This window comes from Papio anubis, chromosome 11 (assembly GCF_008728515.1).
Source record: "Papio anubis isolate 15944 chromosome 11, Panubis1.0, whole genome shotgun sequence".
NCBI classification, from domain to species: Eukaryota; Metazoa; Chordata; class Mammalia; order Primates; family Cercopithecidae; genus Papio; species Papio anubis.
Window position 1 is genome coordinate 43,323,241 of NC_044986.1, and position 144,179 is coordinate 43,467,419.

General features: G+C 36.9%; 1 long non-coding RNA gene across 1 annotated transcript; it reads left to right on the plus strand.

Annotated features, from left to right (window-relative positions):
* The first annotated feature begins 22,075 nt into the window (after positions 1-22,075).
* LOC103887640 lies at positions 22,076-79,898 on the plus strand. Its single transcript, XR_002524367.2, has 4 exons — positions 22,076-22,439; positions 30,862-31,013; positions 31,187-31,318; positions 78,903-79,898. It is a non-coding gene; the product is annotated as an uncharacterized LOC103887640 (long non-coding RNA).
* Positions 79,899-144,179: the final 64,281 nt, after the last annotated feature.

Sequence of the window (144,179 nt, forward strand, 5' to 3'; positions counted from 1 at the left end):
GCTGCCTTACTTCTTCCCACAGATGAATGCGTAAGTAAAGGTCTACTGGTTTCTATGTTTTAGAATACTTATTTATTATTTTAGAAATAAAGGTGTTCTATTAGCAAAATGATGGAGACCACCGTTGCTGAGTTGTTGCCTGGCACATATAAGGAAACCAACAGCTGCTTCCTTGGTTGACTGCTCATAAAAACTGACAAATTGAATACTTTCAACCTTGACAATTAATTAAATACATTTAGAGAAGGGCCAGATTAAAAGCTGAGCCCTGCAAATGGTTTAGCATAGATGAAAGGACCTTGCAAGCTAGACCCATAAGTTCCACTGAGCTTCAGGTTAACAGTGCCTGGGACCTTTGCTCTCCCTCCGGGTTTGAAAAATGCCCTCAGAGCTTCTGTCTTTGGTAATGGTTGTGCAAAGAGACTTTGCGTTTCAGAGCAACCTCTTCTTGAAAGGTATCCAGAAACAGCCCTTCTCTTGTCTCTCTGGTTTTGTCACTAACATAAATCTTGTTTTCCACCTCATATGTGTTCAGTACGAATAAGCCAGTTAGCAAATGGCATGGTCTTTTCATCAGGCATATAGTTGTATTCATGTTTTTTATTCAAAAGCATGGGTCACTCACTTGGAGTGATTGGAGTACTTAAGCTCCAATCTCAAGGTGCTGTAGACAGTCTCTCAGATCACTTACAAAAAAATAAAAATAAAAAAGGGTGGGGGAGCAAACAATTTTAGAAAGATACTCTGAACATTGTTCAACCACAACCCCCACTTTGAAAATACCACTTCCAATTGGGGCTTTCAGCAGCAGCCTCTGTGACAAACAAATAGTGACTCATTCTGACATTATGTTCTTGGGTTTTTGCAGATATTAAAGTCTTAGTAATATGTGTCCAACAGAGTCAAGCTAGCAATAAAATGATCCAGAATGATGGTGAAAGCTCCTTTTTATTTAATTCCACCTGGAAGCACGAGAAAGCGGTGATTTGAAAATTCAGTGCGTATGCCTTTCACGGAAGAGAACATCTTCATTTCCCTTTACACATTAAAAACATTTCCCCAGATGCCCTGAGAGTCAAAGCTGCAGGGATCCGTAAGGTGTCAGTACAGCATGTAATCTGATAACTAAATCTTCCTTGCAATCTACCATGACGGAAACAAACCCATTTTTATTAGAGAACATGTGAGATTTGTAAATGGGACAGACCTTTGGAGACCCTGGTAGGGGCAGAACCCACACACCTGCATTTTTAAAACTGTTCGCTCCTAAATATTAGAAGTCTTCTTCCCCGGTACCAACGCCTTAATTCCTGATTTGGTTTCCATTCTCAATACCATCATGTTCATTTTTGTTTGTATAAATAGCACTTTGAATAAGTTGTTTTAAAAAATTGACTTCAAGAAATGAGCGAAGTTCTTCCAGTTGTCTTCTGACTGGTGACTGATAGAATGGAACTTTCATTACTTTTTTTTTCCTTGTGGCTGAGCCAATATTCTTTTTTAAAGTTTTAGTGGCAATTATTTTTAGAAGAGACTGTCTTCATTGAACACAAAAACATTAAAGCAAATCTAACTCTGTAAGTCAGTCGTACAACCAATCTCTGCCATTTTTTTCTGCCTGGGTTTTCCCTACTAGAAGTGAGTAAGAAGGACTGATAGGGAGAAGTCAGCGGTGAGTTTCTTTAAGATGACACCAATCACTAATTTCATCATTCAGACCTTCAGCAGCCAGTTATTGGATACAATAAACCAGGAAAGAATAAAAATATTGTCAGGATATGACCAAACATCAGAATAAAAGGAGGCACCTATCAATTATATTTTATTAGATAATCTCATCCATATGGGGATGAATAGTGTTGTATATCTCACAGTAGACAGCCTTTATTGAACTCTGCTAAGCAGTACATGTTGGATTAGCAAATCCATCTTTGCCTCTGTTATGCTACAAAGAACTGTAACTGAATTAAAGCAGCCTATAAACCTTGAATATGGGGAAATGACTTCTCTAAAATATCGGTCTGTTGTAAATAATAAATCATACCAACATGAGATAAATACTGTTAGATTAGATCCAGTCCTGTGTTCCAGTCTCTAACCTTGCACCAGAAGATATTTGTCATTGTGTAGTACGTCCCAGAGAGCCCACAGGATTAAGGTATATGTATGCATTTAAATGTTTTTTTTGGCTGGGCGTAGGGGCTCACACCTGTAATCCCAGCACTTTGGGAGGCCAAAGTGGGTGGATCACCTGAGGTCAGGAGTTCAAGACCAGCCCGACCAACACGGCAAAACCCCATCTCTATTAAAAATACAAAAATTAGCCAGGTGTGGTGGCAGATGCCTGTAATCCCAGCTACTGGGGAGGCTGAAGCAGGAAAATTGCTTGAACCCAGGAGTCAGAGATTGCAGTGAGCTGAGATCACCCATTGCACTCCAGCCTGGGCGACAGTGCAAAACACCGTCTCAAAAAAAAAAAAAAAATTTCTTTTTTCCTTTTTTTAAACTATTGATATTGGGGCAGAGAATGGAACTCATAATAGTCTTCAGTACATGTCACATTATAATGGATTCATGCAAGCTTTATGACTTTTTATTTTAATTTTTTCTATCTAATGTGTTTGCTTTATATGTGTTCTTAAATATACATTCTTGTAAAATATGTGATATTGATTTGTTCTTAATTTACATAATGATTTTGCACTATAAGTCACACTCTGCTCACTTCTTACAATGTTTTTAAGATCTGTCAGCGTTGTGTGTGCATCTACCTTGTTGCTTGTTAGAGCTGCATAGTACTCCTGGTATACAATTCCATTTTACAAATCTTTCACCCTAAAAATAAATATTGAACATATCCTTTATTTCCATCACCATAAACAATGTCACAATGAACATACTTGAGTGTATGCCCTTATGAATCTCTGAGAGAACTTTCCTGGGATATAGATATTCAGCAGTGGGATCACTGAGTCATAAAACATACATATACTTAATTTTTATGAACACTGTCATACTTCTTTCTGGCCCAGCAGGATCAGTTAATTATTGTTCCCATTTGCAGTGCACCAGTGTTCAGGTCCACAGTTTCCCAACAGTAGATATTACACATCTTCCTGATTTTTGCCATTCCAATAAATACACATTGATTTTTTCATTGTTAACTAGCATTTTTTCTACTAATTGTGTTTTTGAGCATCTTTTCTGGCCTTGTTAGTCAGGTGAGCTTCTTATAGTTTTCTACTGTGTTTACTTTATTGCCAAGAGATCTATTTTTATAATCTAAGTATTATTTTCTTATTAGTTTTAAAGGTTGCAAATATCTTCTCCCAGTCTTCCAATCTACCCATTATTTTATTATGTACTTTAGGAAATCCTCGGTTTTAATGTAGTCAAATCCATTTTTAAAACTTAGAGCCTTTTGAATAATTATTTCAGAATATGTACCTACAAATTTGATCAAAAATGTGTTATTTTACACGTTCTGTTTTTTGGTAGTTTTGTATTTACATTTGGTTTTTAATTCATTTATTTCTCACTTGGTGTGCCATTAAAACGTAAAAGTCCAGCTCTATTTTTCTTCATATCTAGTTTGTCATAACATTGTCAACTGAAAAATCCATTCCTTCATCATTGCTTTGTGGGACTATCTTTATCATATATCAAAGTTTTCACATGTGCAGGAATTATTTCTATTTCTTCTATTACATTTTATTAACCTATTAGTCTAAATCCATTTTTTGGTTTCTGTATTGACATCATATCTCTTTTTAGAATTGCTATAGTTTAGTAATATATGTTAATTTCTAGTAGGGTTAGTTCCTTGTCTTAGTCTTCTTTTTGAAAATTGACTTAACTATACTTCCCCCCTCCCCGCCCCCGAGACATAGTCTTGCTCTGTCGCCCAGGATGGAGTGCAGTGGTGTAATCTCTGCTCACTGCAACCTCTGCCTCCCAGGCTCAAGTCATCCTCCCACCTCAGACTCCTGAGTAGCTGGGACTACAGACATGCACCACCACATCCGGCTAATTTTTGTACTTTTTAGTAGAGATAGGGTTTCACCATCTTGCCCAGGTTGGTCTCGAAATCCTGACCTCAAGCTGTCTACCTGCCTCAGCCTCCCAAAGTCCTGGTATTATAGGCAGGAGCCACCATGCCTGGCCTGACTTAGCTGTACTTTGGCTTTTCTTCCATATAAACTTTAGAATGAGTTTTTAAATGCCTCCAGCTGTACTTTCTATCACTATTTTGTTGAATTGACAGATACATTTGGGAGGGAATTGACCTCTATCCCATATTAATTATCCCATGCATAAACATGGCATAATGCCCAATTTATTCAAATTTTCTTTTATGTCCTTTAATACAGTTAGAACATTTTCTCTGAAAGGTTTTATGCATTTATTATTGGGGTTATTTCTGTATACTTTACATTCTTTATTGATATTGTTAATGATATCTTATCCTGAGACTGAGCACATTTTGTGAAATAAGGTAAGTCAAAAGGTCTTATTTGTGGTAAACTTTTTGGCAAACAATATATGTTGAGTTGGTTGTATTTGCAGAAGAATGAAATGTTTCCTACTAATGACCGCACTGCAAAGGTGACTTGTGCCCATTTTTCTGGACTGTCACCAGCACCAATCTCTCTTCTTGTTTGGTGCTAGAGAGTATGCTTCCTCACGTCTCCTTCAATCGGAGAGAGATGTATGAGATTTGGGAGGCGGAAGTAAAGCAGGCATCGTTATTCTCGGTAGGTCATGGCAATCAGATGGGGTCAGACTCAGTGGCTTTGACAGACATGGCAGCTTTGTTGACCTCTTTGCAACCCCCCACATTGCATTCTCACTTTGATAGCCAAATGCATGGAATTTCTTAGGCTTTTCCATAAACTCTGGCTTTTCGCCTGTGCCAGAGCTTCATTTCCTTCTAAGACCTTCACTCCCTTAGCAACACTCAAATCTGGGTAAGTCGTAATCACTATAATAACCCCCTTATTCTGTATCACAATGACTCTGTTTCCCTGAGTGAACTTAGACTGATATACGCATACTGGTATTTTTTGTCTGGATATGTGAAGAAGTTCTTGAAACATAGAACATTTTGTTACAAAAATATTGAGATTAGTAAAGAAGTAAAGTAAGTTTCCTGGACTTGGGGAATTTCTGGAGCAATTCATGTTGGCACTCACCCATTTGTTCATATTTTTCTTTAAAAGAACAAAAGGAGAATGATAATGTTATTTGGATTTTTTTTTAAATTACAGAGCCACAAAAGGACAGCTATAAAATTGTCACTTAATAAATAATATTTTTTTGCATCTTTTAAAGCCAAAATAAATATACACATATACGAAAAATTGATATATGACAATATGACATAGTTCTTTTTGGAAAATCAGTTAGGATAAAATGGGAATCTTAATAAAGTGCCCTGAGAAAATAAGCTAACCCCTAGAATAAAATATAATTATATCTCAAAATAAGCCATACCCCAAAAAATCAATTTCAGGTGAAATAAAACCTAAAATTGAAAACATCGTTTAGCAGCTATAAATATGAGATTATATTTAAATATAAGATTATATTTAAATAGTAACTATTTTATATCTTTATGAACTAAGTGAAGAAAATGATTTTTTAACCAAGACAAAGAATAAACCACAGAGGAAAAGAGTAATGCATTTGATGACATAATATTAAATGCTTTTCTGTATCAAAACATATAAATAAGCAAAGCAAAAAATTAACTATAGACTGGGAAACATATCTGGAGTCTATTTATCAAAGGATTAATTAGCATCTAGGATAGTTGGATAAATAACCCCAAAGGAGGAACTGGCAAAGATTACGAACTGGACGTTCACAGAAGAGGAAAACTACATGGCCTACACATACGTGAAAATATGCTCCACTTTCTAATAATCAGGACTACAACATGTAGCACTTTGCAGCTATTGAGTTGGCAAAGTGTTGGCAAAAACACGAAGATACGGGAACTTGTCCAATGCTAATAGAAATAAAAACCAAGCAACCGCTCTGGAGAGCAATTTGACAAAAATTAGTAAAGATAAAGTTACATGTCCCCTTCCAGGCAGCAGTTCTGCTTCTAGGCATATACCTGAGTGAAACGCTGGCACATACGCCCAGGAGGCATGTGTAATAATGTTCATGACAGTATTTTTTGAATTATTAGTGAAGTGGAAAGAACCTAAATTTCATCTGGGGAGAATGGATTTATTCTCATTTATTGTGCTATATTAATACAGCAGAACTTTATTCAGTGGGGACAATGAGTTAGAACTATTTTCAATATGGATGTTGCAAATATAGAGTGAAGAAAATAAGTGGTAGAAGGCTATATCCATTATGGTATCATTTATATAAAATCTAAAAATTGTGCCAAAATACTGTATATTATTTAGGAATACACGGTCATGTAGTACAGTATAGAGACATTCATGGAAAAGATTAATACCTAACTCAAATAATAGTTACCTGCAGTGAGGGAGAGGAATTTGAATACATTTGTGGGGTGTGCACATGGGCTTCAAGAATGTTGGTCATCTTTTATTTCTTAAGTGGTAGATGATGGGTGATTTATTTTTTAAAAATGTTTTTTTCTGTGTATAAAATTTTTTTGACCAAAAAAGCGCCAGTAAAAGCTAAGTGATTCTTGCATTAGACTCATAGAGATGCTTATCCTGAAAAGTCCTCCCTGAGAGGACATTTTCAGGTGCTTATTTTTTTCATACAGGGGGGTTGACTGCTTGGGTACTAATCAATGTCCATTTCTCCACTAGACTGTGCAATCCTCCACCGCAAGAATTATGCCTTATTATTTTTGTAACCCTGTAGCTCACATTAATCCTGACAACAAGAAACAAATATTTTATGAAAGAATGAACCAAGTGAACATAAAGATTAGAAACCATGGGTATAAAACACCTGATATTTATGTACCAGCTCAAATTGTTTTGGCATCCAGGAGGTGACATCATTCCAATGTTTTTCCTCATGTTTCCCTAGAATTAATATCATTTTTCTTTGAGGACATAGTTGATCTTTACTCCTGAACAAGTATTACCATGATGAAGATTTTCCTGTTTTATGGAACACTATTATTCATTAAAGTATTAATAAATGTACTTTAAACAAAGGGTCTCATGGTCAAATAAGTTTGGAAAACGAAATTTAAAAAGAGAAGATGATCTACAAAAGTCCTACAGCTAACATGATACTTAGTGGTGAGAAATTGGATGCTTTCGCCCTACAAGCGGGAACAAGACAGGATGTTTCCTCCCACCATTCTTATTTAAATTGTGGTGGAAGTGCTAACTAAAATAACAAGACAACAAAAAGAAAGACAAATATACCTATTGGGAAGGAAAAAATAAAATTCTCTTTTATTACAGAAGGCATGATTGTCTGTGTGGAAAGCCCAAGGAAACAAAAAAACCTGGAAAAATTAAGTGAGATTAGCAAGGCCACAGGTTACAAGGTTAATATGCAAAAGGTTATTTTTTAACTTTTTAAGTTCACAGGTACAAATGCAGGTTTGTTCTACAGGTAAACTTGAGTCAAGGGTGATTTTTGTACAGATTATTTCATCACCCAGGTATTAAGCCTAGTACCCATTGGTTATGTTTCCTGATCCTCTCCCTTCTCCCACCTTTCACCCTCCAAAAGGCACCAGTGTGTGTTGTTCCCCTGTATGTGTCCCTGTGTTCTCAACAGTTAGCTCCCACTTATAAGTGAGGACATACGGCATTTCATTTTCTGTTCCTGTGTTAGTTTGCTAAAGATAATGGCCTCCAGCTCTATCTATGTCCCTGCAAAGGACATCATTGCATTCTTTTTTATGGCTGCATAGTATTCCACAGTGTACACATACCACATTTTCTTTATTCAGTCTATCATTGATGGTCATTTAGTTTGATTCCATGACTTTCAATTGTCAATAGTGCTGCAATGAACATATGCATGCATCTGGCTTTATAATAGAATGATTTATACTCCTTTGGGTATATACCCAGTAATGGGATTGCTGGTTCAAATAATATTTCTGTCTTCAGGTCTTTGAAGAATTACCATACTGCCTTCCACAATGATGTAACTAACTAATTTACACTCCCATCAACAGTGTATAGTTTTTCCTTTTTCTCCACAACCTGCCATTATCTCTTATTTTGTTATGTTTTAATAATAGCCATTCTGGACCAGCCTGGACAACACAGTGAAACCCCATCTCTACTAAAAATACAAAAAAAAAAAAAATCAGCCAGGCATGGTGGCGGGCACCTGTAGTCCCAGCCACTTGGGAGGCTGAGGCAGGAGAATCACTTGAACCCGGGAGGCAGAGGTTGCAGTGAGCCGAGATCACACCACTGCACTCCAGTCTGGGCGACACAGTGAGACTCTGTCTCAAAACAAACAAACAAAAAAAGCCATTCTGTCTGGTGTTAGATGGTATCTCATTAAGGTTTTGATTTGCATTTCTCTAATGATCAGAGATGTTGAACTTTCTTCAATATGCAAAAGTTAGTTGCTTTCCTATACAACAGTGATAAACAACTGGATTTAAAAATTTAAAATACCATTTATGAAAGTGACAACAAAAAAGAAATACTTAGCAATAAATCTAACAAAACATGCAGAAAATTATGACTAATGAAAGGAATAAAAAAAGATTTGAATTAATGATGAGTTATTCTGTTTTCATGGATTGGAAGATTCTATCATTAAGATATCAATTATTTCCAACTACATATGTAGATTTAATAAAACTTTAATCAAAATTTCAGCAAGCTACTTTGTAGATATTGACACACTGATTCAAAAGTTTGTGTGGAAAGTCACATGATCTAGAATAGCCAGCACAATACTGAAGAAGAAAAATAAAATTTGAGGACTCACACTACCCAGTTTCAAGACTTACATTCAAGCTATAGTAATCAAGACAGTGTGGTATTGGTAAAAGAATCTCATAGGTAAATAAACAGAGTAGGAAGCCCAGAAATTGATTCACAAAATATAGTAAACTGGTTTTCAACAAAGGAGCAAAGGCAATTCAATAAAGGAAAGTCTTTTCAAAAATGTACTAGAACAACTGGACACCTACATGAAAAAAGTAGAATCTAGACACAGGCCTTACTCCTTTCCAAAAAGTAACTCAGAATGATCACCAGCCCAAATATTAATTGAGAAACTATAAAACTTCTAGAAGATAACATAGGCAAAAATCTAGGTAATCTTGGGTTTGGCCATAAGTTTTTAGATACAACACCAAAAGAGTAATCCATAAAGGATAAAATTAGTAAGTCAAACTTCATTAAAATGAAGAACTTCTTCTCTGTGAAAGACACTGTTATAAGAATAAAACACAGGCTACAGATTAGAAGAAAATACTTTAAAATACACATCTGATAAAGAATTTGTATCCAAAATATACAAAGAACTCTTAAAACTCAAAAATAAGAAAACAAATTATCCAATTAAAAAAATTGCCAAAAGATCCAACAGATGCCTGACTAAAGAAAATATACATATGGCAAGTGAAAAGATTCATTATTTGAAATCTCAAATTAAAACAACAATCATATATACCACTACCCACCTATCAGAATGGCTAAAATATAATCTGAACAAACAAAAATGAAAAAACCCGAGAGTGATGGTTGCTGGGGAGGGTGCAGAGGAACAGGAACTCTCATTTTCATTGATGAGAATACAAAATGGCACAGCCACTTTGGAAGACATTTCAGCATTTTCTTACAAAGTTAAATATAAACCCACCACACCATCCAGTAATTGCATTGCTGGCTTGAAAATGTATATATGTACAAAAACCTACACATATTTATAGTTGTTTTATTCATGGTCACCAAAATTGGAAGCAACCGAGATGTCCTTCAATAGATGAACCTATTAAAAAAATGGGAGTAGAACCATATAGTGAAATTTTATTCAGTGAAAAAAATAAATGAGCTACCAAGCTAGGAAGAGGCATTGTATTAGTCTGTTCTCATGCTGCCAATAAAGACATACCCAAGACTGGGTAATTTATAAAGGAAAGAGGTTTAATTGACTCAGAGTTCCACACGGCCAGAGAGGTCTCACAATCATGGCTGAAGACGAATGAGGAGCAAAGTCACATCTTACATGGCAGCAGGCAAGAGACCTTGTGCAGGAGAACTCCCATTTATAAAACCATGAGATCTTGTAAGACTTATTTCACTACCACCAGAATAGTATGAGGAAAACCACCTCCATGATTCAATTATCTCCACCTGGCCTTGCCCTTGATATGTGTGGATTATTACAATTCAAGATGAGATTTGGGTGGGGACAGCCAAATCACATTAGGCATGGAAAGCACTTAAATTCCTATATCTAAGTCAAGTAGTGACTCTGATAAGCCACTACATACTATATTTACTATATTATTCTAATTATACGACTTTCTGGAAAAGCCAAAACTCTAGAAATAGTAATGGGATCTAGGGATGGTTGCTGGGAGGTCAGGGAAGTGGGGGAGAGTTATGGAGTGAAGCACAAGGCATTTTTTACTGTGATGAAACTGTGCTATGTTATAATGTAATGATAAATATATCAAGTATATATCACTCAAAGCCAATAGAACCCTATAGCCCAAAGAGTGAACCTTAATGTATTCAACTAAGCAAAAATCATTTAGGAGATTGAGAATCTTAGATGAGAATGCAGACTGTAACAAGAGAAATTAACCATAACAAATATATGAAACAACCTCACTGAAGGTGGTGAAAGGGAAAAGATACACGCAACTAATACTGGAAATGATAGAATCTGTAAAACCAAGTGCAAAAATAAGCATATGCAATGTACTCTTGTTAGTAAAGCTGTTTCCCATGAGGGTACAGGTTAACATTTCCAACGCTATTATATGTATTAATCCACCTCCTTCTTCTCCCCACTGAGAGATGTAAACAAACATTAGCATAGTTTCTAATAGGTCAAGTCTGTGTCCCTAGGATAATGACTTTGGCCCCCTTTAGTTCTCATCTGGGAAAAATCAAGGCTGTCAAAACAATGTATTGTTTGTTTTATCTAGTACTTAAAGATAAGGCCAATCTCAGTGAGAAGGAAGAGGCCTAACTTTAATAAGGGCCAGTTAGCAAACCCAGATGGCCTAATCACATTGACCAACCCCTCATTCCTGCTTTTAAAAAATTTCTGTTCCATGGATTCTACGGAGACCTGCTCATTTTCCTTCCCTATTCCCTCGGTTATTCCCTTTAAAATGCCCAATCCAAAGGACATGAACAGACACTCCTCAAAAGAAGACATTTATGCAGCCAACAGACACATGAAAAAATGCTCATCATCACTGGCCATCAGAGAAATGCAAATCAAAACCAAGGAAAGGAGATACCATCTCACACCAGTTAGAAATTTGACAATCATTAAAAAAGTCAGGAAACAACAGGATGCTGAGAGGATGGAGAAATAGGAACACTTTTACACTGTTGGTGGGACTGTAAACTAGTTCAACCATTGTGGAAGACACGGTGGTGATTCCTCAAGGATCTAGAACCAGAAATACCATTTGACCCAGCCATCCCATTACTGGGTATATACCCAAAGGATTATAAATCATCCTGCTATAAAGACACATGCACACATATGTTTATTGTGGCACTATTCACAATAGCAAAGACTTGGAACCAACCCAAAACACTGGATTAAGAAAATGTGACATATATAGACCGTGGAATACTATGCAACCATAAAAAAGGATGAGTTCATGTCCTTTGTAGGGACATGGATGCAGCTGGAAGCCGTCATTCTCAGTAAAGTATCGCAAGGACAGAAAACTAAACACTGCATGTTCTCACTCATAGTTGGGAATTGAACAATGAGAACACTTGGACCCAGGAAGGGGAACATCACACACCGGGGCCTGTTGTGGGGTGGGGAGAGTGCGTAGGGATAGCATTAGGAGATATACCTAATGTAAATGATGAGTTACTGGGTGTAGCACACCAACATGGCACATGTATATATATGTAACAAACCTGCACGTTGTGCACATGTACCCTAGAACATAAAGTATATTAAAAAAATGCCCAATCACTTCTGCACAAATCGAAGTTGAGTTCAGTTCAAGCTGGACTCTCTTCCTTATTGCAACAGTTATGACTGAATAAATCTATCTTAAATAAATCTGTCTTAAAAACTTAATTAGTTTCTGGCTTTGTTTGTCACTGACACATGTACAGTGAAAATTAATAATAAATAAATGAATGGTACAGTAGGCTGAACAATGGCTCCCAAAGATACCAGGTCTTAATACTTAATACTGTAAATGTTACCTTATTTGGAAAAAAGTCTGTTGGTAGGTATGATCAAGTTAAGGATATTGCCATGAGGAGATTATCTTGTATTATCCAGGGAAAACCAATGTAGTAATTGTGGCTATCCTTATAAGACAGAAGAAGAGACAGATTACATACACATGAAGAAAAGGCAATGTGACCATGGAAGCAGAATTGGAGTAATGTGACAGAAAGCCAGGTAATACTGGCCACCACCCAAAGCTGGAAAAGGCAAGGAGCAGGTTCTCCCTTAGAGCTTCCAGAGTGAGTGTGTCCAGGCAGATGTTCTGATTTTGGCCCAGTGAAACAGGTTTTGGGCTTCTGACCTCCAGACCTGTGAGACCAAAAGTTTTTGCTGTTTTAAGCCACCAAGTTTATGGTAACTTGTTATAGCAGCAATAGGAAACTAATACAAATGGTGAACGGTGGGAGTCTGGTTCCTCACTGTTAGAGTGGGAGTTTAGACAAGCAAGGGAAGAAAGCTAGAATGAGCCATGTGTTAATAGTTTTGAGTGGGAGACATCCAGTATGAAGTGATGTTTAGTTAACGTAGATGGAAATTATTGCATAGAGAGATAGGCACACACACAAATTAGAATGCACACATGTATTTACTTGCTTTATCAGCTGAGTGGTCCTGGAAGAACTGACACTCCAGTACCAATGAGCACACCTAGTGCACAAAATGGTATTGTTAACTATAGGTACAATGCTGTGCACCAGATCTTTTCATCCGTTAAACAGTAACTCTCAATTTACCCCTGCCCCCAGTCCCTGGCAACTACTATTCTGTTTTCTGTTTCTATGAGTTTGACTATTTTAGGTACCTCCCATAAGTGGAATTATGCACATTTGTCCCTCTGTAACTGCTTATTTCACTTTGTATAATGTCCTCCAGGTGCATCCATGTTGTTACACATGATAGGATTCCCTTATTTTTTAAGGCTAAATAGTGTTGCTCTATCTATCTATCTATCTATCTATCTATCTATCTATCTATCTATCATATATCTATCATCTATCATATCTATGTATGTATGTATGTATGTATGTATCTATCTATCTATCTATCTATCTATCTATCTGTCTGTCTAATCTATCCATCCTTTATTTATCTGTCAATGGACTTTTAGGTTGTTTTCATATCTTGGCTATTGTGAATAATGCTGCAATAAATATGGGAATGCAGGTATCTCATTGACATACTAACTTCAATTCTTTTGGATATATATTCACAAGCTAGATCATATGGTGGTTCTATTTTCCGTTTTTTCAAGAACCTTCATGCTGTTTTCCATAACAGTGTACCACTTTACATTGCTACTAACAGTGTGAAAAGGTCTCCTTTGCTTTACATTCTCACCAATACTTATTTTTTTTATTTATTTATTTATTATTTTTGTTTAATATTAGCCATCCTAACAGATGTGAGGTAATATCTCATTAAGGTCCTAATTTGTCTTTTCTTGATGATTAGTGATGTTGAGCATCTTTTTGTATATTTAGTGCCATTTGTTTGTCTTTAGAGAAAAGGCTATTCAAGTCCTTGGCCTGTTTTTTAATCAGTAATTTTTAGTTTTGTCCTCTGCTTATTTTTTAATTGATGAATTTTTATTTTATTTTATTTTTTGATATTCAGTTGTAGGAGTTCCTTATGTATTTTGGTTGTTAAATCCTTTTTAGGTATACGGTTTGTAAATATTTTCTCCCATTATGTAGGTTGCTTTTTCATTCTGTTGATTAATTCTTCTGTGCAGAAGCTTTCTTGTTTGACATAATTCCATTTGTTTATTTTTACCTTTGTTGTTTGTGCTTTTGGTATCATATCCAAGAGATCATTGCCAAGACTAATGTCATAAAGCATTTTCCCTATTTTCTTCCCAAAGTTTTCAGTTTGAATTATGGATTTATTTAGACATTTGATCTGTTTTGAGTTTATATTTTTATGGTTTAAAATAAGGGTCCAATTTCATCCTTCTGCATATGGACATCCAGTTTTCCCAACACTGTTTGCTGGAGAAACTATCCTTTCACATCTGTATATTATTGATGCCCTTGTTGAAGACGAGTTGACCATATATGTGTACATTTATTTTGGTTCTCTCTGTTTAGTTCTATGTGTCTCAGATTTTGGTTTCTAATATCATTCTCCAATAAAAAAAGACATCCCTAGAGAAAGGGTTGATTCTAAGACTGGGGCAGAAATTATGTAAGATGAGCCTGGAGTATCTAGTAGTGCCACAAAGTAAGGGAATTCCCAAAAGACAAAACAAAACAGAAATCCACACTGATAGATGGATGTCAAATGATATAGGTGACAAATGAAAGTTTCCAAAGGCCAAAGATGGAAACCTGCGAGCAAGAAAATGAATAAATATTAGATTATAACTTAAAATATCAAATAAAAATGCATAAGTCCATACTAAGTACCTGATAGAATAAAATAAATTAGAGGAAAATAGAAACATCTCCCATGAAGAAGAATTTCAAATAATTTACATAGATTCTCTGCTTTTAAGGAGGTGGTGCATAATTTGCACTCTTTAACTGGTGACTGTACATAGTGATTTCCTCTCAAAGTGTACATTACAGAAAGGGAGAACAAATGAGTAACTACAGTGGAGAAACCAAGCAAACACTACCTCGGCCAGGTGATCAAGTTAACATCAATAGTTATTCATGTTGATAGCATGTGCCATTGATTTGCTGTGATAAAAATGTCACTTTGTGATCTTCCTCCCCCAAACTGGTAATCCTATTTGAATAATAAGAGAAATATCAGGCAATTTCAATGAGGGAGTGGGAGGGTAGGGAGACATTCTGCAAGATACCTGACTAGTATTTCTCAAAACTCTCAATGCAATGAAAAACAAAGTGTGGGAAATTGTCACAGCCAAGAGTAAACTAATGAGGGATGGCAACTAAATGTGATGTAGTACCCTGAATGGGATCCTGGAATAGGAATGGGGCATTAGGTAACAATGAATAAAATCTGAATAAAGTTGTAAATGACTTTAGTTATTCATAAGGTACCAAGATTTGTTCATTAATTGTAATAAATACACCATGCTGTTATAGAAAAGCAGAGTTGGGCAATAGTTAAAGTGCTAACTCTTGCAATAGGAGAAAGAGACCTCAGTATAAAACTGGCTTACTTCTGAATACGACCTGGACAAGTGGGGATTTGTAGCCCAGGAGCAGGGTGGCTTACTAAGAGGAGACATCAGCAGTTAGGAGATACTCTTGCTAAACTGACCTTACAGGTTCTTGATGAAAGCATACCAGGGTGATCAGTTGCTAAAGGTGGGGAATAAGAAAATTGGCCAGATATTAGGAATGATCAGACATCAAAAGTGGAGGATTCTTGCTAAACTGACTTAACAGGATTCCTGCTAAAACTGGACAATACAGGCCAAACAAAGACAGACATTAAAGTTCAAGGTGAAAGCCTAGTTGAGAAGAGGACTTAGAGGAGCCTGACTAAAGCTTGGTTGAGGAGCAAGTTTGTCAGTACTAATATAAGATGTCAATAATGGGGGAAACTGGGAGTATTTGGGATTCTCTGTATTGTCTTCTCAATTTGTAAATCTGAAACTGTTCTAAAAAAAATTAAGTCAATTAAAAATTGCTTAGAAAATGTCAAAATGACTTTCATACTCTAGGATTTCTCAGAGGTGTATCTGTGCTAAGTCTGTGCTCCACAGTCCTTTCAAGGAAACATGTTTTGGAAATGGATGGCTTTCTGCTTTCCTGCCTTTATTTATTTATTTTTTTTCTCAGTTTAGGATTCCATTAAAGTTAAGTCTGGAACATCTGTGTTCTCAGATAGAAATGACCCATGCAGAGATAACTGGAGAAATAAAAGACATTTTGTATTCTATATTTATGTCAAGAACTCTGCTCTAAACCATTTCCCTTGTTCTGGCACTTCCTCTTTTCCATATAAAAAGTGAAAGATGAAGCAGCTAAAAATAAATGAAATAAAACTAGGCTAAAACAAGTATTTACAGTATAGTCTTGCAGATATGGCTAGCATACCACCCCAAAGGAAGTGCTTTTGTGAATTAAAAATAGCTAAGGCCGGGCACGGTGGCTCACACCTGTAATCCCAGCACTTTGGGAGGCTGAGGTGGGTGGATCACAAGGTCAAGAGATTGAGACCACCCTGGCCAATATGGTGAAACACCATCTCTACTAATAATACAAAAATTAGCTGGACATGGTGTCACACACTTGTAATCCCAGCTACTCGGGAGACTGAGGCAGGAGAATTGCTTGAACCCAGGAGGCGGAGGTTGCAGTGAGCCAAAATCACGCTACTGTACTCCAGCCTGGTGACAGAGCGAGACTCTGTCCAAAAAAAAAAAAGTGAAGAACAGGACAAGCTTTGCAAAAACAAGTCTGTTGATTGCTCTAGGGAAGAATTCCCAGGAGGAAGATGTGCTGCAAAGTGGCTAGAGGTGAGGCTGCTGGCCTCATTAGAAAAGTCTGAGTCTTTAAGCTCTCACCCTTCATCCAACCCGTTACACTGCCACATTGCCAATGTGTTCCCAATGCCTCCTATGTCCAGTAGGAACCCTGCTGTCAGTGGCGGCAGGTTTGGCTGCTGCCTTCCTAGCAGCTGTGTACCTTGTTAGAGTGCAACTCAGTGGGGCATTTGCCTTGTGACGGTCCCACCAGAGATGGTGAATGAATTAATGACCTGGGATGAAAGAAACATTTCTCCGGTTAAAATGAAGTTATTACTAGATTAAACACAGAGTTCACGCACATTCTCATTTCTAGTTTCCCCTTCTAATATGATTTGACCAACATGGCACAAGCTTGGCTATTAAAAGATGTCCTGGCTCAGTGGAAAGAGGAGCAAAGTCTGGTAAATAGATTGTGCTTTTCTGTGTGGTATGTAAGAAGAGATTATATTTATTGCATACTTATTATGTTCCAATCACCATATGAAGGGCTTTGCACCTCCAATCACCATATGAAAGGCTTTGCATCATTTCACTCAATTTCACAGCAACTCTATAAGCTAAGCATCATTTCTGTGCTCATTCAATGGATAAGAAGTACTTGATCCAAGTGATACAGCTGAGAAGAATGGAGGCAGAGTTCTAATGTATGCAGTTTGTCTCCGGAGTCACAAAATTACCCGCCATTGTACATGTCTTGCTACCCACACAGTTTGGACCTCAGTTTACTCTTTTGCAAAACAAAGTCACGATTAAACAATTGAGATCTGGTCCTGGTTATTAATTCCTATAGGAATAGGAAAACATATCCCTAATAGGCATAAAATTTTGAGGGAAAATGAGGGCTAAAATGATTTTAAAAAATCAGTGTATTCCTCTTGACATTATGAAAGGTTTTCATTGCTACTAAAAGAATCAGCCATCTAACAGATTAAAATGCTTTTAGGCATTCAAATAGGCTTTAGGATTGTGCCTTGCCAGGAATATGTTCATCAAGAATTGTGACTCACTGTGAAAATAGAGAAAATAATATACCCTCATTTTCAACAAATGAGTATGATTGGATTGATATAACTGTGTCTAACTAAGCAAGACTCAAAGATGCAGTAGGTAATGTTTCAATCTAGATAGTCTCAGAGTGAAGCAGCATCACATTGTTAAACGTAAAATTAATCAGCATACACAAAGAGGGTAAGTCTTGTAAGATAAATGACTTAGAGGGATTTGATTACTGCTAAGGAGTAATTGGGTGCGTGTAATTAATGACCGGAGAACAGGAAGAAAACAGGACATTATTTCAAGTTGAAGCTTTTGCTCTAGGCAGAGTGGGTGTGGATAAGTCAGAAGTCAGGGATATGTAGACATTTTTCAGTGGTGCCATATGCAGGGATGCCTTGCAGGGAGGGTTTTTGTTTTTTGCTATGAATCGTAAGAAATCACTTACAGGCTGCTAGTGGGAGTATAAACTGGAGCAGTCATTTTGATTATTTTATCTTTTGTTCTTCTCTTCCCATTCTCTCTTGGACACTTTCCAATCAGATTTTCTTAATCTTTTTCTTATCAGTGCATCAGGAATATTTGATACAATTGTTCATTCTCTCATTTTTGAACACTTTTACCTGTCGGCTCCTGGCACACACTCTCTTAGTTCTCTGAATTCACTGCTCCTTTTCGATATCCTTCACTGATTCTGCCTCATTGCCCCGACCTTGCCCAAATACAGCATCAGTGAGATAATCTCTAACAGTTCTAAACAGAAGGATGTTGTGTGCGTTTGTGTGTGTGTGCGTGTGTCCCAATATTTTTAAATGTTAGGTGAGCATTCTCATAGGCAAAGCATAGTTGAGAGCTAGTCTGTGAGTTTTCCAGCTGGGTAGAGAAGTTTCAAATACATTAAGGGAAGTGGTAGTCATATATCTGATGAGATGGGCCTAGTGATAAACATATTATTGCCAATTTTAGGCCAACGAATTCAGTTCTCAGATCTATTTACTTAATTTGCATTCACTCCAAAAGTGATCTCATCCAGACATATGACTTTATATATTATTTATCTATACACATATGATTCCAAAATTTATATCTTTAATTCATACACTTACCTAAATGCTAAAACCTTATATCCATTTGCCTAATCAACTTAGAGAGACTCCACAAATTTATCATGCCCAGAATCAAACTCCTAAATTCCAACTGCCTCCTACCTCCTCCCATCCTGAACTTCTGCATGCCAATAAATCCTTCCTATTGTTCAGTCAGAAACCTAAAAGTCAGCCTCCAGCGTAGTTTTCATCACACTTGACTTCTGAGCAACCATCAAACCTTTTCATTTCTACCTTCATAACGTATATAGAATTGGCCCACTGTCACCATCCCTGCTGCTCCTACCTTAGTCTATGCCACTGTTTTAGTCTGTTCAAGCTGCTACAATACATTACCAAAAACTGGATGGCTTATAAACAACAGAAATTTCTCAAAGTTCTGAAAGCTGGGAAGTCCAGGATTCAACTGTCTTCAGATTCAGAGTCTGGTGAGGGCCTGCTCCCTGCTTGGTACATGATGTCTTCTTTGAGTCCTCTTGTGGTGGAAAGGGAAAACAACCTCTCTTGTTCCTTTTTACAAGGGACAAATCCCCTATTCATGAGGGCTCCACTCTCACAGCCTAGTTATCTCCCAAAGGCCCCAGCTCCTAGTATCATCACATTGGGAGTTAGGTTTCAACCAATGCATATTAGGGGGACACATGCATTCAGATCATAGCAGCCATCATCGTTTCTCCCCTAGATTACAACAGCCTCCTCTCTGTTCCTCCTGTGTCTTCATTGTAATCTATTGCTAACATAACAGCCTGAGTCAGATCATAGTATTTCTTTGCTCAGAAACCTTCAATGTTCTCACTAGTTATTCACAGTAAAACACAAATTTGTTCCTGTAATTTACAAGGTCTTGCATCATCTAGGCCTTGTTTCAGCAATAAACCCCTCTCTCAGCCTTCTTTCTTGCTTACGCTGCTCCGGCTACATAAGCTTCTTTGCTCTGTCTCAACACATCAGCCATATTCCCCCCTCAGAGCCTCTGCATTTCCCTTTGCTTTTGTCTACAGTGATATTTCACCAGATATCTGCAAGGCTTGTCCTCATACCTACTAATGCATTATCTTAATAGTGACTACCCTATAAAAAATAAAGACACTCCTCCTTCCATCCCTCTTTCTCTGCTTCATTTCTCTTTAGCATTTATTACTAACATATTTCACATTTACTTGTATATTAGTTGTCTGAATTCCCCTACTAGGATGTAAGTTCCATGTAAGCTCCAATTTAGCAACTATGTGAACTCCCAGGTTGCTTAGCCACTCTAAGTCTCAGTTTTCTCATCTATAGAATATCATCAAGATGACATAAGGAGCTGGAGAATATTAAATGACATAGTGCATATAAAGCACTTAGCACAATGCCTGGAAGACTGTGTGCACTCAATAATTAGCCATGGTTGCAGGCCACTCACATACCGGTGGGCAGCCATGTCTCAACAACCTAGTAAAATCTGCAGAAGGGTCCTGGTGATGCAGGTGACTTGCTTTGTACAATAATGATTAATTCTGGGTGAAAAACACCTTAAATTTATGTTCTCCTGGAACTGGATCAGTAGCTTATTCTCCCTAAATAAAACAGTATATTTGAAGAGTTTAATAAGGAATGAACTACAACCACATCTGTATTAGTCTTTGGCCTAGAGCTAAGGTTTAAGCTGTAAAAAGTACTCCTAAGCCACCTCCAACAGGCGTCTGATTTTGGGAACTCATTGTATTTGAGGGAACAAAAATTTCCAATTTGAAGTCTGGCTTTGTGGGCCAGAGACTTGTCACAGCCAACCCCTTTGATTGATTGCTAATGGTTTGCATATCCTGTTTGATTAAATGAGTGTATTTCAGTGCAATTGGCTGGAGCCTGAGACGTTTGTGTGGAAGGAGGCAGATGATATATTTGTCTTTTTTTTTTTTCATTGTTTCAGTGACATAGTTTCCTTTGTTTCAGTGAACCTCTTTATTCTGTCACTCCAAATTTTCCCACTTAGAATGATTTTGGTCTATTTAATTATTTACTCAGGCTACATTCCCAGCAGAGTTGAAGCCCTTCTTTCTATGCCTTGATTCTTGAAACATGTATCAATAGCATATTGGCAATTCAGACCTTAGTACTCTTCTACCTTTTTGTGGCCTTAAATATTCAGTAGAAGAAACATTTTCTTGTTTAATCAGCTGGCCTAAGGAAATTTATCATGTCTTCTTTGGAAACAAGTTAAATCAAACTCAGTCAATGTTACTGGAATATCCATTTAGGGATATTAGATCCAAAAGCATGGCTAAGGGTATCAGGAGGCTCCCTGAGGTGCTGAGGAAGAGGCTGGTCTACATACAAAGCATTTCAAGCTGTGTGCCTTTACTTTTTTAAAAACCTCTTATATCTCTTTCTACTATTTCCATTGGATATAAATCTGCCCACTATTCAAGGCTCACAGTCAACACTAATTATTTTTTTGATTTTCCTTTAATGAACTTTTCTCATTGTGCTGAGTTTCGTACAGTTTCTGTATAACTCTCATCAACCTTGTAGGAGGGTTTGTGTTGCTTTTCTGTCATAAAGACCCTTTGAAAGGAACCGTGTCAAATTCATCTTTGCACATAATTCCAACTGTGGAAATTCTTATTTAATCACATATTTACTTTCAGTTGGTTGATCTCACAGGTTTCAACTGTGGGCTCTAAATTTAAGAGGAGTTTCCTCTGGGCTAAGCTAACTGGATTCTTACAATATGAGAAAAAATAGCTACTACTATTTTCAGTTGACTTTTCAATTACTTTTGGTTGCTAAGAAGTTCTGGAACTGTTTTGTGCTTTCCTCATTCTTCTTTGTTATAATATTTTCTTTATAAGTTTCCAAAGATGGATAAGGAACCTTGTCACAGATGCCCAAAGATCTCTTTTCTTGCTTATCCTTTAGTTTTCTGGTTGAGAATCCTTTTATCTCGAGGACCAAGGAAGAAATGCCAACCTCTCAGGTCATATCCTGGAAGATGAAAGCATATAAAGAACCAACTTTAATGCTTATTATTTTAAAATATTCTTTAAAATTTCCAATATAGGGTCTAATTTTAATCTAGTTCTACATTGTTTATTTTTCTTACAAATTTTATTTGATATTAAATTAATATCATTCATCATATATAAAACAAAATAATTGACTATTGGTCAATAATTTCTGAATTCATTACAATTTAAAGTAACACCAAAAAGTACTGAGAAAGAGTGATGTTTCAGTTATTGAATAGGTTTTATAACATAACAGCTGTTACACATTTGGAGATATAAAGACGCTGAAAACCTGAAATGTTCTGCTTAAAAAAATGCTTTCTAATGTCCTTAATTAGGTCTTTGACAGTTTATATGTACAGTCATCCAGTGTTTCTGAGACATTGACAAAAGCATTATTTTTCCGCTTTCTTTTTACTTCTGGATGCTGTTTCAAGTGTGGTGGCATAAAAATATAGGAAAGACATCACCTTCTCTATGGAGTTTGTCTGCTGTCAGAAACTATAACGTGTAAGTGATAAAGTAAGTGAGCATTATAAATCATTGTTTTGAGTACTTTTTCAGACAAATAACCCCCTCAGTAGTACAATATATATTTCCCTTCCTATACTTCCTATACTTTTCCTGTTCTTCAGAATACAGTTTCTCCTTCACTATCTTTGTGGACTTTTCGACCCTTTCCCTATTTATTTTTCTTTTTTGCACCATTAGATACATTCCTGGTTAGTGTTCTCTCTTCTTTTTAATTTATTTTTTAAAATAAAAAATTCATTAATTTCTTCTTCCTCCATGCTAGTTACTCCAATCTGGCATCAGCTTCAATATGTTCTCTTGTCATCAAATCACAGAGCACAGAGCTTTAGAAATCATTCAATCCAACTATGCCTTTATTTTAAGTATCTTTCAATACTCTTAAGGTTCACTCTCCTATTCAGCCTTCTCCTTCAAGAGGCACAACTGTCTACCCACAGACATTTCTAGTTTCTCATAAATTCTTCCCCATGTTGAGTCCAAGTCTTTTGGCCTGCCAGTTATAGCCAATGCTCATAATCTGGCTATCTGGAGCCACATGGAGCCAGTCTAATTCCTCTGCCATAAAGCTTCAGATTTTTGCTATATCAAACCTTTCTTAAATCTTCTGTAGGCTTTATATCTCTAGTGTCTCTAAATTGTTTTTGTAACTTAGTTTTGAAATCCTTTATCACCTGGTTATCATGTTGCCAATATCCCTCTATCTGGGGTTCCACATTCTAGATGTCACTGAATGTGCAAAGCCTCATAGAATTATTGATTCCCTTGATCTGAAGTTCCTTAACCTTTCTTTGGCCTATGATTGCATTGAATTTTTTAATCAGTTGTGTCATGTTTTGTCTCATAGCAAGTTTTGTGTTCATTGAAACTACTAGGTCTTTTCCTCAATAATTACTTTTAAAGTATGGCTTTCCTCATTCCATTAGATTTGAGCAATTTAATTTTCAAAACAGAGTTAAGGACTTTTTCTTTGTATTGAGTTCATTGTGAAATCATTTGTCATCTAATAGCAATTTTCAGCCTTTTATTTTGAAACAGTTAACAAGAAAGATACACTTTTACATACAAGTGTCTACTCTAATTTTAACTCAACCTCCTAATGTTCCACTCACAAAATTGAAATGTAAATGAATGAGAATATTATTTGTTAATTTAAGTGAGGCATAAAATTTCAGACTCTTTTGTTTAAATAAAAATACTTGATAGAGCCATCTTATCTTCTTGCAACTGTAGGAAGAAAGATGTGCCTAGGATCTTATTCTCATTCAATAATAAAAATTAATAAATATGCTTTCCAGAAAATAAAACATCAATGTTATTATTAGGATAAGACAATACATCATTGGTTTATAGAAACAGGCTGGATATCTTCATTTGCTCCACCAGGTCTACTCTTTAGCATTCTCTACCCCAGAGTGCGTGCTCCAGGGAAGCTGACCTGTATGAACTGCATCAAAGGCAGTTTGTCCTTTGGCTTCTTACATTCAAAAGGTGGAAATCACCAGCAAGAGATCGGTGCTCCACAGGAATGAGAGTGAGGACAGAGTAGTATTTCTTCTGGCTCCCTCTCTTTTTTGTCCCCAAAGCCTGGTTATGTCCCTCTACTAAAGGTCATAGCTATCTCTCTCCCCAGATTGTAGCAATAACTCTCTCTCCAACCCCTCCACGCTTCTCACCATTACTCACCATTACTTGCACTACTCCATTTCACTTGGATTTTTTTTATCCTTGTTTACACTTTTGTAAAAGTCTCTTAAATTCTCTGTCTTCTTCTCCTTTCTTATGCCATCCATTTCCTGCCTGACCCTAAATGTCACGGCAATCCAATAGGATTATAGATTTTTAGAGTTGAAGGCAACTGTCATGAGACATAGCTACTGTGCAGATTATTTACAATTGGCATGACTCTACTAATATTTGTCATGAGATGATTCAGGCCTCCCAGCTTTTTCTCTGTTCAAACTGTTGGAAACCTGTCATCCATCAGCAAGAGCCAACCTCATTTGGCCTTCACTTGGTGTGTACTTGGTTGTAAAACTAATGCAAAATATGAATACTGGAATCACCTGTCAGTAATCAACTGCAAGGTGCTCATCCAGCTAATCCTCAAGCTGTGCATTTACCAAAATGCGGGCGAAAAGGGCCTAGACTTGCAGACCCTTGAGAAAAAGACAATTGACCTTGGAGGTCCATGGATACCTAGTTTGAGGCACACTGGCACAGCAAATAAGCATACAAACTTTGAAAATTTGTCAATGGCAAAATCTTAACTTGGTTACCTCTAACAGTGTGATTTCAGGTGACTTGTTTGATGTTTCTGAATTTCAGATTTCTTATCTGTATAAGTGAGACAATAGCAGTATCTCACTTTATTGCTTGGTGGGTCAAATAATATTTTATATTTAAAAGTCTCTGCTATTTTGAATCACTCAACAATTATTTATTAAAATGACAAAAAATATTTTGACAGTAAGATGAAGTCAACCACTCATTCACATGTCAAAAACAGACACTGGTCTTTAGTTTCCTCACCAATAAAAATGAAAGAATTAGAAAAGAGGTGGAAGTGGGACTCTGGGATAGTTTACCAAATTTTAAAAATAGTAGCCTGCTTAGATGGGACACAAGGTCCCATGAGTTATCTATCCCATTTGCTCCCAGTCTTCCGTGGAAAAAGAACCTAATGATTATAAAAAGATTTAGTGAGAACATCTAACCATTAAGGAACCAGTGATCAATAATTTTTAAAAATAAAACTTGTAACAACTATTCTCCAAATCTATTCATTAATGCAAGAAGAGCAACAATTGAAAACCATATCCATCCTAACTCACTATGATTTCTTACTTATTAACCTTAGTAACTCTTCCTAAAAATTTCAGGAATTTCAAAACCTGCATGTACAAACTTACCAAGCAGGTAGCAGATTAATTGTTCAAAAGAAGACTCAGTAAATCCTAATAGTGCTCTAATTTTAGTTTATAAATATCCAATTTGTAAATCAATGTTCACTAAACTTAATTTGTTACTAGTAAGTGTATGGATGTACCCATTATTCTAGAGTAAGAAATAGAATATTTATTCATTGTGTGGCCAATGTGGGTGATTCTTTCAGCATGCTAGTGGGATATGAACCAAGCTTTTGATGTTACTGCTCTGAGACTGCTTTCAGCACTAACTTTCTATGAAATTATGCAAGGTATTTTACTGCTTCCTCTATTCATTGAGAGTAGCCCCTCCTGTATTAATTTCCTGGGACTGCCATAGCAAAGTGCCACAAACTGGGTGGCTTATAATAACAAAAAAATTATTGTTTCATAATTCTGTGGGCTAGAAGTCCAAAATTGAGTTGTCAACAAGGTTGGTTACTTCTGGAGCTGTGAAGGAGAATCTGGCCCACACTTCTTGTGGAGGCCAGAGAAACCCCAAATTCATCGTGGGTGCCAATCTACCATGTTGGCTTCTAATTAACCCCTATTCCAGAATTGCCTCTGAGATTTCCAGTTTATCTATATTCCCTTGTGTAAGAGCATGTATTTACTGTAAATCTTGCCCTTAAGTCAAACAATTTTGATGTTATCAGATTTCAATTGTCCTACATATTCCTTCTGAATTACCCCTCCCTTATGAGTTATAAACCCTGACCCACCATCTTTTCTCATGCTACCCAAGACACAGACATGACTTCTGTTTGTAAGACCCCATTGAATATTTATTTCTACAGAATAAGACAAGGATGCCCTCTGTTACTACTCTTATTCAACATAGTACTGGAAGTCCTAGCCAGAGCAGCCAGGCAAGAGAAATAAATAAAAGGTATCTGAATAGGAAGAGAGGAAATCAAACTCTCTCTGTTTGCAGACTATATGCTTATACACACAGAAAACCCCATAGTCTTTGTCCAAATCTCATAAACAACTTCAGCAAAGTTTCAGGATACAAAATCAGTGTACAAAAATCAGCAGCATTTCAATACACCAACAATATCCAAGCTGAGAGCCAAATCAAGAATGCACTCTGGCTCACAATAGCCACAAAAAGAATAAAAAATACCTAGGAATAGCTAACCAGTAATGTAAAAGATCTCTACAATGAGAATTACAGAATACTGCTGCAAGAAATCAGAGATGACACAAACAAATGGAAAAGCGTTTCATGGTCATGGATAAGAAGAATCAATATTGTTAAAATGGCCATACTGAGCAAAGCAAATTACAGATTCAGTGCTATTCCTATCAAACTACCAATGATATTCTTCACAGAATTAGGAAAAAACTACTTTAAAATTTACATGGAACCAAAAAAGATCCCAAATCACAGAACATGAAGTATCACATTACTTCAATTCAAACTATACTTCAAAGATACAGTAACCATAACAGTATGGTACTGGTACAAAAACAGACACATAGATCATGGAACGAAAATGGATCTTGTAGGCCGGATCATGTAGGCTGTATGGCTACAGCTGTCTTATCTTCAACGAAGCCAACAATTACAAGCAATGGAGAAAGGGCTCCCTAGTCTGTAAATGGAGCTGGGAGAACTGGCTAGCCACATGCAAAAGATTGAAACTGGACCCTTTCCTTAAACCGTATACAAAAATCAACTCAAGATGGAGTAAAAACTTATATGTAAAACCTAAAATTATAAAACCCTGGAAGATAACCTAGGAAATATCATTCTGGACATAGGCTCTGGCAAAGATTTCATGACAAAGGTGCCAAAATTATTTGCACCAAAACCCAAAATTGACAAATGTGATCTAATTAAACTAAAGAGCTTCTGCACAGCAAAAGAAACTATCAACAGAGTAAATAGATAACCTACAGAATGGGAAAAATATTTGCTAACTATGCATCTGACAAAGGTCTAACATCTGGAACTTCAACAGATTAACAAGCAAAAACCAAACAATCTCATTAAAAAGTAGGCAAAGGACATGAACAGACACTTTTCAAAAGAAGACATATGCAAAGCCAACAAGCATATGAAAAAATGCTCACCATCCCTAATCATTAGAGAAATACACATCAAAATCATAATAAGATAACATTTCACATCAATCAGAATGGTTATTACTAAAAAGTCAAAAAATAACACTCTTGGTGAGGTTGCAGAGAAAAGGGAACGCTTACACACTGCTGGTGGGAATGTGGCTGTGTGGCAATTTCTCAAAGAGCTAAAAACAGAACTACCATTTGACCTAGCAATCCCATTACTGGGTATATAACCAAAGGAATATAAATTATTGTACCATAAAGACACATGCACATGTATGTTCATCACAGTAATATTCACAGTAGCAAAGACATGGAATCAACCTAAATGTCCATCAATGATAGACTGGATAAAGAAAATGTGTTACATATACACCATGGAATATATGCAGCCATATAAAAGAACAAGATCATACCTTTGTCAGAACATGGATGGAGCTGGAGGCCACTATCCTAAATGAACTAAACAGAAACAGAAAACCAAATACTACATGTTCTCACCTATGAATGGCAGTAAAACATTGAATGCACATGAGCACAAAGAGGGGAACAACAGATGCTAGGGCCTACTTGAGGGTGGAAAGTGGGAGGAGAGTGAGGATCTAAAAACTACCTATGCTTATTAGCTGTGTGATGAAATAACGTGTACACCAAGCCCCCATGACATGACATGCAATTTGCCTATATAATAAACCTGCACATTTAGCCCTGAACCTAAAAGTTAAAAATAAGAAAATATTATATATATATATAAAATGAGTAAATGTTTCTTTCTAAGAAAGTAGCTGTGTCAGCCTTTCTCTTCAGCCTCTCAGCTTTCTCGTTCTTTGGGGTAGGTTGGCATAGGCCTTCCCACTGTGAAACGCCTCTCTCCTAGCTTTTGGTAGTTTTCCAGCAATCTTCGGCATTTCTTGGCTTGCAGATGCATCACTCCAATCCTCCACCTTCATGTGGCATTCTCCCGTGTCTCTTGACATCATCTTCTCTCTGTGCCTGTCTGTCCCTGTGACTGAATTTCTCCTTTTGATAAGGATCTCAGCCATATTATGTTAGTCCCCACTCTAATGACTTCATGTTAACTTGATAACCTCCATAAAGACTGTTTACAAATAATATCACATTTGGAGGTACTGAGTGTTAGGCCTCTAATATATCATTTTGTGAGATACAATTCAACTCATAAAACTTCTCAAGCAAAAACTTTTTAATGATAGACAAACAGGTTATTTTGGCCCAACATTTAAGTTGCTTTAGGCAACTTCCTGGAATCATGAGCGAAATATTTATGTAAGCCAAGGGGCAAGCTGTGATGATGGGAATAGAGTACATTCTCCTGCACAAAATCAAAGTCTACTTCAGAATTATCTCTTGGACTTCAGAGTAGGTCATCATTTGAAGAACGGTTTCAGAGTGTTCCCCGAAGAGAAGGTTCTTTAGAAAGGAATCCTGCTGTTGCAGACTGTCCCTTTCTTTATGTGATGGACATGAGAATGCATGAGGCGAACCTCCAAATTCGGGGAACCTAAGTGACTAGGGACCAACTTCTGCATCTGAGTCAGGTGCAGTGGCTCATGCATTTGCGCCTTGCTTCCCATATGTGCCTCTCGGCCAACCACTGAGCCAGGCAACAATACTAATATAGTTCCATTCCTGAGGGTTCACAAGCCTCCTCTCGGTTGAATTTTAGCTTAGTATTCCCCAATGGCTTTGACGAATGTTTCTTATATGCATGATAATTTAGGACATCTCTACCTGATTTCCTTCCCTCTCTCTCCTTCACTTAAAGCCAGGCTTGCATCGTGGTTTGATGCCTTTTCCAGCCTCTCCTGGCTCCTTTCCATTTTTTTCTCACAACTATTTCTCCATAAAAACCCTTTCATGATTAATCCTGTCTTGGCACCTGCTTCCAGCAGGTTCTGACTTTATACAACACAATTCCAGGAAGCAGAGCTCTTGTCTCTTTTGCCAATGCCTTTAAGGCCTTATCCCTTTTTAATTTCTCCCCTTTGTACCTAAATTTAAGAAAGTTGTACACAAGCATCACAGTAGATAGTCTTGAAATAGTGTTAAGAACTAATCAAGCTAAAGTGTATGTGTCATTCTTATATGATCTGAAATTTTCTTTAGGAGCTTATTCTGGTCAGGTGCAGTGGCTCATGTGTGTAATCTGAGCACTTTGGGAGGCCAAGGTGGGTGGATCACTCAAGGTCAGGACTTCAAGACCAGCCTGGCCAACATGGCGAAACCCCATCTCTACTACAAATAGAACAATTAGCCGGATGTGGTGGTGGGCACTTGTTATCCCAGATGCTTGGGAGGCTGAGGCAGAAGAATTGCTTGAACCTGGAAGGTGGAGGTAGCAGTGAGCCAAGATCACTCAACTGTACCCCAGCCTGGGTGACAGAGCGAGACTCTGTCTCAAAAAAAAAAAAAAAAAAAAAAGAACTTATCCTGACTTTATTTTTGGACTATAATTTGAATTATTTTTAAATTATACATAAACGTATCAGAAATATATACATATATTTATATATAATTTATAATATATGAAAATATTTCTATATATGTATACATACGTACACATACACATCCCTTTTGCTTGAATTGTTAAACTCTGCCCCCCAATAGCTTTTAACTAAAGATTTGTAACAGGTAAAAGATGTTTTTGTTTAACTATGTAATCACTATCAAAAGCAATACAACGTATTTTAAAATCATATTTAAAAAATTCTATTAACAGTGCTGAAACAAGAAACCCAGATAGCAATGCAAAATATAAAAATATCAAAATTTATTCAATTATGCAAAAATTATTTTTAAAATGATAATAAAAAATCAATATAACATGTCGCAAATATAGTTGGTAAAAACCTATCAAAAACTTGCTATGTGTTGTACATCACGAGGGTGGTGAGGTCTGGTCTCATTTTTCTGACTTCAGTTCTTTAATTTATTTACCCTAATGATTTTCTGGGCCACTTTTCTGCTTTTTCACTTCAATCCAATTTAGAATCTGTTTTCAGTCTTTGCAGTGATATGGTCTTGAACTTGTTTGATATGACTTTGTCATAGTTGTTATCAATTTGATTTCATCAGCTTTTTATCTTTTAAAGACTTCCTCATTTCTGTGTTCCTGTCCTGTTATGCTTTATCAGTATCTGTATCATCTATATATTTATCTATATCATCTATATCTGAATAGATATGTATGTATATTTGCATATATGCCTTTTCTCTCACTTTAAGGGATTTGCTGCAGAAGGCATATTGGAGCAAGTGCTCAGTCCACAATCTTGATTTAGTCTTGACAGTATTTTTTTGTTTGAAGACGCTGAGTTATCTAGAATATGCTAGATTTTTTTGTTGGAAATTTAACAACATTCCTCCCATTTCTTTTTTCTTGTATTTTAAAGGTTGAAAACCTGGGGTATTTTATCCCTAGAATTTATTTCTACCAGAAAGTTACCACTTTATATATTCTGCCAACAAGCTTGCTTGCAAAAGAAGAAGCCACTGTTATTCCTGAGGCAGTGGCATGAACACATGAACTGCAGAGATAACAGAGGTAAGATTTGATGATTGATTTCCTTGTGTCAAATTATGTTCTAAAGTGGCAGTTTCCTGTGATTCTTATTCTTACTGATTTTCTGAACACTAGCAATGACTTCCCTGATCTTGCTTTATCACTCATCCCAAAGGTTTGGTAACTTTCCAATCTCTGTATTACATCCCTTTCAGTTTGAAATCTCAAGCAATTTCTGTTTTTCTAATCTACTTCTGACCGATATGCAGAATTTCAACAGCTGCCCGAGATCTCACAGTTAATCAGATTTGAATCCAGATCTGTCCAGCTTTTGACTATATGAATTGGTGAGTTCTGTATCTTTCTTCAGACCATTGTGGGTTGTTTTACATTCATAAATGGTGAGTAGCATGTTTGGAGTTCTGTAGGGGGAAGAGACTATACCTCTATATCTAAATCTAATCTATGTAGTACTCATATCACTTTGTGTTTCCTTAGACTGATTTGGAGAATTCTGAGGCAAATTAAAATATATAGTTACAAGGAAACAAGAAAGAACTATCTGAAGATTTGAATTACTCCTTTTGTTATTTTTCACAGCCATGGGTTAAAGAGGGAGGATAGTAGAGATTAGCAAGAGGGAAAACAAGAGATTTGTGATTTGGAGTGACACAACTATTGATCCAGTTATAGCCACCCATCCCTGCATTTGTATGTTTGGGAGAGTATTTTTGAAATATTAAATTCTAGTCATTGTCAATATTTGTAGTATAATGTAAATATTATCTAGAAGGGGCTGATTTGTGTAAAATATTTAGTTTGATTCAGGGAGAATAAATAACAAATCACATCATTGTTGCTACCATTCATCTTATCAAAGTTAACAATTAAATTTAGAAACATGCTTATTCATACATTATTGACATTTCAGACAATATATTTTATTTTCTTATAAATAGCTCTGCAACAATGTTTTACTTTTCTATTCATCAGCTTGTTTTTAAAATTTTTTGAAAGGACAGAGAATGAAAGTTGAATTAACAATGAAGCAATTAATTTAATTGCAAAAGAAATGACTAGGCAAAACATAAAGTGTAAAGGACGGAATCTAGATAAGTACTTGTGCTGCTATGGGGACTGGGTTTATAGACGACCTTAAAAAGATAATTAATTTCCTTGGATGTTTCTCTTGTACAGTTTTACTCTCAGATTGTAAATGGTCAAATATTACATATTTAACAACAAATAGCTGATTGAAAATGGTTATTCTTCTATTTATAACAGTCTTCATTGATGTATCAGATAAATCACACAGGTGATTCCATCCATACTCAAAATAAGCCAACCAATATAAATTGTGTGCGTGTGTGTGTGTGTGTGTGTGTGTTACGTTTAAAAATTGTTTAAACAAATTGCAAGGTTCAATTTCCTCTAGTGACAGGCTAGGCTTTTAGCTTAGTCTGCCCACCACCATACCAAAAAGAATTGTTTTTTACACACCAAAAAGATAAGTTGCTGAAGACATTTTAAAATATATATTGTCAAAATTATCAAAAAGCTGGTAAAATAGCAAAGAATTATCTACTTAAAAAGTGAAAGAAGAGTGAAAACCCCGAAAAGTAAACTGACCATCAAAATTGCTCTTGGCCGGAGGTAATTTGCTAACCTGAATTTTGATGTAACAACAGCCACAAGAGGTTAAGGAAACAAAAATAAAATTCTAGAACCTGGATATGGAGTCTAACAGAACACTCTCCCTGCATTAAGCTGGGATCTCCAAATAGCTCAATATATACAGAGTAAGAGTGACCTGGAAGTAAGGCTGACTTTCACCCAACTCCGAGCCCTGAAAGGCTTGCCTTGCAATTGAACAGGGGAGGGAGAAAAATTGAGACCTGCCCTTGTCTAGATTTTTCAGGCAAGGCCAAATTCAAATATTAAAATTACCAGACATCTATTACAAAACACTTCTATTCCTAAACAAATAAAAGAAAGTCTTGAAAATATCTAGAGGGAAAAGGAAAAAATAAAAAGTAACCAAATTGATTTCAAACAACCAACTAGATATTCTATAACTTAAAATTACATTAAACAAAATTAAAAACTCAAAGAGTAGACTTAACAGTAACTTAGGCACAACCTAAAATAAAATGTGTAAACTTGAAGATAGATGAGGGGAAATTACTGGAAATGCAACACACACAAAAAGATTAAAGTATGGAGACGAGCTTACAAAGCATGGAGGACAAAGTAAGAAATTCTAACACATTTAATTGAATTCCCAAAAGACAATAATAGAGAGAAAAAGTCATTGGAATTTCCTTTTGCCATTCAAATTTATAGTGTGGTTATTTATAATTTTTCTGCCATGATAAAGAGACATGAACTATGTAATCTGTGCATATATATCTGACAACATTATGATATGATTTATTTTTAAAATTTACAGTGTAAATTTACCATATCATTGCTGTATTACACTATCACACATGTAAACAAAAGTTAAACCTATTTAAAAATATTGGTTCTATGAAAATGAACATTATTTAATAAATTGTAACAACTGAATTTAATGTTTAAGACGTTGAATTATAATTACCAAATTATAGCTTACCAGAATGTACCAGCTCAAAAGAAGCACTAGAGCTATTTCACATGATGCTTTTTTGAATTAAAACATTCTTCCTATTAAAAAGAGAAAACAGATAATATGTTAACTGCACTTGAATATATAAGCAGCCTTCCAGTTTATTGATCTACTGAATTGACAAACATCACGTTTATTTTTGTAAATCAGTATTTAAAGACAACTAAATTTACAAAAATAATTGACGGGGGCCGGGTGCGGTGGCTCACGCCTGTAATCCCAGCACTTTGGGAAGCCCAGGCGGGGGGATCACGAGATCAGGAGATCGAGACCATCCTGGCTAACACGGTGAAACCCCGTCTCTACTAAAAATACAAAAAATGAGCCGGGCGTGGTGGTGGGCGCCTGTAGTCCCAGTTACTCGAGAGGCTGAGGCAGGAGAATGGCGTAAACCTGGGAGGCAGAGCTTGCAGTGAGCCCAGATCGCACCACTGCACTCCAGCCTGGGCGACAGAGTGAGACTCCATCTCAAAAAATAAAAAAGTAAAATAATAATAATAATAATTGATGGTGGACATCTAGGATAATAGACAATTTTCTTTGCTTAAAAAAAGGACTTGAAATTTTATACAAAATGAGGTAGAAGAGGAAATATTCTGATTTTATGTCAATAGATTGAATATAAGTAATAGAATCTTAAGACAGTTAATGTTTGGAAAAATGATTGTTCATGAGAAATCTCTTGTCTGGTATGCAGAATATCTGAACTGTGTCAAATTTTCAGAAAATAATTGCTTCCAAAATGCCTGTAAGGTTTTCATTGATCACTTACCTTTAACTTTCTGAGGATGGGTAATTTAGTAAAACCAAGTAATTCCATATCTTGTCTTCCCCCAACTTTATCTTCTGCGACTGGTTTTGTTTTTTGCTATTAAAAAAGTCTTTGAGTATGATTGTCATACAATAATGAATTTTGGCACATGTACATACCCATAAAGCTACCACTACAATCAAGATACCAAACATTGCCATCACCCCAAAAGTTTTCTCATGCCTCCTGTAATCTAGTCCTCCGTCCTCCTCTGTTTGCAATCAACCACTTATCTGATTTCTGTCACTATTGATTCATTTGTTTTTTTCTAGAACTTTGTAAAAATGGAATCATACAGTACGTAGGTTTTTGTTGTTTTTTTTCAATCTGGCTTATTTCATTCTGCATCATGATTCTGAGCTTAATCAATACTGCTATTTGCATAAGTAGTTTGTCATTTTCATTACTGGATAATACCCTGTTGCATTGACATGCCCCAATTTGTTTCTTTATTCACCTATGGATAGACATTTGGATTGTTTCCAGTTTTTCACTGTTACAAATAAAGCTTCTAAAAATATCTGCACATGTTTTTATGGACATATGCTTTCATTTATTTTGGGTAAATGCCAAGAAGTGGAGTGTCTATACCATATGGAAGGTCTTATTTAATTTAAAAAACCTGCCAAGCTGTTTTCCAATGCGTTCCTAATATTTTATATTCTTTCCAACTGAGTATGAGGCTTCTAGTTACTCTGTATCCTCACTAGTACTGTATGTGGTTAGTTTCTTAATTTTAGAAATTTCGATGAGTGTGTAGTGGTATTTAATTGCGTTTTAATTTCAGTTTTCCTGATGACTAATGATGGCTTTTCATGTACATATTGAGTATTCATATATCTTCATTTGTGAAGTGTCTGCTCAAGTCATTTGCTCATTTCTTTATTGGATTGTATTATATACTTAATAGTTCTTAACATATTCTGCATACATGTACTTTTTCTGACCATGCAACACACAATAATGTGTTGACAATATTTTCAGAGGACATTTTTAAGAAGATAATTGCAGAAACTTTTCCAAAACTGAGGAAACACATTAATCTACAAATTCAAGAAGCCAAATATGTAGCAAATAAAATAAATGAATAGAAATCAACACTCAAGAGTATTATAATTAAACTACAGAACAACAAAAGAAAAGAGAAGTCTTAAAATTATCCAGAGAATAAAGACAGTTGACTTCAATGGAATAGAAATTTCTTAACAGCCATAATGAAAAGCAGAGAACAAGGGTAATGACAAGTTTGCATAATTACCACCTGATATTTGTTCCTCATTCCTCCTTGCATGTTAGATCTTCCATCTGGGATCACTTTCCTTCTACTTGATGTGCATATTGTATATTTCCTTTTGGTGAGGGGGTGAACTCTTGTTTTGGTTGCCTGAAAAAAATGTTCATTTTGTTGTCAGTCTTGAAATATACTTTTTTCTGGGTTTGGAATTTTAGGTTGTTGTCTATGTCCTTCCAACCAATGTAATGTATTACTGGACTGACTGTCTTCTGACTTCTATTATTGGTGTTGAGAAGTTACCTCACAGTCTAACTACTGCCTCTTTGAAAGTAATCTTTCTTTTATCTATGGCTTTTTAACATCTTCCATTTGTTATTAAGATTCTGTCATTTCCAACATAGGCAATACCATTCTGGACATAGGAATGGGCAAAGATTTCATGACAGGGCACCAAAAGCAATTGCAACAAAAGTAAAAGTTGACAAATGGGATCTAATGCAACCAAAGAGCTTCTGCATTGTAAAGGAAATGGTCAACAGAGTAAATAGACGACCTACAGAATGGAAGAAACTTTTTTGCAAAATGTGTATCTGACAATGGTCTAATATCCAGCATCTATAAGGAGCTTAAATTTTCCAGAAAAAAAGACCACTAAAAAGTGGGCAAAGGACATGAACAGACACTTTTCAAAAGAAGACATACACACAGTCAACAAGCATATAAAAAAATGCAATATCACTAATTATTAGAGAAATGCAAATCAAAAATACAATGAGATACGATCTCACACCAGTTAGAATGGCTATTATCAAAAAGTGAAAAAATAACAGATGCTGGTGAGGTTTCAGAGAAAAAGAAATGCTTAAACACTTTTGGTGGGAATGTCAATTAGTTCAACCATTGTGGAAAGCAATGTGGCTATTCCTAAAAGAGCTAAAAACAGAAATACAATTCAGTCCAGCAATACTATAACTGGGTATATATCTAAAGGAATATAAATTGTTCTTTCATAAAGACACTTGCATGCTTATGTTTACTGCATCAGTATTTACAGTAGCAAAGACATGGAATCAATCTAAATGCCCATTAATGGTAGATTCAATAAAGAAAATGTGGTCCATATACACCATGTAATAATATGTAGCCATAAAATGAACAAGATCACGCCCTTTGCAGAAACATGGATGGAGCCAGAGGCCATTATCCTTAGCAAACTAATGCAGGAACAGAAAATGAATACCACATATTCTCACTTATAAGTGGGAGCTAAATGATGAGAACACATGGACACATAGAGGGGAACAAGAGACACTGGGGCCTACTGGTGAGTGGAGGGTGGGAGGAGGGAGAGGATCAGGAAAAATAACTAACGGGTACCAGAATAAACACCTGAGTGATGAAATAATCTGTAAAAGTTCTCATGACACAAGTCTACGTAGATAACAAAACTGCACACGGTACCCCTGAACTTAAAGTAAAAGTTAACAAAATAAAATAAAGTCTCAGCTTCCTTTAATTCAGGATTTCAGTTTTTCGTTTTTAGAAGATCAAACCAGAAAGTCAGAAATTTGCACGTAACAAAATATCACTTGTACCCATAATATAGAATATATAAAATATGATGTATCAATAAAATTTTTCCGTACAAAGAAGAAAAATAACATCAATTTTAAAAATAAAAATTGTTCAAGAGAACACAAGAATTGAAAAGACAGTAAGGTATTACCAGTTTAAATTCTAAGCATAAACATGAAATCTTAACTGAGAGTGGGCAGGGGGAAGAGGAAGATCAGGAAAAAAACCTAAAGGGCACTAGGCTTAATACCTGAGTGATGAAATAATCTGCACAAGCCCTCATGACACAAGTTTACCTATATAACAAACCTGCACGTGATATCCCTGAACTTAAAATGAAAGGTTTGGTAAATGCCATAAAACAAAAGCAGTTTCAGAGCTCCACTTTAGAGTGAAGACTTGTTACATGCATAGAATGCGTAATGATCAAGTAAGGGTATTTAGGGTATTGATTACCTTGAGTATTTATCTTTTCTATTGATTGAGAGCATTTCAAGTTCTCTCTTTTAGCTACTTTGAAATGTATAATACATTGTCGATAACTATAATACCCCTACTCTGTTATGAACACTAGAATTTATTCCTTCTGTCTATGTTTGTATTCATTGACCAATCTCTCTTCATCATTCCTCCCCGACCTACAGACCCTTCTCAGCCTCTAGTATCTATTATTGTACTCTCTACCTTTATGAAATCAACTTTTTAGCTCCCACATATGACTGAGAACATAGGAAATTTGTCTATCTAGCTCATTTCACTTAACATCATGACCTTGAGTTCCATCCATGTTGCTGAAAATGATTTAAGTTCATTTGTTCTTATGACCTACTAGTAGTCCAGTTTGACCGTATGTATTATATATATATATATATATATATATACGTATATGCACACACACACATATATATTCTACATTTTCTTTATTCATTTGATGATGGACACTGTATTAGACTGTTCTTGCATTGCTATAAAGAAAAATCTGAGACTGGGTGATTTATAAAGAAAAGAGGTTTAATTGACTCAGAGTTCTGTGGGCTTTACAGGAAGCATGGTACTGGCATCTACTCAGCTTCTGGTGAAGGCTCAGGGAACTTTCAATCATGCCAGAAGGTGAAGGGGGAATAGACATGTTGAATGACAAAACAGGAGCAAGCAAGAGAGAATCGGGTGGGGAGGTAACACACTCTTAAATGAAAATATCTTGTGTGAACTCAGAGTGGGAGCTCACTTATCAGCAGACCATTCATGAAGGATCCAACCTTATATCCACACACATCCCACCAGGCCCCACCTTCAACACTGGGGATTACATTTCAATATGAAATTTAGGCAGCTATAAATATCCAAACTGTATTAAACAGTTGGATTCTGCTTTCCAATTTAGATGCCTTTCATTTCTTTCTCTTGCCTTATTGCTCTTGCTAGGACTTCCAGTACTATGTTGAATAGGCGTGGTGAAAGAAGGTATCTTTGTCTATTCCAGTTCTAAGCAGAAAGGGTTTCAGCATTTTCCCATTCAATATGACATTAGCTGTGGATTTGTCATTTATGACCTTTATTATATTAAGATGTGTTTCTATGACTAGTTTTTTGAGGACTCTTATCAAGAAGGGATGTTAAATTTTATTAAATGATTTTTTGACTCTATTGAGATAATTCCATGATTTTAGTCTTTCATTTTGTTGATGTGATGTATCTTGTTTACTAATTTGCATGTATTGAACCATCTTTGCATCCCTGGAATAAATCCCACTTGATCATGGTGCATTATGTTTTGAAGTTCTGTTGGATTTTTTGCTAATATTTTGTTGAGGCTTTTCATCTATGCTTATCAGGGATATTGTCCTGTAGTTTTCTTTTTGAAAATTGCATCCCTGTTGGATTTTGTTATCAGAGAAATGCCAGCTTTATAGAACAAATTAGGAAGAATTTCTTCTCTTCAATTTTTTTGAATATTTTGAGAAGAATTGATGTTCATTCTTCTTTGAAAGTTTGGTAGAATTCAGCAGTGAAGCCATCTGGTCCTGGGTTTTTCTTTGTTGTGATAGTATTTATCATTTATTCAATCTTGCTACTCATTATTTTTCTGTTCTGGATTTCTATTTCTTCCTGATTCAACCCCTTCGGAGGTTGTATGTGTTCAGGAATTTATTCATTTTTTCTAAGTTTTCTAGTTTGTTAGTGTATAGTTGTTCATAATAGCCTTGGATGAGCTTTTGTATGTCTGTGGTATCAGTTGTAAGGTCTCTTTTTTCATTTCTCATATTACTTATTTGGGTCCTTTCTCATTTTTCTTTGTTAGTCTAGCAAGTGGCTCTCAGTTTTGTTTATCTGTTCAAAAGGACCAACTTTTATTTTCATTGATCCCCTGAACTGTCTTCTTGGTCTCTATTTTATTTTTGCTCTGCTCTTTATTATTTCTTTCCTTCTACTAATTTGGGGTTTTGTCTGTTCTTGCTTTTCTAGCTCTGTATTCTGTAGCTGTTAGATGATATGTTCCGCAATTTTCTGTTAGGCCCATTTGGTCTAATGTGTAGTTTAAATCCAACATTTCTTTGTTAATTTTTGGTCTATATATTCTGTTTAATGCTGAGAGTGGGATGCTGAAGTCCCTATTATTGTATTGGAGCTTCTCTTTCTTTAAATGTAATAATATTTGCCATACATATTTGGGTGCTCCATTGTTGAGGGCAGATATGTTTAGAATTATTGTATCCTTTTGCTGAACTAATCTTTTTGTCATTATATAATGCCCTTCTTTTTCTCTTTTCATTGTTCTTAACTGAAAGTTTGTTTTATCTTGTAAAAGTATAGTTACCCCTGCCTGCTTTTAGTTTCTGTCTGTGTGGAATATCTTTTTCCATCTCTTTATTTTCATCTATATGTGCCTTTACAGGTGAGACGAATTCTTTGTAGGCAGCATATAGTTAGATCATTTTGAAAAATCCATTCAGTTTATATCTTTTAAGTGAAAAGTTTAATCTGTTTGCATTTAAGGTTATTGATATGTGAAGGCTTAGTCTTGTCAAACATTTAATTGATTTCTGGTTGTTTTGTATATCTTTTGTATCTTTCTCTCTTATTGTTTATTATTGTGGTTTGGTAGTATTCTATAAAATCTGAGCTTCTTTCTCTTCCTTGTTTGTGTGTTTGTGCTACTGGTGGTTTTTATTTTTGTGTATGTTTTCATGATAATATAGTATGAAAATATCATGAAAAATAATAACTTTTTTTTTTCTTCCAGGCATAGAATTCCCTTAGATATTTCTTGTAGGACTGGTCTAGCTGTAATGAATCTCTTTTGTTTGTCTGAGAAAGATTTTATTTTCTCTTTGCTTTCAGGAATACCAAAATTTTAAATATTTGGTCAATTTATGATGTTCCAGGTGACATGAAGGGTTTAATCAATCTTTTTAATTTTTTTTTTTTTTCAATTTGTCTGACTGGGTTGTTTGAAAAGGCCTTAAGTTCTAGGATTCTTCTGCTTGATCTAGTTTATTGTTGAAGTTTTGAATGTATTTTGTATTTCTTTTAATAAATTCGTCAGCTTCAGAATTTCTATTGGTTCTTTTATAATGATATCTATCCCTTTGGAATTTCTCATTCATATCCTGAATTGTTTTTCTGATTTATTTGTATTGTTTTTCGGTATTCTCTTGTATTTCACTTAGCTTCTTTAGTATCAATATTTTGAATTATTTTTCTGGGGTTTTGTAAATTTGTTTTTGATTGGGACCTGTTGCTGGAGAATTATTGTATTTCTTTGAACGTGTAACATAATCTTATTTTTTCATGTTTCTTGTGTCTGTATGTTGATATCTATGCACATGATGTAACCGTTGCTTCTTCCAATTTTTGAATTTACTTTTATGTGAGATGAATTTTTCCTGATAATGTATTTATGGTATTGCCTGGGTAGGTCACTTTCGATTTGATTCTGGGGGTGTGCAGTATGTAGTCTTTGTATGATTTCTTTAGTTGTAGCAGCATCAATAGTGGTTGTGATTTTCTCAGTGGCTTAGGGTGCAGTTGTTAGTAGAGGTTGTGCTAACGTTTTACTGGGGGCTGGAATACCAGATGAACCAGTCTTCAGGTACTAGTTGTGGCAGCAGTGAGCTGAATGTGTCTGTCCTTAAACTTCAGGGTGGTGCATGCTGGCACTGATGTTAGTCGGTCCAGGAAGGACAGTTCTTGGATTTCTAGGCACTTTTCTCAGGTTCCAGGGATTGTAGCAGTGGACTGGGTAGGTGGGCAGGTTCTTGAGCCCCTAGGCAGTAGGCAGTAGGCATTGCATGGTTGATGGCTGTAGCAATGGTGAGACAACCCTCTGGGACTCAAGTGATCCATGTTAGTGATGTTGATGGCTACAATCAGCTTGGTGGTCCAATCTCCAGGTTCCTTGTTGATGCATGCATTGGGTACCAGCTGTGGGGGTAGTGGCAGGTTCAGTGGACTTGACCACATACCTTGGGAGAAGTGTTCAGGTACTAAAGGTGGTGGACTGGACTGGACAATTCCCAGGACCCTTGTTGGTATATCTGGGTACTGAGTGGGGAGTGGAGCTTGGCCAGGTGGATCTGTTCTCAGGCATCCCAGTGGTGCAAACAGGCACTGGCTGTTGTAGGCAGAGACTGGGTAATCCCCAGGCCCTTGTTGGAGAGCTCAGTTGGAGGCAGCAGTGGCTGCACTGCATCCCTGACACTGGGGAGCAACCATAGGCAGGTGCCTAGTGGGGACGGGGCATGCACTTCACTCGAGCTTTAGCCCCAAAGCAGCACACAGCAGTGGTGATTGTGGGAAGTGGCATTTGTCCTCAGGGTGCATGAAAATGCATGACTGCCCCTCTGCTAGGAGGGCAGAACCACTGCCAGTGTCTCTTGCCCAGTTGCAGCAGACAAGGATATCAGCGGGGCTCCAGAAATGCAAAGATGCAGCTGCTATTGGGTCTCCAGGCAGGATGCAGTCTGGTGGGGACTTGGCTTTCAAAATGGCACTGGAGCGCAGCTGCTTAGGACTCGGGGTGTGTGGAACCCAATGTGAGCTCTTTCTCTGGAGCAGTGCCTTCACATGCTCTCTAGTTCTTTATGTTAGTCCCAGGGTCCATGAAGTTTCAGGGGCTCTACTGTAACTTGGATTATAAGAGTCTATGGTGGGAATTTGGAGTTCTGGGGCCCTCTCACTTGCCCTTCATTTCATTAGGGAACTTCTCCAGACTCCTAACCAATCACAGTCAAACAGGCTGCCTTTCCTCTCTCTCCTTCCTTGCTTCAGTGCTTCCTGTCACTTCTTTGTTGAATTCTAGTGTTCACTCTTTGATGATCTATTTGAAGCGTGATTATGTATTTGCTATTTTAGTTTCTCTTCATGGAAGAGGCAAGTACCAGATCTAATAAGCATCTAGTCAACCATCTTGAAGCCTCTCCCAAGGAGTTTTTAAAAGATACATTCTCTTTGTATTTTTGGTATTCCTTCATCAAGAGATTGATTTGGGAACCTATCCCACTGTTTTCTCCAAAATCAAACTTCTTACTCTGAATTTTTATTATAGTCTAGCAAAGAAATTTCCCCTTTCCACATTCATGATCTTATTTGAATTAACTTACTCTATTCAATCTAGTTTTTGAATCTTAATTTAAAAACATAAAAATTAATTAAAAATTAATTAAAAAACACAGAAGTGAGGTTCTGTTTACTTTTTTGAAAAGCTGCATTTTAAAAAAATGTTTGCCATAGTATCTAGAGTCTTGCTAGTGAAAATTCCACCACAAAGACAATATTGGTTATTTATTGTTTATCTTAAGTGGATTATTATTCAATCAGGATGTTTCTTTCATTTCAAGCAAATCAATCTTTAATCACTTGATGGCACCAGAAATAGTTAAGAGTTCACAGTATAGTTTGTGGTAAGGAAGAGACCTAACTTCTTCCATTAAGGGGAAAAGAAGTTGGGATATATGTTACCCTCTCTAACCATCAGATTTCTTCTTTTATTCAAATAGCAAGTCAGTACCTTTGGATCAAGGCATCAAGATCTATTTCCATACATATTAATACCACTCATGTAAGTTGTAATTTTGAATGTGGTTTCAGCTTGCTGTTTATGAAGCCATTCTAGAGGACCATTTCTGAATTAATGAAAGTACACTGTTCTAGGAGTGGACTCCTAGAACTTCATCTAGGAGTGATGAAGTTACAGCTTCATCACTAATTATCACTCTCTAAGTCTGAATGATTTCGTCCAGAAAAGAAAGGCAGACATCTAAGTTGACCAGGTCAGGATCAGTAGGGTTTGTAAAATATCATCTAACTTCATCATGGGTATCAAGAACTGAAATTCCTGAAGGAGAGCCCTGGGGAAAGAAAAAGAAATATATATATATAATGTAAAATGTATAATTTATACAGATATAAATTTTATAGAGAGAATGCACACACTTTTCTATACTTTTATGAAGTCCTTTTAGGTCTAAGAGATAGCTCACTTTTTCTTTAATTTAATCCTCCCAACAAACCAGAATTTGAGTATCAATATCCCCCTTTCACTGATAAGGAACTTGAGTTTCAGAGAAGTTAAGTGACTTGCCCAAGGACACAAAGCCAGAAAGAAGAAGGGTAGGGACTCAGAACCATTTTCTGCTTCTAGGTTCAGCCCTCTTCCCACTACAACAGAGGTTTATACTATATATTAAGTTGTGGGTATGTCAGGGAAGACTAAAATAAGGGAAGAAAATATATTACAAAATAACTATTTATAATATTATCAAAATAGCATTTTGAACACATTGGGATAAAATTAAAAACTTCCTTAAAACAAATATTGTCATTTATATATTAATTTTAGTTTTCAGTTACAAGGCAAAATAACTTCTCCAAATCATAATACTGTAAAAGTCATCTTTTAAAAACACAAATGACATTACATTGCTTAAGTTCTATACCTACTGTTTACTGAATGTAATTCAAATTTCTAATCTTAATAATAGGAGTCAATTTTGATAAGACCCTGCCTAAGTCTCAGCTTCATTTCCACTCATATAAATTGCTATAGGCATGCCAATATCTCATACCTTTTTAAAATTCCTATGCTGTTTTATGCTTCTGTCCTTTCTGCTTGGAATGCTTTTCCTAAACATTCCTCCACATGCCTCCTCCCACTGCCCCCTTTTTTTTCCCATCCAGTGAACTTCTGTCCTTAATTTAAAACTTCTTAAAGGTCATCTTAGCTGTGAGACTTTCCCTGACCATGTAGACAAAATTTCCTAAACCTCAATTCTCTGATGGTACCATGTCCATATTTCAATTAACCTTTAGATCACTGTATTAAAATTATGTCCTTACATGTTTGTGTTCCGTACTGGACAAAGAATTCTTTGAGAGCAATGTGCCTTATTCATTTCTGTATACTCAATGCATGACACTGCATAAATACTTAAATAAATTAATTAATTAAAATACCAAACTTATACAAATGAGCCAGTTTTTTTCTTATGTGATTATAGCTATAAAAGTTTGAATCTCTCTATGCCACTGCTCCCTCCCACACCTTCATGCCATGCCTGGAGCTACAGAAAGGACACAGACTGTTGTCAGCATCGGTGCAGAAATGCTCCAGATATTTTCCCCAGAAACAAATAGTCATGTCTCCTATTGTAGAAAGTGATATAATTCAGATTCAAGAAAGAGTTTTGCATCTATTTACAAGATGGAGGACATTCTACTGTAGTAAAGTAAACAAGTTGTGTCTAAATTCCTTCTAGAGAAGCAGTCTGGTTGTAAGTGAGGGAATAAGATGCCTTAGGGAGACACAAAATGACAGCATGAAATACTGAAAAATGTGAGAAGACTTTAATCAGTGGGGGTTCAGCAAAGACAGTGAGGAAGAGGCTGGGTTTTCTTGCTAGGAACTGAGCCACAAGCAGATATATGTAGAGAGCAAAGATTCAAGAACATCCTCCTACTTCAAGATAATCTCCACAGATCATCCAGCTCTCTTTGCCTTGACTTAGTATTTCTAAGAAACTTTATAAACTTTATTCATTTTTCTGAATAGACTTTCCTCTGGGGACATCCACTGACTGCTGATGAGAGGATTAAACGAGATCATTGGTGAGAAATTCTCAAGCTCAATGTTTGACATGTAACATGCTCAAAACAAATGGCAGCTGAATCTGAATCACCGTAAATTAGCAAACTAATTCTCTGGTTTACAAATCAAACTTGGGTGAGCCTGAGCATGACTTTAATGAGTCAACTTGCAAGGCTCTGGAACGTAAGGTGTTTGGGAAAAAACTCTCAAACCATGATTTCCTTTTGCCTTCACACCACTACCACAATAATCATCAACACAGAGAAGACTTCTGTGAACAGATGTGTGAGGGTTTCTCTCTACCACCAAGCAAGCAATTAATTCTACAGTGGACACCAACTCTGTGTCTTCCAATTCAATTCTGATCCAGCTACCTGGAGATAGTGTCAGATCGCATAGGTTGAGGGCTCAATCCCCAAGACTGCCTCCCCAACCAGTCTTAAGTCCATCCAGGGCTCTGGAACTTCTGACCAACAGGCCTAAGTTGGGGTTCCCATGCCCCTGTCTTTGGGTTTGATTAATTTTCTGGAGTGGCTCACAGAACTCACAGAAACATACACTTATTTTTCCAATTTATTATAAAGGATATTACAAATGATACAGATGATGGCCGGGTGCAGTCACTCATGTCTGTAATCCCAGCACTTTGAGAGGCCAAGGCAGGCAGATCATAGATTCACCTGGCCAACATGGTGAAACCCCATCTCTACTAAAAATACAAAAAGTAGCTGTGTACAGTGGTGGGTGCCTGTAATCCCAGCTACTGGGGAGGCTGAGGCAAGAATTGCTGGTGCCCAGGAGGCAGAGGTTGCCGTGAGCCTAGATCACGCCACTGCACTCCAGCCTGGGTAATGAGGTGAGACTGTGTCTCAAAAACCAAAACAAAACAAATGATACAGATGGAGAGCTGTGTAGGGTGAGGTATGGGTAAAGAGGTATGGGAAAAGGGACATGGAGTTTCCATGCCCTCCCTGGGCATGTCCCCTCTCCAGGAACCTGCACATATTCAGCTATTCTGAAGCTCTCGGAACCCAATCCTCTTGGGTTTTTATGGAAAATTCTTGACATCAGCATTCCTTCCTTCAGGGTATGGGGCAACAGCCTCTCTGAAATGAGGGCTTTATGACCTACCATGAGAAAGCTGGGGGAATATTAGAGTCCTGCCTTTGGGCAGGTGAAAGGAGGACAAGAGAAAGTCAGAGAGATTCTGTTTCCTCAGTCCTGCCCCTGAGGCCTAACACACCCAACCCAATAACAAAAGACTATAACAAGGGCTACGGTAGCTATGAGTCAGGAACTGTGGATGAAAATATATATATATCATAACACCACAGAAGGTATAAGAGCTTGGCCTACAGGGAGCAAAGCCTGCAGTTCAGCTCAGCACAGCCTGCCCTGGCATCATAACAAGGATTAAACTTGGCTCTGCACATTACCCGTTAGCTTAAAGCAGGACCTGTGTGAGAGACTTTTGGAGTACTGGGAAAACAAATTATTGTCCTGCCCTCCATTTTTGTCTAGTAATAATCCCTTCCTCACCGCCACCCCCAAAAAAAAACGAGATTGAGAGCATGTGCTTTGGGTAAGGAAACTTGCAGCAATGAAGTGAAGGGGTCAAGGAATAAAACACTAAAATCACAGAGACTCAAAGCAGTTAGCGGGGAAAATTGCTCAGTCAAAGCCTCAAAACTTTCCCATTTTTAATGAAATATGTGACTTGTGATAATAATGTATAATTCATACTTGGATTATTCTAGGTATTGTATCTTTAGAATGTTTCTATGTTGTCTTATTTCCATTTTCCAATAATTGTGGAAGATTTTGAAGTTTGATCAGATACTCTAACCACAGATTTCCATTAGAAGGCTTAAGAAACAGGGGATATTATATTAGTCATATGTATCCTGAACACCTTCAAGTTCTCCAGCCTTCTGGAGGCACCACCTTGTTTGAAATTTATGAGAACTAATTCAAGCTTCCAACTGAAATAAACAGAAGTCCAAGACTCTTGATATTTTTGCAGATTTTCAAGAAGAAGGGCTAACACTGACTTAAAGTTGCCTGTAACTTCCTACTTTCAGTAAGTCACTGAGAACCTCCCACCATTACCTCATGGGCACTGCCTGCTCCAAGTCTTTCATGTCCCTTCTCTCCTATATAAAAATGAAAATGCCTTTATATTTTTTTGTTATCCAAAGCAGTACTGCATTAAGTCAATGCTAGTGTGGTGATTGCATTGGTGACAAATTGTCCTGAAGATTTGGGGGATAATGAAGGATGTTTCTGCCCAGATCCAAAAGTAACAAAAATTAAACACCAATCATCACTATTCTAAGTTTCTTGCCTCCACACTATTATTAATCAGCTCTCTCCTTAGTACCAATCTGTTGTTTTCTTGCTGGAATCTACTGCACTCCATTCTCATCAATTCCTTGAATTATTGGGCTCCAATTTGTTATTTCTCAAACAGCTCACCACACCTGGACATCTCTATCTCTATATCTTTTTATCTCTCTATCATTGATCAAACTACCTATCTATGTAACGGGATATCAACTATGGCTTTTCCCTCTATCTGGAAGTTCCAGGAGGGAATTCAACACTGACTATAGTAGCTGCTAGATCATCTGAAACAAAGCATATTAAGATTGTGTGTGACCACAGGAGAGTATAAAAGAACAGAGGAGAGAGGTCTTTAACTCTTACTTCACGTGTGCTGAGGGATGCTTCTGGAAACTCACTGGCAAGCTTGGCCTGTCCTCACTGATACTTAGCAACCTGATTTATACTGACAATTTATATAGGAAAGAACCTGAGTGGGACAATTTGTAGCAAGAAAGAAAAGATACAGGGCTGCATTCAAAATGGCCTGCTCTTCTAGATATGGATCAGATGTAAACTAATGTAGGAGCTGAAATTAGGCCATCTTGAAAGATTCTGTCCTGAAGGACAGCCTGAGAGGGCCTGGAGGTCCCATGAGAGGAAGTATGTGTGAGATGGACCACTAGATGTTGGGACCCAGGGAGGCATCATGAATAACCATCTAGAAATGGCAGAGGTAACATGTTCCATGACAAGTGAATAGCAGGGGAGAGATCCATAGTAATGCAGGTTTCTGAAGACCACACAGAGGCACTTCATGAAAGAGAAAGAAAAGGAGGGACAAAGAGAGAGGAAGAGAGAAGGAAGAGCACTTTTGGTGGCCACCAATGTCAGGGACAACCATATCAGTTAAGTGAAAACTTTCTGCCTTATCTCTCTTTTCCCATCATCCTCTCTATCTCTGGAAAAAACAGAGATGCCTAGAGAGTAGAAAGAAAGGAAAATAAGAGCAAAACTTAGAAGTTGATTAAGCACCTCATCTCTACTGCATATCTCCAAGTCTAAATCAGGTCCAGGATGCAAGATGACCGGGAAGAAGGTTTGACTTATAAAGGAGAATAAGGCTTCGATATTAGTCTGGCATAAACTAGGTATTTTGTATCAAAAGAGACCATTCACTTCTATATGAGAATGATGGATAATGCTATTTTATGCTTTTGAGATTTCATCCAGAGACAAGAAAATGATTGATAAAACTTATCGGAAGGCAGTGGCATAGAACAACAACAAAATACTAATTTGTATTTTCACCTTTACTGAGTACAGATCATTCAATAAAACGGTTTCACTATCTCTCTCTAATTCTGTCTCTCTCTTGTTGTCTCAATCTTTCTTTCTTTCTCTCTATCCGTACAAATACACACACACAGGGAAAATGAGAGAGAGAAAGAAAAGAAAAATATAAGAGAGAGACATACAAAGAGAGAAAAAGACCTTTTGTTTGTGTGAAAATAACCTTTTAGCTTTATTTGTCTCAACTCCTTTCTCCTAGATATAAGCATAGAGCTTTCTCTTGCATAAGCAAAAGTTCATGTTTGTTTATTTTGTCTTTGAATAAAACAACATGTCACCTTTCGCATATGAAGTTTAATTGATTCTTCAGCTCTCCTGGTGCATGAGCTGCCACAGTTGTCTTCCTTCATTGATTATATACCTTTTCATTCCTCCCCACTACACATTTAAAAAAATTCTGTGTGTGTGGACATGGACACTGAATTTCTTGGAAATTTTTCTTTATAATCTTTGATCTAAATGTTTATAAAATCTGATGTATGTTTTGATTGTGATGCAGGCCTCAGAGTATGTCTGCTAACCTGGGACTTTTAAAATGATGATGATTTAGTCCTTATTATGGCCAAATACTCAACAGATCTTTAAAATGTTATGTTCAGCTCCTTTCTCTTACTCACAACACATATCAAACCTCACGGATTAACAGAAACCCAAGAGAAAGTCCATCAGAAACATGACATTGCTAATCTCCTTGCTTGTGTCTTTGGAACTTGTGTTAGACTGTCACAGTTGCTGTTTACAAAAATGTATGAGTCATTAATCCTTACAGACTACTTATCTGGCTCTTATTTGCCTCTAAACCAGAGAAGTCTTTCTGAGCCTGCTGGGAGCAGGATCACCATCTTAAAAAAAATTTATCCTGTATTTCCTGTAATGGTCAATTTCCTTCCTGGCCTTTTCCTTCCAATTAGTTTTTGGTGGGTCTTTCAGTTAACACGTGGCTCTAAATCACATTCTGGTTATTTTTTACTGCATTCTTGTATTTTAGCCTTTTCTATATTTATGTAAGTGTGTAATTGGCTGCAGAGTGCATGTAGACATTTTAATAGAAAGTGTCTCAGTTTCTAATGGCAGAAGAGTCTTATTTGGAGCAAATATTTGGTTTAAAATAAAGGTTGCAAATAGGTAGGCATGAACCAGAGACAATTGTTTTGTCCACATGGCAACTACATATGTTATTAAAATTGTGAATGCCTTAGAATGCTATTCACTCTCTAATTTACCTCAGTTTCCACCACTCCTTGGTTTTTCTCATTCACTTCTATTACCTGTCTATCCTCTGTGGGCACTTGCGTTCGTAAATTCTAGATAAGGTCTTTATTGACAAGTGGATCTATGATAGGCAGAATAATAGCTCCCTAAAGATGTTCATGTCTGAATCCTTAGTACCTGTTAACGTATCACCTTACCTGGCACAAAGAACTTTGCAGATGTGATTATGTAAAGTTTCTTGATATAAAGAGATTGTCCTGAATTATCTAGGTGGGCCCAATGTAGTCTCAAGTGTCCTTAGAACCCTGGTGTCAAGATGGTCGAATCAGAAAGAGGAGAGGTAACAACCAAGGCAGAGGTTGAAATGATATGCTTTGAAGACAGAGGAAGGAGCCACAAACCAAAGAATGCTAGTAGCCCATAAAAAATGGAAAAGACAAGGAAACAGATCTCCCCTAGTGCCTCCAGATGGAATGCAGGATTGCCAACACTTTGATTTCAACTCCATAAGACTACTTTCAGACTTCTGACCTCTGAAACTATAGATTTTTGTATTAAGTCACTAAGTTTGTGGTAATTTGTTACAACAGCAATAGCAAATGTATATACTATCTGAGAGTTAATAAAACAAAGATTGCACCCTCATTTATACCAGTATCTTTCCACTGGTTTTAGTGACCGTGTCAATATATCTTTAGTGACAAAAGAACTGATTCAGTGGAGTAAGACTTAATAGTTGAGTTTGCCTCTTTTCTAAAAATATGGCATGTGGCAAAAGTTGTTTCCTTTCATCTATTGGATAAACAATGGCTCATAAACTCACATTCAGTAAAATAATAACTTCCACAGGCTTGAGATTCTTTTAACTTTAACTGTTAGTAGGTCTTTACCTATTAATTATTAGTAGCCAGAAATGGCCTAGGACAAATCCTTTCCTTCTTTTGTATAAGACTTTTGACCATTATGAATACCCACTGTATCATACATATGACCCATGACAACTTCATTTTCTGTTTTTCATTTCTCTTCTCCCTACTTGCTATTTCTTCCTCACCCTTCCTTCAGTGTCAGCACCTCCTAGACACTTGGTTGCCTTGCCTTGCATGCTTCTCACTCACTTCTGTTTATGAAGATTAATCTACATTTTAGGAACTGAATTGTGAGCTCAGATGAGGTTTCTGATAACCATTTTAAAAAGCTGATTTCCACATTGGCAATGATAACAATTGTACCAAATCTAAAGGGTCTTCAAAAACCTTACAGAAAATGCATACTATGAAAAAAATTATGCATGGATTTCAAAATTTTTGCAAAAAGATAAACTTGTACTAACTTGTTATAACATGTGTAAATAGTATCTAGTTTGAGGTACTAAGAAGGATAAGATATCAGTTCATAAAGAGCCCTTATCAGGGCAACATGAATTCTGCTGAAATTGAAGCAAAACAAACATCAAACTTATAGTGAAGCTTGAGTGGAAGAATGGGAAATCATTGATGCTTACAAAAAGTTTATAGGGACAATTCCCCAAAGAAACCAACAGTTTACAAATAGATAATTCATTTTAAGATGGGATGAGACAATATTGAAGATGAAGCCTGCAGGGACAGACCACTCCTATTGATTTGCAAAGAAAAAATTAATCATGTTTGTGCCCTAATTGAAAAGGACGGATAATTAATAGCATAAACAATAGCCAACATAAGAGGTATTTTAATTGATTCAGCTTATGCAGTCTGACTAAAAAATTAAAGTTAAGCAAACTTTTCACTCAATGGACATCAAAACTGTTGTGCTTAGATCAGCTGCAGGAAAGAACAGAACTTTTGATGGAAATTTTAGGTAAGTGGGATCAAGATCCTGAGGTATATCTTCAAAGAATTGTAACAAGAAATAAAACATGTCTTGACCAGTACAATTCTAAATACCAAACACAATCAAAGCAATTGCCTTCAAGAGGTGGGCGTGGTCTAGTCAAACACAAATAGACCAGTCAAGAACTATGGTTATGACACAGTTTTTGGGGATGTTCAAAATATTTTGTTTGTTGACTTTTTAAAGGGCTGTATTAGTCTGTTCTCACACCGCTATAAGAACATACCCAAGACTGGGTAATTTATACAGGAAACAGGTTTAATTGACTCACAGTGCCGCAGGGCTAGGGAAGCCTCAGGAAGCATATAATCATGATGGAAAGGGAAGCAAACACGTCCTTTATCACATGGTGGCAGCAAGGAGAAGTACAGAATGAAATGAAGGGAAAAACCCTTATAAAATCATCATATTTCATAAAACTCACTGTCACAAAAACAGCATGGAGATAATCACCCCCATGATGCCATTACCTCCTACTGGGTCTCTCCCATGACACATGGAGATTATGGGAACTACAGTTCAAGATAATATTTGGGTGGGGACACAATCAAAACTATACCAAGGGCTAAAGAATAATAACGTTTACTTATTTTGAGAGTGTTTTGAGGAAGCCAGAGCTATAGCAGAAAAATGCCTGGGAAAGCTTTATTAGAGCATCCTTCACCACCACAACAATGTTCCTGCTGATCCCTTTCATCAAACAAGGGCCATTTTGCAAGAGCTTTGATGTGAAATCATTAGGCATCCACCTTACAGTCCTGATATGGCTCCTTCTGACTGCTTTTTGTTTCCTAATACTAAAAAATCCTTTAAATGGCACCAATTTTTTCTTCCATTAATAATGTAAAAACGACTGAATTGGCATGCTTAAATTCTGAACACTCTCCATCCTTTAGGCATAGACTAAATGGGTGACATCATTGCTCACAAAAGTGTCTTGAACTTGATGGAGATTATGTTGAGAAATAAAGTTTGTATTTAAAATTCTTATCTTTTTTTTTTTAAATTTATTTATTATTATTATACTTTAAGTTGTAGGGTACATGTGCATAACGTGCAGGTTTGTTACATATGTATACTTGTGCCATGTTGGTGTGCTGCACCCACCAACTCGTCATTTACATCAGGTATAACTCCCAGTGCAATACCTCCTCCCTCCCCCCTCCCCATGATAGGCCCCGGTGTGTGATGTTCCCCTTCCTGAGTCCAAGTGATCTCGTTGTTCAGTTCCCACCTATGAGTGAGAACATGCGGTGTTTGGTTTTCTGTTCTTGTGATAGTTTGCTAAGAATGATGGTTTCCAGCTGCATCCATGTCCCTACAAAGGACACAAACTCATCCTTCTTTATGGCTGCATAGTATTCCATGGTGTATATGTGCCACATTTTCTTAATCCAGTCTGTCACTGATGGACATTTGGGCTGATTCCAAGTCTTTGCTATTGTGAATAGTGCTGCAATAAACATACGTGTGCATGTGTCTTTATAGCAGCATAATTTATAATCCTTTGGGTATATCCCCAGTAATGGGATGGCTGGGTCATATGGTACATCTAGTTCTAGATCCTTGAGGAATCGCCATACTGTTTTCCATAATGGTTGAACTAGTTTACAATCCCACCAACAGTGTAAAAGTGTTCCTATTTCTCCACATCCTCTCCAGCACCTGTTGTTTCCTGACTTTTTAATGATCGCCATTCTAACTGGTGTGAGATGGTATCTCATTGTGGTTTTGATTTGCATTTCTCTGATGGCCAGTGATGATGAGCATTTTTTCATGTGTCTGTTGGCTGTATGAATGTCTTCTTTTGAGAAATGTCTGTTCATATCCTTTGCCCACTCAGGATGCAAAATTAATGTGCAAAAATCACAAGCATTCTTAGACACCAGTAACAGACAAACAGAGAGCCAAATCAGGAATGAACTTCCATTCACAATTGCTTCAAAGAGAATAAAATACCTAGGAATCCAACTTACAAGGGATGTAAAGGACCTCTTCAAGGAGAACTAGAAACCACTGCTCAGTGAAATAAAAGAGGACACAAACAAATGGAAGAACATACCATGCTCATGGATAGGAAGAATCAATATCGTGAAAATGGCCATACTGCCCAAGGTAATTTATAGATTCAATGCCATCCCCATCAAGCTACCAATGAGTTTCTTCACAGAATTGGAAAAAACTGCTTTAAAGTTCATATGGAACCAAAAAACAGCCCACATCTCCAAGACAATCCTAAGTCAAAAGAACAAAGCTGGAGGCATCACGCTACCTGACTTCAAACTATACTACAAGGCTACAGTAACCAAAACAGCATGGTACTGGTACCAAAACAGAGATATAGACCAATGGAACAGAACAGAGTCCTCAGAAATAATACCACACATCTACAGCCATCTGATCTTTGACAAACCTGAGAGAAACAAGAAATGGGGAAAGGATTCCCTATTTAATAAATGGTGCTGGGAAAATTGGCTAGCCATCAGTAGAAAGCTGAAACTGGATCCTTTCCTTACTCCTTATACGAAAATTAATTCAAGATGGATTAGAGACTTAAATGTTAGACCTAATACCATAAAAATCCTAGAGGAAAACCTAGGTAGTACCATTCAGGACATAGGCATGGGCAAAGACTTCATGTCTAAAACACCAAAAGCAACGGCAGCAAAAGCCAAAATTGACAAATGGGATCTAATTAAACTAAAGAGCTTCTGCACAGCAAAAGAAACTACCATCAGAGTGAACAGGCAACCTACAGAATGGGAGAAAATTTTTGCAATCTACTCATCTGACAAAGGGCTAATATCCAGAACCTACAAAGAACTCAAACAAATTTACAAGAAAAAAACAAACAACCCCATTAAAATTCTTATCTTTTAATTCCATTTTTCCATGAACTTTTTGAGATCCTCTTGTAAAGGAGATAAGTCAACAGGTTTTATATTTTAGTTCTCTAATGGTCAAAAAAGGTATCTTTGCACTGACTATTTATTCATTTCTTTCAACTGCCAACTGTGAAATGTAATTTGATTTGACATATGGTGACAAAGCCATGAGACAACAGAAACAAGTACAGTTTGGATTTTCTTCCACATTTGCAGTTAAACAACCGTGGGCCTGAATTTCAAGGGAGACAGTGATAACAGATGTTGTTCCTGGAGGATCTCCAAGTCAACCAGGTGTAATGGCTCAAAAAGAGATATAAAATCAGAGTGTAGGATGAAGCAGCTGTTGATGTAACTCCTGTTGTTGTTGACTGCTAAAGAGTTTAATTTGAAATAGTCAATAAAGGTAGATAAAAACTGGGTCATTTCCCACATTCAGGTATTTAAAGCATGTAGGAAGCAGACTGCATGAATTTGGAAGGATATTTATCATTTTGTTTCACTCTGAAAAAGTATCTTGAATTATCTAGGATGCTTACATAGCAGAGACTCAGGCAATCATCACCTTTCCTCTTTGCTTTACATTATGCAGACCTGGTCTAACCTCTTAATGGAATGACATAGGGCAAGGATCCCAAACCACATTCCTCAGTCAAGTCAGGTCTAGGATATATTAGTTTGACTAGCCTAGTATTTTATATATAGAGATATATATAATATATATATAAAATATATATATAATATATAAGATATATATAAATGTACACATGCAATTGCCTTTAGGTAAGGTTTATGCAGTGTATACCACTCCCTCTTCTTATACAAAGCTATTCTGCATATTTACATTGCCCACCTATGATAGACAGAATAATGATTCTCCAAATATATCCATATAAATATATTACCTTACATGGCAACAGAGTCTTTGCAGATTGATTAAGGATCTTGACATAGGGAGATTATCCTGAATCATCTGGGTGAGACCAGTGCAATCACAAAGGGTGTTTGTAAGTCAAAGCATTGAGAGGAGGCAGGAGTGTGAGAGTTGGACTCAGAGTCTGAATAGTGCTACACTGCTGGTTTTAAAGATGGGCAGAGGGGCCACAGCCAAGGAATGGAGGTGGCTGGAAAAGTCAAGGGAAGAGATTCTGCCCTAGAGCCTCCAGAAGGAAATCAGCTCAGCGGGCATCTAGCTTTTAGCCCAGTGAGACTCATTTTGGACTTCTGACTGCAATAACTTTAAGATAATAAATCTGTGTTATTTTAAGCCACCAAGTTGGTGGTAATTTACTGTAGCAACAATACAACAACATTGTGTAGAAACAAACACACTGCCTAACCCTGAAGTTTTTCAGTTTGGTAAAATAGAATGATAGTTATATTACAGTAACGGGGATATTTTTGAGTGCTTACTATGTATTAGACACTTTCTTTGTATTAACCCCTTTACTCCTTAAAACAACTCTATGAGGTATGTACCAATATGAACTCCATTTTTCAGATGAAGGTTGATGCCCAAAAATGATAAATAAATTGCCCAACGTCAGGTGACAGTGGTAATTTGAATTCAGGTAGTTGGACTCTAAAACTCAAGTCCAGGTATACCATTACCATTATAATAAGCATTAGAAGACCTGGGCAGGTTCTACTCATTTGACACCAACTTGAGTTATTATGCAGTCATTCTGAGCCTCAGATTCCTCATCTATAAATCAAGGAATTTAGAATAGATGACAGTGTTTTTAACTTTTATAAAGAATTATTTTATCAACCAAATAAAATCTTGCATGAGACTTCGTTATTAAACAAACAAATGAAACAGATAAAAAGATTGCTGCATGAATTGAAGTATGGCAGGGAAACTGGACCTTGCTCTCCCAAGTTTAGTCCCTGAGGCATCACATCAGAATCCGAATTCTTGGGAGATTACGATCTGATAAGCACCACACTACATAGTGTCTAGGTCTCTTCTACCACTACAGTATCAGATTCAACAAGTGACATCTTAAAAGTTGTAAGTTTTAGAAAGCTGAATAAATACATTGAATTTATGTAGTGTGGACCTGCTAGGTTGGTGACACAAAGGGTATTAGTTACTTCCTCTTTATTTCTATTTTATTTCATATTTTTATTTTTGGTCTTGTTCATGTGAGTTTAGAAGGTTTAGTGTGTTTGGCATCCAATCTCAGACCTTCTGTACTGTTGTGTCTTCCAGAGTTCAATTGGGGCCTGCAGTGGGAAAGTCTCTAAGTAAAACAGAAAAAGGATCATTCCAGTTTTGGAATTGATGCATTGCAAACTCTGAGTTGGTTCTTATCTTCGTGGAGGGTATACATTTGCTTAGTCATTTTCCTCACCTAATTCTTACTTTTCTCTTACTGTTTATGAAATCCAGCCAATAGGTCTGACTGATAAATTACCTAAAATAACTCATCAATAATAACAGACATTCACCTTGACCCTTGGCAGAGATACACACATGACTGAAATGTAAGGGACTTTCATGTGATCAAGGGCCAACTCATTTTTCTTTTGTACCTCTGTTCTTCCCGTGTTACCCCTGCCACTCTCTACAAGAAATACCATAAAACTGACTTTAAAAACTCTTAACAGGAAGGAAGGATTCAAACATTAGATTTCCAAGACAACTTAGCCTACTGGAATAATGAGCGTTAGTGCTGGTAAGCTGTTGAAATAATAATTCCTTATCTTTTTTCAATCAAACTCATTCTTATTTTTACATATCTATTCATTCACTCAAGTCAATTTCTTAAATATTCTGAAAAATTCATTCACTCAAGTCAATTTCTTAAAAGTTCTGAGTCTGTGTTTCTAAGTGATGAAGACACAAAGTTGTACAAACAAAGAGCCGGATTCAAGGAATGCGTAACCTAGTAGGAGACAGACATACTGCATAAACAACATATATCATTATAAAAAGATAATTATTATATTTTAAATATATTTAATGTATATAGGGAAATAAGATTCTAAGATCTCAGGAGTCAGGGGAAGTTTATACAGTAGATACCATTTGAGTATAACTTTGAATTACAAATTAGAGTTTGATGGATAGACAAGAAAGGATGCTATGCAAAGAAGAACCTAATTGTGCACAAGCACGGAGATATGAGTGAGTAAAGGCATTTTATGAGAAGTGGAAAATAAAATGTTTAGGGAAGTATGGGAGAGAGGTTAAGGCTGGCAGGAGAGGGGTCAAGAAGCCAGATCAAAAAGTGTCTTGTAAGCCATGCAAAGAAGTTTAGATTATGTTCTAGGGTGATGGTGAGCCATTAAGAAATTTTGAAAATGATAGTGATGTGATCGAATGTATGAATTAGAAAGATAAAATTCCATGATTGTATGAACCATCTCACTGGGAAGGAGACATGGCTGGAAGAAAAGCAACTATTAGTGACGCTATTACAAATTATTCAGATGAGATATGGTAGGGCATAGACTGTGCAGCACAGTTGGTAACAGAGAGGCAGGAAGGATGGAAGGATTTTAGGCATACTTGCTGATGCTAAACATGAAAGGTAATGATAAAAAAGACTCCAGAGTAAGCTATTGACTTCTGGTTGGAGGGACTGGATAACCATTCAAAGAAGCAGAGGATATAAATGGACAAATGGCTTTATTGATGATGAGTTCTGTTTATCAGAAGCATATTTGGTAAACATTGGAAGGACTCCAAAGTGGAGTTTTTTCTTAACGAACAAGAGTAGCTGGGGAAATCGACGAGTTGGCTCACGCCTAGTCAGTATCTCCAGCACTTTGGGAGGCCAAGAGCGGGCTGGACTTTCTACCGAGGTCAGGATGCTCAATCAAGATCCATCCTAGTGCTAACATGGTGAAGACCCTGTCATTTACTAAAAATACAAAAAACATTCAGCCGTGGCATGAAGTGGCAGAGGTGGCTGTAGTCTGCCAGCTACTTGGGAGGCTGAGGCAGGATGAATGGCAAGTGAACACCGGGATTGGCAGAACTTGCAGTGAACTGAGATGGCTGCTCACTGCCCTCATCTCCAGCCTGGGTGATCAGAGCAAGACTGTCATTATAAATCAGCCTTACAGTTGAACTACTCACTCTTTTTATTATTGCATTTTGTATATACCACAAAATGCCATCAGTGAAGTATGTGGTTAGGTTAAAAAAATAGATTGTTTTCACTGAAATACAAGGTCATATATGTAGAAATTCAAAGATATTAGCAAACCGTTTTGTTGTCTTTTGCTTTCATAATGATTCATTCAAATTGCTGTGAGATTTTATTTGCTATGTGTATTCAGGTAACAGAGTGGAAGAACCATTAAAAACCAAGTACAATTGAGGCAATAATTAATAGCCTACCAACCAAAAAAAGTCCAGGACCAGACGGATTCACAGCTGAATTCTACCAGAGGTAGAAAGAGGAGCTGGTACCATTCCTTCTGAAATTATTCTAGTCAATAGAAAAAGAGGGAATCCTCCCTAATTCATTTTATGAGGCCAACATCATACTAATACCAAAGCCTGGCAGAGACACAATAAAAAAAGAGGATTTTAGACCAATATCCCTGATGAATATTGATGCAAAAATCCTCGATAAAATCCTGGCAAATCGAATCCAGCAGCACATCAAAAAGCTTAGCCACAACGATCAAGTTGGCTTCATCCCTGGGATGCAAGGCTAGTTCAATATATGTAAATCAATAAATGTAATCCATCACATAAATAGAACCAAAGACAAAAACCACATGATTATCTCAATAGATGCAGAAAGGGCCTTCAACAATGTTCAACAGCCCTTCATGCTAAAAACTCTCAATAAACTAGGTATTGATGGGACGTATCTCAAAATAATAAGAACTATTTATGACAAACCCACAGCCAATATCATACTGAATGGGCAAAAACTGGAAGCATTCCCTTTGAAAACTGGGACATGACAGGGATGCCCTCTGTCATCATTCCTATTCAACATAGTGTTGGAAGTTCTGGCCAGGGCGATCAGGTAAGAGAAAGAAATAAAGGGTATTCAATTAGGAAAAGAGGAAGTCAAATTGTCCCTGTTTGCAGATGACATGATTGTATATTTAGAAAACCCCATTGTCTCAGCCCAAGTCTCCTTAAGCTGATAAGCAACTTCAGCAAAGTCTCAGGATACAAAATCAATGTGCAAAAATCACAAGCATTCCTATATACCAATAACAGACAAACAGAGAGCCAAATCATGAGTGAACTCCCATTCACAATTGCTTCAAATAGAATAAAATACCTAGAAATTCAACTTACAAGGGATGTGAAGGACCTCTTCAAAGTGAACTACAAACCACTGCTCAACAAAATAAAAGAGGACACAAACAAATGGAAGAACATTCCATGCTTATGGATAGGAACAATCAATATTGTGAAAATGGCCATACTGCCCAAGGTAATTTATAGATTAAATGCCATCCTTATTAAGCTACCAATGACTTTCTTCACAGAATTGGAAAAAACTACTTTAAAGTTCATATGGAACCAAAAAAGAGCCCACACTGCCAAGACAATCCTAAGCCAAAAGAACAAAGCTGGAGGAATCACGCTACCTGACTTCAAATCATACTACAAGGCTGCAGTAACCAAAACAGCATGGTACTGGTACCAAAACAGAGAGATAGACCAATGGAACAGAATAGAGTCCTCGGAAATAATACCGCACATCTACAACCATCTAATCTTTGACAAACCTGACAAAAACAAGAAATGGAGAAAGGATTCCCTATTTAATAAATGGTGCTGGGAAAACTGGCTAGCCATATGTAGAAAGCTGAAACTGGATCCCTTCCTTACACCTTATACAAAAATTAATTCATGATGGATTAGGGACTTAAACATTAGACCTAAAACCATAAAAACCCTAGAAGAAAACCTAGGCAATACCATTCAGGACATAGGCATGTGCAAGGACTTCATGTCTAAAGCAATGGCAACAAAAGCCATAATTGGCAAATGGTATTTAATTAAACTAAAGAGCTTCTGCACAGCAAAAGAAACCACCATCAGAGTCAACAGGCAAGCTACAGAATGGTAGAAAATTTTTACAATCTACCCATCTGACAAAGGGCTAATGTCTAGAATCTACAAAGAACTTAAATAAATTTACAAGAAAAAAAAATCAAACCACCCCATCAAAAAGTGGGCAAAGGATATGAGCAGACATTCCCAAAAGAAGACATTTATGCAGCCAAAACACACATGAAAAAATGCTCATCATCACTGGCCATCAGAGATATGCAAATCAAAATCACAGTGAGATACCATCTCACACCAGTTAGAATGGCAATCATTAAAAAGTCAGGAAACAACAGGTGCTGGAGAGGATGTGGAGAAATAGGAATGCTCTTACACGGTTGGTGGGACTGTGAACTAGTTCAACCATTGTGGAAGACAGTGTGGTGATTCCTCAAGGATCTAGAACTAGAAATACCATTTGACCCAGCCATCCCATTACTGGGCATATACCCAAAGGATTATAAATCGTGCATGCTGCTATAAAGACACATGCCCACGTATGTTTATTGTGGCACTATTCACAATAGCAAAGACTTGGAACCAACCCAAATGTCCATCAATGATAGACTGGATTAAGAAAATGTGACACATATACACCATGGAATACTATGCAGCCATAAAAAAGGATGAGTTCATGTCCTTTTTAGGGATATGGATGAAGCTAGAAACCATCATTCTGAGCAAACTATCGCAAGGACAGAAAGCCTGTCACTGCATGTTCTCACTCATAGGTGGGACTTGAACAATGAGGACACTTGGACACAGGGTGGGGCACATCACACACCAGGGCCTGTTGTGGCATTGGGGGAGGGGAGAGGGATAGCATTAGGAGATATACCTAATGTAACTGATGAGTTGACGGGTGCAGCACACCAACATGGCACATATATACATATGTAACAAACTTGCACGTTGTGCCACGTACCCTAGAACTTAAATAATAAATAAATAAATAAAATAAAATAAAACTAATAGCTATACCTGGAGCCTTCGCTAGCATCAATAACATTCTCTTAGTGATACAGGTTGATAAGTGTTTCTTTTTCAAGATTACTTCATTACCAAGTATGGATATAGTCTATTTTTTTGTAAGAATTTAGGCTACACACACACACACAACAAAGAAAGAATCAAATAAACACCACTTATGCTTTATAGTGATAATCATTGTTGGGAGAAAAAATAAGGTATAAATAGAGAAGATCTTCATTGGTTTGGAATGTTGTTTTTCTCCTTCAATGCATAGTTAACTATTACTAATCTTTTGTTGTTTGGCTTAAATATCTGTCCCTTTCTGTCCTCACTAACCTTGGCTCTTCTTGCTAATATTTGTGTGTTCCAAGAGACCTTACACACTCTATAGAGAAAAATGGAAGAAAAGTGGAGAGCTACCCCAGCTAAGCCACTCTATGTTTGAAATGTCTAATAACCAACAGGTAGAGAGTAGAAACATGTGGTTGGACACACTGGTTTATAGCTCAGTGGTGAGATATAGTCAGTGATCTGGATAAAGTCACCAAATGTGAGGATGTAGATAGAGGAGAGGACTGTGGGGCTGCGCATTTAGATTTGAATAGCGGCTAAGCCTGCCTAGAGGATTTATAAAGGGGTAGTAATCCTGCAGAGTCTGCAGTAAAGTCAACAGAGATGGTAACAAATAAAGATTTACTCACCTGGAATTCCCTTTTTCTCCTTCTTTGAATGGCTAACTCTAACTCAAAGTTTGACCAGGATAAATACCACTTCCTTTAGCAAGACTTATTTTACCAGTCCTTGACTATGTATGTTTCTCCCCTAAGTACTCTGTCTTCTCTAAAATAGCTCTTGTTATTTTTCCATTGCTTAGTAAGATAGTCTTTCTTGTTTACTGTTGGTTTCCCAGAACGCAGACCTGCAAATATCACATAGTAGGTCCTAAGAATGTTTGCTGAATGACTGAATGAATGAACAAGACCTGTTATATTTCTTTTGCTCTCAAGAGAGTATAAAAAACAGTCCTCTCCTCTTACACAGTTTTTTTTTTTGTTGCTGTTTCAAATAATTATTCCAGATATTCTCTTTGCCTAGCGTGATTTGCATTTCCCATTTTCCCACACTTTCTTTCTTTTCACCTCTTTCAAGCAGGCTGCTTTGACTAGTTATGTAGTTGTCTCAAAGAAAGCCTTGATTTCCAGCTTATAGCACATTTAGGATTTGCCATTTTACTGTTTTCATATTACTTTTCACCACATAGGCTGAAAGTGGTAGAGTAGAAAGAACCCAAGAATAGGAACTAAGACTCACAAGCTTTAGCTTCAGCTCTGCCAATTACCAACTGTATGATGTAGGTGAGTCAGGACTCTGAGTTTGCAATGTTCCTTATCTGTGGAAATCCGTAAAAATGTCCTCACATTTTATTAAAAAGTCTATTGTTTTAAATTTTTCTCATTTATGTCTCAGCACCTGTTGACTCTTCTCTACTATATCCTGCCTACAAAGAGCATTTTTAAAGTGTTTCAGTTAACATAGTCAAGAAGTAGAATTTACTTTGACTTTATAAACTTGTAAAACTGGAATTATCTTTGGTAAATCCAAATCCTTATGTAATGTACACATTTATAAAATAATATGTTTAACATTCATCAGGTATTTCTTGATCTCTCTCCGTGATAGAATGCTCATTATTTTATATTTTTCTTCTGTTCGTATTTAAGAAAAATTTCCAAAAGTTTAATTTTTATTAAACATGTATTAAAAATTCAAACACATTTATAATTAATGTATTTTATTAACTTTTCTGTCTTTAAGCATTATAACAACCACCACTGTCTCTAATGCAATAGTTGATAGCTCATTTGATTTTCTAACTCTTTATATGTGTATTTTCATTAAGTACTTTAACTCCTTCTTCCAAATAATATTTTATAATAAGTAGGGTAAAAACTTTGAAATAGTGATGCCACATTTAAAGGATTTGAGTACATTTGATACATTCAACCTAATATGGGAACTTGATAAAATATGAAATGCCAAAAATAAATTCGCTGTACCATTAAAGTTTTTTCAACTAGTTTTTCCTTTTAGCATAAACTTCTTCTTTCTAATAAAGAAATTTTATACATATTCATTGGCCCATATCCCATGGCAATGATCCATGTGCTACACATAAGCTTTAACGGCTTGCGATGATGAAATTGTTTCCAGGTTTTACAATCTAAGAAAAGATGTTTTATGAGAATTATCTATGGTAATCAATGATTAAGGATATTAGACTTTGGAAGAGATCTTAGTGTTTACCTTTTTCTTTTTATAGTTCATGGAGGCAGTGAGATAAGGAGATTGTCTAAAACAACATAGCCATTAGGGTCAGTGACAGAACTGGAAGCCAACTCTCTGAAATTCTGTTTCTCTTCTATATTATCTATATGAGATAAAGGGCTTTACAGCAGGAGTCAGCAAACTATAGTTTATAGGCCAGATGTGGCCTGTATCTGTTTTTGCAAGTACAGTCATATGTTGCTTAATGATGGGAATACAATCTGAGAAATGCATCATTAGGCGGTTTTCTCACTGTGTGAACATCATTAAGTGTACCTACATAAACCTATAGAGAGTAAACCCTATTACATACCTGGGCTACATGGTACAGCCTATTGCTCCTAGGCTACAAACCTGTTCAGCATGTTACTCTTCTGAATACTGCAGAAAATTGCAACAAAAAGTTAAGTATTTGTGTATCTAAACACAAATGGAAAAAGGACAGTAAAAATATTGTATAAAAGATATTAAAAAATGGTACACCTGTATAGAGTACTTACAATGAATGGAGCCTGTAGGGGTGGAAGTTGCTCTGGGTGAGTCGTGAGTGAGTGGCGAGGGAATGTGAAGGCCTAGGGCATCACTGTACTCTATTGTACACTTTATAAGCACTGTATACTTAGGCTATACTATGTTTATAAAAAGAAATTTCTTTCTTGAATAATAAGTTAACCTCAGCTTACAGGAGCTTTTTACTTTGTAAACTTTTTAGTTTTTTGAACTTTTTGACTCTTTTGTACTAACACAGGTTAAAACACAAACACATGCAACTGTACAAAATATTTTCTTTATATTCACATTCTATAAGCTTTTTTCTATTCTAAAAATATTTTATTGGCTGGGCACAGTGGTTCACACCTGTAATCCCAGCACTTTGGGAGGCTGAGGCGGGAGGATCACCTGAGGTCAGGAGTTCAAGACCAGCCTGGTCAACATGGTGAAACCTTATCTCAACTAAAAATACAAAAATTAGCTAGGTGTGGTGGCGCATGCCTGTAATCCCCGCTACCTGGGAGGGTGAGGCAGGAGAATCACTGGAACCTGGGAAGCAGAGGCTGCAGTGAGCCCAAATCGTGCCTCTGTACTCCAACCTGGGCAACAGAGTGAGACTCTGTCTCAAAAAATATATATATATATATATATATATATTTTTTTTTTTTCACTTTTTTAACTTTTTGTGAAACATGAGACACAAACACATACATTAGCCTAGGGCTACACATGTTCAGGATCATCAGTATCATGGTTTTTCAACTCCACATCTTATCCCACCAGAAGGTCTTCCATGCATAACGCACACAGAGCTATCATCTCCTATGATAACTTTTGAAGGATTGACTTGCAGCAGTTTTACACTGAACTTTTTTTTTCCCTGTAAGTAGAAGAAGTAAACTCTATAATAACAATAAAATTATAGTATAGTAAATTCATAAACCGTTTACATAGGCATTTATTATCATCAAGTATTACATACTGCACATACTTGCATGTGCTATACTTTTTACAACTGGCAGCACAATGGGTTTGTTTATGTTGATGAAAAGAGTCAAACTCTGTAAAATATTTAAAGAGATTTATTCTGAGTCAACGATGAGTAATCAATGGCCCGTGACACACCCCTCAGGAGATACTGAGAACATGTGCCCAAGGTGGTCAGGGCACAGCTTGACTTTAAACATTTTAGAGAGACCTCAATCAATATGTGTAAGATGTACATTGGTTTGGTCTGGAAAGGCGGGACAACTCGAAATTTGGGCTTCCAGGTCATCGGTAAATAAGAGACAAAAGTTTGCATTTCTTTAGGTCTTTTTGTGTCTTTAATCAGCCTTTCACTGAATATAAAATTTACATGTGAGAGGAGAATAGAGGAATAGTCACTTGTGTCTTAGTCTGACTCAGTGAATCTGCATTTTTACATAAACAATAGGGCAGAGGAAGCAATCCAATAATGCAAGTGAGCAGAGATAACTTTGAGTTCTGTCTGTCCTTTGTCCTGTCCCTGAGAAGATAAGCTATCAGTTTACATTGCAAGGGTGAAATTCGACAGAACTGTTTTTAGGTGAAGACCTTGAGGCCCACAAGGAATTTCGTGGTGGGCAAATTGTGAGGGAGGTATGTAGCTCAAAATAAATCTTTGTAGTTATTTTAAAATAAAATGAGAGATAGGTTTGCCTGACACCCTTTGGCTTAGTAATTTGGGGGCTCCCAGGTTTATTTTCCTTTCACATTTACACCAATATTAAAACAAACACATGAGTCAAGAATTGTGCTGCAATGTTAAGATGGCTATGACTCACTAGGCAATAGGAGTTTTTCAGACCTATTATAATCTTATGCAAACACTGTCATATATGTGGCCTGTTGTTGACTAACACTTTGTAATGTGGTGCATGACTGTAGTTCAATTGTCATTAAAACACTGTGTAGTTCAACACAGCCATGCTCTTTCTTTTCCATATTGTCTATGGCTACTTTTGGACTATGACAGAGTTGAGTATTTGCAAAAGAGACCATATAGCCCACAAATCTTACTGTTTCAGGACTTTTCCTTAGTTCAACTGAAGACTGGGTCTTTGTCTGTCCCATGGCCATGAAAATTTAGGCTAGCAAATGGTCTGAAGTGTGATTAAGACAGGGTTTTATCAGGTGAAAAGGGGAAAAAAAGCAGAGAAACAGGGATCTTCTGCAAGGACAGAGCCCCTGCTTGAATCCCAGGTTCCATGTAGGAAGAGGAGGGGCCAGGCTCCTCCCTGCTGCAAAATGCGTGAACTTCCTGAGGCTCCACCCCAGTGCAGTTAGAATTTTTCTGGGGACCCCCTCCCACCTGGCTATCTCATCCCCCACTCTAAAGAAGTATATCTAACTGCCATTAGGATAAGAATAAGGAGAAAGACTAATCTTAACTGCTTCCTGCTGACAGGTGGTGCTCTTCTGGGGAAATGGCAGTCAAGGCTTCCTCAGAGGCCTATTTAAGGGTTCCCAGCAGAAGGGGCCATCGCCAGAGGCTCTGGGTGCATGGCCATTTGGAGTTTGATGGCCTGATCGCAAGAACAGACAAATCGGGTTGTTAGAAAACATGTATCAAAACAAAACAATAGGAAGGGTAAGCTCAAAAAGGCATTTTTTAAGGGAGTCCCCATGGTTCGGGATGTATTCAAAAGGGGTACATACTGAAGATTAATGGCTACCCACCTAGAAAGAGGGGAGCAGGCATCCCTGGCTCCCTTTTCTTCCTCGTAGATACCTGGGGTACATGAGGGAGAGAAGGAAGAGTGTCCTCTTCTCCTCTTCCATCCTTGCATCTCCAAGTCCCTGTGACCTAGGCAGGTCCTGCCATGAGTGCCAAAGCAGCTTGCATACATGAAGCAGGGAGGGCCTAGAGAATAGGAATTATCTGTTCTCACCTATGCCTCTATCCCTGCTACTGTCAGTAGCCTTGGAGTGCCCTAGACCTCATTTAGGCCATGGATATTTATGTGGCCTTTATCCATGAAACAGGAAGTTTGGGGTTGGCTTAATCAACAGGAATCAGTCATGCTCACCTGCACTGTGCCTTTTAACCTCTGTTGTTGTCTGCCTCTGGATCCTTTAGATCTAATTTTCTTTCTAGGGCTTTAACCCCAAGCCTGGAATTGAGCCTGGGACAAAAATGTGTCTCAGGGGAAGTTGCATGGACTCCTTATCATAAGCCAAATGCTAAGATGAAACCATGAAACTAAGTCCTCCTCCAACAAGGGAGAGAAAGAATATCTTATGACACACCCAGATAACTGGTAGCTACAGTTATGCTTGCTAGGATTTTGGTGCATGGTGCCTGGCTTTGGTTAGCTCCCGTGGTCTTACTTTCCCGAAATAAAACCTCTGAGTGATGGGATCCTATTTATTCCCTATTTATTCCATCACCTGGCAGGATTTGCAGGATAATTGCTCAGAACTAGGATAGTAATCAGGATTTCTTCGTTACCCATCCCCTTTTGTTCTTTCTGAGCTGCAGCCAGAGATTGCTGGTTGGTTCACAGGAACAAGCAGGATTAGTCTAAAATGTAGGAGAAAACTTAAAAACAATTAGTGAGTTTAGAATGTAATGACAAATGTAAAAGAAGGTTTGGAATATAATTTCACTCTTTCTAGTCCTCATGTTTGTTTAAAAAAACAAATCATAATGGGACTGAGTTGTTTGAAAAATAGACTTTAGTTTTATACTTGGCCTGATTATTTGCATAAAGTGCAGCATGAATAATCATTTCTGCATAGGCCTTTTGGATTGGCTTTGATTGAACTTTGTTCTACAAGGAGTCTCAGATAAGGTATTTTAAAATTGAGCCCAGCCATGGGTTAGTATCCTCAAATACCTGTGAGTTGGGTCATCCTCTCCTCGTAAGGTCCCAAGATAAACTTGGAGCTCCTGGACCTGTTAGAATCTGATATTTATTACTGACCACATGTCAGGGACCCGGTACAGGGACTGCATAGGCAAAGTTATGAGGCCAGTCTCCCCACTGGGTTTTTATTGGCTCTGCAAGTCGAGACTGACTCCTTAATCGGAAGCATACTCTTTCAGTCAAAGCCTTAGTGAAATGACCAGTTTTCCCAATTGCGTTCTGTTGCAAAAGAAAGATAGATTCTTATCACACTGATGCAAACAACTACATTCCTGTAAGTTAAGAATACTCACAGATAGTTCTCAAATTCTAGGGTAAGCAGTCAGAGAGAAACAAACATGCTCCAAATTTTGATCTAGGAGTATATCTTAATAATTAAAGGCCATAAATAGTTTAAAATAAGTTTATTTGACTCTGAAAAACATAACAAGGATCAGCAATATTTCAAGCAAAAGTCAGGAAGATTTTCTCCATTCAGTTTCCTGAGTTTAGTCCATTTAGTTCACTCTTGTTTTGCTTAATATTCATGAACATTTCAGCTCTTCATGAGTCCTGTATGTTTTCCTTTATTCCAATGTTACAATTTCCAAAGTTAGCAGAAGCCTGTATTTTAGAGGACCTGTTAAATTTCGATAGCTTATTACGAACCATCTTTTGAAACGGATTAAAACAAGACAACAATTGTCTGTGAACAGCAAAATGTCCATGGTAGTTACATTTAGCAACACAATTGACAATGAAGTTTGGTCATCTCTATGGTTTACAATAACTTAACATAACAACCTTAATTATGATTGATAGCATATACTTAGACATTAGAATTCTCATAAATTTTGGAACATATACATATATAAATATATATTTACTCACCAAAAATATAACCTAAAGAAGATTGAACATCATTTTGTCAATCCCATTTATCTAAACATATCAAATAATCCTGTTTACCTCTCTTTTCGGACATTCCAGGGGCCCTCTGAAGTATCTGATGTCAGGCGTCAGGAAAGACAATTTTGAAACTGGGGTTTGATTTGAGAAGCCTGTTAAATATGTTTAAAGCACTTGATAGTATGAAACAGAATTCCAGATTATGATAAGTCATTTATTTTGCCAAAATGATGACTCAGAAGTCTTAAAGAAGCAAAATTCTTTTATAGCCCTTTTGAATTTTGTTAATATGTTTGCATAGAGAACCTCTTCTGCAAGATTAATTTCCACAGTTCTTCTACCACTTGTTTGAAACTTTGGCTTTTCCTATCTAACTCAAAACAATCCTTTACCACTAGGCAAAAATTTATATTTCCATGCCTTCTTATAACCTTTTACTAAAAAACACATTTTACTGTTCTTACATACCTTGCATGTAAATATATTTCCAGTAGTTTCAATTACATGTTATAATGGTAACTTTTAGCAATTTTTAACTTTAGTGTAAAACCTGGTAAGTTGTTTTAATTGTGTGCTAAGTGCAGCCAAGTTTTCCCTTCTTAATTAAGGGTATGGTTAGTTCCATATGTCCCCAGGCCTTATGATTGTGAAGCCCGCAAGTAAACTAGTTTTCAAAACTCAAGAAGCAGTTTGTAACCTAAAAAAACATTTAGGAAATCTTGCATCAGACCTGCATAGTTTAGTTCACCTATTTACATTTTAATGACACATGCATTTTACCAACAAGATTGACGGCTGCTTTTATTTCTGAAAAGAAAGGTACCACAGCTTTTATCTTCCCTTTAAAAAAATATTAGATGCAAGCAGTTGTCTTTCTTTAGGCCAAATTAACTAGAGCTCTTTTACAGACATTACACACAACACATACACAGACAGGCACAAAAAAACCCAGTTGCTGGGTGGAATCCTTTAAGAGACAGGGGTAGGAAAACATGCAGACATCAAACCAGAAAGAAAGTTGTTCCCTAAGGCAGGATTGCTAAACAAAGCCTTGCCACCAGATTTACAAGCCATGCCTGCAGGATGTAAAACAAGATGGAGGCCTGAATTTACCATCAAAACTTTGCAGAGAATACAGTGATAGTTGGGGTGCTATCACCATAGCAATAGTCCATAGACTATTTTATTTATCTCTGCTCTGATTTTTACTTTTTCCTTCCTTCTACTAACTTTGGGCTTAGTTTGATCTTATTCTAGCCCCTTGAGGTGTAGCATTAGGTTATTTATTTGTGATCTTTTTATATAATATTTGCTTATGTAGGCCTTTATTACTATAAACTTCCCTCTTAGAACTGTTTTGACTGCATCTCATAAGTTTTAATATGTTGTGCTTCCATCTGTTTTGGCTCAAATTTTTTAAAAATTATTCCTCTAGTTTCTTCTTTGTTGCATTTATTTTTTGAGGTGTGTGGTGTTTAATTTCCACATATCCGTGAATCAGTTTTTTTTCTTATTTGTTGATTTCTAGTTTCGTACCATCATAGTCAGAAAAGATGTTTGGTATGATTTCCATCTTCTTAAATATGTCAAGATTTGTTTTGTTGCCTAACATATAATCTATCCTGGAGAATGTTTCACGTGTACTTGTAAAGAATGTGTATTCTGCTACTGTGAGTAGACTGTTTTTTATATGTCTGTCAGGTTCATTTAGTCTAAAGTGTAGTTCAAGACCAATGTGTCCTTATTGACTTCCTCTCTGGATAAGCTACATTGTGGAAAGTGGGGTATGGAAGTACTCTACAATTGTTGTATTTCTGTCTCTTTCTCCCTTCAGATATGTTAATATTTACTTTATATATTTAAGGACTTTAATGTTAGGGGCATAGTGTATTTACAGTTGTTTTATCCTCTCGATGAATTCACCAGTTTATCATTACATAATGACCTTTTTTGTCTCTTCCGTTTTTGAGTTAAAGTCTATTTGTTTAAGTATAGCTACCCTTGTTCTTTTTTAAGTTTCCAGTTGCATGGAATATCTTTTATCATCTATTTCCTTTCAGGCTATGTGTGTCCTTATAGGTGAAGTGAGTCTCTTGTAGGCAGCATGTAGTTTGGTCTTGTGTTTGTATCCATTCAGCCACTTCATATTTTTTGATTGGCTATTTTGATCCATTTACATTTAAAGTAATTATTGATAAATACAGACTTATTATTGCCATTCTATTAATTGTTTTCTTACTGTTTTATAGATCCCTTCTTCCTTTCTTGCTGCCTTCCTTTGTGATTTGATGATTTTCTGTAGTGTTTTGCTTTGATTCCTTTCTCTTTGTCTTTTGAGTAATCTATTACAGATTTTTTTTCTTTGTGGTTACCTTGAGTTTTATAAAATGTAGTTATAACAGTTTGATTTAAGATGATAATTTTATTCACATATAAAACTCTATACTTTTACTGTCCCCACATTTTAGGTTTCTGTTGCACAATTTGCATCTTTTTATTATGTGTATTATTAACAAATTATTGTAGTTATAGTTAGTTTTAATGTTTTCATTTCTCGCTGAGTTTTATACTTTCATATGTTTTCATGTTATCAATTACCATCCTTTCAATTAATCTTAAAATTTTTCCTTTAGCATTTTTGAGAGGTGAAGCCTACTGGGCTTCTGGGTCAGGTGGGACTTGGAGAACTATTTTGTCTAGTTAAAGGATTGTAAATGCACCAATCAGCACTCTGTAAAAATGCACCAATCAGAGCTCTGTCTAGCTACAGTTTTGTGAATGCACCAATCAGCACTCTATAAAAACGAACCAATCAGCACCTGTAAAATGGACCAATCAGCGCTCTGTAAAATGGACCAGTCAGCAGGACATGGGCGGGGCCAACTAAGGGAATAAAAGCTGGCCACCTGCGCCAACAGCGGCAAGCTGCTACAGTCCATGCTGTGGAAGCTTTGTTCTTTCGCTCTTCACAATAAATATTGCTGCTGCTCACTCTTTGGGTCCGCACTACCTTTATGAGCTGTAACACTCACTGTGAAGGTCTGCGGCTTCACTCCTGAAGTCAGCAAGACCATGAACCCACTGGGAGGAACAAACAACTCTGGAAGCGCCACCTTTAAGAGCTGTAGCACTCACTGTGAAGGTCTGCGGCTTCACTCTTGAAGTCAGCAAGACCACGAACCCACCAGAAGGAAGAAACTCCAGACACATCTGAACATCTGAAGGAACAAACTCTAGACACACCATCTTTAAGAACTGTAACACTCACCACAAGGGTCCGCAGCTTCATTCTTGAAGTCAGTGAGACCAAGAACCCACTGGAAGGAATAAATTCTGGACACATTTTTGTGTGACTATTCTAGTGGTGTTGAACTCCCTAATCTTTTGTTTGTCTGGGAAAGTCTTTATCTCCTCTCATTTCTGAAGGACAACTTTATTGGATAAAGTATTCTTGTTTGATAGTTCTTTTTATTTTTCTTTTATTACTTTGACTATAACAGCCCATTATCTTTTAATGTGGTTCTCACTGTATGTAGAGGAAATATATAAGACAGTTATTTTACAAATATTAAAGCAAAGAGGGTAAGGAGTAAAAAGTATAAAAGGTAAAGGGGATAATTTTTAATACTTTACTCAAACTGATAAAATATTGACATCATAGACTGTGATAAGTTTTATATATAAATTAATACCTAGAGTAACTACTAAAGAAGCTACAAAAGGATATTCACCTAAATATACATTAAATAAATCAAATGGAAATATAAAAATGATCAATCTATGAAAAGCAGGAAAAAAGAAATATAAAACAGAGATAAACAGAAAACAAAGAATAAGATGTCAGCCTTAAAATATCAAGTTTTACATGAAAATCAAGTGGTCTAAATATGCCAATTAGAAAAAAGAGATGAGGACAGTGATATTAGTAAGATAGCAGAATGGGAGCTTTCTATGGTCATCCCCCTCACCTATAGAAGGATTTGACTGCTATCCATGAAAGAGAGTGTCTTTGTGGAAGTCTAAGAGTCTAGTGGAGAAGTTCCAGCACTGTGTTGGTGTGGAGGAAAAGTTAAATATTAAATTTGAACTCAATTGAACATGGACACAAACAATGGTCACCAAGTCCCAGAACGGGTTGTATGAGCCCCTTGAGACATTGATCCAGTATTATTTCAGAGAAAACTCTATTTCAATCTATTCCTATATGTTAGTTATTGAAAAACAACAGACAATCACAAAAACAAGTTGACCTGTTTGTGTTCCTTGAGCCCAGTCGTGAAGGGCCCTCATGACAGGGCCTCAAGCCAAACAACTCGATACAAAAAGAGCTAGCTTCCCAGACTGCACTGAAGTTTCATAAGACCTCTACTCATCTGTGCAGGGGCCAGTGGCCAACTTTGGAGCCCAGGCTGTTGCTTTCCCTTCTGGTAGTGAATCCTTCACCGAAGGGAAGGATTGCGGTGTCCAACACTGGAGCTCAGGCCATTGCTTCCCAGTCTGATGGTGAATCCTCCATAGTCTGGTGAGTGTGGTGTCCACCGTTGGAGCCTAGGCTGTTGCTCCCCACTCTGATGGTGAACCCTCCATAGTCTGGTGAGAGTAAATATATATATATATATATATATATATATATTTCCCTTCTCCCCTTCCCATTGCAATTTGCTTATTATATAATTTCCTTATTATATCATTTGCTTATTATATCTGCATTGCCATTTATGTGGGATAAAGCTTGTTTACCCTTAAAGGTATTATGTGTATGCCTTTTCTTCTCCCCTCACACATCTCCTGCACAGAACAGTTGGAACCAAAAGTTTGAGAATATATACGTGAAAAGGGCAAAGTACCCCCACTTTAAGGCAGCACAGCTAACTGCCATGGGGGAGGGGAGAGAACCCCCTTAGTTGGTTATTTATTTCAGAAAGAACGTGAGAGTGTAGTGAGTGAGTGCTCATCTACCTTAGCAGTGTGAGACGCTGACCAAGAAGTTCATTTCTTTCTAACCCTTCTCAGAATACTGAGGTGATTGTCAGGTCTGAGTGCTGAGGAGAGTCTGGCAGCAGGGAAGAAAAGCCCTGGACCTGACTACTTTGCTCCTCAGACAATCAGGAAGACTACCCACAAGACATATAGGACTCCTTGCCTCTGAATGCACCCCCAACTGGCTCATGATCATCTCAAGTGCCCTGTGAGCCTCTTTTTATCTCTTCTGTTGGCTCCACAAATGTAACGAGATGCCCAGTGCAAGTCTCCAACTGACAGCCTATTTGACTCTGTGGGATTGGAAGAAGACATACAAACTCAAGCATTTCAGGGTATTGAACCTAGAGAAAGCAAATGGGATGCTCTCAGCACCTGACCTAGCTTAGTGGATTGAAAAGGCATGTAATCCTCAGACTTCTTCTATGACTCCCCTTCCCACAGATGGAACAAGAGGTTTGGAGATGGCATAGCCATAAAAAAGATCTGAGAAATCCTTAGAATACCAGCTGGGCTGATTATTGAAGTATTTCTATCCCAAAGCCACTCAGTAAAGACTGGAGGAGTTGACTGCTTCTTAAAAGGTGAAGACAGAAATGCAAGACTTCAAAAGAATGCATAGAATCAAGGAGAAGGACACCTAAGAAACTCAAAACTATGAATTTCTTAGGTTCCTAGCCAATTAGCTTTATTCATCCATCTTTCTAATCTTTTTACATTTGTTTTATACTTTAGGCCAGTGTTTTTTAGCCGTACTTAGTAAAATAAATAGAAAAGTATATCCACTCCATCTTTCAGGAAGCAGAAGTCTTCATCCTTATTGCTTAATTGTACTTCATTTCATTGTGTTTTTTTCACCAGCACCCTTTTACAGAGCTCTGCCAAGGGTAGTGCTCTCTTGCAATGTTTTTGCACCCATCTTTGTTCTCAGTCTTCCTAACAGAATTACAGTGAACATCAGTCATCCAAAATTTTTCCATATTTAAGCAAAGATCTGACAAATTAATTTAATCTAAGATATGAAAAACTAAATCTGACTTAATATGCTATATATCCCAGGCCTATATTTATTTTACCAGATAAGATTTCTAAAGCCAAATCAATTAGTCTAGAGTGCTTGAATTTAGTGCAGTCATGGCAGGTCTTATGATCAAAGGGATTTTCTTTTAGTGACCTAAGTCATTTTCCATTTTGGTAATTCTTGAATGTAAAGTAGTTTTGCAATATAAGCCAGATTCTTAGTTTTATGATCAAATCTATATCCTTTATATAAGTCTTCAAACTGGAAATTTATTTCCAGGAGTACCATAACATCATTTTTTAAACATCATCATTTTTGTTGGTCAAATATTCTAATATTACGGCAGAATGATCATAAATTATCAGTTTTAATGAATATTTCTGACTCATGGAAAGTGACAGTACTGCATTTTACTGCCTATGAAATAGATATATTACCTGAGCATTAGCAACTTTTCTTTCTTACTTGCTTTCTCAGGGAAAGTTAGGCCCTGAAAAATGATTTAAACATAATGCCTGTGAAAAAGGTTAAACCAGTTGAATTTTCTGCAGTCATAACCCAAAAATGTGGCATTGTTTAAAGACTAACAAGGGAGTAGCCCTCTTCTTGGAGAGTGGGGTATTTTATGGGGACAAAATATTTGACAAACTAAAATTATTTGTTCGGTAGCACTGTTGGTTCTCTCTTTGATCTTTCTCTCTTCTTTTTCTTCAAAGGAATAATCAGGTACACATAATGGGGTTGGGAAAGCAGATTTTGGTGGTGACAGACCGGTTAGATGTGGAAAGGCTGGAAGATAAACAGCAACAATGTCCTGGGAAGCACAGAAATCAAAAAATAGGCAAATGAATTTCTTATCACGTGGCAATCTAAGCCAAGAACATTCAGAACCAGTTTTATAATGGAAGAGAGAGAAGGAGAGAGAGGAGAGAGAAACAAGGGGAATATCCAAGAAAATTTCCAGAAATGAAACTGAGAGGACTAATACTTATGTTTTTACCGGCTGTTGATTTTGGGCTTGGATTAATTTAAGTGTCCAGAGCTGCATCCTGTATGGCCTTAAATATGTTCCTGGAGAAATTTTCAAACTTTTCCAAATGTAATTGTGTGACTCTGTGTTTGCATGTATGTGTGTATATGTATATGCACACACATATATATGCATATATACTTACGTGTATATGTATATGCACATGCATATGTGTGTTCAGGGAGAAGTACAATAGTGGTTGTGGACATATAAGACTGAGTAGAACAGTAACATCAAAAGAACTTTATTTTAACAAGTATATTCAGCAAGATTCTTTAAAAAATTGATATTTTTAAATGTTTGCTGGTTAGCTGTATTTAGAAGAAAGGATCATATCAATTAAGAAAATAATAGCTTTGAATAAAGGATTTATTTGAATATGAGATGATATAATAATAAAATAGACATAGATATTTTAAAAGGATGACAGTCTATTATTGCATCATGATTAGATGCATAAAATATGCAAAAATACAATGGTCAATTTTCAAAATCAACCCAGAAAACAAAGATTTAGTATTTACATAGAAGCTGTCAATGATTACTGAGATTGAAGTCACTCCAATGCCAGTTTGTTTAATAATCGTTCAAAATTAAGCAATTTATGCTATATAGCAAATGTCTAGTGAAAATCTTGTCTTTTGACTGATTGAAGCATAAAATAAAATTTTAATTTAGGATTTAAAGATGCAGGGACTTGAGTGGTTGCTAGTATAATAATTATTTGTCTTACATTTTAGCCACCTAGCTGTTAGTTTGACTTTTGAATTGAAAGGTATTGTATTTATTTATAAAATAAATTATTCCATTACTAAACAGTCCAAAATATTACAAAATAACCTTTTTGTGTGACTTCTGAAAACTTCTTGGTACTGAGAAACCATGGTTTAAAGAGATTATTTAGAAATAAGTTTCACATAGTTTTGCCTTATCACATCATTCAAGTAAAATATTTAGTCTGATATTCTTGATAACTCTGTCTGCGAAGAGTCAAACTCTGTAAAATATTTGAAGAAATTTATTCTGAGACAAATATGAGTGACCAATGGCCCATGGCACAGCCCTCAGGAGATCCCGAGAACATGTGCCCACGATAGTCAGGGTACATCTTGGTTTGATGCATTTTAGGAGATATGAGACATGAATTAAATGCATGTAAGATGTACATTGGCTTACTCCAGAAAGGTGAGACAACTGAAAGCGAGGGCTTCCAGATCACTGGTATATTCAAAGATTTTCTGATTGGCAGTTTGTTGAAAGAGTTAGGTTATTTTCTAAAGACTTAGAAATGTCTGGGTTAAGATGAGGGTTTATGGAGACAAAGATTTTATCATGCAGGTGAAGCCTCCAGGTAGCAGGCTTCAGAAAGAATAGATTGTAAATATTTCTTATCATACTTAAAGAATCTCTTCTATCAGTAATTCCAAAAGGAGGAGGGTATAATGAGGCATGTCCGACACCCACCCCATCATCATGTCCTGAACTAGTTTTTCAGGTTAGTTTTGGAATGCCTTTGCCAAAAGGACGAATCTATTCAGATGCATGGAGAGGCTTAGAATTTTATTTTTGGTTTACAATTCAGAGAACTTACTGGTTATCTTGCAAGGTTCAGGGGACAGTGACGGTATCTGACATTCTGTCTAGCTGTGTGGCTGCTTTTGTGACTCAATTGTTGTTTATATCTGGCTTTTATCCCAGTATTCTTCCGAGGGCAGAGAGAAGACCAAGCAGCCTCGCACATGGGGAATAATAGTGTGAGTGAGCATCTTGAAGGACATTAATCATAACTACACATTCGTGGATGCAATATTTTGTAAATTTTCAATCTCTTTCAATCCTATGAAAAAGCCATTAATATTATAGAATCCATTGTATTGATGAAGAAACAGACCCAGAGGAATGAAAAGACTTTGATAGAGAAAGTGGGAGATCTTAATCTCAAACTCAGGTCTTGTGTACTCCAAATACTCAGCTCATCTGACACCATTGATTCTTTAAACATACATTGCACTAATTCTGAAAACACATAACGCAAGAGACATTAGCTTCCATTGTCGTTGTTAGCTTTTTAAATCTCTAGCACTATTTAGTTGTCACTATTTTATTTACAGTCTCCCAAACCTGGGTATAAAAATCAGGCTTGCTATTTCTTTATTTTTCTCCTCAAAGCACCTAACATAGTCCCTTATAATGAAATGTTTGCTCAAAAAATATTTATTGAGTCATAGTTAGTGTATTAGCTCATTGGCATCAATTGCTATTTAGCAGAGATCAAACGTATGCATTTTGGCAGGTAAGAAAGCTATGAACCTGAAACAAGAATCATGGAGAGAAGCAATATGCAATTTTGTGAATTATGAATATAAGTTCATAAAGAGAACTGGGATTGCGACCCTGTGGGAAGCCCTGAAGAAGAAAGACCAGGAAAATTGGTAAGAGGTGGGAATAATGTATTTATGATATGTTACCCCCTGGCCAATAGATTTTAGGCATAGAGAAGAACTTTAGGGGAGCTGAAGGACAAAGCCCCTTTGAAGAGCTTCTTGTTTGTGCAGATGATCACTTCCTCCCATCAATACTCTTTGCTGACAAAAACTTTGGCTTAGGTGATGTTGCTCCAATTTTACCAGGAATACTTTCCTCTCCCTCCTTTTATCTTCTCTTTCCTTCCATATTTTTCTGTCAAAAATGGAAATAGCTATAATATATAATACATATCTAATTATGAATGTAACATATACTCAGAAATTACTAAAAAGAAAACAATTTTAAAATTAAAGAAGAAAATAAAACAATCTCTAAAATGAACTTCAAGAAATAACCATCATTCAAATTACATGGCATGTCAGATTTTTTTATATGTATATAAATATGCAAGGGTAGAATCTAATACTATTTTACCTACCTCTATTTTAACTCGTCAGCATTACTTCCAAACCTCCAAAAAAATCATGACATGCTGCAGCCCTTATTTAAACCAATTCCCTATTCCCAAACATTCAAGTTTTTATAATAAACATCTCCATAAAAACATCTTTGTCAATTTGTATGATTATTTTTCAGTAGGTACATTTATAAAAATGAAAATTTGGGGTCAAAATATAGGAAAATTTTGAAGACTTTTCAGTTTCCTTGAGGAGTCTGCTAACTGGAGTGTCTCTGTACTCTCTTCAATGCAAGATATTATCACACTTTTTTTTAATCTTTGCAAGTACAAGTCCAAAAATTGTTTAATTTATATTTATTTAATTACTAGGGAAATTAATTATTTTTAAAATATAAATGAGACATATTTTATATTTTTATTTTTTCTTGTGATAATTTTCAACTCATACTCCTGCTGTAGTATTGTTTTTTGCTGATTTTTATAACTATCTATCATCTATCTATCTATACATATTTGTGTTTTAAGATATACATTTTATTCTTTTTCTTCCTGCATACTCTTGTCATTGTCCCCCTAATGTGTCATTTTCCTATTTAAACATTATGTCAGGGGAGATATAAGGTGTAGAAAGAAGCAGCCAGCAAAAAATTCTGATTTCCTTTTTATCCTCTCTCACCTCAAATCCTTAGACTAATTGAAGAGCAAAAGATTTCTCAGCCAGAAAGTGGCTGAGAATTCAGACAAAAGCAAGAAGAGAGTATTTTCCTACGCTAAAAATGGTTCTTCTGGCTGGGAAACAACAATATTTCATTTAATAATCACATTTACATTTATATTTATATTTATGAGTAAATATAACTAATTTTGGTAGTTAAGTTATTGGAATGAAGCTCTTTTTAGCCATCTGCAGCATAAATACACCTCAGAGACTGGTTGTGTTATTTGCAACCAGTGCAGTTACTTGTTTAACTCAGTCACCACAAAGTTAAGGCACATGGTTCTGGAAGACTGGGTGGTAGAGTGGAAAAGACACTTTCAGGGCATTAGAAAGGTTATCTGAATCTGATTCTGTCTCTTCTACTGACTGATGCTGAGCAATCATGCAACTTTTCAAAACTCTCCTTCTCATTATGCAAGAAATACAACCAATAATACCAAAGGAAAAGAAATCAACATTTTGTATAATATTTACTAAGATTTGAATATTTGTCCATTTCAAAACCTATGTTGAAATGTAATTGCCATTTTGACAGTGATAAGAGGTAGAATTTTTAAGAGGTGATTAGGCCATGACGACTCCTGCCTTAAAGGTTGGATTGGTGCCATTATAAAAGGGTGAGGCTGTTTTTTTCTTGCTGTCACCATCCCATCTTCTGCCATGTGATGATGCAGCAAGGAGGCTCTCACCAGATGCCAATATATTGATATTAGACTTCCCAGTCTCCAAAACTGTGAGCCAATAACTTGTTTGTTATAAGTTACCCAGTCTGATTTTTATAATTTTCAGCTTTTCTGCTGTTCTATTCCCCATCTTTGTGGTTTTATCTACCTTTGGTCTTTGGTGATGGTGATGTACAGATGGGGTTTTGGTGTGGATGTCCTTTCTGTTTGTTAGTTTTCCTTCTAACAGTCGGGACCCTCAGCTGCAGGTCTATTGGAGTTTGCTGGAGGTCCACTCCAGACCCTGTTTGCTTGGGTATCAGCAGTGGAGGCTGCAGAACTGTGAATATTGCTGAACAACAAATGTTGCTGCCTGATCATTCCTCTGGAAGCTTCAAATGATAAAGGGGATATCACCACCGATCCCACAGAAATACAAACTACCTTCAGAGAATACTATAAACACCTCTAGGCAAATAACCTAGAAAATCTAGAAGAAATGGATAAATTCCTGGACACATACATACTCCCAAGACTAAACCAGGAAGAAATTGAATCCCTGAATAGACCAATAACAGGCTCTGAAATTGAGGCAATAATTAATAGCTTATCAACCAAAAAAAGTCCAGAACCAGACGGATTCACAGCTGAATTCTACGAGAAGTATAAGGAGGAGCTGGTACCATTCCTTCTGAAATGATTCCAATCAACAGAAAAAGAGGGAATCATCCCTAACTCATTTTATGAGGCCAGTATTATCCTGATACAAAAGCCTGGCAGAGACACAATATAAAAGAGAATTTTAGACAATATCCCTGCTGAACATCGATGCAAAAATCCTCAGTAAAATACTACCAAGCCGAATCCAGCTGTGGATCAAAAAACTTATCCACCATGATCAAGTGGGCTTCATCCCTGGGATGCAAGACTAGTTCAACATACACAAATCAATAAACGTAATCCATCACATAAATAGAACCAATGACAACAACCACATGATTATCTCAATAGATGCAGAAAAGGCCTTTGACAAAATTCAGCAGCCCTTGATGCTAAAAATTCTCAATAGATTAGGTATTGATGGGATGTACCTCAAAATAATAACATGTATTTATGACGAACTCGCAGCCAATATCATACTGAATGGGCAAAAACTGAAAACATTCCCTTTGAAAACTGGCACAAGACAGGGATGCCCTCTCTCACCATTCCTGTTCAACATAGTGTTGGAAATTCTGGCCAGGACAGTCAGCCTGTAGAAAGAAATAAAGGGCATTCAATTAGGAAAACAGGAAGTCAAAGTGTCCCTGTTTGCAGATGACATGATTGTATACTTAGAAAACCCCATCGTCTCAGCCCAAAATCTCCTTAAGCTGATAAGCAACCTCAGCAAAGTCTCAGGATACAAAATCAATGTGCAAAAATCAGAAGCATTCCTATATACCAATAACAGACAAACAGCCAAATTATGAGTGAACTCCCGTTCACAATTGCTTCAAATAGAATAAAATACCTAGGAATCCAACTTACAAGGGATGTGAAGGACCTCTTCAAAGTGAACTACAAACCACTGCTCTACCAAATAAAAGAGGACACAAACAAATGGAAGAACATTCCATGCTTATGGATAGGAACAATCAATATTGTGAAAATGGCCATACTGCCCAAGGTAATTTATAGATTCAATGCCATCCACATCAAGCTACCAATGACTTTCTTCCCAGAATTGGAAAAAACTACTTTAAAGTTCATATGGAACCAAAAAAGAGCCCACATTGCCAAGACAATCCTAAGCCAAAAGAACAAAGCTGGAGGCATCATGCTACCTGACTTCAAACTATACTACAAGGCTACAGTAACCAAAACAGCATGGTACTAGTACCAAAACAAGATATAGACCAATGGAACAGGACAGAGCCCTTGGAAATAATACCACACATCTACAACCATCTGATCTTTGACAAACCTGACAACAACAAGAAATGGGGAAAGGATTCCCTATTTAATAAATAGTGCTGGGAAAACTGGCTAGCCATAAGTAGAAAGCTGAAACTGGATCCCTTCCTTACACCTTATACAAACATTAATTCAAGATGGATTAAAGACTTAAATGTTAGACCTAAAACCATAAAAACCCTAGAAGAAAACCTAGGCAATACCATTCAGGACATAGGCATGGGCAAGGACTTCATGTCTAAAACACCAAAAGCAATGACAACAATAGCCGAAATTGACAAATGGGATTTAATTAAACTAAAGATCTTCTGCATAGCAAAAGAAACCACCATCAGAGTGAACAGGCAACCTACAGAATGGGAGAACATTTTTGTAATCTACTCATCTGACAAAGGGCTAATATCCAGAATCTACAAAGAACTCAAACAAACTTACAAGAAAAAAACAAACAACCCCATCAAAAAGTGGGTGAAGGATATGAACAGACACTTCTCATAAGAAGACATTTATGTTGGCTGGGTGCAGTGGCTCATGCCTGTAATCCCAGCACTTTCGGAGGCCTAGACGGGTGGATCACGAGGTCAGGAGGTCAAGACCATCCTGGCTAACACGGTGAAACCCCATCTCTATTTAAAAAATAGAAAAGTTAGCCAGGCGCAGTGGTGGGCAGGCACCTGTAGTCCCAGCTACTCAGGAGGCTGAGGCAGAATGATGTGAACCCGGGAGGCAGAGCTTGCAGTGAGTGGAGATCACACCAGTGCACTCCAGCCTGGGCAACAGAGCGAGACTCCATCTCCAAAAAAAAAAAAAAAAAAAAAGAAGACATTTATGCAGCCAACAGACACATGAAAAAATGCTCATTATCACTGGTCATCAGAGAAATGTGAATCAAAACCACAATGAGATACCATCTCATACCAGTTAGAATGGCGATTGTTAAAAAGTGAGGAAGCAACAGGTGCTGGAGAGGATGTGGAGAAATAGGAACACTTTTACACTGTTTGTGAGACTGTAAACTAGTTCAACCATTGTGGAAGACAGTGTGGTGATTTCTCAAGGATCTAGAACTAGAAATACCATTTGACCCAGCCATCCCATTACTGTGTATATATCCAAAGGATTATAAATCATGCTGCTATAAAGACACATGCATACGTATGTTTATTGTGGCGCTATTCACAGTAGCAAAGGCTTGGAACCAACCCAAATGTCCATCAGTGATAGACTAGGTTAAGAAAATGTGGCACATATACACCATAGAATACTATGCAGCCATAAAAAAGGATGAGTTCATGTCCTTTTTAGGGACGTAGATGAAGCTGGAAACCATCAGTCTCAGCAAACTATTGCAAGGACACAAAACCAAGCACCTCATGTTCACACTCATAGGTGGGAATTGAACAATGAGATCACTTGGACACAGGAAGGGGAACATCACACACTGGGGCCTGTCGTGGCGTGGGGGCAGTGCGGAGGGATAGCATTAAAAGATATACCTAATGTAAATGACGAGATAATGGGTACAGCACACCAACATGGCACATGTATACACATGTAACAAACCTGCCCATTGTGCACATTTACCCTAGAACTTAAAGCATAATAAAAATAAAATAAAATAAAATAAAAATAAAAAAATAAAAATAAAAATAATTTTTAAAAATGAAAAAAAACACAGAAACAAAACAAAGAAGAGCTATAGCTGAAAAAAAAAAAGTTACCCTGTCTCACATGTTCTATCAGCACAAAATGCAGTAAGACAATATTGTATATTGTATATGCTTTTATATAAAACATTTAATGTAACTTCACAGCACTATTATTCAATGCTCTGAGACGTGAAGGACAAATAAAAGAAGAGAAAAAACACACAACTAATTGTTCATAAATCATAAAAATTTGTTTCCCTAGAACACAGTTAATACAATTGAAGTCTTTGAAAAATCATTATTTTTTTCAGGAGTGATAATCCAACATGTAAACCAAACTTATGCTCAGGGCACCAGCAATGACAACTACAAAATAAATGGTAAAAAGTGTATGTTTATCAATTAATATTAGATATCTCAAACGAAAAGAAAAAAATGATCATGAAGGACAAAATGAGAATATTGCTGAACTTTATCACATTTAATCTTATGATTTAGAATCATTTTAGATTGAATGAACCAGGACAAGGCACCACAGGGCTTTAACCAGCCATGCTGACAACAGGTTCCCTGATTTAGTGGCATTTGACCATTAAATGATTGGTTCTTTTGGTTCTTTTGAGGTATTAGTCACCCCTTGACCTCTCCTTGTAATTATTTGACATAAATATCTCATTTAAGCATTCCTACTACATACAAGGCTAGCAGATGTGGGGATATGGGAAGGGATGAGGAAACCAAAAGAGCCCAATTTTGGAACTTGCTGGCAAGAGTTTTGTGGTAGGGAGATGCTCAAATGAGGCCTTTCCTGGGTCTCTCCTCTCTATTCATACAAGTAGTTAAGAATTGACCCCATAGCCAAAGTTTATTTGGGAACCCTTTTTCCATTAAGATTGCTATCAATGTCTCTAGACTCCCCTCTTTTAGGATGCGAATCTAAATGACTTAGATTTTTCAAAAGTCTCATTTTTTGAGAAGGTTTACTAATATTCTATTGGAAAGGTTAAAAAATATGCAAGCTTGATGACTTCTATGCATTGGAAAAATCAATTCAGAAAGGTACCTCCTGCCAGCTACTGGAACCACAGATGAGTTGAAATCCTTTCAGGCTCCCTTGCTATTCAACATGGGTCTCTAGTGTTTTTGCACTCTAACCAAAAGCTTTCAGACTTAGGATAAAGCCCTCTGAGTGACAAGGTAAAATATATGTGCATTTTCCTGTTGCATATCTTCAAGCCAGATGTTCTATGTTTAAAAGGAAAATAATAAAAATGAAAGATTTAAAAAGGCCTTGGTCGCATGCAGTCAAAATGACATTTTATTCAGTTAACAGTCTGTAAACTAAGCATGTGACTGAATGATACATTATTTAAATAACTTCTTATTTTTAGCATCAAAAGAGATTTAATGGGTTATATTAGTTTGAACACTTTTCAGCAAATGTATAGAGTCATAAGGTATCTAGAGAAAATAGGCATTTTAAAGATTTATACCAATTGTTTTTTATTTTACTTCTTTGTAGAATGGTGCTTAACTCAGTGCCCTCTTGAATAAGAAGGAAAAAGGGCAGGCTTAAATTAAGGCTGTGCCCAGGCATCATTGAGGTGATGGGTGGGATGGAAGTAGGAGGCAGACTGAGCAATGACTGCTGTGCATGATTTCATGTGGCACCAAGCGCATATTACATATCTCATCTTATTTAATCTTTATTATAGCATTATAGTTGTGAGCATTATTATTCTTGTTTTACAGATGAGAAGATTAAGGCTTAGAAGATTTAAGTCACTTGCAAAGGTCATGCAGTGATCAGGTGGCTATGGATATAATCCCAAGAGTAGTCTGTGTGAAAGCTTATGTGCTGTATGCTGCTTTTCTACATCAGAAAGGTGGAAATTCTCCCTTTCTGTTGTATCCGTGACCACACGATTATTCTGATAGCTTAATGAAAAATGTGATCCTGGCTAGGCAAGCTTCTCATTTGCTTAGTTCAGTGCTGCATATAAAGAAGACAAATGTGGCCTCAGGCATCTAGCAGTGAAGTCTGCTCATTTTCTTAACTTTTAATATAACTTGCCTCCTCAAAGGTTGTTTCAGGGTCAAATGAGTTTCATATTTCCTGGGAAAGGATTCTGTAAACTATAAAGCACTATGTTGCTTTAATAATTTATTTTAACTTTAAGGATTTTTAAAACATTCTCTCCTCTGCTTTAGGAAGTTGAAGACATTTATTGTAATTAAAATATTAAATGAGGGTAGTAAACATGTTCAGCCACTGGATAGCATTAACAATTGAGGATAATTCATCTCTAGATTAGCTTCCTGGCTGATCATCTAAGTCAGGTTCAAAGAGAATAATTAGGAGATAGCACAAATTTTATTTTTAAATTATTTTGCATTATAAATAATATATACAAAATTTTGTATATAAAATTTAAGAACGAAAACAAATAATTGTATCATCCAAAACAAAGTAATCATGGTTAATACATTTCATAGAAAACTCCTTTTTCTCCCTTTCCTCCTCTCTTTATCTCTCTCTCTAGAGAATATTTGTATATGTGGGGATATATTATATTGGGGTCATTCAATACACATAGCTTCACATTATGCTAATTTCTTCTTGTTACAGTGAATTTTTTATTTCATTATTAATTCTTTAGATATTCTTTAATAGTTACATAACCATCTCCCAATTTTGGGATTACTTTCAATTTTTTTACAGTGCTAAATGATGTTTTGGTGAATATTTTTTAATGTTTATGATTACCTGAGAGTCTCATTATTTCTTTAGATATACTTCTTAGAGTAGGCCAAAGGGTATGTTTTTCAAAGGCACCTAATGCATAATATAAGATCCAAGAAAAAAAAAATACAAAAACTCCATTATTCACTCAAAGTGTACATATAGCTGATTAATATGGAGACTAACCATTACACTTCCAATTTTTTGTCATTCCATGGTGATAACCATTAAACAAAAAATTGGGAGTAAAATAGCAATTTCCTGCATTAAATACTACACTGAATTTTATTATTGCTTGAAATAATAGGTGAAATGGTGAATAATAGGTTGCCATTTGTTTGGTTTGAATTGTAATTCTTTGATTACTAGTGATAGAAGCACTTTAGATATGCTTATTGGCTCCTTTGTTTCTTCTTGAAAGACAATATTGCTATGTAGTTGAGAGTGGGGTCTTTGGAGTCATGCAGCATGGTTAGAATCCAGATTTTGGCACTTACTAGATATTTAATTTGTAGAAAATTACTTAAATGTTCTGTTCTTTAGGTTTTTTTAACCTAAAAATTGGAGATGATATTAATATTGTCTATCTCATAAAACTAAGTCATATGAGTAAACAGTGTATTAACCCAAGTACGTATAAGAATGTCTGACATATGTTCATCTTTAACAAGTGTTAACTTGATTTTATGCATTCATTTATTCATTTGTTTGCTCATTTTGTATCTAGATTTGTTGATGTCCTTTTGTCTATTTTCTGTTAAAGTGTTCTTTTCTCCTATTGCTTAATAGAAAATATTAATAGAAATATTGGCTTTATAGTTTGCTGTTTTCTTTTTATTTTGGATTAAGTAGTAAGAGTGAGAAGTCAGAAGGAAGATGAAACTTAAATTGCATGGAAAACATACATCTTCTTTCTCTTCTGGAATAAGTCTAGGTTTTACCTTCTATTACTGATATACCATCTGGTACAACGGAAAGAGTCTGGGATGGCACAGGCAATCCAATTTGTATACATATTAGATTCTTCAATTCTAAAGACATCCAAGGCATTTCAGGGTACTTATGGCAATTGTGTACTCTTTTGACAGACCTCACCTTTTGTGTGGGCAGAGGTTGAGTTTTATTCAGAATTTAATAAGGCTACAGAACTAACGCCAGCCAGACTGCAAGACTTAATGGTTTCAGCTTGTCAATCTACTTCTGAGATTACGATCTAATATGTTATCATGCTGTGCAATTCCCATGGAGTGGTTGCTGGGCAACCAGGCTGTGATTGGGTAGAAATTGTAGGCGATTCTTTGAGTCATGATCCCACTTGACCATTTTCACTAACATATTTACTGTTCATCATAATTTACTTCTATTTGGTTTTCTGACAGTCTAATGTCAGTGTTCTCCAGCTAAAAATACTTTCAAGCTTAATGAGATTTCCATTTCTCATTCTGTTCATTCTCATCAACAAAACCACCCATGAGCTGCCAAGACATGTTTTTCTATCACTGAGGTTATAGCCATACTTAAACTCTGAACTACAGTTAGAATCTCACAATGGTCTAGAGCTTCCAGCTCTCTGGATGGCTATAAACTCCCTGAACATTCATTCTTAATATTGTCCATTCTAAGTTTTTGTTGTGGTGTTGATATAACATTGATACAATAAATTAGAAAATTAACAGCCCTTTGATTTATTTTATCCAAGTAGCCTCATTTATTTATTCAGTCACTATCCTGCAGATAAGTACTAAGTGTCTGCTATGTGACTAGCGCTGTGATAGACTCTCAGAACTCAACTGTAACTATGACTAAGCCTCTCTCTTCAATTTTCTTGTTGTCAAGTGGAAGATACAGACAATTAGAGACAATTTTACCATGCAGTGGAAGAAGTGCTATGTGACCACAAGAGAGAGGCATTTAGAAGGACATGGAAGCTTTCCCAGACAGAGTGACAAATAATCTGAGACAGAAAGTATGAATTAATCAGGTCATCAAGAGAAGGAAGAATGAAGGAAGTGTTCTATGCAAAGTGAACAAAGTGACAAAGATTGAAAGAGAATTCTCAGCAGGGTTTTCTTTAACCTGCAAGTGATTAAGTAAAACTGGAGAATGATTGGAAAATGAGAAAATTCTGACCAGAGTATCTATACTTGGAGGGGAGGTGTTAGGTCTATTCACTAAGTTATTGTTGCATGACTTTAGTTTTCCATTCTAAACAAATGAGAATATTTTGTGCTCCTTGGTTATTGCCCTAAAACTTTAGGAATTGTATCCCATGGATCATAGGGTGCCACAGTTATATGAGTCAAACATTTCCATGTATATTTCTGGTGTTTAAGATGGCTGCTTTCTACTTGAGGTTTAAACATAGATTCTCTACATCTAATAATTTACAGCAAATATATAAGTAAACACTGTACCTCCAATTAAATATCTCCTTTCAGCTATTTTCCCAATTGTATACCCAAGGCATTGGATATACCCTAGGTCTTGACTCTTCTCCTGTGCACGACTCCATCATATAGGTGGGCAAAGCACAATAGGTGGTTTTCTGAGAAAGTGATTGTCAATAAAACATATTACTGATAACCCCTGAGCAGCTGACAGTTGCCAGAAACAAATGACTGTCATTTGGATTATAAATCTACATTATAAAAGCAACTGCTGTAGATCAGTTCTCTTAGCAAGTCTTAAATTTTGGACTTGAGAGAAAATAACAGTTGTATTCAAATAACCACAGCACTTTTGAATGAGTATTTATGGCAGAATTGATAAAAGCAATGTTATGCAGTCCTTCTGCTTACACTGGTTATCCATACAAATAGAATTCAAATATAAGCATGCAAGAAAAGCTTTCTTTCTTTCTGTGTGTACCTCTCCTATCTTCTAACAAACAGGTTCAAAAGAGTTCTCTTTGGAGCAGCATATTAGCTGGAGCAATAATTTCTCCTTCATTTACCCCCAAAGCCTCCTTTAATACCCTTGAGTTAAGGAGCAGAAGACAATTCACAGAAGGGGAAGCAGATGTTATTAATGACTCATTCAGGGTAGCACAACAAGTTAGTGTTGAAGCCAAAAATAGAGCAAACTCACCAGGGTTGCTGACTGAACAGCAATTATATTTGGCCAGAATTTGGTATTTTGTACTCTGATTTGTTATCTGCACATATTCTCAGAATGTGTATGGTTTTCCTTTGGTTGGAGAAGCCAGTTGTCTCGAAGAATAAAATACTTACAATAATATTGACTATTATACTTTACCAAAGGTATACTTATACTATTATAGCATACTAAAATGTATACTATGCATCTTTTGTGCTAGGCACTGTGTTAAGCTCTTTACATGCACTATACAATTTAATTCTCACCATTTAATATCTGTGATGTAGATATTATTATCTTTGTCTTACAAATGAACTTATTGCTGCATAGAGTGGTTGAATAACTTTGCTAAGGTCACACAGCTAAAAATTATTGGGTAATTATTGGGTCCAGAAGTGCAGAGACACACCACTGTTTTTCATGGCTTTATCCCCAGTGCTTGGCACATGGTAGGCATTGTTCAAATATATTTTAATAAATAGCCAGGAGCTATGGCAATTGGAAATTATTTTGGTACAATGGGCAGGTTTATGCCGTACTGCAGTCTGTTCAGAATCCAGTTGTTCTCATCTTTTCCATGTGAGTACATCGAGCTTCAGCACCATATTCTCTTCCTCCCACTTGGTTCATAGTCCTTCTCTTTCTGACAGCTGCTTTCATTATCTCTTTGCCTACTTTGGGGAGCTCATGTTATAGTTACCTACCATTCCTTTTCTTGTGTGATCCCTATTTTTTTCTGTATTTCCTTCCCCAAGGTCATTTGGCATGCCTTATTCTTTTCATCTATTAGAACATAGACTTTTGAGACAAATGGTCTCAAGTTTGAATCCAACCCAGCTGTATTCTGGCTGTTCAAACATTTCCATGTATATTTCTTGTGTTTAAGATGGCTGCATAACTTTGAGCAAGTTATTTAATTTCTCTCATCTACAATTTTTAGTTCACAAATACAAAATCAGAAAACCTGCAAAATTCTTTTTATTTTTTGCAAATGTGTAGCAAGTATTTTGGTGACAAAATCTGATATGAAGCCATTTTTGCTGCTTTTTTTTTTTAAATCTCACTTTGTCTGACAAGTTATATATTTCAGTGCAAATATGTTTTATTTGACTCCAAAATGCTACACCAGACCCTATTTGGTTACACAACATGCTGTATATGCACCTTATTATCTTTAAAAATTCAAACAATTCTGAATTCTGGAACACATGTGCCTCCAAGAGTTTTGAATAAGGGAATGCATGTCTGTAATACTTTTTTCTTGGAGTTGTGAGGACTAGAAATAAACTATATAACTCATCTAATATATGGGTACATGGTAGGCATGTGGTTGGCACTAAATTCCAAAAAAATATCTTTTAAATTCACATACCTGTTTTCAACATAAGAGGAAGAACTCAAAACGGATTATGAAAGTGCAATGAAGCAGAGACAGAAAGTCCTAAATTGCAACTTAAAAAATCATTATTCTGTGAATTATTTTTAGTTCACTCATACTATTGTTATGTTTCTGTAAGTTGCTGTCATTATTAATGCCCACTCAAAATCTAAAAATTATTTCCAGACTTGATCTGATACCTGTCTACTTCTTAAAACACTATTTGGGTACAGAGAACATATTGATGGGGAAGTGATGTGTTTTAATTAGACTTGAATTCTCTGCTCTGGGAAATCTCTGTATAGAAGCCAGGCTTGCTTTAAGCATAACTCAATACTTTGAAGCAGAAAGTTAAGTGCTACAGCTCATCTGGAAGAAATTACACATAATAGCATCAAGTTCACCACCACTAATAGGAAATATAGTGTCCTCAGGTGGGTGATAAAATAGGGTAAATGAAAGTACATGCTATCTCTTGAAATAATTGCAGTGACTATGCATTATGCATTGTGAGGTTTTAAAAGAGGAATAAGAAAACTTTATTATTAGTGTTACAGGAATGAAATATAAAAGGAACTGCTGCAGAAAGTGCCATAGCTATCTGTGACAAAATGCCTCAGTCTCTCTCTCTCTCTCTCTCTCTCTCTCTCTCTCTCTCTCTCTCTCCCCGCCCCCAAAACTGTCTCTCTCTTTTTGAAAAACAACCAGAACTATCCTTGGAGGAGTAAACTTATTCTAGTCACAAAACAATTGCTATAACAACCCACCCAATGTTTCTGTGTATTATCTTCCCACGTGGTCCCGAGTCTCAGATCAGAGACTTTATCCTGACAATAAAACACTGGTAAGCCTATACCGATTGCTTTTTTTTTTTTTTTGGTACCCAGTGTTGTGCTAGAAACTGGAGCAAGGCATTCACCAAAGATAAAAACTTATCAGCAGGATAATTTCCATCTCTGATGAAAACCCAAAGTCAATTACTACCTAGGCAGTGTTTCCCTTCTATAAATCCTGGAGTCAGTCTGTTTTCCAGTCTCACAGAAATAACTCAATTTCCAGTAGTATACAAGGGAAACTTCTGGAAAACACCTACATAATCAAGATACTTGTTGCTTGAAGTAGACCATTAGAGCCATGATTCAAATCTGTAATTTTGGAGGAAAAAATACCTCACTGGGTCTTCCTATATTTAGTTAATCAAAAAGAAATTAAAGATTAAATGAAGCTAATTAATATATCCATCTTAATCATTCCACATTGTATACATATATCAGAACATCACATTATAGCTCATGAGTATATACAATTATGATTTGTCAATTGAAATAATATTTATAACAAATGTTTCAAATTGAAGATAATGTTTCTATCAATATGTTCATTCCAAGCATAGCAGTGACATTTCCAATATTTAATTTTTATTTTAGCCTTTCAAGTAACGTTACCTGAAAACAACTTATGCTGAATGTCTGACTAGAAGGAAATAATTCAATGAGTTAAAAATAATAAAGATAGCAAAATTGTTTTAACATATGGTAAGCTAGATAGAGATAAGCAAAAGATAATATTCTATTTTCTGGTTTCTGTAAACACCTTGGGAGAAAAACTAGTATCTCTTTCCTCAACACCAATTGTTGAAAGTTATCTCTTTTTCCCCCTCAGGCCTTCTCTTTGTAACCTATTAGATCTGCTATGAACTGAGTTGTGTCTCCCTCCAAATTCATATGTTGAAGCCCTAACCCCTAATATGATGGTATTTGAAGATGGGGCCTTTCAGAGATTATTAGGTTTGGATAAGGCCATAAGGGTGAAGCCCTCATGACAAAATTAGTGCCCTTACAAGAAGAGATACCAGAGAGTTTTTTTTTTCTCTCTCTCAAGGTGGCTATCAACAAGCCATGAAAAGAGCCCTTACCAGACACTGATTATACTGGGATCTTGATCTTGGACTCCTGGCCTCCAGAACTGTAAGAAAATAAATTTTTCTTATTTAAGCCACCCCATTTATGGCATTTTTGTTATGGCAGCCAAGCAGACAAAGACAAGGTCTAAACGGATGAAATCTGAAATTTAATCAATTCACCTGGACACCTAGACCAAGCCTATTGGATTGTGTTATTTTAAATGTCTAGAAAAATTGCTTGAATAATAGCAAATATGGGCTTTTTTTTTTTCGTACAGAGAAAGAGAGTAACACTATGTTAAATTTAACCAGCTGAGTTATTTCTTGGGAAATCTAGTGATTAACATATATTTACTCTGAAGATGCCCTCAAAAGATAATGACATCTTAAAATAGGAATATTTTATGTATATAGTTAAGGTATATGTAGATATAACTTAAGAGCAGGAGCAAACATCATATAATCATAGAATGTCAAAATGTCTCTGTGAAGTCCAGATTTCCTGGGGAGAGATTTGGGAGTTTTAACTGACTGAGGATCAATCTTGTGAGATAAAGCTTCCCCATTACAGCTTTAATCAGACTGATAGTGGATTAATGTCTTTTATATACTGGGACTCCACAATACTTAATTTGAAGAAAGATTTCTTGAACACATTGGTCTACTTCAACCTTTCATTTTGCTAATGGGGAAAATGAATTCCTTAAATTAAAGGAGTCACCTTCTCCTTTCTTCAGTCCATGTAAAATTTATATAGTTCCCCTCAGCTTCTCTGAAGAGAGTGACCTTCCTGTTAACTTTAGCATCACTACAATGCCATAATCTTCCTTCCAGCCTGGTGTTGGCCCCTTCTCTTCTCATCAATAGCCTATTGTCTTGTAAATGACATTAACTCAAGCAAATCTCCTCTATGCCCACTCTAGGCAAGAAGTATAGCCTAAGCCAGAGGTCAGCAAACTATAACCTATGGCCAAATCTGTCTCTCCCCTCTATATTTTGTAAATAAAGTTTTATTGGAACACAGCCACCCTCCTTTGTTTATGCATTGTCTATGTCTGCTTTCATGCTAAAGGGCCAGAGCTTAGAAGTTTCCATAAAGAACACGTAGCTTACAAAGTCTAGCATATTTGCTATTTGGCCATTTATAGGAAGTTTTCCAACTCCTGGCCTAAACTATCATCAAGGCTATTCAGTCTACTGATTACCTAGAATTGAAAGCCACAACTCTGGATAGATTTGAATCTGATATTTTTCTTTCTTTCTTTGCTATGTCCTTGGTTATGTGATATTAGCTTTTTCACCAATGGAAGTGGGTCACTGTACATCTGAGCAACATTTGGAATCTTTTGGAAAGCACTAAAAACCTCTTACAAATGTTTTACTTTTTGTTATGTCCAATTTCTTTGATTTATAGTCAGCTGTTCAACATCTGGAGAATTCGTTTCCAAGTGTTGTGGTCTCTTTTTTTCTAGGATATATTGTTTGTCAAGTAGTCTGAAAGGAAAATTTGTCATTGTGATAATTTCATATATATATTTTTTGTCAGTCTGTTGTGACTTAGAGTGATTTGAACCAGGCTTTTTACTTATATCTCACTATGTTTTGTAGGAATAGAGATAAATCTATTCCCACTGACCCTATACTAATGAGCTGAACTTAACCAACAAGGAGAGTGTGTGACATAGAGGAAGTGAGAGGCAGGAGGATATAGTGGTATGAACAAGGGATTTAGAATCAAACAGATATAATTGGAATTCCAGCTCTAACATTTGTAAGTTGTGTATTTGGGAACAAATTATGTAGCTTCCCAAGCCTCGGTTTCTTCATCTGTAAAACTGAAATTATAGTTCCTACCTTATGGTGGTATTGTAATGATTAAATGGGATAATGTATAAGAGCTTCTTCCCCAGTATTTGGCACAGAGGACATATTCACAACATTTAATTACCCTCCCTTTCTTTACTTCCTCCCGCTTCTATCTATCAGGACTATTTAGTTAACCCACTAACATTTTAGAATATAAAAATTCATCATTATTTGGGGATTGTAAATATTATGTGAAATAGTTGTTGGTGTAAAAAGTGGGTTTATCTAGTTTGGGAAAATAAATAAATTGACCATCACAAAAGCCCTTTTATTAATCTTGACAAAGCTCAGAATATTCACTTCAGCCAATAGGTGAGTCTGGTTATGAAGCCCAGGTCAACCATGGCATAAGTCACATTCTGTGCAAATGTTATTTAGAATTGTGTTCCACATGTGTAAATTGAGCTGGAGAATTGAGATGGTATATGTGTTCTTGAAAAAGACTAAAATGTGGGGCTTAATACCTCAGTATTTCAGGTGAGTGTGTTTTTTAATCTAAGTGTCCCAGAATAATTATCTTCTATTTCCATTGGGTCATACATAGCCCTCATGGCTTAATTGATTAGATAATTTTGAATTAAGTATAATTTGAGCTTACTATTTGAGACTTACAAATCACATGGACATTATGACCTTATTAGCTTCATCAGAATCACCATTTTCTTCCGCCATAAAAAGCTCATTCATTATGAGTCATTCCTAAGAGGGAGAGAGAGAGAAAGAGGAAGAGAGTGAGAAAGAGGAAGAGAGAGAAAACAATCTGTGCAGGCACTGGCCCGATTCTCATAGCAACTTTTCCTTATTGCTATTCTACTGCAGGATTTGTACTTCCACAGTGATCCACCAACATTTAAACAATTTAACTATACTTTAGTGACCTGGGTCTTAGTATAGATGTAGTAAAGGAGCACTTTGTTTAAAAAGCACAAATGAAGCCAGTGCTTATTTAGGTTTGATAAATGTGGCTGTGTGTTCTATGAGTTACATTTGTTATGAGGAATAACATTCAAAAGATGCCTTATTATGTATCCAAACTAAATAACACCAAAAGTTTAACGAATTTTTGCTTATCAATATAAAATAATAAGTAAAATTAAAAGATAAACATGACAACATTTCTAAAATTATGCCTTTTATGTTTACAATGTTTCCTGAATTATATGTCATTTGCCTCATTTTTGGTACACACTCCTTAAAGTTGTTTTTGGTGCAAAGATCCTGTTTAGTTGTGTGTGGACCATCAGAGGTCTTGTGTGACCAGGAGAATGGCTGGGGCCAGTTTTGCAGGTCCCCGCCCTATCAGATACAATAACAGCTGTGAATCTGTTCTTTGAGTGGACTCCACCTTGGCAGCCCTAAGGGGAGCTGCTGGATAGTGAAACTCTCTAAAGAGTGTCAATCAGTATAGAATGGAGAAAGTGGAATTGACAATTGCTTTCTGTCTAGGAAACGTTTGATACCCACCTTCAGCAGGCTTCATTAGTTGTGTAGTACAACCATTATTTGAGGCTCAATTATACCCCAGAAAATCAGCCAATGCCTTGTCACTGAGGTCAGTGGATAGTATTTCTAGGTTTTTTACAGCAGGTACCCAAACTTCTGGTCTTTAGTAATTATTTTGGACTTCCCACCTCTGCTCTTTTCCCCTGCTTAGCTATTCAGGTATGTCTTATGCTACCTGATGCCACAATGAACTTAGTTGTACCTTGTATCAGTTAAATTGTGCTTCACTTTTCAAAATCCATTAGAGAGTTGCTATTTTGTGGCAGCATTTCTCTGATTGGACCCAGGGGCAAGACAGTGAAATTTCAAGGAGACACAGAGACCAGAGCTGGTTATTTACGAGTACATTATCTCATCTCTGTTTCTGGGTGTGAGGGGGTCTAGAGGAGTAGTTAGGTTTGGCAGGTAGGTAGGTAGCTTAGCTAGGTAATTAGGTACAATTTCACACATCCACACAGTTTATATGTACAGCTGACTGGTAATCAGCTGAGACACTAAAGAGGTAACTGGAGGTTGAACTCAAAAGACAAATTGTATCTTCTTCCTTAAAAAAGTCTTCTAACTACTATCATAACAATCCAGTTAAGCAGAGAAAATATACTATGCTTTCTTCTCTTGGAGATTCATTTATTGTTAAACTATTATTGTGGTTGTTGCAGAGATTTTACAAGGAACAAAGTCACTGCAGATTTATACTATGTTGCAATCCAAATATTTTTTTCCAGCTATTCCCTTCAAGTATGTATTTATCTGTCTGTAAGTGAATACCCCATCTTGACATGCACTTCACAACACATTTCAAGTTTTGTTTTTCCACAGGTCAATGCTAAAACTTTCACAACCAAATGTGAAGTAAGAAATGTAGAATATGAACACACTTATGTGCTAATTTTGAATAATAGGCCAAACTATTATTTATGAACAGTAGAATTATAGTTAACATTTATTTTTCTTATACTTTTCAAGGCTTTACCAACTTTCAAAATGGCTACTTACTACATTTTAAAATCAAAAAGTATAAATATTATTTATAAGAGGAAATCTAATTATAGACCTGGTATTGCTGTTCTGGAACTCTAAGGAAATTGCTATTTTCCAGAGTGAGGTAGTCCATTACTAATGCAAGCTAAAGAAATGAATCCATGTAAAATAACAGTTTCAAGAAAAACAACTATTTTAGGTTTTTCATTTGTTTACTAAACTTAAATTTTTCATGCTTTCAGTTGAAATTATTTAATTGCCAAATAGTTTTTGTAGGGTGGAAAAAGTGAGCTTCACAATACATGCCTAATCTAATGGGTTGATGAATAATGTGGGAAGCTATCTCTGTGATGGCTACCAACAATTCTCACCTTCTAGTTTCACATCCTTATGTAATTCCTTCCCTTTGAATGAGGCCTAGACCTGGTAACTCACTTCTAACAAATAAAATATGCAGAAGTGATGGAATGTCGCTTTGAGGTTAAGCTATAATAAGGCTGTGAACTCCTCTCTCCCCCTCTTATTCTTCCCTTCATCTTACTTACTGTTTCTAAGGAAAGTCAATAACCATGTTGTGAGCTCTTCTATGGTGAGGTCCAAGTGATTAGGACCTCATATCTCTGGCCTAAAGCCAATTAAGATTTGAGGTCTGCTAACAGCCACATGAATGAGCTTAGAAGCAGGTTCTAACCCAGCTGAGCTTTGATCTTGAGGCACCCAGTTAAGCCATGCGTGTATTCTTGACCCTTTGAAATTGTAAGATAATAAATACTTGTTTTAGGTCACTAAATTTTAAAGTAATTTGTAACACAGCAATAGGTAACCAATACAAATTGGTATTGGCTACCTCGAGTAGGGTGCTGCAAAGGATTTTGAGGTTTTGTCTACTTCTTAGGAAAGGAGAGTCCATTAGTTGTAAGTGTTTGCCATGGACACAGGACACGAGAAATGGTGGCATGTGTGCTATTCTCTTATATTCATGTTCTAGTGGGATTTGGTTATGATGAACAGAATGGCAGCCAACAGAATGGACTCATTTGGTGGTCCTAGGAAACACCCTAGTATTAATATTACCCATTATTTTGTTGTGAATCATTAATATCATGACTTATGTTAATAGGTCAGATTGATTTTTCTGGGTCATAATCTGGGCTAGTTCCTGAAAAATACTGATTACATGATTCAGGGAGGCAGGCAGAATCTGAGGCAAGACTCTAAGCAGCCAAAACCAGACTTAGGTACTGGTATTTCCTGGAGTGGACCCAAGATACAAATATGAAGAAGGAAAAAAGAGGGGAGAGAGAACGAAAGACAATTTTTCAATACTGTATAATTTGCCTAATATCAGCCCCAATTCTGGAAGTCATGATTACAAAGGAAGTGGCCAAGGAAAGATGTCATTAGCTTATATGTGTTGGCAGAAGAGACGACTCTAAGGAATTGCTGCTTTCCAAATATTGATACCTGCGTATCCTGAGAAGACCTACAAACCCCACGTTCCTCAACACAGGTCCTGGGGCACTGCTGAAATGAGGACACGCAGGCTCCCTTTCTCAGGGAGAATTCTAAGTCTGCAGTTAACAATGGCCTGTGATCCAAAGGATTAAGAAACTTTAACAAAGAAAATTATATTAAAAAACATTTTCTTATTTTTGAGACCTATTTCATAGACAAATAATGTTCAATCATGCTCCGTTTCATGGGTGGGAGTATGATGTGCACAACCAAATGCCATATTTTTGAAAGTCTGAAAGGAAGTTTTTGTCATTTCTTAGGAATTGAAAGAAGTATGAGTTTTTTGTGAGATACACCTGAGGACTGCTGAGAAAATACTTACATAGATGATGCATGAAGAATGCTAAGAAAATGTTTGCGTAGCTGAAGTATGCCTATTTTTCAATGTCTAACTTGAAGACTATACTAGAATTTAAATTACTTTAACAAGATACTTAGAATGTTTCCAAGGGCATTATCTAGAAAGAAAGAAATGTATGTATTTAAAAAATTTAATCCAGATAGATAATTCTTGGTGCTTATTAAGTTATTCATGGTTTCCAAAGAACCAAATGTCATAGGAGCTTGTACATTCTCATATTTAAAGAACATGGGAAATGATAAGAAAATGTTTAAGAAGTTTTAGTGATATTTATGTTCTATCTTCTTATCTTGTTAAACTATGCTGAATTTAAGCATGACCCCAGTGAGGACCCCTCTATGAGATTTTTTTGCCTTGATTGGAATATTCCTTCATTTCTTTCTATTAAAATACTCTCATTCATTTGACCTCAGAACTCTTTCCAGATGAGAAAAAAATAATTTTTTTTATTTCATTCTCTCATGATCACTTTGGACATCCCTGGAAATCTCTTTGCCACACAAGCCCACTGGGACATGTATATAAATGCGCGAGTGCACACACACACACACATAGGCACACGTGCTAAGAGAAAAACATTTACATGAGACTGAGAAGGGAAATACTAATATTTTCTTTATTTTGGTTCAGGCAAGTGCAGCGGAGAAGGTAAAAAGGACCTGGCGGGTAAATGACCTTTTCATGCTTGTCATGCAAAGAATGAGTTATCCTGAGTCTGCATCTGGGTTTCTGTCTGGGCTCTGATGCATTAATTTCTTCCTCAGGAAGCTGATGCTCCTTTTACTCTTTACTAATAAAAGAGATAGGAAATGCTTCCCCTAAGAGTTTCAAAACATGCTTGATTTCTTTTAAGTCCAAGAAAAACATACTTAGTTACTTGGCTGATGTTTTCTCCAACTGTTTCCTGGACAGAATCTCAGATGCCAACTAGTTTGGATCAAAAGAGAGTGCTTGCCCCTCACTCCGCCTCACTTCTGTCTAATCCTCTTGTCCCTTCACAACAGTTTTGGTTATCTTTCTCTTCACAGCAGAGACTGGATTCAAGCCTGAGTTTCACCTTGAAGTGTTTGCTTGGCAAGAATTAGTGGGTGATTATGTTTAAAATATCCAGTTATTTTCTGGTTAGTGTAAACAATCCCATAAGTGGAAAAGCAAGTACATATGCATCCTTGCTCTTGTGTAGTCCTGTGGTTCCTCTGGCTCCAATGGACTGAATATTCCAATCCTGTCCATCCCACCATGTGTACAGATCACGCATTCCACATCTTTCTGACCACAGAACATACTATTTCTGAGTAAGGTCCAAAGAAATTTTATGGATTTTCCATACCACGCAGAGGGGTAAGCCCTGGATTTGCTCTGGTTGGTGTCACCTGAGGAGTGGGTGTATTTCCTGGGGTTATGAACCAGAGTCAGACACTCAGGCCAACCCCTAGGGACACAATTAGATTCAGACGGACATAGACTAACCTCCTACAGTCCAAGGAAAGCAATAAAACTAAAAGAGCTGCTTTTAGTTTTTACTGCAAAAAATTCTGGTCCCAAACTGTACTTACTTGGTTAAGGCCTGTTTGAGTAGATGCAGAAAGAGAGAGAATTTCTTGTGTCCTGTTATTAGGGTCAAAACAAACTGCTTAGTGTGGTGGCTCATGCCTGTAATCCCAGCTACTCAGGAGGCTGAAGCAGGAGGATTCCTTGAGGTCAGGAGTTCAAGACCAGCCTGGCTAACATAGTGAGACCCTGTCTTAATCGATCAATCAATCAATACCAGAATGCCGGGAAGTGAGGCCTGGTGTTTTTTGAAGTTCCTAAGTGCTTCATTTATGTTTCAGCTGACTGAAAACCCAGCTGTGCTGAGATGGAGCCATAAACAAGATAATTACATTAAGACAATAATATGTGTTGCTCATCTCAATTAATATCAATCAACACTATGCAACTGTTTGCTTATCACTCTGCCCCCTTCAAGCTAGAAATTATCCTTTGTACTTCCTTCTGTAAACCCTGAAATCCAATGAATCACCAAATAATATTGGTATCACCTCCAAAATGTATCTCAAATAAAGATACCACTCTGCGTCTCCACTGTCACCAATTTCATTTTGTCTACCACCAGCTCTTTCCTTAGGGTATATTTTTGTCAACTCCTTTGAAGATCAGTTGGCTATAGATATGCAGCTTTATTTCTGGGTTTTCTATTCTGTTCCATTTATCTTATGTGTCTGTTTTTAGACCAGTACCATGCTGTTTTGGCTACTGTAGCCATTTAGTATAATTTGAGGTCATGTAATGTGATGCTTTCATCTTGGTTCTTTTTGCTTAGGATTGCTTTTGTTATTTAAGCTCTTTTTTAGTTCTATATGATTTTCAGAATTCATAAATTTTTTTCTAATTTTGTGAAAAATTATGTTGGCATTTTGAGAGGAATTGCTTTAATCTGTAGATTGCTTTGGGTAGTATGGCCACTTTAACAATTCTTCAGATCCATGAGCACGGAAGATTTTTCCATTTGTTTGTGTCACCTACAATTTTTTCATAAGTGTTTTGCAGTTTTCACTGTAGATACCTTTCACCTCCTTGGTCAAATATATTCCTGGGATTTTTGGAGTTATTGTAAATGGGATTTTCTTCTTGATTTGGTTCTCACCTTGACCATTATTGATGTATAGAAATGTTACTGATTTTTGTGTGTTGATTTTGTATCCTGAAACTACTAAATTTGTTTATCAAATTTAAGAGTTTTTATTTTGAGAAGTCTCTAGGGTTTTCTATTTATAAGATCACATTGTTAGCTGGGCATGATGGCTCACGCCTGTAATCTCAGCACTTTGGGAGGCCAGGCAGGTGGATCACCTGAGGTCAGGAGTTCAAGACCATCCTCCCCAATATGGTGAAACCCCTTCTCTACTTAAAATAAAAAATTTAGCCAGGCATGGTGGTGGGCACCTGTAAGCCCAGCTACTTCGGAGGCTGGGGCAAGAGAATCGCTGGAACCCAAGAAGCAGAGGTTGCAGTGAGCTGAGATCACACCATTGCACACCAGCCAGGGTGTCAGAGTGAGACTCCATCTCGAAAAAAAAAACAAAAAAAACAAAAAACATATTGTTAATGAATAGAGATAATGTAGATAATGTAGCTTCCTCTTTTCCAATGTGAATGCCTTGTATTTTGTTCTTTTGTCTGATTGCTCTGGCTAGGACTTCCAGTACTATGTGAATGGGAGTGGTGAAAGTGGCACATGGAATATTCTCCAAAATAGGCCGTATGTAAGACCACAAAACACGTATCAATAAATTTTTTTAAAAAGAAATTATATCAAATATTTTCTCAGGCCGTAGCGTAATAAAACTAGAAATCAATACCAAAAGGAACTCTTGAAACTGTGCAAACACATGGATATTAAACAACATTCTCCCAAATGATCTTTTGGTCAAAAATGAAATTAAAATAAAAATTAAAAAATTTTTTGAAATGAGTGAAGTAGAGACACAACATACCAAAACCTGTGGGATACAGCAAAAGCAATGTTAAGAGGAAAGTTTATAAAATTAAATGTATACATAAAAAATAGAAAGATCACGAAGTAACATAATATCACAGGAACTAGAAAAAAACAAGAACAAGCCAAATCCAAAGTAGCATAAGGGATATAATAAAGATTAGAGAAATATTAAATGAAATTGAAACCAAAAAAATTACAAAAGATCAGCAAAATGAAAAGTTGTTTGTTAAAAAGATAAGCAAAATTAATAGACCAGTAGTTAAACAACCAAGAAAAGATTCAAACAAACAAAATGAGAAATAAAAAAGGAGACATTACAATTGATACTACAGAAATACAAAAGATCATGAGAGACTATTATGAACAACTCACAAACTATAAAACCTAGCGGAAATGAATACATTCCTGGAAACCTACAACCTCATAAGATTAACCAGGAAGAAATAGAAATTCTGAACCAAAAAATATTAATAACAAGTAGCAAAATTGAATCAATGATTTAAAAATATCTACCCCTCATCCCGCACCAACAAAAAGCCCAGGACCAGACGGATTCACAGCCAAATTCTAACAAGTATACAAAGAAGAACTGGTACCAGTCTTTGTAAAACTGTTCCAAAAAATCAAGGAGGAAGGAATCTCTTCTAATTCATTCTACAAAGCCAGTATGACCCTGAACAGTATCACCAAAGCCAGACAAGGATGCAAAAACAGAAAAGTACAGACCAAATATCCCTAATGAACATAGGTGCAGAAATCCTCAATGAAGTATTAGCAAATCAAATCCAACAGTACAGCAAATAGATAACACACCATGAACAGGGGGGATTTTTTCCAGGGTTGCAAAAATGGTTCAACATATGCAAGTCAATGAATACATCACATAAACAGAATTAATGACAAAAACCATATCACCATCATAATAGATGAAAAAAATTCTTTAACAAAATTCGGCATCCCTTCATGATAAAAACCTTCAGCAAATTGGGAATATAATGAACATACCTCAAAATAATAAAGGTCATATATGACAAACCCATACCAACAACATACTGAATGGAGAAAAGTTGAAAGCAATTCCCTAAGAACTGGAACAACACTATCAGCTCTTGTGGTGTTTTCCAATCAGTACTTGCTATCTAGTCTTGCCCCCATCCAGTCCATACAACATTCTAGGATATTCTGAAATGTAAGTCTGATTCTATTACTACTTTGGTTAAAATCCTTAAAAGGTTTCCATTGTTCTTAGGATCAATGTGGGTGCCTGATACACATAATGGCTACTCTGTAAAAGAATGACTGAGCGAATGAACACACTTTGGCTAATCATAATTTGTGATCTAGGTAAATAGCATATGAGTTTCTCAGTCTTTGAATAAGGAAAAGTTGATGTGCCCAAAAAAAGACTTTCTGACTCTAAACCACATAAAAGCCACCCAAACACCTTCAAAATTATTATTTGTCTGAATCACTCACAGTAATGAATCACCATTGTGCAAAGTGTACTCCTGTTCGGATAGTGTAACACATTTTTCTGTATGCTGTTGCCCTCTTATTCATATATGTGAAGTAAAAGACTGTGTTAATAGTTCATAAACCAATAATCTGTTTAAACGTTTTGGGTAAAAGTACTAAAACATGCTTTTTACTCCTTTTTCCTACTTACTTCTACTCACCTCTTTCCTGCTCTCTAGAGGTAACCTCTTTTATTTCTTCCAGCTAATTTTAAAACTATTTCCTTGAAGTTGATAGGCTTACACCGCTATTTCTTGATTTTTAAGAAAATTTACTAGATTAAATCTTGATGTAGTGAGATCTAATATTTAACTCTCATTTTATGACAGCCTCCAATGCACTTTCCTTCTTCCCATTTACTTAATACAAATTATACCAGAAATTTTATTAAATCAATATTTATGGTTACATAATTATAATTATGAAAATACTATTTTCAGATGAGTCACTTAATATATTATAATCACTTTCCTTTCTTGCCTACCTTCTAGAGTTTATAGTTGCATTTTTTGTATTAGGTTGGTGCAAAAATAATTGCATTTTTTGCCACTGAAATTAATAGTTGTTTTCCATGTTATTATCCACTGCTACTCCCATATTCTCTAAAAGAGTTGGAGACCTCTCCTCACTGTGATCAAATACATGAGTTCGTTTTTCTCCCCTGTTGAAAGCATTATATTTTTGTGCCCAATCTGAAATATCATATTTCTAGGCCTGCTGCACAATTTTCATCCCAGGGATTTCTTCTCCCAGCATTCTAGACATATATTTCAACTCTTGCTTCTTTTTTGTTCTCACCAGGGTTGGATCCCTTGTTTACAGATGCAATACCCTTCCTCTGCAGGAGAACATCCTCCTGCAACTTGCTAAGTGGACCTGCCTGAACGTATATTTATTGTACCCTTAAATGTCAACCGTGGTTCCATGATGGAATTCCAGGCTGAAAATCATTTTCCTCAAAGGTTTGAAGGTATGACTCAATTGTTCTCTAGTTTCCAGTATTCCTAGTGTATCTGATAGTATACTTATTTTTGATTATTTGTAAATGAGCTGATTTTTTTTCCTCTGGGGCTTTTTTTTCAGATCTTTTCTTTGAACCCAGAGTTTTGAAATTTGACAAATATGTGCCATAGTAAGGGTTTCCAGTCACTAAGCTGGGCCTTCAACGAATATCTTCCTTCCAGAAATGTGGGTTCTGAGAGTGTTTTGTATATCATTTCTTTGATATTGTATTAAATACTACCTTCCATATTTCCTAGACTTTCTTTCTGTTATTTGAACTTCCCAGATTGATCTTCTAGTTTTATCTTTTAAAAATATTATTTTCATCTCTTTTCATTTTGTTCTATTTCCTGAGGTATTCCTTGAGATATTCTCAATCATATCTTCAAATGTGAGTGTGTTCCTGCCCTCACATGTTTTTAATTTCAGAGAGCTATTTTTGAAATTGTATGATTGTTACTTTTTATAGCACCTTTTCATTTTTCTCTGGAGAACTTAATTATAGATTTGGAGCCATTTCCCACTGCTGTCTGTTTCTATAGCTTCTGAATACCCTTTGTCCATGTTAGAGGCTTTTCACAAATATTTAGTCTGCATACGTGCATCTTAAGAGCTAGAAACATGCATGCATACACACGCAAATTTAGTGTGACTGCTGTTGTGTGTATACAGGACTTTTAAAGTGGTGTCACTGCAGAAAGATTAGCTCAGTATCCAGCCATTTTGGAACTCAACTTTGTCTGCTCTGCTCACTGAAATGTTTCCACCTTCTAAAAATTTATCATATTTTTGGTCTATTGTCTCTTCTCTTGTTCTCTTTGTCATTGTTGGTTCACAACTTTTACATTTACTTATTTTCACATAATAGCAATTTTCTGCAAGATATTTTACCTTTTGTATTAAATTATGCATGTAGAGTGTGGTATTTTAAGTTCATACCATGTAGAAGAGCACATCTAACAAGGAACTCTTGGTTCTACCTGAAGAGAGGCACCTAGGGTGGGTGCTATGAAAATATTTCATAAAGAAATTGACCCTCAGATAAGACTTGAAAAATAAAGAGGAATTTGCTGGGTAGACAAGAGTCTGAAAAGCATACAAAGAATATGATATAACAAGAACAAAGTCATGAGCCATAACATAGCACAGTCTTTTCCATAGAACTTCAAGTTGAAACAGCATGTGCAGGCAGTGGGTGAGCGTGAGAAATGAGGCTCTGGAGTGTATCCAGCTCAGGTTAGGGAACTCCTCATATTCCATTCTGAGACCCTGTGCAAAGTACTATGAGTAATAAAAATTAGTGAGACTTCATTGTAGAGGACTGTGTGCTCGCAAAGAGAAGTTCCCGATAAGCCCTGCTCTTGCAAACAAAGCAGGACATTCCTTCTCTGCAAACAAGAAGGATAAAGGAGCCAGCTCTAAACAGTGGGCTCTGGAAACTGGTCAGTGTTTTACTGATCTTGCGAGTCAAGGAAAGGTCAGAGAAGCAACACGTGTCCCGTGACCTGGCAACATTCCACAAACGGCTGGATAAAATAAAGCAGTGTGTGCGGTTCGGGGCGGCCGCCATGTATGTCTTGTCCTGTGTTGTCTTGTGTGTTCATTCCTTTGTTTAGGAAACACACGGACCCCAACACTTCATTTCTTCTTTCAGCAGCATATGGTGTCGTAGACAAAGAAGGCCATGCAAATAAATAGCAATTATGCTGGGGCTAACCATGTGATTTAAAATGTGTTTCCAAAGAGGAAGATATTGTATATGATTGAGAGAAATAATTTAATGAAGAAAGAAACATTTCTAAAAGTCTCAAATTTAGATAAAGCGAATATAGGCAAGAACAAATTATGATGGAAAGGAATAAAATGAGAACACATAGGTTGCTGGACACAGATACTGAAGAAGAACAGGCAGTCCAATTTAGTTGGTACCCAGGTAACAAAATCAATCTGATAATGTGGGCTGGGACATCGTGAAGATGGTCTAGGATGCCAGGCTGAGCAATTTTTGCTTACTTCTTTAGCCAGGGGGACCTGTGCACATAGTCAGACCTACTCAAAGGACAAGAGATGTCCCAGTACCCATCCATCTCCCTCTTCCTTGCTTCTGCATAATGGCCGTCCTCACACTTGGAGCATGGAAGCATCCTTGAACTACAGTAGTAGTCTTTTAACTTGTTTTCCTTCTTATATCCATTCTCCTTTTCAATTCATTTTTCACCCATTATCCGGTAAGCTTTAAAAATGCAAATTAAATAATCTAATCTTCCTGCTTTTCACAGCTGACCGCAGCACATGGTATGAAATGCAAATTCCTTATCGTGACCTATAGGATCCTAAAATCTCTGGCCGCTGACTGCATCTCAAACTTCATGTCATACCACTTTCCTTTTCACTCCCTATGCTCCAATACAATGCCAAATTGGTCTTCCTTCTGTTTCTATAACATGACAAGCTTACACCTATCTCGTGGCTTTTCTACTTGCTGTTCTCTTTACCTGGGATGCTGTTCTCTTCTCCAATACTTTGCATGGCTGCTTCCCGTGTAGTTTTTAGATATCAGATAAAATGTTATTTTCCCAAAGTGGCTTTCTCTGGCCATTATATTGAAATTACCCTCTACTCCTTCCTCATATGCTATTGCACTAACCTATTTATTTCCTTTGGGGCACTTTTCTTAGTATGCATCCATGTTGTTTAGTTATGTTTATTATTTATTCCTCATCCCACTAGAAATTATCCTCCAAGAAGCCAGAGATGTTGCCTTTCATATTTTCTGCTGTATCCACAATGCCTAGCATAGTGCTTTGCACACGTGTACAAAGCATAAAAATGTGGAATAAAGGAATAAATGGACAAGTGATTATTTGAAATGTCTCTCCTCATTCTTGTTACATTAACTGCTAGATTATTGAGTGGATTCATAAGAATATTTTGCTTTAACCACAACATATTTTTCATTTTTATTATATATTCTTTCTTATTTCTGTAAATAGTTAATCTGCTATATTGTAAGCTCTATTAGGAAGGAGACCAAGTCTCTATCTTTAAACATTTCACAATTGGTGTTTTATCATAGTAGATGTTCAATAAATATTTTAATGATGTCTGGATGATGAGGAAAGGTATGTAAGGAACTAAGAGACAATTTACTGTGGGATTTTTTTTTTCTTTTTTTTTTTTTGCATGGAAGGCAGAACACTTGTTTCTAATTATGCATAAATCATTTTGCACACTATTATTATTCCTTGTTCTGGCTCTGCTGATAAGTGAGTCTTTGACCTTGGGCACACTGATTGATATTTCTGCATTTGCAGTTTTGTATCTGCAGTGTAGAAGTAATGTTACTTCAAGTGTGGCCTATGGATCAACTGCATCCAGATTCCCTGGAGTGCTCATTAAATACACATTTTCATGGTCTCTATCTGAATTTACACCTGCCCAGCATCTGTTGCACGAGGATGTGGGGATCTGAATTTTTAACAAGATCTTTCAGTTATTCTTATTTATATTGATTTCTGAGAAGCACTGTTGATGGATTGTATTAAATGCTCTTCTGTGATTCTGAATTCTCCTATGTAGCTAAAATAGTGTATCTTGACCATCTGGTGAGAGAAAGAGAGAGCTATATTCTTCAGTTATTGCTCATGTAGATTGCTATTGCAGGAAGTTTCCTAGGAATTCTTGTCAGCTGCTAAACAATGTGCTGTTTTGTGTGAGTAATGGTCTATTCTTTGCATTATATTGTATTAAATTACATTATTTCTCATGCTTTGTGTCTCAGGGAAAAATAAAACTGTGGTATGGTAATTTCTCTTAGGAAATGTTTCTGCTTATATAGATCACATAGTTCATGAGTCGGATTCTTCAAACATAAACTTTTGGGGAATAACCCATGAATTTGGGAAGCTGCATTAAATTCTTCCAGTTATGAGTCCAACTTGGTACAGTGTTGCTGCTTATTTTCCAGCATGATTAAAACAAAAGGATCTGGGTATTCAGTGGTCAGTGAGCACCACTGAAGACCAATTGGGGACAGAGCGTAACCCCCTATTGAGGCGGAATATGTGATACAAATAATAAACAATAATTGCAAGAAGGGAATAATTTCCCTCTCTCTGGAAAATTTAGGGAAGGTCTTGGAGAGGGAGAAACTGGATGGGCAATTGCTGCCAAGAACATTCTCATGAAAGGAGAGGAGTAAAGAGAGTGCAAACTGAAAGGTGGCACAGGTGCAGAAGCGGGGTAGAAGTGGGACCAGGGGAGAAATAACCTTTTGCTGGAGGTCCAGCTAAAAGAGAATTAACGTCTGCCTGCTTTCAAGATTCATCATGTTTAGCAGTGTTGTAGAAAATTTTCATAGGCTGAAGATAGAAGTAAAGGTACTCTAAAAAACTTCCACGAGCATTTGAGAAGAGGCTGACTCTGAGAAGCATTTGATAAGAAGGGAATGCTTTTCAGACCAAGACTGGCCAGAAATTTAATGTCTACATGCTGTCTACCCACTTAATGTTTCACACACACACACACACACACACACACACACACACACACACACCCCACATATGTATAATAGTTTCTGTTAATTAAACCCTTTATGGTAACTTGGTTGATAATTCTTGTCTTATGTTTCTGGAATTTCTGTAAGTGTTGAGAAAGACTGAACAATAGGTCTAAAAATTAATTATATTGGGAAACTCATCAAAACATGCAATTATAAATAAATAATAATTACTAAGAATAACAAAAATGACACTTAATGTTGGTGCCACAATTTTACCATTTATAAATCACTCCTCTCACCCTCAGCATGTATATCATCGCATTTAATCATCACTACAATCTGTTAAGGCAGGTCTTATCTCCCAACACTCAAAGGCATGTAAGTGGTTTGCCCAAAGTAAAAATTCTACTTAGTGGTATAGATGGCTAAGAGAAGTGGTTATTCTTTGCAACAGAGAAGGTCTACACCCAGTTTCCTTTGTGATTTGAAGGTCTTTGGAAGTTTTGAGGTCCTGAATGGCAGGTGGAATCTCTCCTTTTGACCTCTTGGTCCCATTCTCAAAGGTGAAGTGTGAATACTCTAAAGGAGAAACAGGATATAGGAAAAACGTTGGGACTCTGAGCCTGTAAATTATCTGGCACCCAAGAACATCATTAATTGGTGATATGATTTGAATATTTGTCCCCTCTACATCTCATGTTGAAATCCCCAGTGTTGGGGGTGGGCCCTGGTAGGAGGTGATTGGATCATGGGGGAGGATCCCACATGGATGACTTGTGCCCTCCCCAAGGTAATGAATGGGTTCTCATTCTGATGGTTCACAGGAGAGCTGTTAGTTTAAAGAGCCTAGCACCTTCCTCTCCCTTGTTCCCACTCACTGCCCCTGCTTTGCCTTCTGCCTTGGTTATCAGTTTCCTGATGCTCTCACCAGAAGCCAAGCAGATATTGGTGCCATGAATGTATGGCCTGAAGAACTGTAAGCCAATCTCTTTTTTTAAAATAAATTACCCAGTCTCAGGTATTCCTTTACTGCAACTCAAGAACAGCCTAACACACTTGGGAATGCTGGAATTGGTCAGGGCTTGGTAGATCTCTTTTCAGCCGATAGGGAAATGGATAGCTCTCATGAGCACTGTGTTAACACCCAGACAGTGCTTAAATTTGAAGACCAATTTCAGACGACTTTTCCAACAACAACGTGCCTGGACAGATTGTCAGTCTGTAGTCAGATACCAACTGTTTCTGCACTTTGGTACATCACCTGCAAATTTTCCAGTCTGTGTTTTACATAGCACTGAAGCACCCTGGATACTTACGAACCTGAGAATCACAAGATATTTAACAAAAAGTGAGAGCAAGAGTTTAGTTCTGACTTACTCCTATCATGTGCCTGGGGCAGAGCTTGAGTACTCACACTCTAGCAAAGAATGGGGCACATTGTGAACTTCTAGCTGAGGAAAGGGAGAATATTGCTGTCTGAAATATATTTAGAAGGAATATCTTCAGTAACCAGTGAAATGTGTCAAATAAAGACAAGCGGAATGGAACTGCTCCATTGAGAGAGAAGCTAAGTTGTGGATTCTGAAGGTTAACAGCATTTTACAGTGTATTTATGACTTTCAGATTCCAGAAAAATTAAGCCACTTAATGAACACCAGACAACAAATCATAAGAGGAGCCATGAGAAGAATCCTCAGCTAAGAATTCTTCCCTGGTTTCCACTCTGTCTCCTAAGATGAGTGGTTCATCTATGAGCAAAATAGTTCATAGGCACCAGTCTGCCCAGACTACATTTTTTACCAGTTTAGGAAGACACACTAATTCATGAAAGACTTATACCACTAACCTTTCTACTAAAAGCCTCAATTTATTTTCTTAATGTCTGAGGGCAGAATACAAAGACTTAATAACTACACTGCACTGTAGGAATATATGAGCTGTAAAAATAAATAAATAAAAAACAAACAAAAACAACAACAACAAAAACCCTCTTTGTAGTAAATTGTGCATTCTCTCTTTTCAATGTGCCACAGGTCATCTGGATGAAAAAAAAATCAGAGCTCCAGAAAGTCATCTATTCCGGAAGCCCATTTTACATGTAAAAACCTAATCACCTCTGCCATAGTGAATATGGGTCTTTTGGCTGAGTATGACCTACAGGGCTTAGACCTCCAAGTGCAGCAACACCCAGCAGGAACAGATGCAGTTCTAAGCAGCCAGATAATCATTTCCTAATGCAAGTGCTGGGAGCTGGAGCCAAGCACATTTCATTTCTTAGTCTCCCTATGGTACAAAGATTGATGAACAGAACATGAGGTTTTCTCAGATAATGTATGCAAGCAACCTGCTTAGAACAGGTTCTTCTCAAATGTCACCATCTTTCTCTGCTTGGAAAGTGGAGACAAACCATTAATGAGATCACCCAACAGAGACCCACAGTGGAGGACACAAAGCTTGAGGGATTAAAGCCTCCAAGTGGACAGCACACAAAGGATAGTTTAAATACCTCTGATATGTCCTCTTTTACCTTGTTTTTGTTATGATGAATGCATGGGACTTTATCTACACTTACATTTGAATGAGACAATGCTTTTAAAAGCACATGAGAAAGTGCCAAGCACATACAAGCATCACTATAATAACAATTACTATGAGTAAAATTTCGTATGAGTAGAATTAAGGTTAGTCCCATTATTATAATTGCATCAATTATTATTAAAGTTACCATGGCTATTGTCATGTTTGTTGAATAAGAGATCACAAGGTAGCACAAGACAGAAGAAGGATAACACACCCAAGGCTAAAATTGATTGGACCTACAAAAATCAGTTCTTCAAACACCAACACCTATATTATTGTTCTTTAAAGAAGAGCTTTGGCAATATAATAGTTTCCCAAGAAAGGCCCATTCAGTGATGGGATTTCTAAAATTATGGCAGCCTGACGCAATAAGCAGATAAATCCTTTCCCATATCCCTCCAATTCTATGATACACTGGCCTATCTCTTTTTTCCTGGCTGTCATCACCTTTATGCCCTGGACCCATTCTCCTAAGCCCTGTAAAGGGAGCATGAGGAGCTCAGGAAGCTTATGTGAAGTATGTGCTAATATATGCTTGTAACTGCAAGTTTGCTGGGAAACAGTGTGGGGTGGTGGTGGAACATGAACTCTCACACATACAGTTTCAGCTCCAAATCAGGAGCTTAGTGACTTTAAGAGGCTTCTGAGGGAATATGAGCTTCAGCTTACTACTATGTAAAAATGGGGATAATAATACCAACTTCTCAGAGATGTTAAGAAAATAAAATAACAAGTGAATGTAGCCAGAGAACCTAGAGCAAAGCAGTAGCTCAACAATGATGTATTTTCCTCTGCTGGTTACCTCTAATCAGCCCTCCGAAACAGCCCCACTTAGGTTAACATCCCCAACTCCTACCTCCCTGTTCTCAATACTATTCATTTCCAACTTACCAATATTCTCCTACTTGAATTTTAAAATGAGGAGAAGGGCTCAAGTTTCCAGCAAGATGGCCAACTAGATGTGGCTGAGAAATGCCTCTTCCACAGAGAGGAACAAAAATATCCATAAACCACCACACTTCAACAGATCTTTTGGGAGAAAACACTGAAAGTCAATAGAGAGGCCATGCAGACACTGCAGTTGAAGAGGGAGGAAGCTGGAAAGCCTGCTCAGCGTCCCCCAAGGATGTCCTCAATGATCACAATGAGCCTGGCTGACCTGGCTGACGTCAAGCTTCTTCTCCAGTTAAATCCTGAGTTCAGTTGAAAGAGACAATTCCCCAGGACAATAGATTTTTCATGATAAGTTTCTTATGGAACCATACAGCACTTAGAGTTGCAATTTGAGCACTTTATCAACCAGGGGCAAGTATTCACTAATTTCTACCATAGGCCAGGCACTGAGCTGGGTTCTGGGGAGAAAACAAAGATAATTGAGGTCAGTCCTTATCCACTCTCAAGGAGTTTACAGCAGAGGAAAACCATATTACACAACATGAACACTGTAAGGCAGTGAGTGATAGGTGCAGCCAGACAGGAGTGGTAAAGCACTACAGGAAGGTGGTGGAGGGGATCATCTCGATATCAAAGCATGAGTGTCATGGAGTGAGTGTCAGATGACTTTGGAAGCTACATGCACATTTCCAGATGCAGCTTAACAGGTTTACAAACAGCAGCCAGCTGTGATGTTATGGAAGAACATGGCACTAGAACTTAGAATATCTGGGTTCAAATTATATTTCTACCCCTACTTGTCCATGGATTTGGGACAAGTTGCTTATACTATATATGTCACAATTTTCTCATATGTCAAAGGAAGATAAAGTATATCTTGCAGGTTTGTCTTTAGGATAACTTGAGGTGGTATGCTAGATACTATGAGGATGACAGAGAATAAGAATGCTTTTTGTAGAGACTTAAATCCTACACAAACATGAGGTATGATTGTTGTTATGTTACTAAGTTGTAGTTCATTCATCCATGAGATTTATAATGTGTTTCCCCAGATAATCAATCTCACAGGATATTGTTAGATAATATGCCACTTTCCAATGGCTTCCCAGAAAACTCTTGGGGATATTTGAAACACCAGAAAAGAGCTCTCAGCACAATATTATATTAGACAAGTTACTTAATGGAATTATATAATTAATGTATCAAATACTAGGTGGGGGACTCTTATATTGCCACTGATAACTCATGAGCAAACTCAGGCTGCATAATGTATTTCCCTGACCCTAAACCCTGTTCATTTCTCAATCAAGCATACAGCCTTTTGGATGCTATTACTTCTGTGATCAATATCTCAGTAGTTTCCAGAACTCTATTAAATGTACTGAATCTTGTAAGTAGCCAAAAATTTCCTTTTAGCCAAGTCTCCAGCAAAAGATCATTCCTTCTTCCCTGGCACCTGCACATTTGATCTACTTCAAGTATCAAAGGAAACAGGAATTGTTTACCCCCACCACGTGTATTATTATTTACTTAGTGTCCTTGACTTACCAATGGAATTTGTACCCTATTCCATGATTATTTTCCTCCTTATCTTTCTCAAGGGAGAGATGTTTCCAGAGTAGTGTTAGAAATAAAATGAGTCCCCTCTTAACCTCCTTGCTTTTAAATCTCCATCAACTATCCCACTCATCAGGTCACTCCTTGGAGGCTTATTATTTAAGCTGGATAGTTGTCATTTTCTAAATATGAAGAAATGCATGAACAAAAGCATCTTGACCAAACTTTGCTATTCTAATTTATCTGTAATATACAGACTGGAGTAAAAACAACAGCAACTGCGTGCTTGCTCTATAAATGTAGCTTGAGAATAAGTCTTATAGACTCTCCTTTCCAACCAGGTTACTGATCTTAAGCTCCTGCTATGTAGAAAATTTACTGCCACTGCTGCCTGACAGTTACTGTGTTTATGAAGTTTTCTCAGTTTTTATTTCCATACTTTTCCACTCTGGCTGGACTGAGACCAAGAAACATCGTCTGTGATCATGGCCCAGTACTCTAGTCTGTAAGAACAAGCCAGCCCCTTACTCAATTCATGCTTATATTATCTTAACAAACCAGATTCAGAGCCAAAAAATGTAGAGGGGCTAATTATGGCAGATAAAACACAGTCATTGGGTGGAGGTAGGGGACACAGCATTGAAACCAGAGAGATTGAGAGCTGGCATGTCACAAAGCTATTCTTAATAATGATCCAAATGTCAGCTGGGTCATTAATAAGTGACTCAGTGGGAAGTTTTTGCAGTATTAATACTGCCTTCTTCTTTGCTAACAGAACTCTATATTTATTTTGATATCTATCACTACATCAGAGATCTATGTGCTTCTAGGAAATCTGACTACAACCTTAGTTTAGTCAAGGTTTAGTCACTGGGTCTTTAATCAAGACATAGTGGATGGGTCTCAATTAGCCTTAGCCAGCAGTTCTCTAACTCTTTGGACTCAGGAGCTCTTTACAGTCTTAGTAAATTCAGGACCCTAAAGAGCTTCTGTTTTATAGTTTATATCTGTCAACATTTATCATTTTAGAAATTAAAATTAAGAATTTTAAAAATATTTATGTATATATTTATTTTAAAATAAAAATAAACCCATTACATATTAGCATAAATAACATTTTCAAGGAAAATGACCAACTTCTTCAAAACAAAATGAACGATAATAGTTAAATGATTTTTGGGATTCCAAGATGGCCAAATAGGAAGAGCTCCAGTCTGCAGCTCCCAGCACAATTAATGCAGAAGACAGGTGATTTCTGTATTTCCAACTGAGGTACCTGGTTCATCTCACTGGGACTGGTTGGACAGTGGGTGCAGCCCATGGAGGGCAAGTCAAAGCAGGGCAGGGCATCGCCTCACCCAGGAAGTGTAAGGGGTTGGAAAATTTCCCTTTCCTAGCCAAGGGAAGCCATGACAGATTGTACCAGGAAAAATGGGACACTCCACCCAAATCCTGCACTTTTCTCAAGGTCTTAGCAACTGGAAGACAAGGAGATTCTCTCCCATGCCTGGCTCAACAGGTCCCATGCCCACAAAGCCTTGCTCACTGCTAGCGCAGTAGTCTGAGATCAAAATGTGAGGTGGCAGCCTGACTCGGTGAGGGGAATCCGCCATTGCTGAGGCTTGAGTAGGTAAACATATCTGCTGGGAAGCTCAAACTGGGTGGAGCCCACTGCAGCTCAGCAAAGTCTACTGCCTCTATAGACTCCACCTCTGTGAGTAGGGCATAGCTGAACAAAAGGCAGCAGACAACTTCTGCAGACTTAAATGTCCCTGACAGCTCTGAAGAGAGCAGTGGTTCTCCCAGCATGGCATTTGAGCTCTGAGAACAGACAGACTGCCTCCTCAAGTGGGTCCCTGAATCCCGTGTAGCCTAACTGGGAGACACCTCCCAGTAGGGGCCAACAGACACCTCATATAGGCAGGTGCCCCTCTGGGACAAAGCTTCCAGAGGAAGGATCAGGCAGCAATATTTGCTGTTCTGCAGTCTCCACTGGTGATACCCAGGCAAACAGAGTCTGGAGTGAACCTCCAGCAAAATCCAGCAGAACTCTAGCTGAAGGACCTGACTGTTAGAAGGAAAACTAACAAACAGAAAAGAATAGCATCAACATCAACAAAAAGGATATGTACACCAGAACACCATCTGTAGGTTATCGACATCAAAGACCAAAGGTAGATAAAACCACAAAGATGGGGAGAAATCAGAGCAGAAAAGCTGAAAATTCTAAAAACCAGAGCACCTCTTCCCCCTCAAAGGATCACAGCTCCTCGCCAGTAATGGAGCAAAGCTGGATGAAGAATGACTTTGATGAGGTAACAGAAGAAGGCTTCAGAAGGTCAGTAGTAACAAACTTCTCCCAGCTAAAGAAGCATGTTCAAACCCATCAAAAGGAAGCTAAAAACCTTGATAAAAGGTGAGACAAATGGCTAACTAGAATAAACAGTGTAGAGAAGACCTTAAATGACCTAATGGAGCTGAAAACCATGGCATGAGAACTTCATGACACACACACAAGTTTCAATAGCTGACTCGATCAAGTGGAAGAAAGGGTATCAGTGATTGAAGGTCAAATTAATGAAATGAAGTGAGAAGAGAAGTTTAGAGAAAAAAGAGTAAAATGAAACAAACGAAGCCTCCAAGAAATATGGGACTATGTGAAAAGACCAAATCTACATTTGCCCGGTATACCTGAAAGTGATGGGGAGAATGGAAAAAAGTTGGAAAACATTCTTCAGGATTTTATTCAGGAGAACTTCCCTAACCTAGAAAGGCAGGCCAACATTCAAATTCAGGAAATACAGAGCACACCACAAAGATACTCTTTAAGAACAGCAACCCCAAGACACATACCTGTCAGATTCACCAAGGTTGAAATAAAGGAAAAAATGTTAAGGGCAGCCAGAGAGAAAGGTCGGGTTTCCCACAAAGGGAAGCCCATCAGACTAACAGCGGATCTCTTGGCAGAAACCCTACAAGCCAGAAGAGAGTGGGAGCCAATATTCAATATTCTTAAAGAAAAGAATTTCCAACTGAGAATTTCATATCCAGCCAAAGTAAGCTTCATAAGTGAAGGAGAAATAAAATCTTTTACAGACCAGCAAATACTGAGAGATTTTGTCACCACCAGGCCTGCCTTACAAGAGCTCCTGAAGGAAGCACTAAATATGGAAAGAAATAACTGGTACCAGCCACTGCAAAAACATGCCAAATTGTAAAGACCACTGAGGCTATAAAGAAACTGCACCAATTAACAGCCAAAATAACCAGCTAACATCATAGTGACAGGATCAAATTCACACATAACAATATTAACCTTATATGTAAATGGGATAAATGCCCCAATTAAAAAACACAGCCTGGCAAACTGGATGAAGAGTCAAGACCCATCAGTGTGCTGTATTCAGGAGACCCACCTCACGTGCTGAGACACACATAGACTCAAAATAAAGGTATGGAGGAAGATCTACCAAGCATATGGAAAGAAAAGAAAAAGCAAGGGTTGCAATCCTAGTCCTTGATAAAAGAGGCTTTAAACCAACACAGACCAAAAGAGATAAAGAAGGCCATTACATAATGGCAAAGCGATCAATTCACAAGAAGAGCTAATTATCCTAAATATATGTGCATCCAATACAGGAGCACCCAGATTCATAAAGCAAGTCCTTTGAAACCTACAAAGAGAATTAGACTCCCACACAACAATAATGGGAGACTTTAACACCCCACCATCAAAATTAGATCGAGACAGAAGGTTAACAAGGATATCCAGGACTTGAACTCAGCTCTGCACCAAACAGACCTAATAGACATCTACAGAGCCCTCCACCCCAAATCAACAGAATACACATTCTTCTCAGCACCACATCACACTTATTCTAAAATTGGTCACGTAATTGGAAGTAAAGCACTCTTCAGCAAATGAAGAACAGAAATCACAACAAACTGTCTCTCAGACCACAGTGCAATCAAATTAGAACTCAGTATTAAGAAACTCACTCAAAACTGCACAACTACATGGAAACTAAACAACCTGCTCCTGAATGACTACTGGGTACATAACGAAACAAAGGCATAAATAAAGATGTTATTTGAAACCAATGAAAACAAAGACACAGTGTAGCAGAATCTCTGGGACACATGTAAAGCAGTATATAGAGGGAAATTTATAGCACTCAATGCCCACAAGAGAGAGCAGGAATGATCTAAAATCGACACCCTAAGATAAAAATTAAAAGAACTAGAGAAGCAAGGGCAAATAAATTCAAAACCTAGCAGAAGGCAAGAAATCACTAAGATCAGAGCAGAACTGAAAGAGATAGAGACACAAAAAACCCTTCGAAAAGTCAGTGAATCCAGGAGATGTTTTTTTGAAAAGATTGACAAAATTGATAGACCTCTAGCAAGACTAATGAAGAAAAGAGAGAAAAATCAAATAGACACAATAAAAAATGATAAAGGGGAAATCACCACTGATCCCACAGAAATACAAACTACCATCAGATAATACTATAAACACATTGACACAAATAAACTAGAAAATCTAGAAGAAATGGATAAATTCCTGGACACATACACCCTACCAAGACTAAACCAGGAAGAAGTTGAATCCCTGAATAGGCCAATAACAGGCTCTGAAATTGAGGCAATAATTAATAGCCTACCAACCAAAAAAAGTCCAGGACTAGATGGATTCACAGCCAAATTCTACCAGAGGTACAAAGAGGAGCTGGTACTATTCCTTCTGAAACTATTCCAATTAGCTGAAAAGGAAGGACTCTTCCCTAACTCATTTTATGAGGCCAGCATCATCCTGATACCAAAGCCTGTCAGAGACACAACAAATAAAGAGGATTTTAGACCAATATACCTGATGAACATTGATGTGAAAATCCTCAATAAAATACTGGCAAACTGAATCCAGCAGCACATCAAAAAACTTATCCATCATGACCAAATCAGCTTCATCCCTGGGTTGCAAGGTTGGTTCAATATTCACAAATCAATAAACGTAACCCATCACACAAACAGAACCAATGACAACAACCACAGGATTATCCCAATAGATGCAGAAAAGGCCTTTGACAAAATTCAACAGCCCTTCATGCTAAAAACTCTCAATAAATTAGGTATCAATGGTATGTATCTCAAAATAATGAGAGCTATTTATGACAAACCCACAGGTAATATCATACTGAATGGGCAAAAACTGGAAGCATTCACTTTGAAAACTGGCACAAGACAAGAATGCCCACTCTTACCACTCGTATTCAACATAGTGTTGGAAGTTCAGGCCAGGGCAATCAAGCAAGAGAAAGAAATAAAGGGTATTCAATTAGGAAAAGAGGAAGTCAAATTGTCCCTGTTTGCAGATGACATGATTCTATATTTAGAAAACCCCATTGTCTCAGCCCAAAATCTCCTTAAGCTGTTAAGCAACTTCAGCAAAGTCTCAGGATACAAAATCAGTGTGCAAAAATCACAAGCATTCCTATAAACCAATAACAGACAAAGAGAGAGCCAAATCATAAGTAAACTCCCATTCACAATAGCTAAAACAATAAAATACCTAGGAATCCAACTTACAAGGATGTGAAGGACCTCTTCAAGGAGAACTACAAACCATTGTTCAATGTAATAAAAGAAGACACAAACAAATGGAAGAACATTCCATCCTCATGGATAGGAAGAATCAATATCATGAAAATGGCCATACTGCCCAAGGTAATTTATAGATTCAATGGCATCCCCATCAAGCTACCAACGAATTTCTTCACAGAATTGGAAAAAAACTACTTCAAAGTTCATACGGAACCAAAAACGAGCCTGCATTGCCAAGAAAGTCCTAAGCAAAAAGAATAAAGCTGGAGGCATCATGCTACCTGACTTCAAACTATACTACAAGGCTACAGTAATCAAAACAGCATGGTACTGGTACCAAAACAGAGATACAGACCAATGGAACAGCACAGAAGTCTCAGAAATAACACCACATGTCTACAACCATCTGATCTTTGACAAACCTGACAACAACAAGAAATGGGGAAAGGATTCCCTATTGAATAAATGGTGCTGGGAAAACTGGCTAGCCATATGTAGAAAGCTGAAACTGGATACCTTCCTGTCAACTTACACAAAGATTAATTCAAGATGGATTAAAGACTTAAATGTTAGACATAAAACCATAAAAACCCTAGAAAAAAATCATAGGCTATACCATTCAGGACATAGACATGGGCAAGGACTTCATGACTAAAATACCAAACGCAATGGCAACAAAAGCCAAAATAGATAAATGGGATCTAATTAAACTAAAGAGCTTTGCATGGCAAAGAAACTACCATCAGAGTGAACAATCAACCTACAGACTGGGAGAAAATTTTGCAATCTACCCATCTGACAAAGGGCTAATATCCAGAATCTACAAAAAACTCAAACAAATTTACAAGGAAAAAAAAACAAAAACAAAAAACAACCCTATTCAAAAAGTGGGCAAAGGATATGAACAGACACTTTTCAAAAAAAGACATGTATGCAGCTGACACATGAAAAAATGCTCATCATCACTGGTCATCAGAGAAATGCAAATCAAACCCACAATGAGATATCATCTCACACCACTTAGAATGGCAATCATTAATAAGTTAGGAAACAACAGGTGCTGGAGAGGATGTGGAGAAACAGGAATGCTTTTACACTGTCGGTGGAAGTGTACATTAGTTCAACCATTGTGGAAGACAGTGTGGCGATTTCTCAAGGATCTAGAACTAGAAATACCATTTGACCCAGCAATCCCATTACTGGGTATATACACAAAGGATTATAAATCATGCTACTATAAAGACACGTGCACACGTATGTTTATTGTAGCACTATTCACAATAGCAAAGACTTGGAACCAACCCAGATGTCCATCAATGATAGACTGAATTAAGAAAATGTGGCACATATACACCATGGAATACTATGCAGTCATAAAAAAGATGAGTTCATGTCCTTTGCAGGGGCATGGATGAAGCTGGAAACCCTCATTCTCAGCAAACTATCACAAGAACGGACAACCAAAAACTGTATGTTCTCACTCATAGGTGGGAATTGAACAAGGAGAACACTTGGACACAGGACTGGGAACATCACACACTAGTAGGACCTGTCTAGGGGTGGGGGTCTGGGGGAGGGATAGCATTAGGAGAAATACCTAATGTAAATGATGAGTTGATGGGTGCAGCAAACCAACATGGCACATGTATATCTATGTATCCAATCTGCATGTTGTGCATATGTGCCCAAAACTAAAAATAATAATAAAGAGTTAAATGATTTTACATTTTCACAAAATCTTTAATATTTGATTCAACTAAAAGACAGCCGGATTTCCATATCAGCTTCTGCATTCAATCTGTTGCAATATGTTGTTTTCATTAAAATGTATGAAGAAAATCTGTCCTTTCACAGATATGTTGTTGGAAAAAGGACCATTTTAATAGATAACCTTTTAATATAATTATAGATATCTCTCTGCTACTCCACTAAAACTTGACAAGTGGTATTTTCTCAAGGGTTAGGTGATGAACTAAAACCATATTAATGGAGTTTTCATCTATTGCATTAAAATCCATTGACCTATGTGTTAAATGAATCTTTTAACCATGCATAACTTTGCAACATTGTGCATTGGTCGTTATAAGAATGTTGGTTCATGGAGTTATGTAACTCTTCCTCAGATGTTAGTATCAAAAGTATTACATTCATTAATATAACCAAGAATCTCATTAAAAAAGTCTTTAGGTATTTGGAAGGTGACAAGCTCATGGTGGCAGAGATAAATTTTTCAGAATTCTAATTTTCCCCTAAAAGTTCAAGTTTTTTCATTGACAACAAATATAGTCAATTATTATCTTGTCTTTTTCTCTTCCTTTCCATTTCTTTTCTTTTTCTTTTATTTTCCTCTTTTCCATCATCTTTCTCTTTCTTTCTCTCTCCCCATCTCTTCCTCTTTCTTTCTTTGAAGTGGAGGTTCACTCACTTTATTCATTCTTATGAAAATGTCTGCTAAATAATTATAGTTTATCCATCAGTCTTTTGTTGTCATTATTCAAAAAAGGAAATGATATTCCATTAAAAAAATGACTAGTTCAACTTAAAACTCAAATAGTTGCCCAGACAATTATTTGAGACATATTTTATATGCAGCAGAAATGCATCATGGATATATTTCCAATTCCATCACACAGGATATTACAAAGAATTGAATTCAAATATCAATATTTATTAAATTATTGCTTTTTATGGCTTCATCAAAGGCATCCTTAAGTAAAATGGTATTCTTTCTTACTCCAAGTGCATGACAAAGGAGAATATGATAACTACTAATACAGTATGGTACATCTGCTTCTAAAAAATTTATTTGTAAATAAATTTTACTGGATCATAGCCAAATTTAGTTCTTTATATATTGCTATAAAAGCAAAGTAGTTGCAGCAGAGATTATATGGCCTACAAATGTCTTTATTAAAATATTGTATTATAGAAATAATTGCCAGCACTTTTTCTAACATTAGCATTGTATCGGGTCATCTTCTTTTTTTTTTTTTTGGTTAATGGAAAATTTCAAAAGATCTCTAAGAATCAACCCCTTCTTTCTTTTGTGGCTGTTTTAAAATGGTATTTGCTGGTTCAAGTCTGAACATTAATTTCTGTGATTGTCATTTTCAATTATTACTGTTGCTTACACTGAACCCACAACCACCTTAGTTTTTGTTTGTAGCTGACATGACATGACCTTCCAATTCCTATGCAAAATTTTTGTGTCATTTGTTGTTGCATCTTTTCTTATCCAGTCAAAATTTATGTGGTCGAGATTGTGACTACACACACACACACACACACACACACACACACACACACACACACACAAAGCATTCTGAACTATTGCCAGTTTTGGAGCCAGGAGGCTTGATGGGGAAAACAATCACTTTCATGTCTGAAGACAACTCTCATGCCTCTCCTTTGACTCATGCTAAAATAAAGTAGTTTTATTCCCCATTGCTTTTATACAATCAGTGTGAATAACAACACAGTAAAAGGACAAATACCATGTTAGCATTATTATAAAACTGTTTTGACCTCATAAATTTCCTGAAAGGGTCTATTGATTTTCTAGACACCCACTCACCACACATTGAAAACTGCTATTCTAAGTTCTTATTCTCATTGCCAATTTTGATTTGGGAATGGATATGTGATGTGATGTAATCCTGGCTAGTGAGACCGGAAGGAAAAAAGCATGCTGTGGGGCTTCCAAGGAAGTCGGGAAGTGGGCATCTTCTTTCTGCTGCAACTCTAAGTTTTATCTTGTCTGAATGTTACTTCTGGGAATGCTATGGTCAGATGACCACAAACGAAATCAACTAAAAAATGAAGTAAATGCAGAAGATGGGAGAACAGAGAGAAAAAAACAAGAAACAAAAAAACTGGGACTGGGAACAATGGCTCAAACCTGCAATCCTAGAGCTTTGGGAGGCCGAGGCAGGAAGAGCATTGGAGCCCAGGAGTTTGAGATCAGTCTGGCCAGCATAGCAAGACTTTGTCTCTACTAAAAATAAAAAACTTGACAGGCATGGTGGCATGTGTCTGTGGTCCCAGGTACTCAGGAGGCTGAGGTGAGAAGATTGCTTGAGCCTATGAGGTCAAAGCTGCAGTGAGCCATGATCACACCACTGCATTCCAGCCTGGGCAGCAAAGCAAGACCCTGTCTCAAAAAACATATTAATTAATTATAAAGAAGAAGAAAAAAGAAAATAAAAGACAAAGATAAAAGTACCTGGTTATCGGTGAAATTTTTATGTCACTGATCAAAGCATACCTGGTACTCACTTATTTCTTTGTATTTAATGAGACAATAAATGTCTCTAAGATAATTTGAAATGAAGTTTTATTTTATGTGAATACTTAATAATAAATTAATTCAAACAAGTGTCCCTGTAAGTAATAAGGAGCTTAAAGCAAGATTAGGATGCCCCACAGAGAACAGTATGAAGTGAGATACTGAGGTATGCATAAGCAGAGTAGAATAAAGATTAAGGAGACTACATTATTTGCTTAACTCTGGTTAAGGATGGTCACCAATTACTTGCAGTTTAAAAAACTGAAAACTGAGACCAGGTACACTGGTATATTCCTTATAGTTTTCTAGAAATACATAATTTTTAAACTATAAATAGCTTTTATTACAAAATGTTTCAATGACTCTCAATAAATCCTGCTGTAACTTTTATAAGATTCCAGGCAAATGCATTTCTGTAGACACTGATTTATATAGAGATACTCAGGCCAGGGGTTCAAGTAAGCAAAATTTTAAAATCTATTTTCTTTCCTTGAAATATTCTGAGATTGTTATTGCAATATTAATACTTAAATGTGAATTCTTCAGCACATAGTTTGCAAGACCACAGAGTTGCCAAAGATAGGAAGAAGATGCTTTGGTAGTCAGTGAGAAGGGAACAGATTTGGGGTATGATCAGATTGTCCAGACATGAGTTTTACGGGTTGCAAAAGGAGTTATCTCTAAGCATTTAAGAGGCACTATGCCTAGAAAGACGGGAAACAATGTCCTAAATATGGCGCAGGTGTTTCTTTGTTTCCAATTATATAATTATATTAGTCAGAATACAATAGGTTCTGCTTCAGTAACAAATAAACTCCCAAAGGCTCAGTGGTTTAGAATCAATATATCATGTAAAGTCTATTGCAGGTTAGGGGGCACTCCATGACTTCTATTTGGAAAGTTTCCTATACTTTGTAGGTCATTATTTTATAATAAAATATGACTACATTTATTGCTCAAGGAGATAGAAAGATCATAAAGGTGTCACGCTTACTTTAAAATACTTGTCTCTGAAGAGATTCATATCACTTCTTCTTTCATTTGACTAGCTAGAACTAGTACAGGACCCTGCGTAACTGCAAGGTGACTGGGAATTCTAATCTTCCCAGAAAGGAGAGTAGGAAAGAACATATCTGAGCACACGTAATCTCCAGTGCAACATGCCTTTTTGATCACCAAATAATTGTTTAATTATTCTGTGTTCATGAAGAACACACTTAATCACTTCCTCAGGAAGATGTATTAAAATGTCATCCTTGAGCTGCATCCTTTGTATAGTTCAAGATATCCAGATCATCTAGATAGCCTTCTCCATTATCTCTAGAAGTGACCTGTCTTAATCTGGTAACCTCTGAATAAAAAAGGTTTATCTTGCTCCCCACCCTTCCAATACACCTCAGTGAGGCAGGGACACGAAACTACAATAAACTTTTCCATTTAGAAAGGAAAAAAGTAGAAAACCCATAGTAGTCACTAGTCAGTAGCAGTTCTGAAAATCTTCAGTCTTTCTCCTCACATTTCATTGACTAGGATTAGTCAACAGCCCTGACTGCCTGTGATGATGGCCTGTGAAGCACAGTGTTCCAGTAGGCCCAGAAGGGGGAGAAGAACCAGATAAGAATGCACACCACAGCTCTGTACTAAAGTTACTCAAATTCAAAGCAATATTTTAGTGTAAATCACAGAACTTGTGTATATGTGATATTAAAATAAGTTATTTTTATATTTTCTGATTATAACAATTAGTATAAATTATTGGTGGATTTTCTCTGCTCATGCCAGAAGCATATGCCTATTGTTCTTATTGGATAACCCAGCTAAGGAGAAGGTACTAAGGAATGTTGGAGGGATGGTATGACATTTATCTATTTCAGCAATTTGACTAAGACCAGTGCCAGGAAGAGGCAGATGACCAAATCATCTACATCTCACAGAAGTATTTCTTTCACCAACTATGAAGCTAGGCTTGGAACCATCCTTCTCCTTAGAACAGTGTCACTGGGGCATCTTAGACCCTTGTATGAAAAAGTATGCTTTAGGCTGTGCAAATAAGAATATTCATATAAAAGTGACTTAAATAGTAGGGGTTTATTAATCTTATATAACAAAATTTCTGGAGGTTGATGGTTCCAGAGACAGTTCAGCTGCTCAATGGTGTCACTGGATTCTCTTCCTTTCTTGCAGATTTGTTACCTTCAGCATTTCAACAATTCCTTTCCTAATGTTACTCTATGGCTAGAGCAGGTCTAGGTGTTGTGTTCTCTGGACAAAATCTAAAAATAAGAAAGAGGAGGTGGCCGGGCAGGATCATTTTCCCAAGTTCCAGCCAAAGCTGGAAATAACCTAAATGTCCATCAATTGATATATAAATTATGGTTAATTTATATGATAGAATAAGAGATAATGATGGCTATAAGTGAACCACAACTTTATGCATCAACTGAAAGAATTTTACATTATGTTGAGGAAGAGAAGCAAGTCCCAAAAGAAAATGTATAATATGCTTTAATTTGTATAAAAGTCAAAAACTGGCAACAAAAACTGTGTTAAGGGTTGTCTTAGTCTGTTCCTGCTGCTATAACAAAATATCTTAGACTGGGTAATTTATAACATAATTTATTACTAACAATTCTGGACATTAGGATGTCCAAGATCAAGGGACCATCAGTTTAGATGTCTGGTAAAGGCTCACTGTCTGCTTTCCAGATGGTACCTTCTAGCTGTGTCCTAACATGGCTGAAGGAGCTGGAGAGCTCCCTCCAGCCTCTTTTAGAGGACACTGCTCTTATTTATAGGAGCAGAGTCCTCATGAATAGGATCAAGAGACAGGGTCTTTAGGAGGCCTCCTATAAGAGATAGGGTTTTTAGGAGGCTTCCCACCCTCCTAAAAGCCCTATCTCTTAATAATGTTGCACTGGGGGCTAAGTTTTTACATATGAATTTTGAGGGGACACATATTTGGACTATAGCAAGGTTATACGTGTAGGTGGTTGATATGGTTAAGCTCTGTGTCCCCACCCAAATCTCATGTTGAATTGTAATTTCCAATGTTGGAGGTGGGGTCTGGTGGGAGGTGATTGGATCATGGAGGTGGTTTCTAATGTTTCAGCACTATCCCCTTCATGCTGTCTCGTGATAGAGTTGTCACATGATCTGGCTGCTGTAAAGTGTGTGGCACCTTCCTCTTCACTGTCTCTTGTCTGCCAGCCATGTGAAGATGTGCCTTCTTTCCATTCACCTTCTGCAATAATTGTAAGTTTCCTGTGGCCTCCCCAGCCATGCCTCCTGTACAGCCCATGGAACTGTGAGTTAATTAAACCTCTTTTCTTCATAAATTACCCAGTCTCAGGTATACCTTTATAGTAGTGTGTGAGAATGGCCTAATACGGTGGTAAAACTAAAAAGAGAAGGAAGAAAATATCATAAAATTCAGCACAGTTGTTTTCTCTGAGAGCAATGAAAAGTGGCACAAATCAGGGAGGAGCTACTACAATTCCATGGATGTTTTTATATTTAACCTGAGTAGAGCAAAACTGATTTTTTTATTATTATGCAAACTATACATATATATTATGTATACTCATCTCTATATATAGTATGTTTTAAAATTTTTAAAATAAAAAATGATGAAATCTGCTACTGGCACAGGGAGGAGAAATGACGGTGCATGTGCCATGTGCAGACCAGCACTCTGCAATGTGGACTTCCCAGATAATCAAGGTAGAAAAGTCGCAGAAATTTGGAGAAAAAGTATGTTTAAGGATAAATACAATGTGTTTGAGGGTTCTCTATGATCTACCTCCTAGGAAACCCAAGCTTGGAGGTGGGTTGTCCTGAGTATACCAAGGCCAGAACAGAGAACATTCTCTAATATTTACAGAGGAGCAAAGATAATTTACAGGTTTTGAAGATGTATATTTTGTGTTTATCATAGGATAAAACATTCCCAGTGAGCACTGCTGCAGATACATTAAACTGATTATTTTTTTCTAATGATAGTTGCTGAAGCAGCATATTCATGTTAGGTTTTCAACCAGGATTCCCCAGAATAATTAATCAGTTTGCCAGCAATTCAATTGAGGATTGGAAGGATGCCCAATTTCTTTTCTCTCATACTTTTTCTTCAGGGAAAGGAAATATTGGCAGAAGGTGCCAAGGACAAGCAGAACTTCCCAGATGCCAGATGCCTACTTCTTTTGTTTCTTCCTTTTCTGCCCAGTGACCACAGGTCTTAGATCCTTCTTCAGAGGTTTTAATATTTTGTCTCTTTCCTCCAGCTACATAGGCTAAGTGAATAAGAAGATGCTGGACAGTTCAGAGGATGCAAAATGGCCAGGCACTTCCCATTTTAAAACCTGTAACTATTCTAATACATGTCCTTTACAGCTGATGTTGCAACCTTAAAGCAGCTATTTTCTTATTTGTTTAAAAACAGTAGGGCTTTTAATACTGATATTTGAGTTGAAGGAGGGAGAGTACTATTACAAATAAAGTGACCAGATTTGATACACAAGAGTTACAGGTTAGAGATCTGCTGCATGAGCCTCACAGAATTTTACCCATGGGTCTTTGGAGCTAGAGCTCCAAAGCTCCTAAAGCTTCTTGAAAGACTGTTTTGAGCTGGAAATACTGTAGATGATGCTTGATAGGCCATTTTAAGGCATCTGCATGAAAATAGACTAGTTTGTGGGCCCTGAAACAATTTCATGAAATGCTTCATCAATACTGAACTAATTTGGATGTTAAAATACTTCTATGCTCAACAGTGAGCAATTGATTCTCAGTACAAATTGGCTGCTACACTGGAAAGAAAAAAAGTAAAACCTCTTTTTTTCTCCCACAAAGAGTTGAATTAGGAAATGAGTGAAGGGCATGTTCAGATCTGAATTATCTGACTCATGTAATCATGGAATCCCAGAGCTGAAGGGGAGCGTGGGCGGATCTCTTACATAGTAATCGTGGGGAGGGGTTAAAAGGTTGTTAAAAAGTCCTGGACCCCATCCTGACTGGCTGAGTCAGGCTCACTGAGCATGGAGGCCAGAAACTTGCATTTTAACAAGCTCTCCAGAGGATTCTGATACAACTGTCATAGAGCATCTCCTAGTCCAACACCTCATTTGCAGGTGAGAATACAGCAGCCAACAATCTTATTCAAAGTAATAATATTGAGCATACTATCTACTAGGTGCAAATATGAGTAAACCACATCCCTAACCCTTTGACTAGCTTCATTGTTTTGTTGGAGAAACTAAAGTACTAAGTACTTTTCCAGCATATTGAACAAAGCACAGTGGAGTAAACAGTTACTTCTGCAGTATGGGAAAGAGGACAAAGGGAAGAAAAAGTAGGAGTCAAAAAAGGCTTCACCAAGGAGGTGACAATTGACATCAGGGTATATGTTCCCCAGTGAGTGCCATATATTTTCTGGATGGATAGCTTGCATGGGAATATCAGTATCCCATTTTGGATAACATTGATAGATTAGTGTTCCTAGAATACAGGATTCACTCATATAAGTATTGTTAATAATAATAATAGTAACTACCATTGATCAAGTGTGTAGTATGGGCCAGACTTAACATTACATGCTGTATATCATTTTTTTCTTTACAACCACCCTGCAAACTGATACTATTATCCCCATTTTGCAGATGAGCTAATTGTCAGAGAAGTTAAGTGACATGTTCAGGATCATACTGCTAGTCTTGTTTTTTTTGTTTTGTTTTTTTGTTTTTTTTGTTTTTCTTTTTTTTTTTTTTTTCCAGAGGCAACGTTGAAATTTCAGAGTGGGATTATAAGAGTGAGGTGAATTACAAAATTTTGAAAAAAAATGCTGAGGATGAAAGAGAACTTTACTAGGTTGGAGTAAAATACCCACCAAGCAACTTTGTTATATTTCATTTGTATTAAGTGGTTTTGACTGGGGAGCTTCAGAGCTGATACACACAAGATGTAACTTACTTGAGTCTCAAGACTGCACACATTTGAACCCCAAATTTCCCATTCTGCCCAGAAAGGACTTTTTGTTTTGTTTTTTTTTTTTTTATTTTTTACTCCTCAATGCAATGTAAAATTTAGGTCAGTCATTAATTTATATAACCCAAACTATTTACTAAAATTTTTCCTCTTATCCACTTTCACGGGCCAGACTTGGAAGATAGAGCTGCTTGGGGAAAGGGAGGTGTGTTTAAGGAAGGATATAGTCTGCCCTCTCCAACCACCTCCTTGATGAGGGAAGGAGGACACAGACTTTCTCTTTCTGATCACCAACATGGTTGCAGTTCCAAGTTAACCGTCCCCTATTACTGGGTTACTGCTACTTTGGGATTTATCCCTAAATAGCTACTGATTCTCCTGTACAGCTCATGTTCGAATGTTGAATAGCTGAGAGCTGTTCACCTGTGGCTCATTGGAGACCTCCTCCAGGTGAGGGCATACTTCTGTGTTCCACATTGGCAAGGGTGGGTCTGCCAAGGCCTAACTTCTTCTTGACTCTCACTCTCCCAGTGGAAAAATCTTCCCTTAGAACCTCTTGCTCTACCAGGAACCCCTCCTAATGGGATCCAGCTGCTTTGTACAGCATCCATTAGGTCCACAGGAGACTTGAGTATTCTTCTCACACCAAGTGGTGCCAATGCAAGCGGCTCTTGGGATTCCCTTGCAGTCTCACCCTCCATCTCTTGTCATCTTTCTTACCCTTTCAACATCAAATAATCAGTGATGGTGCAAGTTCAGTGACTCAGCAACTTTAAGGCCAGTGACCACTGACCTACCTAGTAGGAGAAAGGCTTGGGCACACTCTTTGAGGAAAAAAGAGGTTTAAGGTCCAGTGTATTCCCTTCTTGCATGGGGAAAGAAAGATGAAGGTAGAGTGTATTAATTTGCTATGGCTGCCATAACAAAGTACCCAGACTGGGTGGCTTAAACAATGGAAATTTATTTTCTCAAAGCCCTGAAAACTAGAAGTCTAAGATTAAGGTGTCAACAAGTTTGCTTTCTTCTGAGGCCTCTCTCCTTCGCTTGTAGATGACTGTTTTCTCCCTTTGTCTTCACACTTTCCTCTGTACCTGTCTGTGTCCAAATTTCCTCTTCTCATAAGGACACCAGTTATATTGGATTAGGTCCCACCCTAGTGATTTCTTTTTATCTTAATTATCTCTTTAAAGGCCCTATCTCCAAATATACTCACATTCTGAGACACTAGGGATTAGGACTTCACAATTTGAATGAAGGGGAGCATATTCAGCCCTTAACAGATAGTCACTCTTTCATCATCTCAATCTGAGGACACCCTCTACCCCCAGGCTTCCTTGTATACACCAGATCCAGTAGGATTTTCAGAACCGGTTTATCTTAAATAAATGCTTTTGTCCAGCTCTATTGTGGTATAGCAGGCACAATCTCAGCAGCTTTGCCTCTGAATTTAGAGAGTAAGGCACATAGTTCCTTGTACTTCCAGATAAGGCCAGTCTCTCTAGAAATTCCCTCACATTCCAGTTAGAAGTTGGATGGAGGCTCACAGCAGTAGAGTCACTCTCCAGAAGCAAAAAGGGACTTTCTTGGTGATACCTCATGTTAGTGTTTTACATTTGTATTCTGCTTCAGAATTTTCCAAGCTCTTTCCCCATTACCAGGGTGGCAGGGAAGGCAGATGTTCTTCCTGTCATTTCGCAAGTGAGTAAAGTAAGCCACCGGACATATTCAGTAATTTTGATACAGGAGTAAAGAAGAAATCACTTAGGCAGATAGAAGGGCATGGAGTCCTCGGTAAGGCTTATGTTTTTAATGAAAAGTGGCCTCAAATCATTTTCTAACAAAGAGCATCCTGCAAACTGGGAGCTTGCATGGGTGAATGCTGGTGGAAACTAAGGACTAGGCATGTTAAAGATGGCGGCTCCATCTTCCCTTCTCTGCCAGCCATGTATACTGTAAAGGAGCAGACAAGATGGTGCCAATCAACTGGAAAGTCCATTTGCATAAGATTGTTAGGGTGGAGTGACCAGCCTTTCCCATGTACTATGTAAATGTCATACCTGATCGAATGAGCCCAATGTTAATCAGACACTACCTCCTCAAACTGGACTATAAAACTCGGGGCATTTGCCACCAGCTGGTCTTTACTGCTCAGAGACCCCTCTCTCTATGGAGAAAGCTGTTTCTCTTTCTCTTCTCTTCTATCTATTAAACCTCCACTCCTAAACTCCTCGTGTGTATCTGTGTCCTAAATTTTCCTAGTGCCAGACAAGGAGCCCCAGGGCATATACCTCATTCTACATTGTCTGAGGTATATTCCTTGGAGTTATGCAAATGGGTTTTCCAGTTGATTGGCACCATCAACTGAAACGCTTCAATTTGTCTGAACAAAAACAGATGCAGGACAGCCTGTCTAGGACTAAGTCTCCTTGATCTGCCCACTCTGAAGTGCTACCTTCATCCCATTTGGGGGCAGAACAGAAGGGAATAGAGGTCAGCAAATTGGTTCACATACCTATATCGAAGCTACTATATTATAAAGAAAATTAAAATTAGTAAACAGACAACTTTGTACAAATGAACTTTTTCTGGTGTGTATTAAAGTCCACATGGTTTGTGTAAGATTACAAATTGTTTTCTAAACATAGTTTCTAATATGTCACTGAAAGAAAATCATTTTATTACTGTTAAATTGTTCCATTTTTTAAAATGTTGTAATGTCTAATTTCATTAAGAATGTTTTTATCGATAGCCTTTTAAAAAGCTAAGTTGAAAATGCTAATTATCAGAAAGCTTCATTACTTGCTTTTTAGGGTAAACTGCCAATATTTGCTCAGAGGTGGGTGTTCCTTTGTTGACCATTTATTCATTCACTTATTTACTGGTCAGTGGCCATGCATTAAGGGATTACTATCTTAAGGCATTGAGTTTTACATCACCTGGGGAGATTTTACATCAGGGTAGAGCTACTAGAGCTACAAGAATATTAGTATCACTGTAGAAGAGTTTGTCACACACACACAGCATCACGTTGTTATGGTTTTTGATCAGATTGTGAAGCAATATTAGTGTTAGAATTTTAAAGATTAATTTTTATCATTTTGCTATAGCCCAGTAGTTCTCTGGAAGGACAGATGCTGTAGCTTTGAAAGATACTTTTCCCCAGATTTGGAACCACCATGCCCTGTCTGATCATTGTACCCCATCCTTTTAATTGAAGCCTATAGTTAATTAACCTGGAATCTATTCGTAAGCCAAGAGAATATCAACGACTGAGGATGGGACCCCAAATCCTGTGCTCACATGCCCCCATACACCAGAATACCTAAGAAGGAGGTCAAGGGAAAAGGCATATCGCCATCTTCACTGTACTGAAGTTACTCACTCAGCTCCCCACTGCTGCTCTTGCCCAGTATCTCACTCCATAGACTCAAGATCCAACCTACTCACACTCTCTCACTTAGCCAACTTGCCTGAATTGACAACTTGACCTCTCCAGTTACATTCTGGAAGGAAGCTTCTTGATCCAACATGCTATAACTAGACTCAGAAGGAATATAGTGACTGAGCATGTTTGTCCCAATAATCTCAGTATTCTCGTGGAGAAGACAGTCTAGAGTTCAACATGAGAATAAAAGTGACACTTTATATTATCAAAAACAAGTAGCGAATTAAAAAGCCTACACAGGAGTGTTTTAGTGTATAGTCTTCTGAGCCATTTAACAGCCTGAGAGGCTTGTGTCTGAAGACATTAAGTTCAAATAAATACAAAGTTGAGAAATTTAAACACCGTAATTTTAGAAAGGAGTCATATCTGTCTGGCTAGTTGTGTTTCTTCCAATTTTGCTCTATTTTGCATTTCATTTCTTACAGCAGTACAACAACAACAAACCCTCTGCAATCTAAGTTTACATTTTAAATTTAAAATGCCAGCAAAATGAAACATTTTCCAATATTTTGTTGGAAATTGAAGTTGGAGACCAATTTTTCTTTATACTTTGAATATATAATTTATTAAAATGCAGAGTTTATACCATAACACCAGAAAACAAGAGATATCATTTTATAAGAATAGCATTGAAATCTTATCCAGAACTTTTTATTTTATTTCTACAGTTTTGAATTTCAAATTGAAATGCAGTCACTGGATATAATGTTGTCACAATGCAAATAATATACAATTAATAGCAAAGAAAATTACTAGCTATAATAATTAAGTAACTGATTTTTGTTTCATGAGGTTGAAAAACTACCAAATCTTGTGAATGCAACATTAAGTTTATTTTGTGGGCATTTACTATATTCACCAATACAATATTTTAATTTGTCAATGAAATGATTTTTGACTTTATGAAAACTTTATGAAAAAAACTTTCATAAAAACTTTCATAAAACTTTATGAAAACACCATCATTTTTAGCTAGTCACTGCACGCTGCCTTGTGAAGATTAAATGAGATTCTTTCAAAAATATCTTTGAATATCTACTATGGCACTATTCTTGGAGTTAGGGATAAGCTATGGACAAAACAATCAAAAATTTCTGCCTTATTGGAATTTAAGTACATTTTATAGCTTATTAGAAGAAGATACATGCTATGGAGAAAAATAAAGCAAGTATGCAGAGGGTCAGGTTGGAGTGCCATTTTAGATGGAATGTATGGGGAAGGCCTCGCTGAGATGGAAAGGAGTTGAACAAAGTAAGAGGACTGAACCATCATGTCACTGGGGCAAAGGGTATTTCCAGCAGAGGAACTAGCAGAGCAAAGACTTTGAGACATCACCTGCCTAATGAACTGAGCTGCTTGTACAGCTGTCTCTACTGAATGGTCCAAATGAGTGAGGGAGAGTATATGGACTTGATAGAGAGGAGGCAGCAAAACTAGTGCCTTGAAAGTGAGCAAAAGGACTCTAGGATTTACTCTGAAGGAGATCGGAAGCCTTCAGCTGACTGGAAGCAGATGAGCATCATGACCTGGCTCACAGGTCAGGAAGACTAGGATGCGGGCACCATGGACAGTGCCTGACTCGCAGAACTTGCTTAACAGATCACAAAGAGCAGGTGTCTTTGATATTTCCACCAAAACGAGAGCAGGATTTAAGTGCTGAATCAAGACCCTCTGCATCCAGAATCCCTCAAGAGATCCAAGCAGAGCAGGAGGCAGAGAATGCCAACGGGCAGATGGAGATAATCCACTTTATCTGGTTTTGCCTTGCCTCTTTGTTGTGTGTAGGGGCTGATTATCACCTTACTCCTATTCATATTATTTCAGTAACTCTGGCATTACTCTACCTGAGTTGAAGAGAGAACACTTTGAAATGATTGTAAATAAATTTTGAGTGAGCACTTTTGTGCTGCCTCCTCCTTGCCAAACTACAGCTGCCCCTCACTGGCCACCTTTTCCAGCTTAAGCATGCTACTCTTCATTCCCAACTAAGGCCCTGGGCACCCTTCTCATCCCTGAAATGCCTCCCCTGCCACTGCTGTCTCATGCTTCCCACTCCTCACCCTTCCACTTCCTTCATGCTTCAGTGAAAACATGACCCCTGGAGAGGCACATGCTGATGCCTAAGGTAGGTGTACTCTATGTTCTCTGTGTTCCCTTTTCCTCTTTGTCCATAGACTGTAGTATAATGTACGAAAGCATGTTTATGGATTCTTGTTGTTGTTTCCAATTATTAAATTATTTATTATATATTATAAGCTCCACAAAAATAGAATAATATCCATTTTATTATTAATTCTGTTTACAGAGTGTCTAGCACATTGTAAGTACAGTTGTTCTACAGTATTTGTGGGAGGCTTGGTTCCAGAACCCCACCCCATCTTCCCATACCAAAATCTACTGATGTTCAAGTCCCTGGTATAAAATTATGTAGTATTTGCATATAAACTATGTACATCCTCCAACATACTTTAAATTATCTCTAGATTACTTATAATACTTAATACAATCTAAATGCTTCATAAGTACTTATTATATCATATTGTTTAAGAAATAATGAAAAGAAGAGAAATCTGTATATTTTAGCCCAGATACAACCATCCTTTTATTTCTCAAATATTTTCCATCTAGTTGGTTGAATCCACAGATGTGGAACCACTGGACATGATGTAAATACTCTGATAATATTTTATGAAAAGATGAAATAATAAATGAATGAATGAGAGCAGCTTGGAGGGTAGTAAAGCCAAGATTTGTGCCATTGTTTTATTGCCAAACTGCTCCACTAATAGGGAGAGATCCCAAGGCCAAGACAGCATTTCAGGCTTAAGCACAAGACTGACACAGACCAAAGTCTCATATACCCCTTGTCTTCCATGTTTCTGAGAATAGCACTCTCTTACATTAACCTCCTCTTCCCCTGCCAGTTGAGTGAGCTCCTTCCTTCTATTTGAGGCCACGATGTGCTGTGCTTTTATCATCACACTTATCAAACTCATGTTATTTATATCTTTCCGTGAATTCCTCCAGTATGGCATTATAGGCCTCTCCAGAGCAATGACCTAGTTTAATTTGGCCAAGAATAGATGGTACATGGCACACAGTAGGGGCTCAGTCAATGTTTGGGGAATGAAATGAATTATCTTTTTTATTTTTACTCTGTAGCAGGCATTCTTCAAGGCGCTTTTATTTTTTCCTTTGTTCAGAAATGGTTCCTGAGTTTAACCTAAGCCATTTATATATGCCAGTTTTAATTCTCCCTAGTCTATCACACACTTTGACTGAGTTACATATGTATTGACATTAGGCAAAGATATATTTATATGGGTTTTGTACACCAAAAAAAATCTTGAAATGGCAGCAACTGCCTTTTGACTTTCTTAATATACACAAAGATGGTCACAGAGGAAATGCCAATGACTTATCTTCAATTGAGACTTGATTGCTGCTGAACCCTCTTTTTTTATTACTTTACTTCTTCTCAAAGGAGAAGCCAGGATGAATAAAGTTGGTTAAAAAACTATCAGATGAACAAGAACAAGAGAGGTCATCCATTCAATAAGTTTAATTACCTTTTCAGCTATACTATAGCTACAAGAGGTGCTCCATGAAAAGGAAGAAAGACCCCTTAAGATATCTCCAATCTGAAGGTGGAACTTAGATGCCTGCAGATGACACAATGAACTAGCAGGGCAGAGCAAACTAGGAAAAAATAGGCTCTGCCTGTGTGTCATGTAAAACCTCCAAACTTTCTAACAGCCTCCCAGAGTGTTGTAATAAAAGCCACCCATTTTGAACAAGAACAAAAACTGGCACAGTACCGTACCTTGGCTGCTCTGCCACTTCTAGCTTCTGCTTATCAGAGTAAGACTAGCTTTTCAATGATGTTTAAAAAGTAATTATTTTAAAAATAATTACTTAGTTTTCAACTACTTTAATTTAATTAGAAAGACATAATTTGACATAATAGAAATTAAAATATCTAAGAATATTATGCTGACTAGTCTAAAATTATTTCTGATCGACAACATGTGGTAACCAAAACACTTACTCTCTGAGCCATGACAATGAACATGGCTTGAGTATCTCCTTCCAATGAAGGATATGAGATTCTTATCACTATTAGTGGAGGGACTTCCTCCATACAAGGCTAATAGCTGCTTTACCTTGCCTTATCTCAACCAAGATTCGATAATTGTAATTTAAACCTTAAAAACTAATCCTACAACAATTATTATACTCCTTAATGCTACAATAACTTGTTGTTTAGATAGTGTATGTATTCATATTATAATGAGAAACTAAAGCCCAGAGACATAATTATTATTAAATAGTAGAATCTAAATTCAATGCCAGGTCTCTCCAGTTTTAAACATCTTGTTATTTCTTCATATCAAACTTCCTCTATGATGGATGGATGCATGGATGGATGGATGTACAAAGAAAGCAACTGTGTTTGTATACATGGGTCACAATTAATTAGGTGATAATTTTATTATTACAAACATTTTATTAATACAAACCTTGAAAACTGGTAATATTTCATTTAAGTCAAAATTTGTGCATAGAGGTTTTAATGATGCTAGACCTATTTAGTGGAACTGTTTTCTCATAATGGAAATATGTCAGAAAATATGTGTAATCTTCCCACATAGAATATAACATACTGTAAATAATTAAACTTTATTAAAATCAATTGAAATATATTTTGACTATAGCAGCCACTTAGTCTGATCTAACCTAATGGAATCCTCCATGTGTAATTAGTTTCTAGGCTGTCATTTTCTGGTGGTTTTGTCTGTACTGAAAATAAAATTTGCAAATTGAAATTTTCACCCACAAAATGTCAATATTCTTTTTATTCAAAGTAGGAATGCTATTGAAAATGGGTGACTTTTATTACAACACTCTGGGAGGCTGTTAGAAAGCTTGGAGGTTTTATATTACACACAGGCAGAGTCTATTTTTTCCTAGTTTGCTTTGCCTTGCTAGTTCATTGTGTCATCTGCAGGCATCTGAGTTCCACCTTCAGATTGGAGATATCTTAAGGGTTTTTTCTTGCTTTTCATGGAGCACCTCTTGTAGTTATAATATAGCTGAAAAGGCAATTAAACTTATTGAATGGATGACCTCTCTCAAGGATAAGAAAATGTCTTGGCACAAGAACTGGACTATAACATTTAAGAGTAAGTGGGCACCTACTCAGAGAAGTAAGTTAGTATAATATGGAAGTTGAAGGACATACTTAAAAGGAAAATACCAGATAAGAGAGATCCAAAGATATATTTTATCTGCAGACATCATTATATCTTGAATTCCAACGCTCTCCTGCCAATTCTTCTCCCTTCTCCATCTACTCAACCAACACATAATGTGGCCACTGGTATAAAACTATATGGCACTTCCAGGCTCCAGGATGAGTGTGGAAGTAAATACTTTCCTGCAAGAAATATTGATTAGAAAAAAATTCAGGATAATTTCAATGTACCGAAGAAAGGTAAGTGGGCTAGTATGGCTGTTAAAACAATGAAGATAATGTATTTTGCTTAGTTTCAGTCCTGATGTTTTTATTTCGAGTCAGAGAGTGCTGAAATTTTAAAATTCCCTCATCTTGCATAACAATAAGAATAACTGGCTGGGCATGGTGGCTCACCCCTAAAATCCCAGCACTTTGAGAGGCCAAGACAGGAGGATAGCTTGAACCCAGGAGTTTGAGACCAGCACCTGTACTGAATATAAAGAGACCATGTCCCTATACAACAAATAGTTGAGCATTGTGGCATATGCCAGGTCCCAGTCACTTGGGAGTCTGAGGCGGGAGAATCATTTGAGCCCAGGGGTCTGAGGCTGCAGTGAGCTGTGATTGCGCCACTACACTCCAGTTTGAGCAACACAGTGAGATCCTGTCTCCAAAAAAAAAAAAAAAAAGAAAAGAAAAAAACTTTATATTGTATATTCGTTGAGCATATACTGTTTCATATGAAATTCGCAAAAACCTAACCAGAAAGGGAGAGTGGGTATAGTTTCCCTATTGTAAGAAGAAAAACACTGAGTTTCAGAGTTGTATAGCTTGCCCAGGCAGGTCTGTGTAATGTAGAAGAAGACTCTGAATCCCAGTTCAGTGCTCTTCCCTCTCCACACTGCTGCTTTCTAAGAGTGATGACTGATCGATTGTCATTAAGCTTGGTGTGAGGAGGCAAAGATTAAGTCACTTTTCCTCTTACGCTTTTCTCTCTGCCTCTCCCTGCCCTGCCTGCCTCCTGCTATTCTGCAGCCTGTTGTTTTCTCTGTATGCAGAAGGAATGAAAAGCAATGTTCAAATTAAACTTTGGTGCTTATTTTAGCTGATTTTGTAGCATTCAGCATAATAGTCTGAGAGGCTATTTGTTTATTTCACTATTTTACTGTTATAGAGAATGTTCGAGAAAAATACAGCTCTTCATAATATAGATAGACATTACTTACCAGTATTTGCAAAATCGAAATGACTCTCATTAAGGCTGTTGAAAATGAAGTGTAAATGGCATTCTATGTGTTATGCTTATTTGACTTTTGCTGCCCAGCCTGGCAAGGAGAAGTTTAGAAAAATTCCCAAACACACTAGGAAAATTGCAGTGAAGAACATGATATTGAGCAGCAAGGAAGCAGAAATGTTAAAAGAGGGGGTTGTCCAGAGGGTGCATGCAAGGTTGGCCCTGCCACTGGCTCCTCTAGGCCATGATATCCAATATAGTAGCTAAGCAAGCAGTCTGTTTAAATTTAAAATAAAATTATATTAAAAATCTGATTCCTTAGTCACACTGGCCACAATTCACATTGCTCCATGTAGCTAGTGACTACCACATTGATCAGAACAAGTACAAAACATCTTATTATTGTGGTAAGTTTTATTGTATTGCCCTGCTCAAATAGATGAGCAAAGTTCCTCATTTCAAAGCCATTTAAATAAGGTAAGAACGATGAAGCATTCCTAAGGATTCCTTCTGTTTTCCCTCCCTTCCAACTTCCCTTCTTCATTTCCCTATCTCTTTCTTCCTTCCCAGCCTCCTTCCTCCCTCTCTCTCATCTTCCCTTATTTCTCCCCTTCTTTCCCTTGTTCCTGCTTCCTTGTCTGTTAATAAATATTCAGGAAGCAATTGCAGTGAACCTGGAACTGTTCTAATGTAGGGGATACAATGGTGAGCAGGAAAATATATGACTCCTGCCCTCAGACAAGTCACAGTCTAGTAAGGGATTAGACTGTAGTACAAACTACAATGAAAGTTTGCAATTATGACCCAGTGTGACAGGTGCTATGTGAGTCCGAACCTACTTTTGGGAACTGAAGTTTACACAAAGAAGTGAAATCAGAAAACTAACACCTTAAGGATTAGTAGAAGATAACCAGGTGTAGGAGAGACAGAGAGAAGGAAGTAAGAAGAGTGTTTCAGATAAATGGATAGGAAGGAAGAAAGAACAGGATTTACTCCAGAAACAGAGAAATTGAAGATGGCCAGAGGATACTGTGCAAGTAGAAAGAAAATCTGTTACAGAAATGAGCAAGTGTCAGATAATAAAGGGTCTAAAGCCATCTTAAAGTTTTATATTTCATCCTAATGGCAATGGGAGTGTCCAAAAAATTAACATAGGGTTGTCATTCCATTATATTTGTATTTTTGATAGATTATTTTTTGTTGCATTGTGGGAAATGAATTGTGATTGGCAAGGTCAAAATGCAAGCAAGACCTGAGGCAGAAGAAAACTAATTAGGAGGCTGTTGAGTTATTCCAGATATAGATGTTGGCTGGTGGCAGAGACAAGGCTTATCTAAGTGGACAAAAAGAAAATAACTTTTGTAGATAGAAAAGTAGGATCTGATGATTGAGTGGGAGATGAAGGAGAGAGAGAAGTCAAAGTTGATTTCTGTATTTCTCATTTTAGCAAATAGATTGTGAGGCCATTTACAGAGATGGAGAACACATACGGGGAGGCGAGATTAAGGAAAAGGTGATAGGTTTAGATCTCAATTCAGATTTCATTTTGGAAAGCAAACTTCCCTGACTCCCTTGCCCATGACAACCCCCAGTTTTATTCCTTCTCATAGCACGTTGCATTTTTTTTCATAGTTCTTACAGCAGTTGCAATAATACATTTATTTGTGGGATCATTTTATTATTTGATTCTCAAGTCTCCATCACTGAACTGCCAGAACCAGGAGGGAAGAGGTTGTGTTTGATTTCACTGACCACTTAATCCCCACATCTAACATATTGTCTATTTGTGACATGATGTGATGAGTTGGAGTACAATATCATAACAGAACCTCTGTTCTTTGGGCTTCACTTCGGGACAAGCAGATACAAACTGATGTTCAGCCTTTCTCCTTCCTTCCTTCCTTCCTTCCTTCCTTCCTTCCTTCCTTCCTTCCTTTCTTTCTTTCTCTTTCTTTCCTTCCTTCCTTCTTTCTTTCCTTCCTTCTTTCTTTCTTTCCTTCTTTCTCTCTCTTTTTCTTTCATCTTTCTTTCTCTTTCCTTCTTTCTCTCTCTGTCTCTGTTTCTTTTTCTCTTTCTTTCTTTCATTCTCTCTCTCTTTCTTTCTTTTTTTTTTTTTTTTTTTTTGATAGAGTCTCACTCTTCACTCAGGCTGGAGTGCAGTGGCATGATCTCAGCTCACTGCAACCTCCACCTCCCAGGTTCAAGCGATTCTCCTGCCTCAGCCACCCAAGTAGCTGGGACAACAGGTGCCCATCACCATGCCTAGATAATTTTTGTATTTTTAGTAGAGGTGGGGTTTCACCATGTTTACCAGGCTGGTCTTGAACTCCTAACCTCAAATGATCCACCCACCTCAGCCTCCCAAAATGCTGGGATTACAGGCATGAACCACTGTACCTGGCCTCAGCCTTTTATTCCAAGTTTCCAGTCTAACCTTTAGTCTCAGTATGCTCAGTGCCCTGGAAACATGGATCTCAAAAAGGAAAGATCTTCTGTGAGTCACTTTTACATATGAAATTAACTCATTGAGTTTAATTTCCATTTGCATGTTAACCCTTGGGTATTATTACATTTAAGATTTTACCTTCATTAAAGATGGAGAAAAGTATATTCTTTTAGAAAAGGGCATTTCCCATACATTACACCATGTATTCTGCCTCTTCGTGAAGTAGGTTCATTATAACACACCTTTATGAATGTGAATATGGAAAAATCTGACCTCCACCCACAGCACACACACTGACTCTGTGTGTGTGTTTCTCTCTCTGTCTCTACACACACACTTGTAAATGACTTTCCCTTTATGAACTCCAGTAGCAAAGGATAAACTCCTCCATAAAGGATACACATAAATAATGAGTGGAAATGAAATGGAACTCAAAAGGGAAAACTGAGCCCAGCTATTAAATATCTTAATGTACCTCAGCTTTTTCACTGAGGTTCTCCAACATCAATATAAAGCCCCAAAGGACAAAATCTTCAATGATGATTTAGTTCCTATGGATACTGTTATCATTCTCTGCT